This window comes from Marmota flaviventris, chromosome 8 (genome assembly GCF_047511675.1).
Source record: "Marmota flaviventris isolate mMarFla1 chromosome 8, mMarFla1.hap1, whole genome shotgun sequence".
NCBI lineage: Eukaryota > Metazoa > Chordata > Mammalia > Rodentia > Sciuridae > Marmota > Marmota flaviventris.
This window is the reverse complement of record NC_092505.1, coordinates 40517789-40651508: the sequence shown is the minus strand read 5'-3', so window position 1 is coordinate 40651508 and position 133720 is coordinate 40517789. Positions and strand designations below refer to the sequence as shown.

General features: G+C 41.5%; 2 protein-coding genes and 1 pseudogene across 4 annotated transcripts; 1 reads left to right on the top strand and 2 right to left on the bottom strand.

Annotated features, from left to right (window-relative positions):
• Positions 1-16320: 16320 nt before the first annotated feature.
• LOC114105163 (zinc finger protein 639-like) lies at positions 16321-18233 on the bottom strand (annotated as a pseudogene).
• Positions 18234-43236: 25003 nt separating this feature from the next.
• On the bottom strand, positions 43237-45835 carry LOC139706652 (5-hydroxytryptamine receptor 3D-like). The gene is given in 6 exon segments (XM_071614884.1): positions 43237-43484; positions 43792-43862; positions 43993-44111; positions 44825-44898; positions 44901-44944; positions 45789-45835. Coding segments are annotated over 6 exon segments (603 nt in total).
• Positions 45836-53560: 7725 nt separating this feature from the next.
• On the top strand, positions 53561-133432 carry Abcc5 (ATP binding cassette subfamily C member 5). 3 transcript variants are annotated; one of them, XM_071615148.1, is made up of 30 exons: positions 53561-53647; positions 57176-57358; positions 79365-79522; positions 79716-79871; positions 80512-80659; positions 85432-85665; positions 85792-85965; positions 86560-86707; positions 89139-89287; positions 89602-89709; positions 93710-94066; positions 96651-96722; positions 99038-99162; positions 99282-99354; positions 100806-101009; positions 101446-101589; positions 104251-104353; positions 107314-107498; positions 108323-108469; positions 108730-108859; positions 110179-110332; positions 110423-110551; positions 112472-112658; positions 113537-113626; positions 115575-115764; positions 118858-119017; positions 125948-126026; positions 127024-127137; positions 127802-127966; positions 132948-133432. In XM_071615148.1, the coding sequence occupies exons 2-30, from the start codon at positions 57230-57232 to the stop codon at positions 133047-133049; spliced, it is 4314 nt and encodes a 1437-aa protein (XP_071471249.1). In that variant the 5' UTR covers positions 53561-53647; positions 57176-57229; the 3' UTR covers positions 133050-133432. The 3 variants fall into 3 exon arrangements, with proteins under 3 accessions (XP_071471249.1, XP_071471250.1, XP_027807310.1); XM_027951509.2 differs by lacking the exon at positions 53561-53647 and adding an exon at positions 54026-54186; XM_071615149.1 differs by lacking the exons at positions 85432-85665; positions 85792-85965; positions 86560-86707; ... (20 more) ...; positions 127802-127966; positions 132948-133432 and adding an exon at positions 83048-84678.
• The last annotated feature ends 288 nt before the right edge of the window (positions 133433-133720 follow it).

The following is a 133720-nucleotide window of genomic DNA, read 5'->3' as shown; positions in this document are numbered from 1 at the left end:
CACGTCTTGGGTTGTGTTGGGTTAACAATGTAAAGAGATCTTGTTCCCTACTGGAAGTCTGTGGGTTAACAATGTAAAGAGATCTTGTTCCCTATTGGAAGTCTGTGGAAAGAATGTAGGAGTCTGAACTTACCCCTGCCAGAATAGCAGAGTGAAGAGATGCAGACATGAGTCAGGAAGCTGTAGTTGATGGCTGGAAGGCAGCTGGCACCCCAGTCTGGTCCAGTGTGAGCAATTGATGGTGAAAACATCAGTCTTTCCTGTAGAGGGCAGAGACCTGTGGGATGGGAACAGGAATTTTGTTTCCTAAGTGAGAGAGAGACCAGGAGTAGGGCCTGAGCGCCTCTCCCTTACAGTGAGAGAGGCTTATGATCCCTCCTCCTGGCGCCGAGCTTCCCCTCTGGTGGGGGGGGGGGGGTTGGGAGGATGGGCTGGGTTGGGAGGTAAATGTGAAGCCAGATTTAAAGTTAGGTAGTCAGTGTAGTTAGGTAAATCGGGTCTAATATTGAGTAAGATCTAAAATGGAGGCCATGTTGAGAATGAATTCCGGGAAATGTTGAACAACTCTTGGAATGTTAATGAAGTCCCGAGAAAAGCCCTAGGCCCAAAGCCCATCCCAAAGAAGTGTTAATGAACAGCCCCCAGCAAACATGAAGATAGCCCATCCCAAAGAAATGTTAATGAACACCCTCCAGCAAACTTGAAAGTGCTAACTCAGAAGTCCTTCCTGCCCAGATTACTTCTTTGGCCCACCTGTGTCCCACCCCTCGGGCCTTCCCACCTACATTCCATCATCGAAAACTATAAAATGGAGAGACAACCGCACTTCCACGGATTCTATCTCTTGGATCCCCTACTTCCTCCGGGAGAAGTCTTTTCTGCTGTCCTTTAATAAACTTCTGATTTATACTCTGATCTTGCCTCGGCGTGCTTCTCTGGTGTTACTTGTCACCGGTCAACAGCGCTAACAAATGGAAGCTGAAGTGGTGAGCTGAGAGGAGGCTCAGGCCTTTGTTCCTGTGTATTTTTTCTGACCATACTTTATTCTCTCCAGTTCTATTATGATTCTTCCTCATAGTCATTCTACTAAATTTCCCTAAAGTGTTTTTTTCTCAATTTTCCCTTTCAGGTTTATCTGTTTTCTGAAAGAAAAATTTGGAGAGAAGTAAACATGAATGTGATATAAAATGTGCAGAAACCTAAGGCTGTATTCAAGGTGAACTCTGTGTGTGTGTGTGTGTGTGTGTGTGTGTGTGTGTGTGTTTTACTGGGGTTTGAACCCAGGGCGATTGTTACAGAAATAACCTTCAATCCTACGGGAACTGTTGTCTACCACTGACCTACACCCCCAGCCCTTTAATTTTTTTTTTTTTTTTGAGGCAGAGTCTTACTGAGTTGCCCAGGCTGGCCTCATACTTATGATCCTTCTGCCCCAGCCTCCTGAGTAGCTGGGTTGGCACGTGTGTTCCACTGTGCCTGGCTCCAAGGTCAAGTTATTGACTACTGGCTATGTGCTGTATTTTGTACCATTCTCAAATTTAGTGACTTCCTTTGAGATCTGTGCGAGCCATTTTTATCATCACCATCTTTGAGAAGATCTTAAGGATTAGAATCTACCAGGTGGTGAATGGAACCTAAAATGAAATGGAAAAGCCCTTCTGTCCACCTCACTCACACCCAACCCCCCAAAACCTGTAGTAGGCTACTTTTGTAAAAAGTAGAAAGTCCTTTCCATACCTCTTCTATTATCTTTTCACACCAGTTGATTCCTAAAGTTTATCTACAAAGTAGGGAGAAACATATCCCAGGAGAAGTGAAGGTTCCCCTCCCCTTTCTCCACCATCATCTTCTCTACTGGGTCTTCCCAAGTGATATGGGAAAGGGCTTGATATCCATGAGACCCAAGCTACCCTGCTCATAGCTACTGCACCTTGGTAAAAAGAGACAGTAGAAAACTTGGACATTTTAAAGTTGTAGAATTGGAGAGGTGATAAAAACGAGGGATAGCAATTTAGCAGATGTCCATGCAGGCCAATGAGAGAGGGGGCTGCATGTATTGATCAGTGACATGGATTTTTTGTCTGCCTCCAAAAGGAAGCCACACCATAGATGCTGCAGAGAATTTTAACCTATCTGGTTTGGATGTTCTGCAATTCTGGAGAATGGGAGACTTTCTAGATGTTGTCAGAACAGCATTTCCATTTTCCTATGTTCTTACTCCATCTTACCTTGAAGCAGAATGCTGACAGCAGACAGAGGAGCAATACCCCCTCTGGAGCAGGCTGCCTCTTTCTATCCCTTTCTTCTGGACTGTCCTATGGGGACTCATCAGGAACCCTAAACTCTTGAGCTTACAGATCTCAGACTGCATCTTGGTTCCTGTTTTTGAACATTTCTTGGGTCAGTTGCTCATTTCCTAGTGAGAGGCAGTGGCCAGAGAGGTCACAGCAGAGTGTCCTATGCTGTCCCTGACCAGGTATGCCTTCTGGGTTCCAGGCAGGCAGGAATTGGGTCAATAATTTGGCAAGCTGTTTAGATCAGTGATTTTAAATCTATATTCCAAGTACTATAAAAGGAAATGGAGAATTTGGGGTGTGTGGCCATGAGGTCACTGATAACAGTCCTCATAACATCTTTGTGGCACTAACTCTGCCACAGAGTGCATGGACCACCAGGAAAGGAATGGATATGGCAGGGACACCTGCTAATTTTGGAAGGCAAGAATATGTAATTATTTTATTGCAGATCTGGAATTGTATACTTTGTCCAACTATGAACCTTATGGATTATTGTTAATAATAATTTAAGAGGCTTGATGGAGAAGTTAAGCTCAGTTTCCTTGTAGGAAGCAACTAACATCCCACAACTAGCCCCATAAGAGAGATCTGCAACATTCCTTGTTTGTATGGTTGCAACAGCCTCTTGATAAAGTGTCTTCTATCTAGTTTCTCCCCAGACAAACCCTTCATTATGCTACTCTTCTGAAACAGAATTCTCCTGCTTATTCTTACTCATCTAATTTCTCTAAAAGCTTTCAGCTCTGGGGCCATCATGGAGTGTAGATGAACACAGAATCAATTGATGAGCTTTTAAAAAAAATATCCAAGGGGTGTGTGTGTGTGTGTGTGTGTGTGCGCGCGCGCACGCGCGTGCATGCTTGAAAGTTTCCAAATGGTTCTGATTCACACTAACAACTGAAAACCTTCAGGCTGGCCTATTCTACAATATTATAGCCAGGGTATCGATACAGTAAAAACACAGAATATCGACATTAGCATCCCTAGTGTTACACTTTTAGAACCATACCTCTTCTCTTCCCACCCTTCAAACCCTGACAATCATTAATCTCTTCCATAATTTTGTCATTTCAAAAATGTTATATACTGGCCAAATTATAGTGTTACATTGTGTGCCTGGGGATGTGCTCAAGCGGTAACGTGCTCGCCTGGCACACACAGGGCGCTGGGTTCGATCCTCAGCACCACATAAAAAATAAAATAAAGATGTTGTGTCCACTGAAAACTAAAAAAAGTAAAATAAAATATTAAAAAATTCGAAAAAAAACAATATGTAATGACAAATCCCATCATGTACAACTATAATGCACCAGTAAAAAAAAAAAAATGTGGGTAAAAACGTTATATAACTCAAATTGTATAGTATATAACCTTTTGGGATGGGTTTTCTTTGCTCAGCATAATTCAGGTTGTTACATGTATTAATAATTATTACTTTTTATTGCTAAGAAGTGTTCCAGGACATGGAGAGACCACAGTTTGCTTAATCATTCACTTGTTGAGGGAGAGCCAAGTTGTTCATAGGTTAGCTATTGTTTGAGTCAGTGTTTCATTGCTGTGACCAAAATACCTGACAAGAACAACTTAAAGAGAAGGAAAAGTTATTTTTGGCTCACAGTTTCAGAGTTTCAGTCCATGGTTGGGAAGTGAAGCAGAACATTATGGCAGAAGGATGTGGTAGAGGAAAGCAGATCAGGACAAGACAACCAGGAGGGGCAGACAGAGAGGTGAGTGGGGGGAGGGAGGGCGGGAGAGAAAGAAACAGCGCTGCAATCATCAAACACAAAAGAAAAACCCCAAAGACATGTTCCTGGTGACCCACCTCCTCAGCCACACCCTGTCAGCCAACACACTGTTAATTCCAATCAGTGGAGGATCTAATCCTTTCACCTCTAAAAATTCTTGCATTGACTCACACAGGAGCTTTTGGTGGATTCCTCAAAACTAAACCATAACAGCTATTGTGTAGAAAGCAGCTACAAACACTGTGAACAGGTTTTGGGCAAACACAAGTCCTCTGGAATAAATGCCCAGAGTGCAATTGCTGCATTGTATATGTTCAGCTTGTTATGAAACTGTAACTCTTTCAGACAGGCTGGGCCACTTTACATTCCCACCAGCAATGTATGAGTGATGCAGTTTCTCTGCATTTGAGAAGCCTTGAACATTTGATAAGTAAGAATTTCCTCAAACATAGACATTAGAACTGAAAAGAAAAAGATTAAAAATTTAAAAAACATTTTATTAAGGGACACTAAATGTGAAAAGTCAAGTTACAAACTGAGAAAACATTTCTAAAACACATGGAATTGATTAAAAAAATAGAAAATATGCAAATTCTGCCTGTAAATCAATAAAAAAGAGAAACAATATATTAAAAAATGGACAAAAGTTATGAATTTGTATTTTATAGGAGAGGAAATACAAATAGCCAAAAACACCAACAGACTCATCTGTAATTATGGGAAAGCAAATTAAGTACCTTAAAGCCATATAAGATACCATTTAAAACCCAACAGATGGCAAAACTTAAGTCCTATAAAAGAAGTGTTGGTGGGATTGTAGAGCCCCAGGAACTCTTATACGTTGAGGATGGGAGTAAAACACTTTAAAGAAATTTGTAGTGATCTCCTAAAATGGAAGATGTACCTATTGCCTGATCCAGCAATGTTACTGTTGGGCAGAGACTCTGGCACTGTGGGAGGCCAACATAGCATGTGACCAGCGTTTGCTTCCCTTCCTGATGGGTGTGGCACGGTCGGTCACCCCGTGATCTTGTTGCTTAAGTGACCGTAGCCCCGATCTTGAGGGTAGAGAAAACGCAAATATGTCTTCATGCATGGGCATGCCTTCCTACTTTCCCAGGGATCAAGCTACGCTCACCTGTTCCTTTGTGATGTTACCCCTTGCCCTGTTTAGGATAGAATGTTCCATGGAAACGCCCTTTGTGTGTCCCCTTCTCTTATTCTGCCTTTGGGTGTGGCCTTCCTAGATGTCAGTCAACCTGCTGACAGCAGACATCATGAAGCTAGACTCAACCCCTAGAAACTTGACCCCTTGCCTCATTTGAATGGCTTCTCCTCAATAGAAGGGCTCTCTCTCTCTTTCTCTCTCTCTTTTTCATCAGACCCTTAAGGTCAGAGGAGGTGTCACAGCACCCCCAAAGAAAAAGGTATTTCTGTCTCTTGTGTGGTTATTTTGCACAACCTAGTTCCCCTGGAGTGACCCCTGAGTGTTTTAGTTGTGTGCAACGCAGCAGATGGTGTCCCTGGGTGGGCAGGTCTGAGTGTTTAAGTCACTGGGCACGCGACATGGCACTACTCCATTATTCCCTATAATGGCTATTAGTCAGATGTGGCAATGAAAAATTAAATTAATTAAAATTAAAAATTCAGTTCCTCAATTCCCAACAGTCACATTTCAAACACTCAGTAGCTACATATGATCAGTTACAACAGTATTGCAATTGTTGGGAAAACTTATAATGGCAGCAGCACCCCAGAGAAAAACCCCAGCATGGCGTCTAACGACCCTCTTTCTCCTCTTTGTTTCTTTCACTGGCGTGAAACATTCCCGTGGGTGCCAACGTTCAAACCCTGCTGGTGGGAAGCCTTAGCCCCAATTAGAATTAACTTCTTGGGCTCCGGAACTGACATATGGAAGATCTTGCCAATAAACAGGCGACCTGTTATCTACCTCAGCCCTGCGACCTCTCCTGAAACCTATATAAACACACAGCCTTTTGTAATAAAGCGGAAACCTCTTTGGTGATCTGTGTCGTGTGGTGCGGCGTCTTCCAGTCTTACAGTGGTGCCGGAAACCCGGGAGATGTTGTGCTCGACAAACCGAGCCCCGTCTCTGCCACCACCGTCACCAACAACACATTTCGCCCTTGTCTGTCTTTTTGGGCGTGGGCTCCCTGCACTCACCACTGATCGGGTCTAGGTAAGGTTCCCCATCCCCGGCTAGCCAACTCCCTTCAGGTTAGCAGCTGGAGACGGACTGTGATTGTCCGGCACTCTCCTGACGCCCAGTAGGGAGGAGGGAATGCACTCCACTAAGACCTTCACTGGTCGCAGTGGACCCTCTGGTGACCCACTTCCCTTTGGGGCATGAGGCTTCTAGGTTTACACGAGAGAGGCTCCCTGGTCTCTTCCTCCCCCCGCCAGAGCTGTGTTCAGCCCGGGGCTGAACTTCTGCTGGGGCTCTGTCTTTCCTTCCTTCACTTTCTCTCATTCCAGTGGAAAAATTTTCCTGACGTCAGGTGGCTCGCGGCCTGGACCTTACCGGGTCACACAGACTGCACTTCATCGGTGACGACTGAGCTGTGCCCTCTGTGCCTACTCGCAGTGGACTGGTCACTTCGGGGATGCCCACGTGATCCTCCATCTGCTCTAGGCTTCCAGGAAGCTCCTACGTCCCGGGTTAATTCTTTTTCTCCCTCTGCTGTCCCTTCCTCCACTCTCTAACTATGGGTGCCTCACCACTCAAGTGTCTCCTTAAGAATTTGGCTACTCTCTCTCTCCCCAGACCTCAAGCCCAAAATTCTTATCAGATTCTGTACCCAAGATTGGCCCACATATCTGCTAGATAATGACAATCATTGGCCTCCAGAAGGCTCGTTAGATCCAAATTTCCTCCGGGAACTTTTAACTATTGCCAGCACCTGAAAGGGTAGAAAGAGTTCCCAGGCCTCCCCGTCCTGCCTTCTACTCTCTGTTCCCAACCTTCCCCTCTGCGCCCTGCCTGCGCACTCCCCCCTCCTCTTCCTCCCGCCCGCGTCCCCTCCCTGCCACTGCCGCCGCTGCCTCCGCCTGTGGCCTTGTCTGCGCGCTTCTAGTCTGCCTGGCCACCAGACACGTGCGCTGGTGCTCCACCTTCCCGGTGCGGCGGGCGAAACGGGCCTGCAGTGCGCCCTCGGCGGCTTGGATCCCACCTCAGCCGGCGGGCGAGCCACCGTCCTTCACCTTCATTGCGCCACAGCAACTTTCACGCGAGCCCTGACTTGCGCGCCCCTCCCTTTGCCGCCCGGTTCCAATGGGCAGGCAGGATGGGTCCCACCTGGATGCAATGGGTGGGATCTCTGGATCCCTCCGAGCCTCTCCCCCTCCCCCCACTCTGCTCACTTCTTCTACTGATAAGCCCCCCCCCCCACTCACGCCTCTCTTCTCCTGTCAGTGCCTCACTGATCCCTCTTATCAGATAACTCACAATTCCTTTGTTCTGTCAGGGAAGTAGCTGGTGCTGAAGGGATAGTCCCAGTGCATGTCCCATAACTGAACCTAACTGGGACTGCATGCAAGCAGTTTCTAATAAGGTAGTTAACTTTGATAAACTGAAGGACATTACCCAGAACCCTGATGAAAATCCATCCTTATTTCTCAACCGCCTTACAGAGGCCCTAACCAAATACATTAAGCTAGATCTTGAGTCTCCCATCAGGGCTACAGTGTTAGCAACCCATTTCATTACTCAATCGGCTCATGATATTAGAAAAAAGCTCAAATGAGCTGAGGAGGACTATCAGACCCCTATCTGAGATCTGGTGAAAATGGCTTTTAAAGCAGGCTCCATTGCAGAAAAGAAGGTAACACCCCAAACTCAGGCCTTGACAGCAGCCCTGGGGCCTACATCTCCAGCAAAAGTTTCAGAGGGGAACCAGCATTCCTCTCCACCAGAGGCTTGCCTCAAATATGGATGCGAAGGTCACTGGGCATGCCAATGCCCAAACCCACGGCCTCCTTCCAGGCCATGCCCCACCTGTAAGCAGACAGGACATTGGAAGATTGACTGCACCTGGCTGGCCCTTCCTTGGTGCCTCTACGCAGGGGATATGACCAGTCAGGCAGTCCCCTCTCCTGAACTTTTGGTGTTTGCAGAAGACTGAAGAAGCCCAGATTCAAAGACCCCCTCAGCCCTCTCCGAGCCCAGCATAATGCTCCAGGCAGTGGGTAAGTCCATAACCTTCCTTGTGGACATGGGGGCTACCTATTATGTCTTGCCTGCCCATTCTAGGCCTCTGTTTCCTTCCCAGGTCTCAGTTATGGGGATTGATAACAAACCCTTCTCCCCAAACAGAACTATAAAGCTGGCCTGTGTCCTGGAGGGACACCCATGCACTCACTATTCTGGTCATTCCATCCTGTCAGTTCCTCTCCTAGGCAGAGATGTTCTCCAATTATTAGGAGCCACCCTCCAATTACACCCCAAGAATACTACCACCCATCTCCTTTAGCCTTTAACTCTTACCCTCTCTAATGACCTGACAGTACCTACTGTGCCATTGCCCCCTGATCCCTAGGTCTGAGACATCTCCATGCTGGTTATTGCCTCCCACCACAAGCCAGTCCACACCCAGCTGAAACACCAAACTAAACTTCCTTGTGTTCCCAATTTCCTATCTCCAAAACCCATAGGGAGGGATTTAAGCCCATTATACACCAGTTGCTGGCCCAGGGACTCCCAATCCTTACTGACTCCCCCTGTAATACTCCTATATTTCTGGCACGCAAACTCTCAGGAGCCTATCACTTAGTCCAGGAACTCCGCCTAATTAATGAGGCAGTTATTCCCATCCACTCGGTTTCCAGCCCTCATGCTTTTCTTTCTCATATCCCCCTTTGACCATTCACTTTACTGTCCTGGATCTTAAAGCTGGCTTCTTTACAGTGCCTCTGCATCCTGACTCTTATTACCTCTTTGCCTTCACATGGGAAGACCTTACATTCTTTAGGTTTCAACAGCTGACATGGACAGGCCTACCCCAAGGCTTCAGGGACAGTCCCTACCACTTTGGTCAGGCCTTGACACAGGATTTAACTGTTTGTAATTTGGGGATAGCACTCTCTTACAGTTGGATAGAAGCCTTCCCTACCTCCAGGAAAACTGCTGACACCATCGGAAACTGCTGACACTGTCACCTCCATCCTCATTGAGCAGATCATTCCTAGGTTCGAACTTCCTGCCTCCATCCAGTCAGACAATGGTCCAGCCTTCACTTCTCAGATTGTTTAACTAGTTTCCAAAGGCCTTAACAGCACTTGGAGGCTCCACATCCCCCACTGACCCCAATCCTCGGGTAAGGTTGAGAGGCCTAATGGCATTCTCAAGGATCATCACACTAAACTTGCTATTGAACGCAGACTGTCCTGGCCCAATCTTTTGCCATTGGCCCTCACCCAAATTCGGGCAACCCCTAGAGCCCCCTCAGGCCTTAGCCCCTTTGAGCTGTTCTATGGATGCCTTTCTTAATCAACTAAAACTTTCCTGTCACTCCACCTCTCCTTGTGTCCTACCTGCCCTATCTCATGCTTCTATACAAACTCCTAAGAGAACACGCAGACCGGTGTCTTCCTGCACTATCTGTTACTTCTGTTCCAGCACAATCAGGAATTAAATCGGACCCTCCTCAACTGGGTGATGCAGTTTTACTTCAAGAGCTACATTCTCAGTCGTTGAAACCTTGCCGGACAGGACCCCATACAGTCATATTTCCACCATGCTGGGGCCCACCAAACTCAAAGTTTCTCACCAACCCTCTCCTGTTACTAATCATTAATCTCTCTCAAGCTTCTATCCCAACCCACAGATGGCGCTTCTACATCCAAGCGACATGGCAACCGGATGGCACCATCCGCTCTCAGTCTATGGACCAAGGCGATTGGCCTTTCACTGACTGTAATCGGGCCCTTAATGTTACTGGATTCAACTGGGCCACCTCATCCCACTTATGTTCAGCAATGCTATGCTTCATAGCAGATCAAACTGAGGAATCCTGTTGAAGCATATCACCAGGAGGCCGCCCCACCTGCTGATGACAAGACTGCCCCAGAGGAACTTCAAGAGTCACCTCCTAGACCTCCCCTTTACTCCTGCTCTCCACATCCTAACTATCCTCTAAAGCTTCGCCTGTCTCGTGTAACCGCCCATACTCCACCATGATACTTGGAGATTCAAAGTCAGAGAGACATATGTCCAAGGCATATGTTACGAGACATATGTCCTCATTACACTCACCTCGTTTCTTCAGTCGATTGCGCCCCTATGGGATGTAATGCATTTATCTTCCTTCCCCTCTCCTCCCAGAATTCTGAACGTTTAAAAATAGCCACTAGGACTTACCTTTGCTTCTTATATGATCAGACAGAGGATTACTGCAAATGGTGGCCCGAAACCTATGGGGGATGCCCCTACTAACGTTCATAACCCACATGCATGCATCGGGGATTCCTGCATTGGAAATTTCAGATTGACCTTGGGGGGGGGCTATCACTGACCCTAACCATCCACACTGGACTTCTAGGGTAAATGTTTCCTTCTACTGTGACATATCCTCTCCCACCCCCTGTGGCTCCATCTCCATCTCCCGAGAGCTTCAATCCTCCCAGCCCTCAGTAGCTATAATCTCTACTGACATAAAGCATTCCGAACAGCAGTTGTTACACTCCATACAGGATCCATATGAGCCTAATGTCAGGAGTCCACCACAGTATTCATGGCTACGACTACTTACTGAAACTGTAACCTTCTTAAATCTAACCCTCCCCGCCATCACACCAACTGATTGCTACTTATGCGCCTCTCTGACTCGACCTTTGCTTGCAGTGGTTCCCTTGAACTTCTAGGCTTCTGACCTCTCAAATTTCTCCACTCCATCTGCTCGCCGTTCTCTCCGAACCCTTTCACCCGACGCTCCATTATGGGAGCCCAAGGAGTCTAACCATACTGTGATTCCCCGGCGCTACCTCCTGGGCTTGGGTGTCTCCCAGTCAAAGTTTTGCCACTCTAACATCACCTTTAACTTCACCCTCTATGCACCACCTGGCTCATTCTTCTGGTGTAATGGTTCTCTCATCACTATCTTATTCACCAACACCTCTACCCCATGTATACTGGTGACATTTGTCCCACTATTGACTCTCTATACCCCAGCTGAAGTGCAGGCCCTCTTGTCTCCCCCAGTGCAGAATAAGCGGGCTGCTTCCCTTCCAATACTGGTGGGTCTCTCACTGGCTGTATCTACGGCGGGAGCAGGAATTTCTGGTGGAGCTCTAGGACACTCCTTATGGGCTGTACAGGACTTAAGTTCTAAACTTGAACAAGTGCTCACTTCTACGGCAGAATCTCTAGCATCTTTACAAAGGCAGGTCACATCCTTGGCTCAAGTTACTCTTCAAAATCGACGAGCTATAGACTTACTCACAGCTGAAAAAGGTGGAACCTGTCTTTTCTTGAGGGAAGAATGCTGTTACTACATCAACGAATCAGGCCTTGTGGAAACTAATGTAGTCAAGCTCACCGACTTGGCTACCTCTTTGAAAAAATCCACCAAACCAAAACCCATTTGCCACCTTCTTTTTAGCCCACTTCCAATTGTGGTTGTTGCCTCTTTTAGGGCCCATATGTCTTCTTTTCCTGATGTGTCTGTTCCTGCCCTGTCTGCTTCACTTCCTACAGGGCCAATTACGGAGGATCTCTAACCAAATTTTCAACCAGCCTCTGCTTAGGTACTACCAGCCTCTGATGACCGATGAGCCCCCAACATCTTCAAGAGAACAGCTCACTCTGCTGAAGCTCACTACCAGGCATGATGGAATGCAACGGACATCGGACAGTGGGAGATAACGAACCCGGAGAACCTCTTAATCTGCCATCCTGGATTCTTGAGCCTTTATTTCCTTTTAAGCCTCCTCATGGCCCTTGGCCTCTTCTCTGTCAGTCCCCCAGCATGGAACTTCTGCCAAAAACTGACATTTGCTTTAATTTTTATCTTCATCCTGTTTTTGTTTGCTCTGATCTTCTTCAGGTGCTGGTGACGCCATGTCAAGGCAACGCTTCCAATATTTCCTAGAGTCTCTGTTACAGGACCAGTGGCTGATACCAACTATTTCCTCCATCTAGGACTGGTTTGATGCCATTGACGACTTGTGGTTTCCGGGAACTTTCATAGACTTCACCCCTATGGAAGTAGCTGTCTATAGCCACTGGGTTTTATTTCTGGTTTCCATGATATCCCCAGACCTGCCCCCCCCCAACATTCCTCCACTTCCCCTTCTAGGCCCTACGCTGTCCCTGCACAGCCGGAAGCAGCCAGATCTGACCAACGATGCCCCAATTCCTAAGAAAACAAAAAGGGAGGAATGTTGGGAAAACACATAACTGCAGCAGCACCCCAGAGAAAAACCCCAGCATGGCGTCTAACGACCCTCTTTCTCCTCTTTGTTTCTTTCACTGGCGCGAAACATTCCCACGGGCGCCAACGTTCAAACCCTGCTGGTGGGAAGCCTTAGCCCAGAATTAACTTCTTGGGCTCCAGAACTGACATATGGAAGAGCTTGCCAATAAACGGGCGACCTGTTATCTACCTCAGCCCTGCGACCTCTCCTTAGACCTATATAAACACACAGCCTTTTGTAATAAAGCAGAAACCTCTTTGGTGATCTGTGTCGTGTGGTGCGGCATCTTCCAGTCTTACAGCAATCATATGTAGCAATGGAATGGAATGAACTTCACTTTACCTATCAACCCAGTTAACTCTGAAAAGTACAATGTTGAATTATAAAATATGAGTTGCAACATAGATATAGTATACTATGTAAAATATGTTGTGTATTCTAAACAGATACACATTTTAGCCATGTATTGTTTAAACATGCACAAGTATACAGTGAAAAATTAAAAGGGGATAATAAATACTAAAATAAAAAGGGGATAATAAATACAAAATTCAGAATAGCTATTATCTACTTGAAGGAAAGGGACATGGGTATGGTTGGAAGGCCCTGACAGAAAACTTTAAAGGTTATATTCCAAGCTTGTAAAAATATATCAAAATGGTTTCGACCATCATGTATAACTAAAAAGAACAAATAAAGAGCTGGGGTTGTGGCTCAGTGGTAGAGCACTTGCCTAGCATATGCGAGGCCCTGGGTTTGATCCTCAGCACCACATGTAAATAAATAAAACAAAGGTATTGTGTCCAACTACAACTAAAACTAAATATTAAAAAAAAGAACAAATAAAAAAAGACTTTAAAGGCATTGGTAGGTCTAGGCGGGGAATACAGAGGACTTTCAATTTAATTTTATGTAAAACTCATACATTGTTAAAGTTTTTAAAATCATGGGCACGTTTTAAAAGCAGCTTCTCTTTATGGTACTAAGAATTAAACCCAGGGGTAAGTCCCTACTGAGCTCCATCCCAGTTCTTTTTCATTTTGAGACAGGGTCTTGCTAAATTGCTCAAGTTGACCTTGAACTTGCATTTCTCCTGCTTCATCCTCCAGAATCCCTGGGATTACAGGTGTGTGCCACCATGTCTGGCTAATAAAAACAGCTTTATTGAGGTATAATTGGCATAAAATAAACTAAAAATTTCAATTTGATAAGTTTGGACATATGTGTATATCTATGAAACCATCACCATCGTCAACATGATGAACATATTATATCCATCATCCAAAATGTTCTCTTTGTCCCCTTGTAATTCCTCCCTCCTGTCTTTTCCCACCCACTCTGTCCCCCAGGAAAATATGAATCTGTTTTCTGTTGTACTTTTTTTTAGAGAATTTTAATATTTATTTTTTTTAGTTTTCGGCGGACACAACATCTTTGTTTGTACGTGGTGCTGAGGATCGAACCTGGGCCGCAGGCATGGCAGGCGAGCACGCTATCGCTTGAGCCACATTCCCAGCCCTTCTGTTGTACATTACTTTTGCAGTACGTATTATTTTATGCATGCTTTCTTCTTTCCTTATATATTTAAAGCTGTACAATTTCTTGATTCAGAGGGTCACTAAGCTTGTCAAATTCTTTTATTCTCTGACAAAAGACATTTGTTTTAAAGGTAAGCATGGTACTATGTGTTAAGGGTCATAAGTAATACATGACTAAATAATTTAGCAGAAGAGATTAAAAAAATTTTTTTCCAGTATTTTCATTTTTCCTATGATCTTCAAAACACTTGCTGCCTTTGTATTTGGAGAGTGGTTGTGGTCTATAAATTTTCTAAATGTATGCTGTCTATTTGGAAGTCTGGTTATTGCTCCTCTACTGCAATTTAGTTATTTTCTTTTTTCCCAATACCAAAAATATTTACCATTTAAACTTTTATCTCTCACTGTGAAGTGTTTGTTTCACTTAACATGATACAACTATCCTGTGAACTGAAAACACATTAACTTCTTCTCCAGAATTTGGTTTTCTTTCTTTCTTTCTTTTTCTTTTTTTTTTTTTTTTTTTTTGTTACCAGTGATTGAACCCAGGGCACTTAATTACTGAGCCACATCTCCAGCCCTTTGTTTTTTTTTTTTTTTTGAGACAGGGACTTGCTATGTTGCTGAGGCTGGCCTTGAATTCACAGTCCTCCTGCCTCGGCCTCCCATGATACTGGATAGATTCTAATGTACTTTTTTTGTGGATCAGGGAATGTAGTTTTGGGAATGTTGATTTTCAGAATTTCAACATTTGGAATTTTGATCTTTGGGATTTTTATTTTCAGGATTTTAAACTTCAGGGATTTCAGCATTTAGGACTATGAAGTTTAGAATTGTGTGTTTCAGGATTATGATTGGCACTGTAGCTCCTTCAGTCTCAGGCCTTTGGACTTGGACTGAATTAAACCACTGGCTTTTTTAGGCTTTCCTGAATTACACCAAAGGATTTCTGTCCATCTTGCAGACAGTATATCACAGAACTTCTCTGCCTCCATAATCACATGAATTGCATCTACTCAAAATTCACATGTTGAAGCTCTGACCCTCAGTACCTTAAATTTTTGTATTTGGAAATTAGAACCTTTAAAGGGGTAACTAAGTAAAATGAGGTTGTTAAGGTGAACCCTAAGCTAACACATCTGGGGTAATTATAAGAAAGGGAGATCAAAGACACTGGATGAGTAAGTAGGCAGACAGAAGGACAACCATATGAAGTCACAGTGAGAAGGCACCTGTCTGTAAACCAAAGAAAGAGGCCTCAGGAGAGATTAAACAACTTGATCTTGGTTTTACAGACTACAGGATTGTGAGAAAATAAATGTTCATTGTTTAAGCCACCGAGTATATAGTATTTTGTTATGGCAGCCCTAGCAGACTAATATAATATCCATTCAATATACTTGCAGTATTTGTGGATTCATGTCTTTCATCAGTTATAGACCTCCTCAGTCATTGCCTCTTTAATATTTGCTCTTCCTCATTCTCTTTCCTATAGGAAACTACCATTAGACTTACATTTAATCTTGTGATTCCTACATCTTTTCCTCTGCTTAATACATTTTCCATCTCCCTTTTTCTCTCTGTTGTTTTGTGTGTAACGTCAATTCTCTTTAATCTGTGTCTAATTTGCTTTAATCCTTCCACACATATTATAGCCATGTCTGGCACAAACCACCTTTATACAGGACCCTCAAGAAGCTGCTCCTCAAGAGAGTTCAAGAAAAACTGTGTGAATGATAAGAAAACATAAACTGAAAGACAGGTGGGCTGTCTTCTCTACTGCCAAATGCTGCTGGACCCATAGACCTGTTGAAAAGAATCTAAGAATTTTTTCCTCTCATACTCATGGTTGGTAGAGGGAAAAGTAAGGCTTTTCCACTAACGTTGTGTTTTTCACTAAAGCTCCATTTCAGGCCTGTTCTCAGCTGTAGAATGGCAAGCACTGAGGTCTGGGGTTCTTTCTCTCAGCATGTTTGGGCTTAGGTTCTGGGCTTAGGTTCTAGATTGTTCTGGTAAGATGCATGAGCTAATGACAGAACAAACTGGCACGTTTTAAATTCCCTCCTACCAGAGCTGGGAGTTAACTGACCCACAACAGGCATCAGATGACCTGGAAAAGGAAGACAAATACCTGTGCTTTCAATGCATATTCTAAAAGGAGTTACTGACTTATTTTCAAAAGGTCATGTGATGGGGAGGGCAGGAGGGAATGGTCACGAGGGAACTTGAAGTTCCTCAACCTCATGACTTTTGTTTTAGCAGGAGACTCTCTAGATGAAGTCGAAAATCCACAATATTGAAAACAAATATTTAAATCCCTTCAAATAAATGTGAATTTAAATGCTTGCAATATTCTAGCATACCTGAAAAGCCCTTCCCACAGTCGATACTTTTTATATTTTAGTGTGTTCATTATATTTTAGTGTGTTCAACAGCAACATGCCTGTTAACATTTGTATGAAATCTACTCCAAAATCCACGTACTTGACATACCAGGAAGTTCTTACATTTGTCAAAGGTAGTTTTACTTAAGAGGCTATATTGTCTGTGTTCTCCTTTGTTATACTTATCACTCAATTCTATTAATTTACATGCATGATCATTTATCACATGGCTATACAAGTCTTCTGGATCATTCATTTCATGTTCACAGAACTGACACAAGTACTGTTCATCACAGCTGTGCTCCTGGAAATGCAGGTAGAGTTCACTGCTCGAGGAGAACTGCATGTCACACTGCTCACACCAATACAGATGATTGCTAAAGTGGGTGTCTGCAATGTGCTGCCTGAGGTTCTCAAAAATTACTGTCCTGTAAATCACAGTATTTATAAATGTAGGGATCTTCTTCATGTAGTTTGGCATGTTTGAGCAGAAACATGTTGGTAGAGAAGCTTTTTTTGCATATTCAACACACATTTGAATCGGTACGTTTATGCTTCAGAATCATCTGCTGTTTAAAATCAGAAAAATACTTACTATGAATTCAAAAAGTTCACATTTATAGGGGCCACTGCTATTAGCTTGCAGTAAAGGCCATTTCTGCTGGGCAGTCACATTCAAAGCTTGGCTCTTGTCAAGAATTTTACAAACTTATCTGGTGGTTCTTCATCAGTTTGGTTTTGGAGCTCTCAGAGGAATTGTTTTCTGTCTGTATGTCATAATCCTCAGAAATTGCATGCACTTCTACAGCAATGGGGACATCTTCAGCGGTGTGAACTTCTATAGGACTCTCCTCTTGATTTTTCTGGTTGATTGATTCATTTGAGTCACATTCTTCATCACAAATTTCTACATCAGCAGATTTTTCTGAAAAATGAAATAAGCCTATTATTATATTACTATTACTAAATAAGACCTATTAGATAGGTACAACTATACAAAAAGAAGTTTATGTTATGCACTGTTTTTCCACCAATCTATGCATAATATGCCAATGCAATTAATTTATTTCCCTGCTGGGAGCCATTAGCCAAGTAGGTATGACAATTTCCTTGCCAGCGTACCCCATGTTGCTTAGTGGAAGGACTCGTGGAAATAGGACATTTTGCAGTGACATTGCATGTAGGTGACCTTGCTCAAGGACCAGGGCGGATCCAAGTTTAGGGTGTTCCCGGTTTAGGATAATCGGGTTTAGGTTCCGGTTTAGGGCGTTCCAGGTTTAAGATTATTCCTTCTGGGAATAGGGCGTATCCTGCTGCCTGAGTTCCCCTTGAGTTCTCACGGGATTCAGACAGTATTTTTTGGGAGACAGAAGCCCAGTGGGAGTGATTTTGGGCAGAGAACGTGGATTTCCCCAGAACGTGATTGTAGACGGCTAGTGTGAGTTCGGAAATAAAGAGTTGCTGTTTGAATCTACAAGCTGTGTGGTGGCTCGTGATTGTGTGCCCAGCCAGACTGCGGCATTTGTGCCCAGCCAGACTGCGGCATTTCCCCAACCTGTAGAAAAATAAGTGTGGTCCAGAATTATATTGGGAACTAGTAGTTCTGATTTCTGTATCTGGCCTGATTCCATCTGCAAATTTTGGTAACTCATTTGATGTCTCAGTATCAGAATCATCATCTTTGTTGTTGAAATATTTTAAGTCTGGCTGTCTCATAGAATAGATACTATAGCAATGATCGGGGAAAATTCCATTGGCTGTATTTGTAAGTCTGCTTATTCCAGAGGAATATGAATAATGAGAAAGGTGTAAAGTCTTCTTTTTAGGATACCCACTCATATCTTTTCAATTTGTATAATTACTAATACCAAGTGGGGAAAAATAAATACTTGGAAGTTTTCATGATGATAAAAACTGCCAATCTCCTGGGGCCTCTCTGGCCCAACCAAGTGTAGCTTGAAAGTGGCAGTGGCTGAGGTGTTGGAACTTGAGCAGATGGAGACTCAAAGTATATTTTAAAGGCTACTTTTTTTTGGTGGAGGACCAGGGATTGAACTCAAGAGAACTTGACCACTGAGCCACATCCCCAGCCCTATCTTGTATTTTATTTAGAAACAGGGTCTCACTAAGTTGCTTAGTGCCTCGCTTTTGCTGAAGCTGGCTTTGAACTCATGATCCTCCTGCCTCAGCCTCCCAAGTTGCTGGGATTACAGGCATCCACCACCATACCCAGCAAGGGCTACTTATTTTGTATAGATTTCTACATCTGTGCTACAAATGTGGAAAAATCAACATAAAGGTATCCATTCTGAATTCTTAAGAGTGATAATATAGACTCATTTTCTTAAATATCAGATGCAGATGGGAGGTTTTCACAAGAGTTAATCAAAATATTAAGGAGAAATAATAGTGAAAAGAGTTGGAATAAGAAGTACAGGAAGATTAATGGAGGCAGGAGAGAAAAAATAGTGGTGAAGAGCTGACAGATAAGCCTGGTTTTCAGGAAAAGAAGCAGAGGGATGAGAAAAGAGGGGGATAGTGTGAAGCATGTACTGTCTGCCTGCAGAGGTTTTATATTTCCAGAAGGTGGAAGGAATTTGGACAATGATGAAACAAAAACATAGAGTAAGAATGGATAGAAATATGGAATGCCAAAGAATAAGTAGGGAGAAAATTTTCATGGAGAAAGTTTTCTCATACTAATTTAAATAATATGAAAAGAAACAATGAGATGTGAAAAGATTGTGAGGGCATCTCTGGACACTAGTGATGAAAGGAGGGAGTGGGAGTTAGTAGAAATGACAATCAAGAAGGTAGAAACATGCTTAAGCACGTGAGAAGGTTATGTCCAGGAGCAATTGTCTGGTTTTTACAGAGTTCATAAATCCTCAATGTATAGTCTTAACAGAGGTTAATAAGGGAGTAAAAGGAAATAAAGTTATCATCACAAGGGCTACCGTGTGTATGTGTGTGTGTGTTTAAATAAGAGAGACATCAAAACCCAGAAGTCCCCCCTCCCAAATTGTGAAACACTTCTAACATTCCTATTAACACATCTAGGCTAATGACAGCTTAAAATATTTTGCTTCATTGTCAGATCATGTTTTAGACCACAAGACTCACTTCAACCTAAGCTTACCCACAGAATGTTCTCTTGCAAAAGGCATTGTTAAAAGATAGTCTTGACACAGAAAACCGGAAGTCATATACATAACATGAAGAAAAATTGCAAGAGGAGCTGGATATGGTGGCATATTCCTGTAATCCCAGTGGCTCATGAGACTGAGGTAGGAGGATTGCAAATTCAAAGCCAGGCTTAGCAACTTAGTGAGGCTCTAAGCAGCTGAGTAAGACCCTATCTCAAAGGAAAATACAGACAGGGAATGTGGCTCAGTGGTTAAGTGTCTCTGTGCTTAAAGAAAAAGAAAAGAAAGATGACACATAGAGATGTGGAGAGCCATTCTCACACGTGACTGGGCGACTCCCGGTTTGGGTCTGAGGCGCTCTGACTAATCTGTGTCGGAGCTTTCCCGGCCCTCTCCTGAGGAGAGAACCCGTCCGTGTGGGGGTGTGACTGACCACTGATCCTGGGGGCCAATCACTGACCCTGACCTTGGAGTGCGGCCCTCCTCAACCTTCATTGGATGGAATTCTCCCCTGAATTTCTTGTTCCCCAGTAAAAGGTTACTCCCTGGCGTGCTCGCTCTCTCTCTCCTGCTAGCCCTGAGTTATCCTTGCTGCCTTACGGGTGGTTCGAGGTTGGAGCCAGAGAGGGGAGCCGTCTCGGACCTGGTCATAGAAAAAGGTAACTGAGTCTGTGTGTTTTATTTCGATCTCGCTAGCTAACTTTTATGCCAAGAACCTCATTAATGAAACCAGTGCGCTGGTCGCATGGTGGACAGAGATGTATAAACATGGAGATGGTAAGGAAAAGATATAAAGGTGACCTTGAGAAATTTAAAGCTGGGTTGTTGGCACATGCCTATAGTCCTGGCTACTTGGGAGACTGAGGCAACAGGATCACTTGAGCATAGGAGTTAGAAGACTTGTTTCTTAAAAGTGGATCAAGGACCTAGAAATTAAACCAGATACCCTGTGTCTAATAGAAGAAAAATATCAGATTAGGCCCCTACTTCCTTAATAAGATTCCCATAGTGCAAGAATTAAAATCAATAACTAGTAAATGGGGTGGGTTCAAACTAAAAAGCTTCTTCTTAGCAAAAGAAACAATCAGTGAGGTGAATAGAGAGCCTACATCTTGGGAGCAAATTTTTACCACTTGCACATCAGATAGATCACTAGGGTATATAAAGAACTCATAAAGCTAAACACCAAAAAGCCAAATAGCCCAATCAATAAATGGGCCAAGGAACTGAACAGACACTTGTCAGAAGGTGATATACAATTAGTCAACAAATATATAAAAAAATATTCAACACCTCTATCAATTAGAGAAATGCAAATCAAAACTACTCTAAGATTTCATCTCACTACAGTCAGAATGGGAGCTATTAAGAATACAAACAACAATAAGTACTGGCGAGGATGTGGAGAAAAAGGCACACTTATACATTGCTGGTGAAACTGCAAAATGGTGCAGCCAATATGGAAAACAGTATGGAGATTCCTTGGAAAACTGGGAATGGAACCACCTTTTGACCCAGCTAACCCACTCTTTCTATACCCAAAGGACTTAAAAACAGCACACTGTAGGGACACAGCCACATCAATGTTTGTAGCAGCACAATTCACAATAGCTAAACTGTGGAACCAACCTAGAAGCCATTCAGTAGATGAATGGATAAAGAAAATGTGGTGTATATACACAATGAAATATTACTCAGCAATAAAAGAGAATAAAATCATGGCATTTGCAGGTAAATTGATGGAGCTGGAGAATATAATGCTAAGTTAAGTTAGGCAATTCCAAAAAGCCAAATGCTAAATGTTTTCTCTGATATTAGGAGGCTGACTCATAGTGGAGTTGGGAGGGGAAGCATGGGAAGATTAGATGAACTCCAGATAGAGCAAAGGGGAGGGAGGGGAAGGTAGTGGGTAAAAAAGATGGTGGAATGAGAAGGATATCATTACCCTAAGTACATTTATATGAATGGTGTGAATACACTTTGTGTACAATCAGAGATATGAACTATTGTGCTCTATATGTGTAATATCAATTGTAATGCATTCTGCTGTCACATATAACAAATTAGAGTAAAAACTTTAAAAACAAAGAAGAAGAGTAAGAAGAAGGAGAAGAAGAAAAAATAAGAAATTCCTCAAAAACTTGGTAGCCACTCTTTATTTGAAGTTATTGGCAAAAACCAAAGATGAGTTTCTGAATTCTGAGTGAGAAATATGTTCCAAGGGGAAGGAAATATAAGGACTCTGATAATAGAAATGTCTTTGCCAAGATAAAAGTAATATCTCTAAGAACTCAATTAAGTAGACACACAAAGATGGGTTGCTGATTTTCTACATTAGGTATAAAAAATAGAGTAAAAACCAGGAAAGAATGAAGAGATCACAGCCAGAGATAGTAAAATGTGGATTTATAGTTAGCTGTCATTCATCACACATGCACTCATTCAACAGATCTGTATGATGCACCTGGGATGCGACAGGCATGGTGCTATGTCCTAAACCATAAATATGGATGAGACATTGCTCCTGTCCTTCAGGAAAACACAGTCTCTGAGGGGAGGCAGAAATATAAATAAATCCTTGAACTGTTTTCACCTGCTTGAAATATAACTCAGAAATTTGTCTTTGGTATTCTGTCCCTTTCCCTTTCAATCTCTGTCTCTCCTCAGGGCTGGCTCGAAGTTGGCTGTTATAATCCTCCTTAGGATGTTATCTGCTGATAAAGGTAGGTGTAAAGTACCATTAATAGAAAGCACATCTTCAAAAATTGTCTTTTGGGGGACTGGAGTTGTAGCTCAGTGGTAGAGCACCTGCCTCACATGTGTGAAGCACTGGGTTTTATCCTCAGCACCACATAAATAAATAAAATAAAGGCATGTGTTCAACTACAACTAAAAATAATTTTAAAAATTGTCGTTTTAGTCTTCTGATAGTAAAAGTAAAACATGTTCATTGAAAACAATTCAGAGAACACAGACAAGGATATAAATGAAAATAGCAATTCCTGCTAACCCATTGTCCAGGACAAAGTTTGCTAATGTTTTGGTGTCTAGTTATCTGTACATATTTCTTTGCTTATATATCATCTATCTATATATCTATGCATCTGTGTATCTATCTATAGATTTTTTGTTTTACAGAAATCATGTAAGCATATTATTGTGTTACTATATTCTGGACCTGATTCCATGGCCTTGACATAAATCTACACTCTTACTTCCATCATGTGGCTGAATGGCTGAACCTGAACTCTTCGGTTGGGATCCTTCTTGGTTCTTTTTAAGCATACATATTCAGAAGGTCCACTGTGTTTTTTTATTTTTATTTTTTTGTAGTTCTAGATGGACAGCATGCCTTTATTTTATTTGTTTCATTTTTATGTGGTGCTAAGGATCCAACCCAGTGCCTCACACATGCTAGGCAAGTGCTCTGCCACTGCTCAGTCCTCAGCCCTGGTCCACTGTGTTTGATGTTGTAAAATCAGAGGAACTTGTCAGAATAAAAACATGACACTGTATATTATTTATTTCAAAGAATGATTTCAGGAACGAGAGAGATAAAGTGAAAAACAAATGGTTGATGAAAGGAATATTTTTGCATTTGTAAATATTTTATTGCAAATTAAATAATATCTTGCAAATGATACTTGACATTTAAAAAAATTCTGACAGTGCTTGAAACACTTAAAAACAAATCAGATCACACCTGTTTAGAGTGATGTATCAAAGCTTTTAAGGAGAACTCTCTCCATCCCAGTGTTCATGGAATTATAGCAACTATATTAAGGAGCCAGTGTTTCCTGGAAATTGCTTATTGGGGTGATCAATCAAGGAAAGACGCCACTGATCTGGACTTTCATCAATGAAGAGTTAGAAGTTAGATGTAGCTCAGGAACACAAAAAGTGTGTGGAACAAAGTACCTTGCTTGTCATATGAGAAGACAGAAAATTGTCCAGGGCTGTTCTGAACTGGTTAGTAGTTCTGGATTGCAGTTTTTGGAATACAAAAAGGGACATTGAAGTCTCTGGGGATAAGTGGCTAGGGTTAGGACAGTAGCATATATCTGGCTGGTATTAAGACCAGGAGAAAGTTCAAACTGTGGATGTCTGCCCAGGTACTCTAGAGGACATTGACCATGATGATGGAGGAGGCCATGAAGGGCAGGTAGGGATAGAACAGCAGGATGTCCACCAGGTGGCTTAACTCTACCCACACTCCATCAGAACTGCTTCTGGGCCTTCAGTTCCTGCTGGGCTCTTGCTGATTCAGGGCACCCATTAGGCTCTGCCTTTCTGGTACCTGACACCTTCCCCACCAAGTCTACTGGTTTCTTCAGCCCTGTGGGGAGGGCAGAGACTCAGCTATGGAGTGAAAAGGTCACCTGGGCGGGAACAAAAATCAGAGGAGGTGGCAGGAGCATAGAAGTGGAGGAATAAGAAGAGAAAGTGGGCAGTGCTGGCTTCCTCAGTAGGCAGGTGAATGGGCCTGAGATCTAGGCCCTTTTTCCCCTTCTGGGGCCCAGGGGGCAGCACCTCCTTGGGCGGGTGCAGTGCCTCTGCAGGGAGTGGAGCTATCCAGTCATGGGTGGGGGCTGGGTGAAGGGCAGGTAAAGAAAGTAGGTGATGAAGATGGTCTCCAGCAGGCTGGCCACCAGACACAGGGCAAAGTAGACATCTGAGGGCAAAGAAAATCCTACTAAACCTGGGCAGATTCACTTCTAAACTTTCTTTAAGCCTCTTTCTCAAGTGCAGTGTTTCCTTAGAAGTCCCTCCCCAGCCTTAAGTGGAGCAGTGGCTGTCTGCTGGTCCCTCCCTGTCCCCTGTTGCCTTTGCTTCTCTGCAAAATGGGAGGGGCCATAATGATTAGGGGCAAGCCACTGATGGGGGAGTAAGCCATTCGTCATCATGAGCAGGGAGACTATTGTGGCCCAGCAGAAGGATCATTTTGACTGGGGCATGATTCTGATTTTCTCTTGGCAGGTAGAAACTGAGGGCATCAATGGCCACCAGAAAGCTGCTGGACACCAGGAGGTTTGTCACATAGAGCTTGGGTCTGCATCTGATGGCCACCTGGTGAGAGAATGGAGAATGTGGCGTATAAATTAATGCCAAGGGGCTCAACTTGTATATTGGACTATCTATCTAATCTTTGCCAGTGTAGGCTGGGTATGTGACAATCTCTTTAGGTAATGCATGTGTGTTTAATTGTGCCCTTCCATATAAATGCCTCCAATTTATTGTCTAATTTTCATTAGATAATACACAATGATTCTAGAATTTTAAGGGCAAATAGGGTCCCTGGGGCTATCACATAGTTGATTGCTTCTTGCTGAGTAGAAGTGTTTATAACAGGCCAGCTGTTCCTCCCCTCTGCAGGACAGCTAGAGTGTATTGGAGTCCAGGAGACCCTGGGGATCCTGCTTCAGGACAGTTAGGTAGAGGGTAGGGTAGGGGACAGGTGCTTCACCCTCTGGAGCTTCTTTTTACATCTAAAAAGTGTATTCAGCCCTGTGGGGAGGACAGAGTAACTGGGATCAGAGGTCAAGCTGGGAACATGATCTTGTCATACAAGTTGCTGCCAACAGACATCTCTGAAGTGGCATTGCTGCTCAGGAGCTCCCATTCTCCCTGGGTCCAAACAGTGTTTGTCCATGCCCAGAAGTGTGCTATCCACTGTAAAGGAAGGTGGTCACCTCAGTCCAGAGGTGTTCCTAAGCTTCCTGCCAACAAAATTCAATTCTTCCCCCACCCGCTGTCTCAACAAATTTTCCATTTAGTCCTTTTAAAGCAGGGCACTCTGGTTTTCTCTGAAGTGGGCAATAAGAGTAGCAATTCACATATGTGCACTGAAGCATTGATTTTTTTTTATTGTTGTTGAAAATCAGAGTGAGTCAAGATCATTACAAGAATATTCCGTATGACTCAAACATGAGTCAAGAGTTTTTGGAGTCATTTCTATTTTCCTTCTCAATTCTCCAGGTGTATGATGTTGTTTTAGTGGAATCAAACTTGAATAGCTCAACATTTTTATAATTACATGCATAGCCCATTATGATGATTAGTTTATCTAAATCTGTCACATGACACCTGGTGGCATTCAGCTACAGTAACTTGCTGGTTTAAATCTGTTAGCTATTAAAGTTAAAAGATTTGATCTAAAAATTATAGATATTTAGCAGCTCAAGGGCAAAATGAGTCTCATTTGGCAAAAGGGCTAAGATGTAAAATAGACTTCTTACACATCAGCATCACCTGGGGAGACATAAAAACTAAGGAAGCCTAGACTCTATGTATTAGTCAGTTCTTGTTTTTGTTTTTGTTTTAGGAGAAGATTGCTTTTTATTCTATACTCTTCTTTTAAAAAATTTATTCTAATTAGTTATACATGACAGTAGAATGCATTTTGCCACATTGTACACAAATGGAGCATAAGTTCTCATTCCTCTGGCTGTACATTGTGCTGAGTCACACCAGTAGTGTGTTAGTCAGTTTTGCATTGCTGTGACAAAATGCCTGAGAAAATCACCTTAAAGGGGAAAGACTTATTTTGGCTCATTGTTTCAGAGTTTTCAGTCCATCTAATTCAGAGGTTTCAATCCATAGACCTCATTGCTGTGGGCTTGTGATGAGGCAGAACATCATGGTGGGGAATACATGATAGAGAAAAACTGCTTACCTCATCATGGCCAGTAAAGAGGGAGGGGGGGGGTTTGTGGAGAGAGAGAGAGAGAGAGAGAGAGAGAGAGAGAGAGAGAGAGAGAGAATGTATAGGAGCCAAAGGCATGCCCCTAATGACTTACTTCCTCTAACTAGGGCCCACCTCCTAAATGTTGTACCATCTGCTACTATACATAGGCTGGCAACAAAGTCTTTAGCACCTGGCCTTTGGGATACATTTTAGATCCAAACCATAAGATTCCATCTGGAAGAGTTAAATTGGAATCTCTGAGGTGCAATTATGGATATTAAAGAGTTGCTGTAGGGCTGGGGTTGTGGCTCTGAGATAGAGCACTTGCCTAGTACATGTGAGGCACTGGGTTCAATTCTCAGCACCACTTAAACAAATAAATAAATAAATAAATAAATGTATTGTGTCCATCTACAACAATAAAAATATATTTTTTAAATACTGTAGTAGCCATAGTTCAGAAATTCTGGTCTAAAACCTCCCCTAACAATACCTTCCTCAAAGTATCTTCCCCTGAATCTCATATAGTTACAAAATGTATCACCCTTACCCATGTAGAAGAAAGATCTGAAGCGGAGGTAGAGTTCTGTTCTTCACAAGAACATGTCCAGGTTGCAGATGCTGGTTGTCCATTTTGGCTCACTATACTTTATTTGACTTTCATCAATGATATAGATGGTAAGACCTGAAGGTGTCTGATCCACATTCATGCTGTTTAGGAAAGAGAAGCAGAAGTGGTGGCTCCAAGTGCCTCACTTAGCTTTGCTATCCCTCCCTTTCCAGATCTTTTTTTTTCTTTCTTTTTTTTTTTTTTTCTGTACTCTTCTGGATATTTCTCTCATGTCACTCCTATCACCACTCCTCCTCATAGTGTTTTGTGAAGTCAATGGGTGAAGACAGTTCCCCTGCCTGAATATTTTTGTTGTACTCTGTCTTACACAAATCCTAGGCTGTGCTTTGTAGTTGGGGCTTCACACTGTTTTTTCCCAGCCCAGATATGCACAGTTCCTTGAGGAAATGTCTGGGAGCCACAGATTTTCAGTTGAGACAGTGAGTTTGTTGATACCAACAAAATTCTGATTGATGAAAGTCTGTCACATTGAGAAACTGATGTGACTCCATTTTTGAAAATAAATAAATAACAGCAGCTTCTACCTCAAGGCCTGTCCTAAGGAAGGGGGCATGACCCTTGTCCTTGGAAAAACCCACAGAGCACTCCTAGGCACATACCCACCCTGCTGAGTTGTTTGTCTGCAAATAACAGGAGAGATCTGTGGCGCCAGGTGTCCCTGACTCAGGCTAGGTGAAGACCCATAGCAACCCCCCTAGCAACCACCAATCAGCATGAGACAGGGAAAATACTGGGGATGCCAGATGACCCCCCAGTAGTTTATGGTGGTTGATAACATGTTGGGAAACCATGTAGTTTAGCAAGTACACCTCCATGGCTTAAACCAATCAGTTCAAAGGAATCCCCCTCTTGTACTAACCAATCACCCTTACCCAACTTGTTCCCACCAGCGAATGTGCTAATCAATGTTAAAGAGTTGTTGTTTGATTTTCCCGTGGTATGGAATGATTTGCTGTGTGATGTTGTGGCGCATAGAGTATCCCCCCAAAACCTATAAAATCTCATTGAACAAAGGACCGGGACTCACTCCCTGGGACCGATGCGTCGGAAACGGTTGTGAGTCCAGGCTCAAGCTTGCAATAAAGACTTTTGTGTGATTGCATCAAATTCGGCCTCTGGAAGGTCCCACGAATCTGGCATTACACCATATCTGCAGCAGTGCAGCAAGCAATGGAGCTTGTCCAGGCAGCTTCCCCTGCCCTTTTTATTCTTCTTTAAATCTGAGCCCCACTCCCATTTATGCCCCACTTATGTCATAGCTTATCTCCTCTTTATTTGTCATCAGCAAAGAACCTCTGACATTTTTTACCAGGCAGGTCTTGCCACTTGGATCCAGCTATGCACCAATATGGACTGTAACTCCTTGGTCATTTTTTTGAGTTGTCATTTATACCTTCTGCTTTAACAAATCCACCCACAAGAATGATGTCAGCAGCTGGGGGTATGCACCCTGATAAAGAAATTCCCATCCAAGATTGTCAGTGCAAAAAAGATTTGGCACGTGCCCAGCATTTACTAGTTTATTCGACAGCCATAGTTCTAGATACTGGACTGTCTTTCCTTACCCACTGTGTCTAGGGACAATTCAGATTTTAATTGACATACAGACCACTTTTCTGGAGCATTACAGAAAAAACAGGACTGGAGGACAATGTTTCCTGAAAAAAATATTTTCACATCATTGTTCTCCATGCCTTTTTTACCCCATAGGAAAACTGTCTAACTTGTACAAAATCCATTCTAGGCCAGTGTGGTGTTGGGTTTATAGGACAGAGGATATTTGTTCCCTGTTAGAAGCTATGGAAATGATGGCAGCACCAATTCCCATGACTTCCAGGATGGCAGACAGGGTGAAGAAATAATTTTTTTAACCTTTATTTTATTTATTTTTATTTGGTGCAGAGGATTGAACCCAGGGTCTCGCACGTGCTAGGCGAGCGCTCTACCGCTGAGCCACAACCCCAGGCCCTGAAGAAATATTGACAGGAGTGGGGATGCTGTGGCTGATGGCTGGATGGAAGGCCTTCTGATTAAATATAGCCTGGAAGGGAGACAAACCCACCCCATGCTGGGCCTGAGCAATTTATTGTGAGAGTCATCTCTTCCTGTAGTGATCAGAGACCCTGTTAGAGAGAGGGCTTTGGTTTCCAGGGCTGGAGCTTCTCTGCAGAGACAGAAATTAGTGGGGAGAAGTAGGGGAGTCCTCCTTTCAGTGTCAAGACTCTCCAAGGTCAAAGCCCTTCTTGGCAAGGTTGGTGAGGATGGCCTTCTCTGGTAGGCAAGTGGTGGAAGTTAATGTGGTGAGATGAGTTGGGAGTACTCAACTCTCATTTCCACTGTTTCCTTCTCATGCAAAGTCTGTCCAAATCTGTATGCAAACGTGGCCGTAGGGCAATGGCCACTTAGTGCACTTCAATGAATCCTTTAATGTAGGCATCACAAGCCTCTGGGTTCTGCCTAGCAGTAGCACCACTTAGCACTGCCATAAAACTTGTAGTCCAGCTCACTTAGAAATCTGCTTTAATGTATTCCTCTTCCTAACTCCCAGGGACTTTGTCTACCGAAGATAAGAACTGATTTGGATCCAGAGCATAAGAGCAATAAAAGACTGCACTTACTAGGTAGATATGGGAAACATGGTCAGTGTTTTGAATAGGTACTCACCTTATTTTAGTGTTAACCTTGGTGCTATGTGTTTACTTGCTCTTTTCAGATTTAGGGTCTCAGATATCTTGTGGGTTATTTCCAGCATCAGGAGCATTAAATGATAGCATTGAGCATATATCCTATGCCCTGTGGGGAGCCACGCATGAGCTGTATTAAGCATCCTCTCTCAGCCTTGAGCCAAGTGGGTGTTAGTCTGTCATTGCACACTGTCTGGGCTGTGTGAAACAGGTGGCCTCCACCTTCACTTGGCAAAGAAGACTGCTTTCTCAGAGCTCTGGACCTGGGCATTACCCACTGGGGCTAGGTCAGCCCACCTCTTGCCTTATTTGATAAAGAACATTCCATAGAAACTCCTTTGTTAATTTCCCTATAAATAAAGGGATTCCGAGTGCACACTCTTTCTTTCCAGTGTGGAAGCTGACCCTTAAAGTCTTAGAGCTGTCATGCTCTTGATTTGAAAAACTTATGTCTATGTTGTGTGCTTTTTGGCCACCTTCTTAGCTTAATGTTGCAGCCAGCTCTTTTAAACCCAGTTCATCTTGTCTGCGCACGTCGTGGTCAAGAACACCTAATCACAAAGTCAGGCCTATGCAGATATTGGCTCTTGACCATGACCAAAGAGCCATCTGGACATTTCCTGAGCAGGATCTTTGCTCCATTACCATCTTTGTGTAGTCTTTTTCTCTGCCTTTTTCTTTAGATCTTCATCTCTTTCCATAATGTTTAAGGAACATGCCCAGATTTGGAACAAATATCCCCTCATGGAAGTAAAGTATATACTCCTTTTACCTTAGATAGATCCCCACCCTCTCTCCATGTTTGTGTTTTAATTGATTCTTGAGGGCATGTTTAAAAATCAGTGGCAGCTCTTCTCATTGACACCACATCATGAGGAGAGGGGGAAGTGGTGGACAGAGCATCAGAAATCAATGAAAAGATGGAATTGGAGAGGTGGGGAAATGGGACAGTTTGGTAGATCCCTTTGCAGGAGGAATAGAGAAAGGTTGTGTTACCCATCAGTGACATGTCTTTCTATCTGTTGCCAAAAGGTAATCAGAAAACCAACATGATGGAAGGAATAGTTAACAGTTTTGAATGCCCTCCACGTACAGAGGAACAGTCTGGCTGTTCTTCTCTGCCCCTGCAAAAAGAAAGAGTGTCTTTCTCTGCCCCTGCTCAGGTATGCTTTCTGGGCTCCAGGTGGGCCCACAGCTGGGACAAGACTGGGGGGACAATATTTGGCAGCTCTGCAATGGAATCCACAACAAAATAATTTGTCTTAATGAGAAGTGTGGGTGTGGGAAATAAAACTTATATTCTTCCAGGACCAGGGAATCTGTAGATTTGTAAAGGTGGCAATGTTCAGTGATCTGGTTATGAATAGCAAAGTTTCTTAGAGCCTTTGAAGGCATTAGGGATTATTCCAGTTGCCAAATTGTAAAGCGTGTTTCCTGCTCTCATCTTTGATTGTCTATATTTTTTCAACATCCTCTAGTTAGAGTTCCTCTTTCCAGCCTTTCTTATTCATTCTTGCCAAACCAAGATTCTCCATGCAGTGTTCATGCTGTGCATTGATCACATGAGAACAGAAGTCATAAAAATAAGACAGCAAAGCTATTTTTAATATCTTTTTGTTGTCCATAATGTTATGTGTTATCATAACTACTAATATCATCTAATGTCAGTGTTATTGGCATGTGTCAATAGTATATCTTATGTCACATCTCTATTAAAAAATAATCAGACCAAATGACTGAATTGGAGCATTTTTATATTATATATCTTAGTTATACTTTCAGAAAGACTTGAAATTTTTTTTCCTGGCAAAAGGGAGAAGGGTCAGACCTAGAATACAAAAGAAACTTTGTTCAGAATGGAAGATCATGACAGCCCTAAATAGAAAGTGCTGAGAAAGGCAGGAATGACTTAGAGGCCCAAAGTAGGATAGTACAGGAGAGGACAGCAATGTGTTCCATTTGAGGTTTGCCATCTCTTCAGTCCCTCCACTGTACAGCCTCTGTAAGTAATTTCTCCCCTTCTTTGGGAACTTGGCCAGTCTCAGGCAGGGGTTGAAGGGAAAGGAAGAAGAGAAGGAAGAGAATAAACCTAGCTAGTGAGGTGAACAGAGCAAAAGGGAGGGAGAGAAGGACAAAGGGGAGTTGTTGGAAAACCTGTTCAAGTCATAGGGCTCCTTCGTGACTTGAAAGGGTTCACTCAGGAGGCAAGTTAGGATTTGGCAGCATAAGGAACTGGCAACAGGGGCAGCAGGGGCAGCCAGCCAGACTGTAGATGCTTTCCTAAGCTGGGAAGCCAGGCAGCCCTACACACAGTGTACCTTTAAGGCTACTCACACGTGGGCTTGGGACAGATCTGGAAGGCCAGGTATGTCAGTGGCCAACCCAGGAAGTAGGTGAAAGCAAATGAGTTCTTAAGACCGAGACAGCAGCAAACAAGACCCTAAGAACTTGGGTTTGGGGACTAGAATACAAGGCAGAGATTTGGGGGACCAAGTCCCTTGGGGAAATTGGCTAGCATTCAGGGTGGTTCTTCACTTCAAGAGAAGGGGCTGATTATGACTGGACAATCAGGCAGAAATTGAGCACAGAGTTGAAGGACTTCCAAGGGAGAAATGCAGGAGGTGTCCACAGTTAGGCTGGGCTGCCAGACCTTGGGTGCATGAAAGGAGGGTAAACTTTAAGTCCTCTGAGAGGGGCCTGAAGATAGTTGATGTATATCTTGCTTTCTTTTTTTATACTGAGGATTTACCCAGAGACACTTTACCACTGAGCTACTTTCCCCAGTCCTTTTTATTTTATTTTTTATTTTGAGATAGGTTGCTGAGGGTCTTGCTAAATTGCTGAGGCTGGCCTCAAGCTTCCGATCCTTGTTGAGATTGGCTGGAAAGCTGGAGTGACCCAGATCTATACGTTGCACTCAACAATAGATTCAGCAGACAGGAAATGAAGATGATGGAGGCAGGAGAAATAAAGCAGCAAGGCCAGGTCTTATACCCTACCTGATTTCAGCTCTGGAAACCTCAGGTGGTATCCCTGTTGCTGGTGACAGCTGACACACTGAACACTTATCTATATGCCAGGCATTGTGATAAGTGTCTTACCTACTTTATTGTATTTAATCTTCCAAATAATCATACACTACAAATATTGGGTAAGTGTGTGTAGAAAAAGGAAATAGAACCAATTAAATGGAGAAAATGCAATTTGGCTCTGTGTTTTCTGACCACATTTTAGAAGACAGTAAGCTTGAGGAAAATAAACATTTTGTCATTAACCAAAATAATTGGACACCTATAACTAACTATCATCTTCAAAAAAAAAAAAAAAAAAAAAACACCAAAACAAATGATGAATTTGAGATTACTTTCAAGTAAAACAAAAAATGACAGGGCTTAAAATCACCTAAGTTGCAGATTTTACAATGCTATGGCTTATAACAAGCTATAAGAATCAAATAGTTTTTCAAAGGAAACCATTGACAGAAGGCAAGGCAACCTGCAGAATGTGAGAAAATATTTGCAAATTGTATATCTGATAAGGAATTAATATCCAGTATATATAAGGAACTTCTATAAATCAATAGCAAAAAGCCCTCAAATAGCCCAATTTTAGAATGGGCAAAGGAATTGAACAGGCATTTCTCCAAGAAAAGACATATATAGATATAGAAAATGTTTCTCAGCATCAACTAATCATCAGGGAAGTGCAAATTAATACTACAATGAGATATTACCTCACATCTGTTCAGGTGGCTATCATCAACACAAAACAAAGAAAGATCATAGAGAATGTGAAGAAATTAGAATTCTTGTACACTGTTAGCGGAAATATAAAATGGTGCAACCACTCAGCAAAATAGTATGGCAGTTGCTCAGAAAATTAAAAATCAAATTACTTGATCTAGCAATCACTTCATTCAAATTACTGTGATCTAGCAATCACAGTAATCACTTCATTTCTGGATATATATATATATATATATATATATATATATATATATATAAATGAAATCAGGATCTCAAAGAGATATATGTACTCCCATGCTCATTGTAGTTCTAGAGTTCACTGTCCCTATTGTTGACAATACTGTATTGTCCAGAGGATAGATCTCATATTAAGTATTCTTATCACAATAAAATTTAAAAAATTAAAAATCACATAGGATTTTTTTTTGCATGAACATCAGGTAGCTTCTACTTTAGAATCCTTAGGGTGGGCAGGGTACCCACAGAACACGTTACTCTCCAACAAATAAGGAAGCACTTTGGAATGCTTGCTTAGGAGGCATGCTTGCTTAGACTAGCTCTTATTTGGAGTTCATCCCAGGACTTTGGAGTTCATCCCAGGACAGAGTTCTTTTATATCATGATCTGAACAGGCTCTACTGGGTGAATCTGCCTCCTTTTTACCAGTGGGTTCACAGAAGGGGGGGAAGTGGGTCAGCCCTATTTACACAGAGCTTTAGTAATTGGGGAATCATTTTCTAAGGCTATAAGGAGAAATTGACCCCTGCATTCTCTGGAATATCTTGGGGAGTTTCTAGGACTCCACATTTCACTCTTGGTCCATATCTCTCCTAAGGCAAACTATGGGTTTTTGTGGTAGCTCCAAAGCTCTTGGTGGGTTCAGAGTGTGGTTGCAGGGGGGGGTCAGGGACTTCCTCCACATTCTCTTCTTTTTCTGGGCACCACGGGGACTTCCACCTGGGGTTTATATATCTCTCAGATTCTTGGTTCCTCAGCTAGGACGTCTAGAAACAGAAGCTGTGAATCTGGGCTGTAACTGCCTCCCTGGGCAATTCTGGAACCAATTAGGATACCGTGAGCTTGGGGTTACCTAGAGCAGAGTTCTCAACACAGTACTGCTGACATGTTGAGCTGGACAATTCTTTATCCAAAGGGCTGTTCTATGCATTGTAAATGTTTAGCAGTGTCTCTGACCTACCAGATGCCAGTCACATCCCCCCACCCTAATCATATCCCTTAATAATATCTCTAGATATTGCCAAAGTTCCCCTAGGGGGTAAAATTGGCCACAGTTGAAAACAAATGATGAGTCCGGCAACTTGGGATCCTAGGAATTTAACACTTCTTAAAATCCCAAATGTTAATAGAGTGGTTACCACATCCTTTCTTCTCATTGCCTGTTCTGACTGGCAGGATAATTTCTGGCCTCTCTCCATGGAATGTTCAGTTTATACAGTGAGTAGCCATTTGAGACTCCTTTTCAGAATTCTTAGGATTGGCATCTGTGGTCCCGTTGGCTGGCTCTCTGGTGGATCATTAATGGGCAGGTTGAACAATAGAATTCTTAAGGCTTCAGGATACCAACATGAAGCATATTCGGCAGGGCCAAGAGCACAGACACTGGGTTTAGGAGCCCAGGTGAGGTATAGTGTTCAACTCAGAGGCAGGGCCCCAGCCTCCAGGTTTGACAGCAGGGTCTGTTTGAATAGGCTTCAGAACTTGCTATCCTCTGACATGAGGGCAAGTGTCATCTTCTATGAGTTTTGTAAAACCAGGCAGGGAGTGTGTTGGCCCAGCACACATAATTGGTTCTGGATGAGGGTTACCTTCAGTGTAAAGAGTCAGAGTCGGGGTATTCCAGGAAAGGTAGAGTCTGGGCATGGGAGCACTTGGACCTGCAGGGAGGGGCTAAGGGAAGACAGAGATGGTTTGAGTCTATGTTAAGGGCATGACTGGACTGGGTTCCAAAACCTTAAGGAACAGGTCTGGATTTGTTGGAGGATACCATCAAGTGTGAGTTGTTTCTAGAAACCTTTGTTTTCCTTGGCAGTCCCTATACCTTGTAGCAGCTCTGCCATAGCTATCCCCAAGTCACCTCAAAAATATTTCTTTCAGTCTTAGGTTGCCCATCCTCTAGGTGCCCCTTATTTGGAGCATTGTTAATCCTCCTTGGAGGGTAGAAAACCAAGGTGAAAAATCTCACTGGCAACTATGGTGCACTGTCCAAATCTAGTCACCTCTTCTGTGGTCTCGCTTCTAGTTTGGCATTTTCTAAATTATCATTCACAAGTGCATGCAGCCTGTGTGGTTTACTTGAAATACAAATCTGACAATGTTTTTCTTATACTTGAAAATTTTCACTGGCTCCCATTGTCTATAGTAGATATATTATGATTACTGGACTCGAGAATTTGCATTTCCATCAAGCTTCCAGGTCATGCTCCTGCTGCCTGTCTTGGGACCACATTTGGAGAACCATAGACCTAATAGGATGAAATCTAGCTCCTTAGCCTGGTATAAAAGTCACTTTCTGATAATTCCCACCTATCTCTTATCATTTTTTTTTTTTTTTTTGCCTTGGATTGTACATTCTAATTAGAGTTGTCCTTATCTTTCATGTGTATCAGAATTCCCACAAGTGCCCTAGCCCCACTCTTCTGGCCCTAAATCAGAATCCTAGCCCCAAGTCAGAATTGCAGGCAGTAGTTCTTTGGAATTTACATTTTAAACTAGATCTGTAGATGATTCTAATATAGTTGGGCCTTGGACCACACATGCAGAAACATCACAAACTATTCAGCTACCCAATCATGTAGTATGTGATTTGGGCAGGGGAGGGCGGGGGTTACTGGCGTTGGAACCCACTACATCCCCAGTCCTATCTTTTATTTTGAGACAGGGTCTCATTAAGTTGCCCAGGTTGATCTTGGACTTACAATTCTCCTGTCTCAACCTACTGAGTTGCTGGCATGAGCCACAGGGCCAGTCATGATTTTACTTCTTTATATTTTCCTCAATCTTAAAATATACCACCATTGTTCTCCTGACTTATTAATAATTTTGTAAAGAAAGATTCAGCTTGACTTAAGCACCCATTCTATGAAGGCTTTCTTTCACAGTCACATGTGTGCACATGCTCACACAAAAACACACACAGATGCAAACATACTCCTGTACTCTATCATGACCCTTAAATTGAAAACATCTCTATATGTACATCTCCCTCCAAAAGGTTCAGCTTTGTAAACTTTTGGAGGGCAGGAAACATCATCTTCAGACCTCTAACATATGGCATATAATAGTAGGCAGTAGAAATATTTTTTGAATACTTGTACCTTCAGTTCACATGGGGAGAGGGGACACCAATGCTTTAGGCAGATACAAAAAGGTGATTGGGAAACTCATGGGAGTCCTGATACCATATCAGAGAATTTTTAAATTTAACTTTATTTTTTTGCAGTCCAACCCTGGGAATCCAGGGTCTCATACATGCTAGACAAGTGCTCTACCACTCAGCTGCATCCCCAGCCCCATAACAGAGAAATTAACTACTTGTCCCATGGTGTTTGTGTCATAGAGTTTGTGTCATCTGCCTATACTTGTTAGGCACTTAAGGTATTCATATCCTCATGACTGCTTTGAGAGACCATTTTATTGTTAAGAAAACAAAGGAGCAGAAAGGTTTAAAAACATTTTGTTCAGAATCCAGATTCAAAGCCAGATTAATCTGATTATGTTATTCTTTTCTCATTTTTTTTTCATTAATCCATAGCTAGAGGGTCTCATGGACTGGGAAATTAGGCCCCTAGGTTTCCATCAGAGAAATCCCTGGGCTTAGACAGTGCTTAGAGCCAAAGGTGAACAGTGGAGACAGTACTGTTTGCTGCAGTTGTGCAAGTCACATTCACCAGCACCTGTCTCCTCAGTTTATTCCAAGATATCACACTGTGTGGTCCGCCTGCTGGCCCGATTCATCTGGGACTCTGGGAGATTAGGTTTGGGATAATGCTGTAATTTGGGAGTATAGAATTTGATGCAGAAGGAGTTGGTAAGTGAGGGTCTCCATTCTGCAGCCCAGATGGAGGGCTGTCATATACAGAGGCCACTGGCCAGGCGAGGGAACCAAGAGTACAGAGGGTAGCTGAAGAACCCCCAGTACAGGATGGGCCACTTAGCTGGGAGCAGGCTTCTGTGCTGCTCAGGAACAGGAGAGCAATAATCCTGGGACTCCTGAGAAGCATCTGAGAAACAAGTTCCATGGACAAGTCTTCGCCCGTGGCTGACGCCTTCACAGACTAGACTCTGACCCCAGGCTCTGTTGAATTGTGACAACCTGTACTTGTCACTTCATTTCTCCCTACTTAATTTTTCTCATCTAAAAACTGAGGGGGCTGAGCTAGAAAATCTGCAGTTCTTTATGTCTCTTGCCTCCCACCTAAAAGTCTATTTTGTACTTTAGGTCTCAGCCTGCATGAAAAATAGGTGCTCTCTAGTATTGCATATTTAGCTTTTTGGTTTCTATAAACCCAAAAATGATTTTTAAGGGTCTATTTCTCTCTCTCTCTCTCTCTCTCTCTCTCTCTCTCTCTCTCTCTCTCTCCCTCCCTCTCCATCTTCTCTCTCTCTCTTTCTCTCCCCATACTAGGTATTGAACCAAGACCTTATACATGCTAGGCAAGTACTCTATCACTGAGCTATATCCTCCAGCCCATAAATAATTTTTCAAAAGCAATATTTTAAACCTAACTTAACCTGTGTTATTAGCTCTACTTTAGGCAGATACAAGTGGCTTAACCTTATAAGTTTAAATTTCTTCATTAGTTCCAAGGTTACCCTATCAAGTGATGGAGTCAGATTAAAACCCAGGGCTGCCAATTTCCAGTGTCTCTCTACTGTACCTTTTCCCCTTACTGTGGTAAGAGAATTCGTAGAGACAACGAATGATCAAATAAGAGAGGATGTTTAAGGGAGAATCAGAAATTGGAGGTGAGAAAAAGAACATGCTTGAAACAGTCTATGACTTCACATCCTATGGACCTGAAGGAAGGGAGAGTGGGAGGCAAAGGTGGTCATGAGGTAAAGTATTCTAATGTCAGGCTAGTGTGGAACCAAAGGGAAATGTGGAAAACAGGAAGAAATACTGCTTATAATGGTTTAGGGAACAAGAAAGTGAACAAAAATAAGTGCAAAACCCACAGGACAGCACTATGCATGGATGGCCAAGGTGTTGGGCAGCTACTCGGCAGACAGGTCATCACAGGCCATCACCTGCAAGATGGCAGAGGACACAAATTGCCTCAAATTGTCATAAATTGCCTTGCAGAACCTTTCAGGGGTTTGCCTGATAACAAAAGGAGAGTTGTTAGCACAAAGTGTGCTGATCCTGATTCTCATGGGTGGAACAGAAAGGCAGCAACCATACCTATTAATTTTGTGGGAGAGCTCTAGTTTCAAAGGCTCTGTGAGATTTGGAGTTATGTGTTAAGAGCGCATGTTCAGATTTTGCTTTCAGAAAAAATCAAATCACTAAATTACATCATGTCTTCTCTTACCAAAAGGAAATATAGAATCTTAACCCATGTGTCAAAGAAGGTGAACTGCAGATTTTTCTATTCAAATAAAACTTAAAGCAACATTTTGGAAGGAAGGGTAAGAAAAGAAGTAAAGAAATATGTAAATGAAAATAGATGCAAGGCAAATGGTGTAAACTGATCTTAAATAATTTCAGAACCCCTCAAAAGTTGGATAGATGAGCCACTCTGCAAAGAGCCAAGTCTTAGTTTCTAGGGGAGATGGCCATCTCAGGACAAGGCATAGGAGTAGAAGATTCAAACATGTCTGGCAGCACAATATATGTCAACAGCAAAAAAAAGAGAAAACCTTGATAGAATACAGAGGGAAAATGCCCTGCCCAGATTAGATTTTGGAAAATATACACTCTCTAGAAAAGAATGGTGAAAGTGTATGTTAGTCCGTTTTCTGTTGCTATGACAGAACACATGAGACTGGATAATTTATAAAGAAAGAGGTTTATTAACTCCATTTCAGAAGTCCAAGAACATGGGACCAGTATCCATTTGGCTTCTAATGAGGGTCTCATGCTGCTTCAAAAGCAGGAGAAAAGCAAGTAAATGCAAAAGAAAGGAGGGAGTAAAGGAGGACCAATGCTTTATAACAATCTGTTCTCATGGGAACTACATTAATCATTCCATGAGAGCGATCCCTTGTGATCCATGCTGCATCTTACAGGCCCCATTATCTCTCAACATGGTTACACTGGGGGCCAAGCCTCAGTGTGAGTTTTGGTAGGGACAAACCACATCCAGATCACACAGTCTATGCACAATTATTACCTTTTTAAGATCTGAAACATTTCAAATTCCAGAACACATTTGACAATATGGGTATTTGAATCTATATTTCTTACTTCATAGTGTTATATAAGGATGAAATGTGCTAATTCACTGTGAGAGCAAGCTATGCCCTGCTCTGAGTTATTTTATGTTGTATGGAATAGCAGCTTTCAGGTAGTGCTCTGCGCTGAGTGACTCCATTTTATAAAGTGTCTGTTTGCCAAGAGCCACTCCAATCTGAGAACAAGTGCTATGGAAAAATGACCTGGTAACTCTACTGGGCAACTAGATAACCACCAGATGGGACATACAGAATTTATTGAAACTCCCAGTTGCTCAGCACCATCACAAGGTACAAACTGACAAATGAATCATGATAATAAAAAATGACTACAAACTTATCAAACTTATCAAATTCAATTAGCAGTCCATGGATTCATGGACATATCAAACCCGTATCAGAGGAACCAGTCCTGAGCTTGTGAGACACACCAGGCCATGGATGAGTTAACCCTCTCACCTGAAGCACATAAAAGGAGGGCCACCTAAGACCTGGCAGAGTATCACATACTGATCAGTCATCTTATCAGGCCACAAACCCTGACTCTGTCCTGGGCTTCAACTCAGCTCCTTATCCCTGCTCCTCCCAAATTCCTGTTGGCTGCATTTTTGATTTGAATAACTTCTGTGACCTGAATAGCTCTGCACCCTGAGTAAGTTCTTAGGTTGATTCATAATCTTATCAGACCACCTGCAGTGACTCTTTTGCTTTTGCATTTGCATCTTCTCTCTGCCTTTGCTCTTAATAAGGTTTCTTGAAACCCTTTATCACTGTTAACCCTTTCTTACCTTATTTAGTAAGATACATACATATATACATATACATATGTGTATATATATATATATATATATATATATATATATATATATATAAAGTATAACATGCAACTTGAGTGTTATAGATATTAAGATTGAAATGAATAAAAGAAACTGTGATTGCCCTTCCTAAGGCTACCAAGTGAACTGTAAATATTTGATGAATTAATGCTGATGAAAGTGATGTAGCATGTGGAGTTATTGTTAATAAATCCTGACCCTGTGGAAATACACAAATGTGTCTGATCTGCATTGATGGCATAACGCTCACTCATGACTTGTGAAGTGCATTTAGAAGAGAACCTGTTACATATCAGAACTTAATAAACACTGGTTATTGTTATTACTGAGTCCTTTCTGACAACCCACCTTGTAGTATGTGGTAAGTTGAGGAACTGCTGGAGTAATAACAGATGCAGTCATTTATTTAGTTGCATCAGGGCTCTGAGCCTAGGTTGTATATGTAGCAGGTTTTGGATGTGTTTTGTTTGTGTTTGGAGGACTGGTGATGGGGAGTATTTGGAAGGATTCTGAAAACTGAGCAGCCAAAGATCTTGGGGGGGGGGGGGATCCTAAAAGGAAAATGAAGGACATTGATTTAGTTTGAAGGTCATGAGAAAGGAGCAATTCAGAGCATTATAGGGTATTTCTGACTCAATACTTCCAATTCCTGCAGACTTCTGAGTCCCAACAGAAGGAGACTTCAAGGAAAGAGCAAGTCACAGCTGGTCCTGTTGACTCAGCATCCAGCTGGGAGCATCTGCAACCACAGGATGCAGCTTCCAGTGGCTTTGGCTCTGAGAGCAGAGGTTTCGAAGGGAACATGTGGGTAGGACCTTTGATAGCCTCTGGCAGCCCCATCAGCAACTCTTCAGGTAATCTTACTATTGCCACCTCCCTGGCAATCTTATTACTCTTCAAGCATCTACAGTGACAGAAGGGGCAGTAGACTACAAGGAATAGCAGTGGAGAGGAGATATATATATATATAATCGTTTTTTTTCCCAGTGCTGGAGGTTGAACTCAGGAGTGCTTTACCACTGAAATACATCCCCAGATTTTTAAATTTTTATTTATTTTTTATTTTTACTTTTTGGTACCAGGGATTGAACCCAGAGGTGCTTAACCACTGAGCAACATCTCCAGTTCTTTTTATTTTTTATATTGAGACAGGGTCTCACTAAGTTGCTTAGAGTCTCACTAGGTTACTGAGGCTGGCTTTGAACTTGTGATTCTCCTGCCTCAGTCCCCTGTGCTGCTGGGATTACAGGCATGTGTCACTATGCCTGGTGCTTTTTTTTTTTTAATTTTTGAGATAGGGTCTTGCTACATTGCCCAGGATGGCCTGCAACTGCCTCAGCCTCCCGAGTCACTAGAATTACAGGCCTGTGGCACTGCACCTGCCTGAGAAATAACGTTTAATGAGTAATGTTGTGACTCTTTTTTACTCCTGGACTATTCTGACCTAGAAAATATAGACTTCAAAAAGAAAGTAGTAGAAGTTGTTGGGCATGGCAGCATACACCCATAGCCCCACCTACCCAGGAGACTGAAATGCAAGGATGGCTTGAGCCCACAGGTTCGAGACCAGACTGAGCAATGTAGTGAGGCCCTGTCTTGGGGGGGAAAAAGGCAGGGGGCTGGGATATAGCTCAGTGTCAAAGCACCCTTGGGTTCAACTCCAATACCAAAAAGCAAAGTAAAACAACAAATGAAAGAAAGGGAAAGAAATAATTGCTAAAAAGATTATATTTGAGTTATAATTAAGTCACTCTCAAATCTCTTTTTTTCTGAACTTTGGGAGTCCAACAAATCATAGCACAGCTCTCCTATAGAATGATACATTGAGCTTCTGTATACCTGAGGCAGCTGGTGGGAGAGATGGGCCAACAAAGATTTTCAAAATTGTAGGGCCAGTGCTAGGAAAGGGAATTTTCCAGTTATGTATGGGGGCATTTATGTTTCTCCCAAGTAAATGCCACTTTCAAATGTGCTTCCCTAGGCTTAATGTTCTTTTCTTAGCATGAATAGAAAAGGTATATCAACTCAAATTGCAGCACAGACACTGAATGGTAATACAGGATTATGTTAACACTCAAAGTGCTTAATGATGAATGAGTCATATGCCAGGCTGTGACAAAAGGCCTCACTCTTTAAGCAAGAGAGGCCCTGTTCTGGCACATTATTAATTTCTGAAGCTGAAATCCAGAGTAAATGGATTTAAGAGGTTAATCTCTATTTTATTATAATTCCTTCTAATATATTTTAGCCCCTTCTTCTCCATGCCCCTACTTGGATACAATTTTTAAAAACACACAATAAAATTCTTGTTTTGATAATTGGAAGTTTATGCAAGAGGATTCTCAACTCTAAGTTTTTTGACTGTAATATAAAAAAAAAGGAAGAACTGACACCTTCTGCAAGGGGTTTTTTTTTGGGGGTGGGTGGGGGTGATTGCTTCAGGAAGTATTCTGGGAACCCAAATCCTGAGGATGTAAGATTGTAGGACTCATGGGAGGGCTGAGTGGAGCTGATAGCATGCAGGAGCTATTGAAGGGCATAGGAAAATATCCAGGTGGGTTCTTAAAATGCACAGAAGAATAGGGTTGAAAACCACATGGTTGCCATGCCAGTGAGGCTGAAATATGGATAGGCTTGAGAGCTTGGCTGGCTTTTGAAGACAAGAGAAGCTCCTGCCTGGGATTCATGGTGGGCATCAGCCTAGGTGTTCCAGAGGACATTGACTGTAGTGATGAGGGAGGCCATGAAGAGCAGGTAGAAGTAGAAGATCAGAAAAAGGTGGAAGAGCAGGGTGTCCACCAGGTGGCTGAACTTCACCCACAGTTCCACCAGGTGCTGCTTCTGGCCTTTCAGTTCCCACTGGGCTCTTGCTGATTCGGGGCTCCCATTTGGCTCTGCCCCTCTGGTATTTGATACCTTCCCCACCAAGTCTCCTGGCTCCTTCAGCCCTGTGGGGAGGACAGAAAGTCAGCCATGGAGTGCAAAGTTCACCTGGGCAGGAAGGGAGTCAGAGGAGGAAAAAGGAGTAGAGAAGTGAAGGAATGGGAAGAGAAAGTGGGCAGTGCTGGCTTCCTCACCAAGCAGGTGTGGGCCTGAAGTCCTGACCCTTCTTCCCCTTCTGGGTCCCACAGGGACAGCACCTCCTTGGGCTGATGCAGGGCCTCAGCCAGGAGTGGAGCCACCCAGGCATGGGTAGGGGCTGGTCAGGTACAGGTGATGAGGATGGGCTCCAGTAGGCTGGCCATCATCAGGGACAGACATGGTGTGAAGTAACATCTGAGGGCAATAAGTCATTCATCATGAAAAGAAATAAGCTGTAGCCCAAATCACACCCTTAGCCCCATTTTGTATTTTATTTAGAGACAGGGTCTCACTGAGTTGCTTAGTGCCTTGCTTTTGCTGAGGTTGGCTTTGAACTCGTGACCCTCCTGCCTCAGTCTCCTGAGCTGCCTGGCCAGAAAGGTCATCTTGAATGGGGCACAGTTCTGTTTTTCTGCCTTCAGGCAGAAGCTGAGGGCATCAGTAGCCACCAGAAAACCCCTGGGCATTATCACATAGAGCCTGGACTTGGCCATCTGATAGGGAGAAAAGGGAAGATCAAGTGAGGGGTGACTGGGAAGCTGCCAAGTCAGATAAGAACAACCGCTGGGATTTATCCCAGGCCCGACTATCTAGTGAGGAAACCTTACCTCATGTCTCTTTTGGTGTCCCCTCTCTCCATCCAAAGTCATCATAGGGTTTGATTTTGCCATGCTGCTTACCACCAAATGCATCTGTCTCCTTCTTGACCCAAGGTGTCAACTTTCTCCACTACCAATGTGTTCTCAGCAAGACTGTGGGAGCAGATGCTTTAGAATCACATGCATTTCGTCTTTTATTTCTGCTTGTTCCCACTGGTAGACTCTCAAGACCAGTGGGAGGAAAACTAGACAGTGGAGATACTGAGAGTTTTTCAGAATATAGAATCATAATATTCCTAAGACTGTGCTTATAACTCTTCCCACCATATTCTGTAAAACAATAAACATGAAGATTCCTGCCCTCCAAAACTGTTCTGATAGTCCTTAAGGGAAGGGAGGTTCACCCTACTTTAAATCACTGACACAGAGACTTTGTTTTTTCCTCAAGGGAAAAATTACTTAATGAATATTATCTGAAAATCAGGTATTATTCTAGCACTAGTGATATACCAGTAAAAAATGTGACAACCCCCACAGAGTTTACATTGTAATAGAGGACATAAGCTATAAATTATAGAAGACCACAACCAGGGCCCCTAAGCTCATGCAGAAAATGCATACTGGTTGGTGCCCACCGTTATCTGCATTGATCTTTGGTGGATCTCCAGAAGCATCCACTCCCCCTTATTCCAAATGAGATTCTGTGATGTGTTGGAAAGCACCCTGAACTTCTTCACCATGCCAGTTCCGTGTCCTCTATTGCAAAGGAGACCCAGACAACACAGCTCCACAAATGCTCCCAAGCTCCTTGCCTACATTGTTGGATTCCTCAACGCTCAGCTTCCAGACCCCTTTCAGAGATTCTTTCACTGTACCCTCTCCTCGCTCAAAGCCCCATTTCTGCCTCTCTACAGTCTACTTTAATGAGCCTCCCTTACTTGTGTAGATATCAGAGCCAAAGGTGAGTTGCAGTTCTGTTCATCAGAGGGGAAAGAGATGTCCAGGTGACAGATGCCAGCCTCCAGCATTGACCTTCTATATTTGATGCAATCTTCACTGTGAACATAAACCACAAGACCCGTAGATTTCTGATCCACGTCCAGGCTATATGTGAGACAGACAGGGAGGTGGATGTTGTGAAGTTCCCAGCAGACTTGACCTTTCTTTCTTAGGTCACCCCAATTCCTGGGCTCCATCCCCATTCATCTGACTTCTCCCTTCTATCACCAAAGTCTGAGGTTTATAAGCTATTTGGTTCAGATTCTGCTCTTTTCTAAGCTGAGGCTTCGAATAGCCACAACTGGTTACTGGTGCCCTTCTGTGGTTTCCTTCTTGTTTTTTTTTTTTTTTTTTTTTTTTTTCCAGATCTGACACTTACAGCTCCTCAATGAAGGTATCTGGAAGCCATGGTTTCTTAGAAGTTATGATGAGCTTCTTGATGATACCATATTCATCTGGGTTTCACCCACTGAATGGGTTGTACCAGATGAAGAGGAAACCCCAGCATGAGATAAACACGGGTACGACTGATTTTAGCCCGGCTCTTCCTCCTGCACTTACATTTCCTTTTACCATGATTTCTCACTCTCCCACTTCCTTCGCTGGTGACCACTTGCCATGATATCACTAGCAAGTCTTACTTGATTTCTTTGGCTCTGAATCCCCTGAGATGGATGCACTTAAGTATTGGCTCCCATGAGCTTGGTTTAATGTCACCTTCTTCCTGTGCTTCATCTCTTTTCTCTTAAACAAGCAAAATAATCAGCAACTTTCTGTGTTCATTATTGGTCTGTTCGAACTTATCTATGGTATTCTCAGTGCTATTGAATTAATCTGCAAAGCTGGACCTGGAATAGAAAAGGAGAGGTACCATAGTAAAATAAATAGGGAAGAAGTCCTATTTTAAAATTTAAAAATTGAAAAAACAGGGGCTGGGCCTGGGGCTCAGCATGCATGGGGCACTGGGTTCGATCCTCAGCACCACACAAATATAAAATAAAGATATTGTGTTCACTTATGACTAAAATATAAATATAAAAAAATTGAAAAAACAATTTTTATCCAGGATCATTAACTCCAAGAAGGCAGGTTTATTGCCACCATCTGCTCCTTATTCATTTTCAAGGCTGTATAATGCAGCAATTATGAGTTTTAATCAGAAACCACTGAAAACTGTACTTTAAACCAATCCAGGGTACATCCAGTGGAAAAAAAACCATTAGAAGGGTCCGTTGGGAATATGTTTCTGGTGGAATATTCCAAAAGGGAACAGACTTTGCCTGCAGTGATATTAGGGCAACATTCCCTGTCATGTCTCCTTACCCATACAATGAACCTCAAATTAAAAAAAAAACTTTTTAAAAATAATTTTCCCAAATTTGTATTGTAATAAAATACATATAACATAAAATTCACTGTTGTAACCATTTTTAAGTGCATGGTCCAGTAGCATTAAGTACATTCTTATTGTACAACCATCACCACCATCCATTGCCAAAACTCTTTCTGTCTTGCTTAACAGAAACTCTATACCCATTAAATAAGAACTCCCTATTCCTCCTCCCCCAGTCCCTGGAGACCACTATTATGCTTTCTGTCTCCATAATTTTGACAATTCTAAGTACCTCATGTGCATGGATTCATATAGTCTCTGTCTTTTTTGTAACTGTCTTATTTCACTCAGCTTAATGTCCTATTGAACATTAATATCCATGTTGCAGTGTGTCAGATTTCCTTCCTTTTTAGAGCTGAAAAATTTTCCATTGTACGTATATGCCACCTGTACATATATGTCTATCCACTTATCTGTCAATGGACACTTGGGTTGCTTCCATGTTTTAACTCTTGTAAATAATTCTGCTTTGAACACAAGTATATAAATATCTGTTTGAAACCCTGTGTTCATTTCTTTTGACTATATACCCAGAAGTGGGATTATTGAGTTATATGGTAATTTTATTTTCAACTTTTTGAAGAACCACCAAGTTTTTTCCTACAGCAGCTGCATCATTTTACAAACTTACCAACAGTGCACAAGGGTTCCAATCCTCCACATCCCCATCAACATTTATTTTCAGTGTTTCTTTTCCTTTAAATAGTAGCCATCTCATCTTAATGGGTATGAGGTTCTATCTCATTGTAGTTTTGATCTGTATTTCTGTAATGATTAGTGAAACCCAGAATCTTTACATATGCTTATTGGCTATTCATATACATTTGGTGAAATGTCTGTTCAAATCCTTTGCCCATTTTTGATTTTTTTTTTTTTTTGTGAGTCTCTAATTTTACAAAATCCAGAGTACCCACTGCTCACTACTAGACCACTGCAATGTCGGATCAGGACTTATCTCTTCTAGTATGACATCCCTATCATGTGGATGCCAAATGAAAAGCCTTTTGGTCAAACAAACACTTCTTGGAAGCCAGAAGGGCCCACCCCATGCTAGCCAAAGCCTGAGAAATTGTTGGTAAAAGTTTCACCTCTCCCTCTACAGAGCAGAGACCCTGGGAGAGGAATGCCAAGCCTGGGACCTGAGGAGTGTTACTGCAGAGAGAAAACAAGGGACACTGGGAGAAGTGTGAGCTCCACGTTCCTGGGCCAGGGAGAGTGAAAGGTGGTGAAAGTTGACAATGTGAGCTGAATCAGGGATTTGTCCCCAATTTTAATTTCTGTGTTCATGCAAAACTTGCTTAAATGTGTATGCAAAGTCAGCCCTGTCCACAACTTTACAGTGTCTGCTATGTCCTTAATTTCACAACAGTTTTTTTCCACCTTCACGGAATGTCCTTCTATTGCTTACCTCTGTCCTTGAGACATTTGGGTGATGTCCGTAACAAATTTTGCAATCACAGTTCTCCTCATTGAATTAATAAGGCATAGATGGTCATAAATTAATGATAAGGAAAGTAACCAGGTAGGTAGGTAGTAGGTATCTATAGGATCTTAAGGAACTCATGTTTTTAAAAAATTTAGTGAGTATATACTGTATCTCCATTATGTGCTGTGATTGTTTTCTTCTGAAACTCAGTAGTCTCCATCACTGAGATGATCATAAAGAGAGTTCATTGATATTCAATCTCATATCCCTTTTCTGTTAGAGTCTGTAAATAAGTCAGGATGGCACCTGGAAAATGTTAGAGTCTGTAAACAAGTCTGGATGGCGCCTGGCAAAATGCCAGAGGGAGTGGTTTGTGAGGTGGAGCCAGCGAGCCATTAAGTGTGGAGATTCCTTATTGGTTGACTGATGTATCTAGTTTATGCTAATTAGATAAGCTGTGTGGAATGTATAAATACTGCTCCTGTCCTGCAATAAACGGCTCCTACTCCTGCTGTATCAATCTACACAAGTTGTTCGTCACCGCCTCCCCCCCCCCCCCCCCCCCCCCCCCCCCCGTTATTTTGCTGCAGCCGGACTGCGGCACTTTTCTAGTACTTTTATGGTACATTATGTGCTAACATTTCAAGTCGAGTCCATTTTTATCTATCTCTGATGTTGTATTATTCCTCATTGCTCATTTTTTATAATATAAAAGAAAAATACCCAAGACTGGGAAAATTATACTGGAAAAAGTTTTTATTTTTCATGAAAGATTGTCTCATCCACCTCCATCTCCTTAGCATTTCCGCTGGCCCATTTCATTTGGCCTCAAGAGTGCTAAGAAAGATGATTTTTTCCCCTTAACATCAATTGATACTCAGAAACCATGAGGACAGATTATATGCCTGGAAGAGGAAAGACATGCGGAGGGGAGAAGAGCCACAGAAGCAAGTGGAGTGAAGCAACCACAGAAGTGCCAACTCTTAGGATCCTAGGAATGTACAAAGCTGTTAGCATCATGGTTTCCCATGTTTATCAAAATGAACATCCAGTTATTGAGTAGGAATAACAAAAAGTAGCCTAGCTATGTACTCTTTCCCAGTAGTTCTGTGTTTGCTTGGCTCTTGCTCTTATCCTATCTTATCTTGCAGTAGCAGCTGAAGGATGAGGCAGAAGAGGAATTCTTCTCCCTGGATGGAGCCAGCCTCTTTCCCTCTCCCTCCCTTTGGCTCTTCACTGTGATCTTGGTGATGATGCTAACCTTATGGTCATAAGCCACACCTTCAACTCTAGTTTTTAATAATACACACATCAGGGGGCATTAGTTGCTTTCTTTAACAAGCATACCTGGTGACAAGAGAATGTCTTGTAGGATAACCCACCCTTTACTCAAACTAGGTTTAAATAGAGTCTCCAAAAGTCACTGGAAGACAAATTTGGAGAGAAGGAAACAAAAATATGAGGTCACTGGAGCATTGCAAACCACCTCCCCATACTTTAAAATCACTCTGGCATATAATGCATCACCGAAAAGGCATGTACCATCTGCCACTGCTTTCAGGTGGCACAGGCAACTTTTTGACCCTGCTGCCATCTTTAAAAAAAAAAAGAGGCTACCCTTTTTTATAATCAACTTCAGTCTCTGAGGTTTTACATATGGCTTCAGTAGTATCAAATCCTAACACTTTTTAATGGGTCAGAAGCAATTTGGACCTAGGTTTACTGAATGAAGGGAATGATTAGGGGTGTGGGGGAGATGCAGAGGTACGCCACTGCTACAAGAAATTAAATGCTGTTTCCAAAAAATTATTTTTATTTCATGTTCAAATAAGGCTGAGAAATGCTGAATAATATAAACTAAATAGGATTTTAGAAATTCTGTTTTCTCAGAACATCAGGGATAGTATTCCATAGCTTGTTTTGAAGTAAACACTGTTTTAGGTAAACAATAAATTTAGAAGAAAAAAAAACTTGACAAAATCATTTCAGGTAGAATAGAGAATATAGAATGCAAGTAGTATGGTGTGAATAAATCAAGAAATTAAAAACATAAACTAGATAAGTTCTTTAAACTTGAAGTTTGATTAGAACTTTAAGAAGCTACAAGCAAGTAGAACATAAAATAGATATACAATTCAAACTGTCTCTAAATCTCCAAACAATATAATCTCAGACTGTCTCAAGAAGGAATTTTTTAAAGTTTTTTTCTTTTCTTTTCCTTTATATTAACGACTTTCCAACTGCAGGCTACATGTATCCACCTAGTTCTAATTTGGGGGATGAGGGTCTAAAAGAATGCTTTGGTATTGGTATTTTTCAAATATGCCCACAGAGTAACATTAGTAGCTGAAAGGTAATGCTGATTTTCTCTATTGGTGGTCTCTTCTAATCAATAAAGCATATAATTTATGATTTACACACATACACTTATCTTAAAACTATTTCAATCAAAAAAGTTCAATTATTGACACACATTTATCCTAATGGGTGTCAAAAATTAAACTATTTTGGTTGAAAAGTAAATGCAGCCTTTAAATTTTCTCAAGCTGATATTCAGGGTAAACAATGGTTATTATTACTAATGTAGACCACAGTTGTTTATCTCTTCTGATCAAAAGCCCCTTTTTATAGAAAAACACTTAAGAAGTTTTGAGGGGCTGGGGATGTGGCTCAAGCGGTAGTGCGCTCACCTGGCATGCGTGCTGCCCGGGTTCGATCCTCAGCACCACATACAAACAAAGATGTTGTGTCCACCGAGAACTAAAAAATAAATATTAAAAAATTCTCTCTCTCTCTCTCTCTCTCTCTCTCTCTCTCCCACTCTCTCTTAAAAAAAAAAAAAAAAGTTTTGAGGAATGACTGGGAAGTTTGCTCTATACTAAGTCTGCCTAAGAAGGCTTCTGGCCTAAGAAGGCTCTATCTAGGCTAGACTATTTGATTTGGCTGTGGTGTTTTGTGGGACCAGATCACAGAAGGACTTGTACCAAGCTAAAGTTTGGTTTGATCTATTGTCCGGTGTTTCCCCAAACTAGACTAAGGCTCAGACCTCTTTTAAGAGAAACAATTCTCTTAAATACCTGAGGCTGACTTAAGTCACTTTCATTACAATATTACTTAAATATGTACATTCATAAAACCGTGTACAAAGTGCTTATGCTTATACTCATATATCACTATAAAATTAAATTTGCAAATTGTATATCAAGACTACAAATAACATTAGTTTATTATAGTGGATAATGTTTTTTTTTTGCTAAAACAAGATCATTGCTGCCATCCCCTCCCCCCTTTTTTAGCAAGCAACTAGTGTTTGAACACCAGTCATTTTTTTTTTTTTTGAACACCAGTTATTTTGTGAGGGGGCAGTTTCCTCTTTTCTTGAAGTTTAGGGAATATTACCCCCCAAAATATGTCACAACCCAGACACATTTCAAGAAGGGTATATATTATTGTCAATATCATGTAAAGAAGTATAGTTTCTTAGACAGACCAAGACAGGGCTACAGTTTTTTGAAGCCAGGCACCAATGCTATATAGTACATATCCATTGTTTTTCAAAGAAACTATAATAAGTATATTTGAAGCATTTCAGGGACATCTTAGTAGTTTTAAAAAATTTTATACAAAGGTATCAGATTTGCAGCTGTTGGGTTCTACAGTATTTGAGGCATGGCTGGATTCTTTAGGAGGTGGGATCTCATTGCTACCTTAATTTTCATTTTCCTGATGATTAGTGATATTGGGTGTCTTCATATTTGAGAAGTTGCTCAGGTTTCTTTTTCTGTGAGCTGTTTTTCATAGCACTTTCCTTTTCTTATTGAGTTGTAGAAATTACTTGAATATTTTGTATTTTAAGTATCAGTTTTAATTTTGTGGTTTATCTTTCATTTTATGGCATCTTATACATGTTTTAATTTTAATATAGTAAGAAATTATCAACCTTCCCTTTATTTTTTAATCTCAAGTTTTCCCTTACTCCTAAGTTCATAAAGATGTTTCCTACTTTTTTCTAAAAGTTTTTAAGTTTTCTCACACCTGAGTCTTTGATCTACCCCAGATTTCTCTGTGCAGTATGAAGTAGTAAATTTTTCTTTTATATGGACAATTAACTCTTCCAGTGTTATTTGTTTAATGTCTTTATTTCCCCACAGATGTTGAAGGTTGTCTCTGTCACTGATCAAATTTACACATACGTGTCTGTTTCTAGGTTCTCTATTCTACTGCATTGGTCTATTAATTTATCTGTGTTCAAGAATACACTGTAATCCCAGCAGCTGGAGAGGCTGAGGCAGGAGGATTGTGAGTTGAAAGCCAGTCTCAGCAATGGCAAGGTGCTAAGCAACATAGTGAGACCCTGTCTCTAAATAGAATACAAAATAGATCTGGGGATGTGACTCAGTGATTGAGTGCCCCTGAGTTCAATCCCGGGTATCCATCCCCATCAAAACCAAACCAAACCAAAACAAACAATAAACCTACACTGGTGTCAGTAACTTCAGCTTTATGTTAGTGTCTTCACACTAGCTAATTAGTTGTTTGAAAAGGGACAAGTCACTTTATCTACTTTTAAAATCTCTTAAGTGGAAAATCATAATACCTACAAATAGGTTTAAGGAAAGTAAAAGCAAGAAAGTTGTTATGTGAAGCCCCAGAAAGAGTAAGGAGACACTTGGGGCTGGGGATGTGGCTCAAGCGGTGGCGCGCTCGCCTGGCATGCGTGCGACCCGGGTTCGATCCTCAGCACCACATACAAACAAAGATGTTGTGCCCGCCAATAACTAAAAAAAAAAAAAAAGAAATAAATATTAAAAAAAAAGAGTAAGGAGACACTCAATAGAGCAGTCTTTATATTATGATGATGCAGAAGGAACAGATAAAATAAAAAGGAAATGATCGGTCCCCCTGAGAGTCCCATTTCTATTTATTTATTTTTAAAAGGTGAGTTTGCATACCACTTCTAAGGCTCTTGCCACTTTTAAAGCTGTGATCTAGGCAGCACGTTATGTGATGGACAGTTGGGACAAAAGTGAGAAAGGTGGACTATGCAGAATGTAATAGGGTCGAATCAGGAGCCAGCAAATGTAAACTGGTAAGTGCCACAAGAGATAATAAGGTCTGTGGCTGGGGGATCCGGGAAGGCTCTTCTTCAAGCAGAAGCAAGCTACGATGACCTTCACAGTATTTTCTGGCACATGAAGGGCCAAGCATGGTTTGACAGCTCTGCCTATGAACATCAGGCTGCCTGCGAATGAAGCGCCACCGGCTACCCTACAGGATACCCATGGGGACACACGACCTCAAAGAAGATTCCAGGCAGGCTCCCAAAGATAAGGGAAGGATGGGGCAGTACCGGGAGCGCGGTGGAAAGAGGAGTAGCTCCCACCCCATCCCCGGTGTGTGCGGGGCTTCTGGGAAATGCAGTCCTTTGCTGCATGAGGAGCCAGGGGCTCCTGGAAGGGGGACTACAATTCCCTTCAGTCTTCCGAACGGCTTGTGCAGCGCGCTTGCGCGATGTGGCAGCCGATGCCGCTATAAAGGCTTGTTTTGCTCTGGTGCAGATGCTCCGGAGCGTGGTTGAGTGGCCAGCGCTCCTGTCTGGGAGCTGGGGTGCAGGTAGGTGACGGCTTCAGCCTTACCCCTACCGTGTCCTTTGATTGTCAGGAGGATCACCCTCTTGCCTTTCCTTGTGGTGCTGTGGGCTGTGATCGGGGTTCCAGCAGTTCGCGGGAAGCTGGAGACTTGAGATGCGGGGCCTGGCCTCCTTCTGTTCTCCCGCTGTCCTCTTCTTGTGTTGCGCCCTCAGGGGGCTTTCGATGGGGTCTTTGCGTCTGAAAGCAGGCAGGTAGGGTTGGAGTGAGTGGTCGGGTGCCGGCTCCATCCCCGGATGCGGCCACCAGGGGGTGCTGCGTTCCCGGGCGGTGGGTGTGGGTAGCAATCGCATTGCCTCGCCTAGCCTCGCCAGGCCCTTGCTGGCGGTGGGAACGCCCTAAGGCAGGGGCTCCTCCAGCGAAGCTGGCCTGAGAAAAGACTCTACCTCAAAGGTTGTGGGCGGGAGGCCTGGGCACCGGTCTCAAGCTGCTGACTGGAGATAGCGCTATCAGCCACCTCCGAAGTCGGTGATTCCCTTCGTTTTTGCAAACCGGTAAATGGAGGTACGTGACATAAGCACTAACAGCAAGCCCGTGGCAGAGCCGGGAATGGAGCCCATATCTCTTGACTGTCATCGGGTGCCCTTTTCACCTCTACCACACCGAGCTGTGCGTTGCTTTGTATTTACCACACAGGGTCATTTGGTTCGGCACAAACGTGGGAAGCTGGAGACAGGTAGGCGCAGGAACGATTGGGAAAGTTTCTGAAGGTTTTGAAGGAGGAGATGGATAGCTTATACAGTGGTCTTTAGCGTAAATGAAAGGCTGGAAGCTTGGAGGCACAAGTGGATTGCAGGGGGCGTGGTAAATATGTATCCTTTTAGCTTCAGGGTTTCCTTGTGCCAGCTTCAGGGCCTGGCGCACGGTCTCTGTGGTACTGGAAACTACTCAGGAATGTTGTGATAAGGCACTTGGAAACACCAGTCTGCCTGGTTACTGTTCTTGTAAACCTGCGCAGCTCCCCTCCCTCGTGCAGTTGTGTCTGTGTCGCTGTGCAGGGAGAGTGTCTACCCTTTTATCACTGGCGGGGAGACTTCTTGATATAAAAGGCAGCTAGCTGACCAACTGGCCACAACCCAGTTGGTCTAAGCACTTCGTTGAGTCTAAGCACTTCATTGGGGTTCCCCCACATTCATTATTATTGTTCTGCCCCTACCCAGCTCTGCCGCTACCTTAAAAATCCCCTTCTTTTCTTCTACCCTTTATAGCTGACAAGTTAGCTTTTGAAAGACTTTCCAACAACTTCAAGGGGGAACAGGAGGAAAAAAATATGTAAATAGTATATATTAAAAAAAAGTCTGATCTATCCTTAGCTGCTTCAGAGTAGGGTCTTGTTTCCCTCCTAAATCTATTTGGCTTCCTTTTGCTTAGCTGGCCTCCACGTGGAGTGCCCTGTCATATCCCCGAAATACAGAAGATGGTGTCCTCCCTATATTCAAGGCCAAGAGGCAGTAACTTTGTGCCTACTCAGAGCCTATCTACTGTCATGACTAGCCCTTTTTCCAGGAAATTTGAGAGATGGAGGTGTTAACGATAATGGAAACAGTTCCTCATACCTTTCATATTTAGAATAACTTGGTTCCTTAGAACAGGATAGGATAGGTCCCTCAGGGTAGTTCACTAAGGTCCTTATCTTACACCAGTCACAATAGATACAACAAAACAATAATTATTTCTATCATAACAGAAATCATTTCATCCCTGCCACTATCTACTCAAGAGTTCTGCTGATTCTGCTCTTCCTTTGAAATAAAGTAGTTGAAAGCATTTAGCTATCCTGGATTCTTAGGTTATTGAGCTGCTCTTAATATGGGATTTGGTATTGTGAATGAGTTGGTTATCTTGGCCAGCCCTTTTCAAGCTCCCTACCCTATCTCCCTTTCTGACTATTTAAAAAGTAGCACTAATCCTCTTCAGATAATCTGCTAGGGTAGGGAACCTTTGGAGGGGAAGGTTGGACTTCTGTGATCACGGTAACAAGAAGGGTTCCTCTGATCTGCAGCTACAGCTGGAGAGTGGGGACACTGGCAGATGCCAGGTCTGTTTATAGTTTAGCCTTAATGAGGTCTCAATGACGTGATTGCTGTGCTCTTGCTTAGTAAGCTGGTGTTCTTTATGGTGCACTTTGTCATTGGACAAGGTGATTTTTTTTTTAAGATAAATAACTTAGCAATATCAATTTAAGGTACTTGAATCCAGATTTTGAAAAGCAAGAAATCAAGTTTTCTTTGTGCTGGTAACCTGTCTCTGCTGAGTAGATTTAGTCCTCTTTAGGTAGAGGATTAGTAAGTGTTTTTCTCTTTTTTTCTGATACACTTAAAATGAGTTATAATTGTCAGAATTTTGTGCTGCTTGGAGGAGTTGTACTTCTAAGTCACAGGGAGAGCCCTGGATTTGTGCTACATTGTAATTTCTAGTGAGACTGCTGTGCAAGGTGTTTTCTCAGCTTCTATCTGGGAAGTTGCAAACCTTCAGAGTTGGGAGAATGTTTTAGAGAGGCTCTTTTGTGTTTATTTTTTAAAAAGTGACCAGAGTTGATAGAGGAGTATTGATTAGAGTTAACCAAGCAAGCAGTGGTTTAGAACGGAGATTCAGGTGGAAATTAGGTAAGAATGGGGAATTTATTGTTTTTAAATAACAACTTTACTGAGATTTAACTTATTATAAAATTCATCCTTTTAACGTATACAATTTAATGTTGTTGGAGATATATATGACATTTTTAGTACCCCAAGGGGAAATTTTATGTTTAAAATTTTATCCTATTATTTTGTATTTTAGCTGTGTAATTGCATGGAGCTTAAAAACAATATGAGCTAATCTATTAGCTAATTATAAAACTAAGGAGATAGGATTTATCATTGTAGGATAAGTGTTTATAAGTTTTTATTTAATAAAGTTTGGTAGAAGAAATTATATCTTTTAAAATTGTTGAGTTTATAATGTTTAGAACAAATAGATTTTTCCTAGAAAGTCTGAAAAAGAAAAAAAATTATCTAAATGTTCCATCTATTGCATTTGAATATAGTTGAAATGGGTGGATATTTCTTTAGTAGTGTGTTTATTATGTTTTTAAAAATTTTTCCCTTGGGGGTGGGAGAAGTTAATTTTCCTTGATTCTGTTATGCTGATTTTTTTTTGTTTAAAAAAATGAAATGATAGTTCTGAAATTTTGAAAAATCACTTTTATAGCTTAATACTTTTTATGGCTTTTTTTTTTTTTTTTTTTTTTTTGGTACTGGGGATTGAACTCAGGGGCACTCTCCCACTGAGCCACATCCCCAGCCCTATTTTTGTATTTTATTTAGAGACAGGGTCTCACTGAGTTGCAATCCTCTTGCCTCAGCCTCCGAGCAGTTGGGATTACAGGTGTGTGCCACCGTGCCCGGCTTTTTATAGGTTTAATACTTTTGCCCTTTTTTCCAAAGGTATTTTAAAACATGTTTAAACACAATGTAGGAAATATCTGTTCTTGTTGAATTTTTAATTTCAGAAATTCTGAGTGAAACCAAGAGTCTGTGAACCCTGGCACCTCCACTCAGCAAAGATGAAGGATATTGACATAGGAAAAGAGTACATCATCCCCAGTCCCGGCTATAGAAATGTCAGGGAGAGAAGCAGCACTTCTGGGCCGCACAGAGACCGTGAGGACTCCAAGTTCAAGAGAACTCGACCGGTCAGTGTTTCTTTTCCTAGGTGTCCCTTTTCCTTCTGCTTGTTGTATAATATTAGACCACACCTAATTTTTCTTTTTTTTTGTATGGTGCATAATTTAAACATCTATTTTTCTTTATTGGCTTTAGGTCATTGTTAAGAATTTATGTTTATGGTTACTTGGGGCAGGGAGTGTAGCTTGGTGTAGAGCAAGTACTTAGCCTGTAGGATGTCCTGGGCTCAATCTCTAAACTAACAACAAAAACAACACCCAAAAGCAAAAGCCAAAAAAACAAGAACTTATAATTACTTGTGAAGGAGTCGCTGGTTCGTAGTAAACACTTAATAAGTGGAAGGAGAGTGTCCTGCACGCTCTTATCTATTTCTTCCTTAGTGTTCTCTTTCATTTATTCCATTTTTGATGTCTTCTGAAGAACTTTAGCTTAAGAGAAGCTAACTTATAAGGGGGCAGGGGACAGAATGAATTTGAACCATTAATCTTTATTCATTGTAATTTGGGGATTTTTTTCTTTTACCTGTGTTTTGTGTTTAAAATATGGATCATTTGGAGAGATTTGCTGAGGGTGATTGGAATAATTCTAGATATTTGAAGGATAATCTGTAAGTCTTTCAGGTGAATTCATGAATGTAAAGAAGTCTTTAATAATTATCTCTTTCCTCCAATAGAAATAATGAAAATATATTTTAAACTGGAGGATATATGTATGTGTGTGTTTGTGTGTGTATATATATATATATATATATATATATATATATATATAGTCTGAGAAAAAGCATTATACCTTTTCTTGAATTGCTAAAGAAACTAATAGGTCAGAGTAGGGGTGACTAGGTTTAGGCAGTTGATGTTTATGTTCATGTATTTGTTATGTGAAAACCTAAGAAAGATTTGGACTTTGCAGTTGATGGTGGGTGTTGCATTAGCCTGACATTACTGTTCCTCTTTGGTGCATGAAAGCCTTTGCTTTCTTAATCAACATTGTCTCACTCATAGGTCTCTATCTCAGATACTTAATTATTATAGAATATGTTCCCATTAGGCTTATCTTTGGAAAAACAATTGCAATGTAATCAGTGTCAAATACTTCTTTGGTGCCTATTTTGTAACTTCTCTGGGTCCTTTGTCTAGACCTTATGTTAATTAAACATTTATTGAATATATTCTGACAACATCAGTGTGGCACATGAAATCACAAAGAAAACCTTGGAGTAGGGCTTTGGAGGGTGATTAGGTGGGAAGGCTTTTTAGGTAATAGAGTAAAGACCCAGAGGCACAGAAAAAGTACATGGCATGTTGAAACCTTGGATAAACTGCATCATTGTGCCTTAGTCGTTTATATATAAACTGGTGTCAACAGTGATATTTAGGGCAGGGGTTGTGGCTCAGTGAAGGAGCACTTGCCTAGCACATGTGAGGCACTGGGTTTGATCCTCAGCACCACATATAAATAAAATAAAGGTATTGTGTTCACCTAAAACTAAAAAAAAAAAAGTAAAAGAAAACAGTAATATTTAACTAATGGGATCATTGAGAATTAAGTGAAATAATATACACAAAATACTTAGGATTATGCCTGCCATGTCCAGTGATCAATAAATGTGAGCTCTTAGATCTAGTTGTCTAGAATGGAGGATGTGTAAAGGGGGTATAGGTCAAGAAAAACTGAGCATGCTGTGCTAAGGAATCTTTTACTGTGGACATTGCAGAACTATTGGAAATTAATGAGTTTTTTTTTAACTCTTATTTTGAGATAAGTGTAAATTCACATGCAGTTATAAAAAAAAATACAGAGTGATCTTTTATATTCTTTATCCTGTTTCCCCCCACCAAAGTAACATCTTGCATAATTTTAATATAGTATCTCAACAGGATAGTGATTGGCCTTGATCCAATCATTTGACTCCATTAAGTATAGTTTTACATGTAGTAGTTGGTTATGTATGCACATGCATTCTATGCAGTTTTTACCACAGTCAAAATACCAAAGTTCCATCACAAGCATCTCTCATGCTGCCTTTTATAACTACCTCACCCTACCCACTGGAAACCACTACTCTTTTTTTTTTTTTTTTTTTCTAAAAGCTTTAAAAAGTTAGTTTTAACCAACTATTTAATGTTTGAGAGAATTTCTAAAGATGCAAATAAAATTGTAATACAGTAAAAACTAACACTTATAGATCAGTAAGCTAAAAATATTCTCTGGCTCTAAAAAGTCTCCTAAAGTAGTTTAAAGATTTTTTTTCTCATTGAAATGGACATGATCAAATATTTATTTGAAATAACTATAAATTGTTTTAAATAAAATATAGAAACATAATAAAAGTTATTTCACTGAAAGAGGGTTTAGTGCCACTTGAACCCTTGTAAATATGCATCACTAACTAACAGTAGGATCAACCAGACTGAAATTAGAATTTAGCAATACTCTCACATTTTATCCAATTAGAATTTAGCAATACTCTCACATTTCCCTAATAACACAAACCCCAATATTTTAAAAACCCTATTAATATTAGTAGTATGAATGCTAGTAAAATGATCACCAACTTACAATGGTTTGACTTAATAATTTTCAGCTTACAACAGTATGAAAGCAGTACACATTCAGTAGAAACTGTACTGCAGATTTTGAATTTTGGTCTTTCTCAGACTAACAGTATATGGTCTGATAATCTCTTATGCTGGGCAGTGGCAGCAAGGTATAGTTTACTACCAGTCTCATAGTAACAAGGGAAAAACTAAGACTATAAATACTGTGTTGCTAAGCTAGGATGTACATGCAGTAGGTTAGGTGTATTCAATGCATTTCTTATTTAAAATATTTTCAACTCACAATGTGTTTATCAGGATATTTATCAGCAAGTCAAAGAGCATCTATTCAGGAAGTATTAGTTTTAATAGGTGTTTCACAGTGTGATTTAGATTAATTAAAAAAGGGAATTATAAATTATTATAGACTTCATTTTAAAATAATGTTATAATTATTGCAATATTGTCTATGCACACAATAAATATGATCAGGAGAATACAAAAAGCATAGGGGCTGGGCCCTTATTAAAGTCATACTCCTCTCTGGACCCTGGCAAATATCATGTGGGAAACCATGATATTTGTTGAGCAACAGCCAGGCTAGTGCATCTCTAAGGTTTCAGGAGTCCATATGAATTTTATTTTCATTACTCTTGCCCATTTTCTAAACTTTGAAATTTGAGTACTGTTTTCTTGAAATCACTACTTTTTTCTTTGGGAAACCACTACTCTTTTCTTCATTTCCATGATTTTGTCATTTTAAGAATGCTATATATTGGGGCTGGGATTGTGGCTCAGTGGTAGAGCGCTTGTCTAGCATGTGCAAGGTCCTGGGTTTGATCCTCAGCACCACATTAAAAAAATAAATAAATAAAATAAAGGTATTATTATGTCCAACTACTTCTAAAAAATAAATGTTTTTAAAAAAAGAATGCTATATAAATGGAATCATATAGTGTAACTTTTGTTTTGATGGGTACTGAGGATTGAACTCAGGTGCACTCAACCACTGAGCCACATCACATCCCCAGCCCTTTTTTGTATTCTATTTAGAGACAGGGTCTCACTGAGTTGCTTGGTGCCTCGCTTGGAACTCTAGATCCTCCTGCCTCAGCCTCCTGAGCCACTGGGGTCACAGGCAAGCACCACTGCGGCCGGCTTAGTGTAACCTTTTGAGATTGCTTTTTTCACTCAGCCTAATTCCGGTGATGACTATCTCTTGTAGTGGGCCTTAGTAGTTCTTTTGTTTTTAATGCTGGATAGTATTCTGTGTTATAGAAAAACCAATTTGTACACAATGGAGTATTACTCTGCATTAAAAAATGACAAAATCATAGAATTTACAGGGAAATGGATGGCATTAGAGCAGATTATGCTAAGTGAAGCTAGCCAATCCCTAAAAAACAAATGCCAAATGTCTTCTTTGATATAAGGAGAGTAACTAAGAACAGAGTAGGGTCGAAGAGCATGAGAAGAAGATTAACATTAAACAGGGATGAGAGGTGGGAGGGAAAGGGAGAGAGAAGGGAAAATGCATGGAAATGGAAGGAGACCCTCAGAGTTATACAAAAGTACATACAAGAGGAAGTGAGGGGAAGGGGAAAAATAATACAAGGGGGACAAACGAATGTCAGTAGAGGGGGCAGAGAGAGAAGAGGGGAGGGGAGGGGAGGGGAGGGGGGATAGTAGAGGATAGGAAAGACAGCAGAATACAACAGACACTAGTATGGCAATATGTAAATCAATGGATGTGTAACTGATGTGATTCTGCAATCTGTATATGGGGTAAAAATGGGAGCTCATAACCCACTTGAATCAAATTGTGAAATATGATATATCAAGAACTATGTAATGTTTTGAACAGCCAACAATAAAAAATTAAAAAAAAAGAAAAACCAATTTGTTTAACCAATTATCACTGAAGGACATTTGAGTTATTTCTGGTTTGTAACAATTATAAATAAAGGTACTTTAAACATTTGTGAGCTAGATTTTGTGTGAACATAAGCTTACATTTCTTAGATGACTGTCTAGGACTCTAAATTACTGGGTCATACGGGTAAGTGCATATTTATTTTTATAACAAACTGCAATATTCTTTCCCAGAGTAGCTGTATCATTTCACATTCACACCAGCAGTGATCCAGTTTTTCCGTATTCTTGCCAGTATTTGGAGTTATCATTATTTTGTTGTAGACATTCTGATTGGTATTTCTGATATCTCATTGTGGTTTTAATTTGCATTTCTCTAATGACTTCAGATTCTGAAATGAGAACAGATTTTTAAGACTAGATTTTATCTTACATTAGTCTTGAAACAGTGCAGAAAAACCTTATATTGGAGAGAGAGAGACAAAATACAGGAGCCATCAGGAGGCTGCTGTGTCAGTTCCTGTGAGAACGTCCAGGGATCTGTTTCAAAGTGTAAAAGTGAGGCTGGAGGAGGTGGAAGAGGTGAGGGGTATTTCTGGAAGGGGAAGGAGGCTTGGAGTGTCTGGGATTGGTGGTAAGGATTTAAAACTGTTAGTAAACATAGGGCAAGAGAAGGAGAAGATTTGGTAGAAAAGAATGAGTGGTTTTGTTTGCTTCTTGGTCTAAGATCCAAGTGAGTAATTTTGAACATGTGGAATTTGAAGTGCATCCTGGTAAAATTATCAGTAGGTAGAGCATGGACCAGAAGTAAAGTAAAGAAGAATTTTGGACTCATTAGTGTGCCCATGTGGATGAAGCCATGGATGTGGGCAAGCTTGCCCAGGGTGGCTTGTAGAGCAAGGAAAGGTGGAACACTGTGTAGCTAGGGTGTGGACCTGTGAAATTCCTGGGGACAGGAGCCTGTCCAGTTTGTTGAGGTTGAATTAACATTAGGATATGCAAGGGCAGCAGCAGATTCCCTCCACAGGTGGAAGAAGTGCAAATAGAGTCAACCATTGTGATAGCTGGCTTCCCCCTGTGACGAAACCTGATGTTGAGCAATAGCAAGGCTTGTGCATCTATAAGGTTTCAGGAGTCCATATGAATTTTATTTTCATTACTCTTGCCTATTTTCTAAACTTTTAAATTTTCTTGATTTTTATCATATCATTTACCCTCTGAACAGTTTTTACTTAAAATATTTCTTTTAGTCTACTTTCTCTTTTTTTCTTAGCCTTGACCTAAGCAATAAAATCAAACAAAAAAATAGGTTTATTCATCCTATTTTTGTATATACATTAAATGAGCTACTAAGTGTTTTTAGAAGTTCACATATCATCTAGAATCCTCTCAAATACCACCATCAAAAAACACAATTTCTCAGATACATTTATCTTGAGCTTGGCTCATATGTTAATAAATTTACTCACAGAAGGAACCAGCAAGATGATAAAAACTTTCTAGCTTGAAATTGTATAAAAGTGGATCATTCAAGTTGTTAGGAAGCAGGACACCTGCATAAGAATGTTGAGTTTTTTAAAAAAGTAAACAGCTAATTGGGCAGAGGTTGCAATTTCATGTCACATCATCATAACAATCATTTCTATAATAGTTGTTAGAGAGGTGATCTGGGACACGACCTCCCAGATGCTAGGTATGCCTGCTGTCAATCAGAAATTAAAAAACAAACAAACAAACAAAAAAACAGTACCTTTCAATAACAAAAGATAAGGACACATCTCATTTTCTGAATTGGAAAACAAGGTTTCTTTCACCATTTCGCCTTTGATAGGTCCAGTTAATTGGAAGCACGAAACTGTATCAAACAGATGTCAGAAGCAAAGGACCAAAGAAAAAGTTCTGATTTTAAATAGGTCAGTGCTGTAAACAAATATTCTGTGTACATAGTATGGTCATTTCTTAAGTATTGTGACCAAATCTTTCTTTTGGAATATTCTAGGAAAATTTTCTGATCAGTCATGTCTTTAAATATTTGTAGTTTCCTACATCTGCTTAGAGATAATTAGGACAAATTTGGATGCATTTGAACACCTACCCTTTCTTTAGGACTATAAAGTTAATTCTGTGGCACAACCAATCTTTTGCTTGGCTGATACCGTTTAACCCTGATTGTTAATAGTGGGGCCTTCTGTTGTTGTTAGTTCTTTGAACTAAGAACTAGCTTTGACCAGTATTCTTTCAACTTACTTAAAGATTTATATCTAGACCACTACTGAACACTGTTATGGTACCTGAGGTCTCATTTTTCAGGTATTAGCTCCCTTCCTTATAATTACATTCATATCTGCACATGTAGATCATATGACTCCATAAACCTATATACATATATAATTTTTTTTTGCGGGGGCGGGGGGCTCTTCCTAGTGGTACCAGGGATTGGACTCGGGGCCTTGCACATGCTAGGCAAATTTTGTACCCACTGACCTACATCTCCAGCCCTTTAAAAAAAATATTATTTTTCTTTGAGACAGGGTCTTGCTAAGTTGTCCAGGCTGTCCTGGAACTTGTGATCCTTCTGCTCCGGCTTCCTGAGTAGCTGGGATTATTGGCATATGTCATGGCCCTGATTTTTTTCCCCCTTTTTAAGGTGCAGTGTTGATCATTTTATATTTCAGCAAACATTTTTGCACTCTTCAGGATGTAGGCACTGTGCTTGTCCTTTAGTAGATGCTTAAACTCATAAACATGTACTTGGATTACTATAATTTGGGTGCTATGGAAATTGACAAAAAAGAGAAATGCTTCTCTCTTAGGGAAGACTAAGAGAGGAGCATTTGACTGGAGGCTTGATGAATAGGTAGCATTTGGAGATACCAAGAAAAAGCCAGGCAGAAGAAAGTGTTATGGGTAGGGACCAAGGCCCCTTTGGCATTAAGCATGAAGTATGTGGATCATAAATAGGGATAAGTCAGTGGGCTTCAGATTGTGATGTTCTTGAATAATAAGTAAAGGAATTTGGGATTTTGTTGCTTTAATATTTAGAAAAAAATAATATTTAAGCCAAAGCAAGACAAATCTAGAAACATTTTGATAATCTTTGATTGTGGTGGTCCTTTTTCCTAGTGCTCTCAGGCCAAAGCTAAAGATGACGTGTTTTTTACTGGCATGTCTAATCTAAAGATGGAGGAAGGATGAAGAATGAGTAGGAGTCAATGAAAGTTCATGTGCCATTATTACTGCATTATTTTTTCTCTTTACCCAGAAGTACTGTTGGTGGAATTTTCCTCCAAGTTAGAATATTCTGCATCTAGGAAAAGTAACAAAGCACAAGTGTTCAGAAAATCCAGGGATCTTCACTGAGCAATTTTAAAATTCTGTGTGGGGCTGATTCTTTAACCTTGCTTGGAGTTTTTATGATTAGTTATTTGAAATATTTTGGTGAACTGAAATTTTGTCTTAGGATAAAGGATTAAGGATGTGGGTCTAATCTTACCAAAAATAATTCTATATTAGGAAAGAAATGGGGGCTCACAATGGAAAATGTGCAATGTGTGTAAGATTAGAATAGAAAAAATATATCACCCTAACTCTTCTACTCACAGACACTGTTGTTTTCATAGAATAGTTTTGCCCAGTAACATTATACTTTTAGAGAATTTGACCCTGAAAGCTTTTCTTTATAGATTAAGGGTATATGAGGTTTTTTTAAAATGCCTTCGTATTGTCAGAGTCAAGAATATTACCTGTGTTTGTACTTGCTCTTAGGAAAGAGAGCAAGAAGAAGGAGATAGGTTCCCCCCCCCCCCCCCCTCTGGACTGGTGCTCAGTGACTTAGCAGATTTTCTGGATAGTGTTAAGATGAGTAAGAACACTCCCCCCCCCACCACCGTCCCTGCTCCCCCCTCCCTTTGCTTTTCCTCCCTATAGGCATCCATAGAGCTTTGTAAGGCTCAGTAGTCTATGGGTGCTGCTGGGTGCGATATGGTATCTGGCCTATGGCCAGCTGTTGGTCTCCAGTAGCAGCCCAGAGCTCTCTGGAGGAGATGACAACAGCGCTGCTATTGGTGCAGAGCCCAGGTGACTGTGCCACTGGGGACAACAGCTCCCCCTCGAAGGGACTCCTGAGGCTGGCCTGCTGCCTCGATCCTGAGCTCACACTGCCAACTGCAGCAAGATTGCTGCTGCCTTCCTAGGGAACACTGCCACAGGGAAATAAATACAGCCTACTGGCCAGAGTTGAAAGAGCTTTCTGTCAAAAGGGAAGAAAAGTGTTGAAACTGGCTTCCTGTTTTCAAAGCAGTTTTAAGTGCCCAAGTCTTTATTTTGTTAACTTGGAAGTTATAAATGGCCAATGAAAACTTTCAAGGAAACCTTGTTTCTATTTTTAGGTAACCTCTGCTAATGCTTTCTTTAGTGTCTTGGCATTTTCTGCACTCTCTTAATCAAAAATAAAAATATCAATGTCAAGAACAAGAAACAGGGTCTCCAAAAGTTTTTGCAATGGTTGAACCAGTCAACTTTCAAACTTACTAACATGAAGTTTATTTGATACGTTGACACTCACTAATGAGCAGAATTACCGTCCTTTTAGGGAGTTAACTATCTGTTAAATGTGTTTTAATTATTTAAGATTATTTTCTGAATTAGCTGTTCAAAGAATCAACTTAATTTTGTTAATCGATATCAGATGAAAACTTACATTTAACAAAGCCTGTTCATAGAGACAGAAAGGAAGATTGATTTATAAATGTGTGTACTTTAAGAGAGATGAGATTATAAAGGCTATCCTGATCAGCTCCCATTTTATCTCACTGGTTTGTGAGTAAGGCTCAGGAGAGGTTTGCTGGGCAGATTGGGCTAGACTGTGTGCTCCTCTCAGTGGTATTATTTCTGCAAAAAACAGAGCTCTCCGTTTCTCTTCATCATTAATTTCTGCGGCCTGCTCTCCTGGCCCAGTGTGTTGGAATGCTGAAAGGAGCATGGAACAGCCAGCCAATGCCGAAGTACTGACAACTGTACCTAACTTTGGACTTCAGGACATGTTTGTTTTTGAAAGCAAATATTGACATAAAGGATTCATTTGTTGAGCTATGTCATAGAAATAGACATATTCAGGTTTTTAGAGACAAACTTCACAGAATGGATTTCAATGAATGACTATAGTTGGTTGCCTTTTTAAGAATCTCATGAACTTTATAAACTTCTTTTTATTTTTAGTTGGCATTGAACGTTTATGCAGTTTTCTTGAATGTGGTATCTCATGGTAGAAAAAACAACTCAATTGTCCATGAGAGTCAGGAACTTTTGTGTTTCTTCCCATTGTGCTCTATAGTTCTAGCCTGCTCTACAGTATCATGGTCACATATGGAACCCCTGGTGCCTATATTAAGCTTTGACATTTAACACGCTGTATTAAGCATTGAAAGAAGTTTTATTTGCAAATTCTATTCAAGTTTTTTTTTTCCTTTAAGCTAAACCCTGAAAATCTGGTTGAAGGGATTTTGTCAAGTGCAACAGACCAGCATTCTCAAGTTCTGCTATCTAAAGCAATGGTTTTTAGGTCAGGCTGCATATTAAAATCCTTTAAAGAATTTTTTTTTAAATACTGATACACCCTATCCCGGACTTGTTAAATGAGTCTCTGGGGTAGAACATAGGTACTGGTATGATTTTAAAGTTCTTCAGTGATCCTAATGTGTAGCCAGTGCTGGGAACCTCCAGTCTAGATCTCCTGGAATAAAGGCTGTTTGTTTTATCCCCTCAACCAATGGTCTTCAAGTGTTTCCCCACCCCATGATTCATTTTCATTTTAATCCTTTGAAACGTTATCATGGTATTAACAAGGTTAATCTCCAACCCCAATGTAATAGGAACTTTGAATAAAGTTGCTTAGAATTAAGCTTATGAAACAACAGAAAGCCCTCAAATTCCTACTGATTATGGGGTAATGCAAGATTATGATCTGCAGAAAAATACCTGTTTACCATGGTGATGGTTTTAAGTTATATCCATTGGCTTCGTATATTTACCCTGTGAATTGTGTTACTATCTGGTCTTTGGAATGAGAGTTAACACAGCATAGCTATAAATGACTGAGATGATGCCCAAGTTAATTCATTTTTCCCAGCATGGCTCAGCTGCCAAGTGGTAGTGCTGAGATTAGCAGGTCCCCTGACTTTGAATAGTATGCTCTTCTTACTATATTCTGCATCTTCCTACCATGAAGGCTAGTTCTAGAATTTTGCTGACCCTCTTGTCTGAAGTGGCTGCTCTTTGGAAGTTTTCTTTTTTAAAAAACATTATTTTTTAGTTATAGTTGGACACAATATCTTTATTTTAATTATTTATTTTTATTGGTGCTGAGGATCTAACCCAGGGCCTCTCACATGCTAGGCGAGTGCTCTACTGCTGAGCCACAACCCCAGTCCCTCTTTGGAAGTTCTTAAGGGAAAAGCTTGAGATGATCAGGATCATGTTAACAACCCACTGGGAAGGAAGGGTGTGAGATTTAGGAGAAGTATCCTAGGGTGGGAAAGCCTGAAGTTAGCTACCCTTGGGAGGATATCAACTTTTAAATTTCTTTTTAAATTTAAAAGAAAATTTAAAGTTCTCATTTTTTAAAAAAGAGTTTTATTACCTTTCATTTTTTTAGGCCCTCAGAGGCCATCATTTTTTAATATATATCTTTATTTCTTTATTTTTATATGGTGCTGAGAATCGAACCCAGTGCCTCACTCATGCTAGGTGAGCGCGCTACCACTTGAGCCACATCCCCAGCCCTAAGTTCTCATTTTGAATTTAATTTTTAATATTCTGAATCTCTTGAGCACTGTATTTGGTGGTACGACAGTTCCTCTTAACCAAGTTTGTGTTTCTGAATGCTCTGAATGCTATAAAGGCAACCCATGGGCTGGGACATCTGCAGAAAGGCTTTTCTGGGGCTGGCAGGCTGTGTAAAAGGAAGTCGCTCATTGTGTTTTTAAGATCTTGTGAATTATTACGGAGAGGAGAGGAGGACTGTGCTACAGGAGCTGAGGCCTGTGGATTCTGATCATACCCTAGGAAAACTTTTATTTGAGGTGTGTGGAGATAGAAGTGCCGGCCCCTAATCCCCTCAGGAGCTGAAAATCGCCTCCTTGTAGCCCCTGGAAGCTGCCGTGTCTGCATTCAGGAACAACTTGGATGAGTCTTCAGCCTTAGGGCATAGGAAGGCTTCCCGGCTGTTGTGCTGCTGTCAGGAAGGGACTGGATTGTCCAGTCTGGGGAATGATTGCTGGCCCCTGGTGTCATGTCCCAGGGGCCTAAGTGCAGGGAAAACCACATGGTTGCCCTGTCAGCAAACATTCTGCTCTGGCATCCTAAAATAAGATGGACATAAACGGTGGCCATGTGGCATTACAGATACAAAGATGACATTAGTGTCCTCAGAGGAGAGGAAGTCTCTTGTGTAAGCAACTCTATTTGCTTGTGGATTGAATATTCCTTGTTCCCTCTCAGATGGGCATATATGTGCACATGTGATTCCCTGATCTTTGAGTCTTGGCACAGTCTGAACTTCATTGTCTCTTTTTAGCTCTGCAGTGTTTCCACTGCTTCCCTATCATCATCACCTTGGTAGGAAAAAAATGCTCAGTGTCTCATAGCCACATAGTGACAGGGAAGATACAGATGGCACTAGTATTTCATTCTGTGTTCTCAACTCCTGGATCAAGCAGCACTTACCCCCAGGAATGAATCACCTGCTGTGAAGCCTCTCTATATGGTTGGGCCATCTGGTCACCAAGAGCCCCACTGTTGTGCTCCTTTTAAGCTGTAAAGAAAACAGGTGCCCTCATCCAAGGAGAAGTTTTAGAAAGTCACTTCAGAAAAGGATTTAAAGCATCATAAAGTTTAAAAAAAAAACATAAAGTATTTTTCCCTAGATCAGCATATATCAAGAATATATTTAGCTGCCTAGAGCCACCTCACTACTCCTAACACTTTGGGGCCAGATAATTCTTTAGTGTAGGATTGTCCTGTGCATTATAGGATGTTCAGCACCAGCCCTGGTCCCTGTCTACTAGAGATGTTAGCACTCTTCCAGTAGTGACAGCCACAAGTGTCTCCATATGTCTCCTGGCAAGCAAAAACATCCTCATTTGAGAACTACTGACTACACTGCCCAATACAGTCAATACAGTAGGAACTAGGCACACATGGTTATTTGCATTTGAAATGTGGCCAGTCTGAGTTGAGTTGTGCTTTAAGTATAGAATACATACCATATTTCAAAAACAAATATAAAATTTATAAAATACCTCATTAATAATTGTATATTGAGTATGTTAAAAAGTAATGCCTTTTATATAGTGTTAAATATTATTAAATATATATTTTATTGCATTAAAATGTATTAGTAAAATTAATTATATCTTTTACTTTTAAATATGGCTACTAAAAATATTAAATTGCATTTTGTGGCTTATATTTGTGGCTTGCATTTATTTCTGTTGGACAGCACTTGAGCCAGTGTTCATGTACTATAGTTGAGCTATTATTCTTGTATTAGGCATTTAGATCCCTAAAAACAGTAAAGTTTAAATGATTTTTTTCCCTTTGGAAATTTTTCATTCATACAGTAAAATTATGCAGACACAGCATATGTAAAGTGTTACATGTTGCCAGTTTTTTCTCTTGAATATCTGCGATGCCATATTAAAAATTGGTTTGGTGTTCAGATAGTTTATGTTTCTCTCTTTTTCCTCTTTCCCATGTTGGATTTTATCTCCTTTTTAAAGATGTATAGTTGTAAATTAAAATTCAGTTTCTGTTTCTTTCTTTTTTTATTGGTGACATTGGTCTATTTGTTCTCTCCTGTATTCCTAGCATCTAGAACAGCACCTGAACATAGTCAGCTCTCAGTGAGTACATGCTGAATGAATGGACCAAGAAATATTATTCAGAGACTCGGGTTGTATCTCAGTGGTAGAACACTTGCTTAGCACATTCAAGGCCCTGAGTTCAATCCCTAGTGCTAACGAGGGGAGAAAAGAGAATTATTATTCAGTAAAAGCTCACCATTTTACATATATTATTGTATCAGTTACCTGGTCATTTTTTTTTTGTTTTGTTTTGTTCCCTTACTTCAGTAGTAATTTATGCAGAAAGTTTTCCTTTTTACATTTAAACCCATCCATTCTACCTTTGATAGGATTTTGACATTGGTGGGGGAATGGAGGCTTTTGCCCTCCCTTTCATAGCTAGTATACTGTTTAATTTTCTTTTCTCTCTCTCTCTCTCTCTCTTTTTTTTTTTTTTTTTTGAGACAGGGTTGCTGAGTTGCCCAGCAGGCTGGCCTTCCTCTGCCACCATGCTCAACTTTATTTTGTCATTTTTATGTACCTTTTTAGGGTTAATCCCAGATGGATTAATGTACTGTGTGAAACCTGGATCTCTTAATTCATCTGCAATCTGGTATTTATTTGTCCCAGCAGTACTCACTGACTCATGATTCTCAATCCTGCTGTATTATTTATGCTTTCACATAGGAAGCTCTTATAGCTTGAATATATTAAGTTTTTTCTCTTGGTTCATTTCCATTTCAGTCCATTCAACCTTAGAATGTTGATAACTTACTTTATAGAATTTTGACTCTGGTAGGATATATTTATTTTTGTCTTGAAACAGATACTTTTTTCTCTTGGCATGCTTGGCTACGTAAGCCTTTTTAGGGAGCCTAGAGAGGAGGAGAAGTTAGACATCCAGGCTTATAGATGTAAGTATTGAGACATCTGTGCAGTTTCTGGCAGGTTGGTATAAAGTTGCTTTTTAAAAATTTTTAAAAATATTTTTGAGTTGTTGATGGACCTTTATTTTATTTATTTGTATGTGGTGCTGAGAATCGAACCGAGTGCCTCATGCATGCTAGGCAAGTGAGCTACCACTGAGCCACAACCCCAGCCCCATAAAATTGCTTTTATTTTATGTTTAAATATAAGTCTGTAATGTGTCTGTCTTCTAGCATCTGCTCATCTTTGGTTTGAAAACAATTAGGAATGTGCCTTTTTGCAATAAAGTAAAATAGTTTTACATTCTAGTATTCTGACTGTGTAATTGAACTGACTTGGGAAACTACCATTTGCTTATAACGAGGATAGAGTCATAGTTTATTTATCTAGTACTTACCATGGAGAAGAGAGAGGAACTGTTTGTGAAGGTATATTGAGATCATCTTGTACAGTTAATGATTTATTTGCTTGCTTTTTCTTTGAAAGAAAACATGCAGAGTGATTCAAGGCAACTTGAGCCCGGGTTCAAACCCCTGCTCCTATATGTGCCTCTGTTTTCTCGGCTGTAAAGTAGGGATGATAGTTCCTACACTATAGGGTTGTTGTGAGGATTAGTGAGTTAATATTAGTAAATCATTTACAACAGTGTCTGCTATGTTGGTTCATTTTAAATTAATTTGTACACATTTTCTTGTCACTTTCAAGTAAACAGTTTGCCTTTATAGTAGACGCATGCTAGTCATGAGATTTAGCTATAAAATTGACCTAGCTTCCTATTTCTGGCCAGTATCCCAGGGTAGATGGAATAGAAGTAGCCTCAGGAGAGCAAAATAGAACTGAAAGTTCTGAAGGTAGTAGCACTTCTCTTTTGCAATAATACTAGACTACATATTCTAATATTCTATAATAAAATAAGTTGGGTCACATTGGTTAAGAATCTACTAGGAGCTATACTCTTTAATCTTATAATTCCACTGATGGAATATATACTATATAATCCAGAAAGAGAAAAATAAACTATAATTGTCTATTATACTATTAATAATAAGCAAAACAGAGACTCTAAATCAACGTGGAATGGGTAAGATCCTCAGTGGCATGTCATACAGCATTAAATGATAATTATGTTGCTTGTGAGGCAACCTAAAGGTATTTTAGTTGACATGTGACTAACAGGTGATAAACTCTACTGTGCCAGGGGCCAGGGATGCAGACAAGAGCAAGACAGCTTGCCTTCCAGGCACTCTCTTTGGACTCCCATCCTCTTGTGGTGCTGTAGGTTCCAGAAAAACTCAAGGAATTGCTGGTCCTGGTGGTACACACCTGTAATCCCAGTGGCTTGGGAGGCTGAGGCAGGAGGATTGCAAGTTCAAAGCCAGCCTCAGCAATTTAGGAGGCTGCCTCAAGAAAGGGCTGGGATGTGGCTTAGTGATAAAGTGTCCTTGGGTTCAATCCCTAATATCAAAACAAACACCCAAACTAGACTCAAAAGGGTGGGAGAAGTAAATTCCCTGACCTTGAGGGAGGGTGGTCAGGGAAGCTAAAGGAAAGAGGAAATAGCTGAGATAGGACCCAAGATTTATCAATGGATAAATTGTGGTAATATAGTTAATATGTATTAAATATTTATTAAATGCTCTTCCTTATCCTGTTAATTCCTCTCAATTTTGTGTGACAGGTGTATACACTGTGGTAAAACTGAGTAAACTGACGTTTAAAGTGGCCCCATAACATGGTGAAGACTGGTGGAAGAATTAGAATTCAAATCCATATCTGTCTTCTAAAATTTGTGTCTAAAATCTGTGCACTTTATTATGGCCTCCAACTATGGGAAAATTCTTCCTATGAAGATGTTAATACTTTAAAGCCATTAGAGAAAATGGTTTTGTTGGAGTAAGAATTCTATTTACTTGAGTTTTTGTTTTGTTTTGTTTTAATGTTAGCATTTGAGGTTTTTGTCACTAGCTACATGGACATCTGTTGTTTTGAGAGAGACCTGTCTCTGAAGGAGCTGGGTGCAGCTTTCCAAAGAGAAGATCCTGCATCAGCTCCTCATAGCATCAGAGATTTCATTTCCCTGACATAGGCAGTGAGAAAGGTCATGACAAGGTTGACAATTGGAAAGCTGTTTAGGAAGGAATAGCAGAAATGGGGTATGACTTGGAAAGTGTGTTGTATAGAGGGGCACATTTTTATTTTCTTAACTCAACAGTGTAGACTTCTCCACAACCTTACTGTGGGAATTCCTACTCCATATTTTGTTATTACATGAGATTTTTGAGGATTAGTGCCATTTTGATCACTTTTATGGGGACTAAACTTTATCAGGATAGGACAAGATTCACTGAGTAAAATCAACATATATAAGAGCCCTCAGTCTCTGTCACATTACAGGCATTTACTAATGTTGCCACAGTACCTACAATAAACCTGGGGAAATGAAGCCTCGATTGTCATTGAGTTCTTTCAAGAAGCCTTTGATTTTGGCTTCCTCCAGTATAGGACATAACTTAACACTCTGGAGGTTATTGTTATATATGGTCAAAGGAAGAAACCCCTTGCAATCAGAGGATTGTTTAATTAAATCCATTCACTTTCAGTTAATAGATTTTGATGAAAACTGTTACTAGGCATTTTAGATAAAGAAAATGAGATTAGCGTGCTATACAAAGAAGCATTTTCGGGCTGGGAATGTGGCTCAAGTGGTAGCGCGCTCGCCTGGCATGCGTGCGGCCCGGGTTCGATCCTCAGCACCACATACGAACAAAGATGTTGTGTCCGCCGAAAACTAAAAAAAAATAAATATTGAAATTCTCTCCCTCTCTTTAAAAAAAAGGGGGGGGGGCATTTTCACATTCTTTTTCCCACCATCCAGAACAGTCTTGTACATAGGAGATGCTCAGTAACTTATTTGTTGGAAGAATGAGTGAAAGAAGATTCTAGTTTCTTCTTCAACTAACATGCCATTCTCACGAAAGCATACTAATGGAGGGCATACCATGTTTTCCTTTTCTGATGTTTTTCGATGTGAAAAGATATTTATTAAACTCTCTTAATTCTTGAACTTGGTTCAACTGGAAAAGCAGAAGAACTAGAGTAGCTAAAACAATTTTGAAAAGGAAGAATAAAGTTAGAGTTGTCACACTTCACTATTTTAAGACTTACTTTATAGCTCCAGTAATTTAGTTGTATCAGTGGAGGGATAAACAAATAGTCCAGAATGGAAGAGAATCCAGAAGTAGACTCACACATGTATGGCCAACTTTTTGACATAGGTACAGAAGCAATTTAATGGAGAAATGAAGTGTTGGAACAATTGGACATCCATAAAAAATGAAGAAATAAACTTTAACCTGAGCCTTACACTTTATATAGAAATTAACTCAAAATGAATCATAGTTCTAAATGTACAATGTGAAACTATCAAACTTTTAGAAGAAAACATAGAAGATCTTAATGATCTGGGGTTGGATGAGGAGTTCGCAGACAAGACACAAAATGCACAATGTATAAAAGAAAAGAAAATCAATAAATTAGACTTCATCAAAATTATAAACTTTTGCTGTGAATGGCATTATTAAGAGGATAAAAACTTGCCATAAAATGGGGGAGGGATTGCAAATCTCATATTTGACAAAGAATTTAAATCCAGAATATATAAAGAACTTTATAAATTCAATACAAACAATCTATTTAAAAATGGTTAAAAGGGAGCTGGGATTGTGGCTCAGCGGTAGAGCACTAGCCTAGCATGCGTGGGGCCCTGGGTTTGATCCCCAGCACCACATAAAAATAAATGAATGAAATAAAGGTATTTTTTTAAAATAAATAAATAAATAAAGGTATTTTGTCCAACTACAATTTAAAAAATAAATATTTTTTAAAAAATGGTTAAAAGACTTGAACAGATATTTCACCAAAAAAGATGTGTTGGTGGAAAGTAAGTATAACACCATTCACCGTTAGAGTGAATAATAAGTTAACATTCTTCACCATTAGAGAAATGCAAATTAAAATTATGGGGAGATCCATCACATGCCTGCTAGAATGCCTAAAATAAAAAAAAATTATGCTAATACCAAGTGCTGGTGAGGATGTGGTGAAACTGGATCTGTCATACATTGCTAATAGGAATGTAAAATGATATGAAGTAATTATGATAACAACTAATGTTTGAATCACAAATAATGCAAACCTACCTCATATACTTCTCATGCTGTTCAAAGTTAAAACTCCATTCCATTACACATTTCAAGTGAGTGTATTTTCTGAGCTCAAATTATGGTTCCAAAGGTGCTTTTGGGACCTATCGAAGTACAAAGAAAATTACCATGTATCCTATCTATTGGGCTTGGCGTGTAGTTCAGTGGTAGAGTATGTGTTTACCATACACAGGCCCTGGATTTGATTCCCAGCACCATAGATGATAAGAAAGATCTGTGTATTTTGGAAATAGACAGTGGCAGTGGTTGTACAACATGGTGAATGTAATTAATGGCCCTGAGCTGTACAATTAAAAATGTCTAAAATGGCAAATTTTATGTTATATATATTTTGCCACAGTAAAAATTATCTATTTAACTCTCCATTTAGTAGTTTCTACTCAGCTTTCAAATGGAAGTGCTTAATCTTCAATACATTGATACAATGAAGGCAAATGTCAAGAGAAACACCTAATAGAATTCTGTAATGCCTTCTAAGAGACAAATATGATCAATTAGAATCACATTTAGATTGATTTCAGTATTTGGCAGAACCCATCTTTGTGAAGACATTTTAAAAATAAAATTGTACAACTTCATGACCAATCACCATTAAGAGATGAAGATTTGCAATTGATTTTGATGAAAGGGAGAACTATTTTAAGCTCCAGTTAAGTCAAATGCTACTTCCACCTAAAATAATTCCATTCTTCTGTATTACAAAAATTGTACTCTTATTTGAATTTTTGTCAATAAACATTTTGTGGGAATTTTTCTTCTCATAATATAAATACCTATATAATATCCTTGATTTATTTTTTTCTCTTGGTCCACAAGACCTAAAATATTCATTTTATGGCCTTTTACAGAAAATGTTTGTTGACCTCTAGCTTTATTTTTTTTTTAATTTTGTTGTTCTCAGATTTTTTTTCCACATTTTTTAGTGCATCATAGTTGTCTATAATGGTGGGGTTTGTTGTTACATATTTATCCATTTATGCAATATACCAATATAATTTGGCCAATTTCACTCCCCAGCACTTCTCCCCTTCTTTCTCTCCTCCCTGCCCGTCCCTTTCCTCTATTCTATTAGTCTCCTCTTGATTTTCATAAGATCCCTACCACTTTCTTTACCTTTTTCCTACTTCCACATATGAAAGAAAACATATGACTCTTGACCTTCTGAGTTTGTCTTATTTTGCTTAACATAATGGCCTTTAGTTCCATTCATTTTCCTGTAAATGGAAAATTTCATTTTTCTTTATGGCTGAATAAAACTCCATTGTGCATATATACCACAGTTTCTTTATCCATTCATCTGTTGTCGGACACTGAGGCTGGTTCCATAGTTTGATTTGCAATTTGACTTTTGTAAATTGTGCTGCTATAAACATCGGTATGCATGTATCACTAAAGATGATGACTTTAATTCTTTAGGATGAATATGAAGGACTGGCATCGTTTTGACCCCTACCTTTTAAAGCATTATTTTTAAAGCAATCAGAATTCCACTGTGTGCTCTGTTTTAGTTGCATCCCATAAATGTTGATGTATTGCAGTTTCTTACCATTTAGCTCAAAATATTTTCTAGTTTGCATTTGATATTTTCCTTAACTCATATGATTTAAAAGTGTATTGCATAATTTCTGAACATATGGAGAATTTCTTGTAATCTGCTTTGAGTTCTAACCGAATTCCAAAGTAGTCAGAGTACATACATTGTATGTTGTCAGTCTTTTGAAATTTGTTGAGGTTTGCTATATGGCAGTATATAGTCCATTTTGGCAGATACCCTGTGTGTACTTGAAGTAGTGGGATTCTTTCAACTGTCTCCTGAAGCTGTGGATATCCAAATCAGCCTGGTCCCTGTAACTTTTTGTACAGAGTCCTGGTTTCTACTCACTTATAGTAGGTGTGCTTGTATTTTTAGTGTATCTTTCTTGTTTCTTGGTCCAATTTTCCCCCCTTCCCTTGTGTTATATGCAGTTTAAAGGTAAGAAAAACCTTTGTTGTTATGTTTGAATCTTAGCAGGCTTCAATTAATTTTCCATATCATAGTCCCTAACCACTAAATTAAATGTTCACTTATACATAAGAACTTTTTATATGCTTTTTTTTTTGGTGGGGGGAGTTGACTCATTTGCCATGTTGTACAGTTATTCTCTAGAAACCTAGTCTACCTTGCCTTTGACAAAAGGAAATGATTGTGCTTCCCTGGGCTATGTACTTTCCTGCTACCAAACGGTTATCTTATCTAAAGATACTTAACTATGCTGTGAACTAAAGCTAAAACTATTCTATTTGATTAGCCCAGGCATACAGGTTACCCCTATGCACAAATTCTACCCTTCAGTTCTGTTAATATTTGCCTGTGTGTGTGTGTGTGTGTGTGTGTGTGTGTGTGTAAAAATAGAGATCCCAGGAGCCAGGCATATGATCCCAGTGTCTCAGGAACCTGAAGCAGGAGGACCACAATTTTGAGGCCAGCCGAGGCAACTTAGTGAGACCTTGGACAACTTAGCAAGACTTTGTCTCAAAATTTAAAAAATAAATATGGGATTGGGGATGTAACTCAGTGGTAGTGTCCCTGGGTTCAAAACCCAGTACCAAAAACAAATAAAGAAGAGACTCATTCATCTTTGTGTGAGGCCTGTTGTATTAGGTGCTATACCACTTAACTTTTTCTTGATTAGGGATCTGTTGTTTGTTGTTATGTCACAATAATTGCTGGAAATAATTGTGACAATGCTTCACTGCTCAGAGAGAAGAAAAAGAAAAAAGGAAATTAAGGAAAGGGAGGCTTGTGCCACAGTAAAGCATAAGTTTTCACCTGTAAATCTTGGTCCACCCTCTTCTGCCCCAAATGGACCTTTTATTAAGTTTAGTTTTTCAACACTTATAAGCTGTATAGTAAACTTTGTATTTCAATCCATGAGCTCTCCTGCGCTTGCTGCGGGAATGTGGGTATTGAGACTCCTTAGCTGGGCAGCCAGCTGAGAACCCATCATCTGCTCTCCCTGTTGCTGATAAGAGGGAAACAGGAGGCATGAGTATATTCTTGCTCTTTCTGTATGTTTAATTGGGGATGATTGTGGAGTTTTTGTCATAGAAAATGAACACTAGAATTGGAAGTTAGTAGTGAAGTGACTGACTTTCAATACCCATTGCAAAACAGAAGATGAAAGATTTTGGTGAACAAAATATATAAATTTTTAGTGTGTACAACACAAAGAGGGAACCTATAGACATTGGTTTATAATAATGTGTCAGGCTTGGCTTATCAGTTCTAACAAGCATACAGCCTAATGGAAAGGTGTTCATAATAGGATGAAGAGATGGAGAGGGGATAAGAGGTGTATATAGGAACGCTGGACTCTTTGCTCAGTTCTGTAAACCTAAAAGTGCTTCCTACCATCACCATCAACACAAGGGTCTGTTCACTTAACAATTTTAATAGTTGGTTTAATGTCCTTCATGGGTTCATATCACACAGTTAGTGTTTAACTGCCTCACCCTTGAAATTTCTCTTGGGACAAGTGATGTGCAGTTTGAGCTGATGTCAGGTGGATTTGCTGCTCTTGACTTTATCTCATGTTCATTAACTGCTCTTGTGTCTCTCCCTGTTGGGTGGAACAGCTGGAATGCCAAGATGCCTTGGAAACAGCAGCCCGAGCGGAGGGCCTTTCCCTGGATGTCTCTATGCATTCTCAGCTCAGAATTCTGGATGAGGAACATCCCAAGGGAAAGTACCATCATGGCTTGAATACTCTGAAGCCCATCCGGACCACTTCCAAGTAAGAGGCTCTGCTGGTTCATGACTTATCCGCAAGGCACCAAAATTATTTTTGAAAAAATAGGTTAGGATTAGGGCAGTTGGGGAGACCCTGTTTTTAATTAAGGGTTCTATTTACTGAATAGTGTATTTTAGGTAGTGACTGACTTCTCAGTGCATGTTGACAGTTTTGTGATTTGGGTTTCTCGCCATAGACACCAGCACCCAGTGGATAATGCTGGGCTCTTCTCCTGCATGACTTTTTCATGGCTTTCTCCTCTGGCCCGTGTGGCCCACAAGAAGGGGGAGCTCTTAATGGAGGATGTGTGGTCTTTGTCCAAGTTCGAGTCTTCAGATGTGAACTGCAGAAGGTAGGCATCTCTGGTGCACCCTCTTCTCCTACATACTGGGTGCTAGGGCCTGAGCTAGGAGGGTGGCTGCAGAATTGTGAAATCTACAGCTCTGTGTCCTTTAAGGAGCTGAGCTGTCCTGGGGAGGGTGGGTAACCCGGGGATGGCTCTCCCTTTGCTCTTCTGCTTTGTCTCCTATTTTAATCGAATCCTGTTTTAACCTCGGGCTTTCTTTCTCTCTCTCAGCCCCGCTTCTCTTCCTGAGTCTGCAGGGAGATTATGTCGCTGCCTTGTGACAGAATACATTTTTGTGGTAGCTGAATGTACCATTAAAATCTAGTTTGCAGCTTTGCATTTTACCACAGGATCCTTCAGAAAGGGTTGGGACCCTCAAGAAAGGAAATTCTTATGCACAAACAAATTTTATTCAGGGGTAGACCTTTTTGCAGGGGGTGGAAGGAAAGGGGTTTGCTCTCATCATTTTCTACATTTATCCAGAAAGAGTATTTTTTTCCAGAGGTGAAGACTATGTGCATAGTTTTAAAGAAGAGGCTTGTGTGTGCAGTGACAGGCTGGAGACCAAAGCATTGGCAGGAGGGAAGCTAGGGTGTGTCTCTTCCCCTGGGGAGGTTTGTAACAGAGGACATGTGCCCTTGTTAAGACTAGAGAGACTGTGGCAAGAAGAGCTGAATGAAGTTGGGCCAGACGCTGCCTCCCTGCGAAGGGTTGTGTGGATCTTCTGCCGCACCAGGCTCATCCTGTCCATCGTGTGCCTGATGATCACACAGCTGGCCGGCTTCAGTGGACCAGTAAGTTCTAACCATCTTTTTTGACCATCTCCAGGGGCCGGGCCACGGCCAGCTCTAACTCTCTCGTTCTGTTGCAGGGGTTGTGCTCACCTTTGGGCTAGTTAGCAGCTTTAGAGATGCCTCCAGACCTGTTGAAAGGGGACAGTGGATTTGGGAGGAATGGAGGTGTGTCATCAGCTAGGAGGATGGAGGGGCATGATTGTGAAGAGCTGGCTTGCTTTCCTGGGGTGGGGTAACACTGAACTGATCCTGGTTCTGCACAGGACAAGGCTTCTTGGTTGTATGTTGATATAAAGTGACAGTCTCGGTCTGGGCAGATGTGTCTTGGCAGTGCTGTGAGTGGGTGAGCGCAGTGTTGTGTGGCATAGGCTGGTGAGCCAGTGCTGGTGACATTCTGAGTGCTTGGAGGTGGAGTTATCATGTCTGACAGTCCTTTAACAAATGAACCCTGAGAAGTTGGAGGACTGTCGAGGTTTTTACAGTTTAACCTGGAGTCTGTTTCAAGTGTTGGTATATAGTGGAAACTGTGGCAAGTATTGGGGTAGCAGCCATGTTTTTTTCCTAGTCTGTTTGAACACAGAATAGGTAAGGGAGCTTTTGACAATCACAGTTTCCTGGGCGCCTGTTTCTTACACCTGCTGTGCTGCCTTACACTTGAGATTTTGATTAAATCTATTCTCTACATATTTGCCTTGAGGCATCGGAGCAGTAATACTGCTTATACTGTGCATTTTCCGTGTGTGGGTAAGCTGGAGGTTCATGGTTTTGGTAAGTATGTGCCTAAAATGCATGGTGATTAGGTAACACTAATTTACAGTTTTATTTTCATTTTGTTTTTTAAAATGTTTGATGTCTTTTTTTTAAAGTTTTGATCTCTTTTTCTGAAGCAGAGGACACTACTTTTCTGGTATTATGTTTCTATATTAATTGACCAACTAACACACTTTTATGTAAGTTTTAAATAAAAGGGACCATGTAATGAAAATGTTATGTTGTTACATTATTGACCAAAATGGCAAACATTTCCATAGAGCCAGCTTCCCCCAAGAAGAGCTTCTGTCATTGTTTCACTACAGGGCTGGTGGCTACTCTGATCCTTCATAGAATCTTTTCATCTGAGCAGCATAATACCTAGGCTTCCTTGATAAAGCTACAGTGGGTTTTCTTGATTCCACTCTCTTCTAAAAATGAACAAACAAACAAACAAAAAATTCCATGGATTGCTGGGATTTTAATTTTTTTCTTGGGGAAAAAAGTTACCTGTGCATGTTCAGCTTGGTGTCTTTAAGGTCACTCCCTCAAGCAATCTGTATATTCCTTAATCTCTTATTTATAATGTAGCACACTGGGATGCTAATCTCTAGGAAATTCTTTTAGATGCCAGGGAAAGCAGAGCACCTTCCTTTAACAGGAAAACTCAGCACGCTTCTCCTCTTGCCCTCTCAGAAAGAGCAGCTCAAGGCCAGTGTTCTCTCATGGGCTTCCGTCCTGGAACACCTGAGAAAGCAATGGACCCATCCATCATCTCATTGAGAAAAAGATTTAAAAGTCTAAACAATCTAGACTTTGTTTTTGGAGCTCCAGTTCTGATCCATTTCTTTCTAAATGGAAATTGAAGAACCAGGCTGGTTTTGAGATCAGTACTAGCAGTGAGCAGACCTCTGCTTGTGGGCTTCAGTCCTTTTGAGGAAGATGCATTTTAAATTTTTGCACATTTTCTAATCTGGCATGATTTTCTAACTGGCTTCATCTGTTCTTACAGAAATCTACACAAGAACAGACTCCCCAAATTCTCTAGCCCCTCACCCCCAAAAACAACATCATTATTTCTTGTTCTCCCTTAGGTCTCACTGAATTTTGGTAGCCATACACAGAACAAATGAAACACAATCAAGTTGTGTTTTTTTATGTGTGTGTGTTTTAAATTGCTGGCCAGCTCATACTAGATATGCGTGCATCAAGATGATCCAAGGTTCCTGATACCAGGGGACCAGCACTCTGTGCAGGGTGCTTAAGGATCACAGTAATGTTAACTGAGTGCCAGAATCCCTAGGGTATGAGGAACCATATCACTAAAGTTACAGAGATGCTTTCGGGCCTTCTTAAACCAAGGTAATTTTTTAAAAGACTTGGCCTGACCTAGGATCTGTGTGTAAAGAGTTAGCATCTGCCCATAGACCTGCAAGAGAAGGCTGCCTCCACAGCGCCCTCTCTTGGTGTTGCTAGCTCTGCCCCAGGGCCTGGGGGAAAGGACAGTGAAAAGCCTTTAGAGAGGTAAGTTCCCACCCCTCCAACCTCTCTCCAGCTGCAGCTCGCTTGGTGCTGTCAGGATCTGGACTTGGGGGGAGTCTCTCTGTAGTGGAACCAGTGACAGAAGCTGTTCTTTAGAATTTTCAGGATGGCTGTATTCTGCGGTCAGAATGAGAGAGTCAAGCTGGGCAGAGTCTCTCGCCAAGAGTTCAGGTAAGGTAATGTTTATTCACTGGGAATGCTTTCCACAGCCAGACAGCTATGCTGACAATCTCGAGTTTTCTCCCAGTTTGTTTAGATTTAAATGACAAATGTGTAACTTTTTAAAAACTGAATTTTGTTTGGATTTTTCATGAAAACCTTCTTTTCTTCCATATGAAATAGTTTGAAATGTCGTTGCTTTTTAAAAACCCTGTGTGTTGGAACCTCTTTAATCTGCTTGTTTCCTCTTTTCCCCCCTCTGCAAGTTTTACATAGTGTAAACATTTGTTGTCTTTTACCTTCCCTGTTCCTCCCCTCTGGGAGGTGCTGATGCTCTTACCCCGTGCTGAAAAATGGCACTCTAAAGGTATGGGAAGGAAAGAACCCCAAACAACAATCTGCTGTCCTTTCACGCCTTCCTTTGGAGACTGTTCCTTCAGTGCTGCAGAGTGTGAGAAAGTGCGTCACTGCACACCATCGTACTGAGTTGCTTCACGGAAGGAGAAGGGGCTTTGGCCCTGTGACTCAGTTCTGCATTTTGGATGCATACTGGAAAAGAAGCCAATCTTCTTGCTAGTAAATCAACAGCCCAGCTGTATGCAATGGGGACCCAAACACTGGATATAAACCTAAAAAAATCTGAGGGAGGGAGAGGAGGAATTCAATAGTTCTTAGAATCTGAAATCTTCTATTTGATCAGGTTATTTACTGGGACTCGATATAAATCTGATTGGTGGGGATCTCCTACAGCCTAGTGAATATCTGGTATTGAGTTACTTTCAGGAAAAATGAGAGACACACATTCACCCAGGGAGAGTCTGGGTTCTGAAATTCAGCGTTAGCTACCTCAGGACTATCATGTCTGGTCTCCATTTTTTTCTGTCGCTCAGTGCTGGCTCATAGGTGTGCTGACCTTTACTAAAGGAACCAGGGTAGATGGGTGGATGGGTTTTAAGTTAATTCTTTTTCTTCCTTTAGGGTGGGGGATTGGTTTGGCCTTCTTTTGTTGTAGTTTGTTTGGTTTTATTTTTTTGCCATGATCAATTTTAGCTACAAGGATTTGAAAAGACTCCGAAGGATGCCAGCAGTTTTTCCTCGAGGCTTAGAATTTTGTGTTCTATCCTGAGCAGAGGTAATTCCTCACGGCCTAGTGCACCAATTGCATTAGCCATTTCAAGCAGAGTACCTCTTTAGGGAATTTTTTTGTTTTGTTTTGTTTTTAAATTCTCTTTCCTTAGCAGCAAGGTCTTTATTTCTAGAGAATCTCCTCCATTGCAGAATCATTGCAACTTCAGGAGCCCTAACCAATTAAATGCTGTCAGCCTGATGTACTACTTCGGACTCTGGAAGCAGATATTGGTTCTGTTCTGTATTTCTACTGTGTGTAGTTGAAACAACAGTCGGAGGCCAGATGACCTGTTAGATGGCCAGCCCTGTGTAACTCAACTCTGTATGTTCTCACTGTATGTTACTGCAATGCTCCTGCTCTTGTACAGTGTTTGTGAGATGCTCTTTGAAGATGGTACCTTTATATTTTTTCATTTTCAATAAAAGCACATTACTTCCCATTTCCTGGTATTTAATACTGTCGCTGAATGTGCCTGTGTGAGTGTGTGCCCCGGCGTTGCAGGACCTCAGAGCTGGAGGTGGCACTCGGTGGTTCTTGGGGGCTGGCCGCCTTCCCTCCCTGCAGGTGGTGTTAGACATATGCTACCTGAGGTAACATATTTTTGTTTTTGGGAGGGAGTGGGGTGTGGGGGGGAGGGCCCATGGGAGGGTCTCTGGATTTTTGATAGTCTGCTTTGTTTGCTTTCTTCTGTACTATTAAACTGCTGATGTTTATTTTCAGGAATGTTTTGCAAATGCACTTCTCACTCTTCCCCAGTACAACTGTAGGTACACTGTTCCTTTTTATCAAATAAGCACGTTTGAAACAATACAAAGAAAGGTCTTAATTTCATTTAAAGAAATGTATCCATGTGTGGAGATACTGGCATAAGGTCAATATATACTTTTGAAGGACCATGTGTTTAGAATTAATTTCAGCTCATGGACAGGGTTTATGTTACATTAGAAAGAGTAATGGTTTTGACGGAGTCCTTAAGGAAAAAAGTCTCAAATTAGACCTGCCTCCCGCAAAATGCCCTGAGTAAATGACCGTAGGCAGGTTTCGGTAATATTCAGTCCTCCGAGATGGTTTTGCTTTGCACACAGATCACTGTGCCATGGATCAGCCTACTCTTTCTAACTTAACATAACCCTGTGGCATTGTGTGTGGGTGCCGTGGGGATGCTGACAGTGGTGTATGTTTCTCCCTGTAGGCCTTTATGGTGAAACACCTCTTGGAGTACACCCAGGCAACAGAGTCTAATCTTCAGTACAGCTTGCTGTTGGTCCTGGGCCTCCTTCTGACAGAAGTTGTGCGGTCCTGGTCGCTTGCACTGACTTGGGCATTGAATTACCGAACTGGTGTCCGCTTGCGGGGGGCCATCCTAACCATGGCATTTAAGAAGATCCTTAAGTTAAAGAACATTAAAGAGAAGTCCCTGGGCGAGGTGAGTGCACTTTCCCAGCTTGAGCTCCTTCTTTTCCCTGGGGCCCTGCTTTGTCCTTCATCTTCCTCCTGAAGTGAGTGACCCATGTCCTTGCAGGCTCCCCTCACTGCTCTTTGCATCTTGTAGCTCATCAATATTTGCTCCAACGACGGGCAGAGGATGTTCGAGGCAGCTGCTGTTGGCAGCTTGTTGGCTGGAGGACCCGTTGTTGCCATCTTGGGCATGATTTATAATGTCATCATTCTGGGACCAACAGGCTTCCTGGGATCAGCTGTTTTTATCCTCTTTTATCCAACAATGGTGAGTAAGCCTCCTCGCTGTATCTTGGCAGCTACTCCTTAGGAGACAAATTATTTCCATTGGATTATAGTAGGCATCACCCTGCATTTGGAATTTTCCTCAAAGCAGGTATCTGGTTTGGAAAAGTCTGGAGCTGTATAGTGCTCAGTCCATATAGACAGGATTTTGACTTGACAGGAAGCAAGGTGTCACTTGTATAAAGGCTCCCAGTGACATTGAAAAAGAGTCTGAATGAAAGTCAGCAGGTAGACCCTACCCCAGGTAACACAGGGTTGAATTACCCCATCTTCAGTTGATGCTCATTGATAGGGCGCTCCTGCTTCTGCTTGGGTAGCACTCGGTACCTATGAGCACTATGAGAATAAATAGTTATTTGTCCTCACTGCCATACAAAGAGATATGAATTGAATAATATTTGATTATAATTCAATAAATCACTTCTATTAAAAAAAAAAAAGCATAACTAACTACATGAAATCCAGTCTGTCCCAGAAAACAGGATTACTTGCTTCATTTAAAATGACCTTAAGCAGATCATGCAGTTCTTCAGTTTGAATGAGCTCTAACTTGGCATGGCATTGCTTGTCCTCTCAGATGTTCGTGTCACGGCTCACTGCATACTTCAGGAGAAAGTGTGTGGCCGCCACTGATGACCGTGTCCAGAAGATGAATGAAGTTCTCACCTACATTAAATTTATTAAAATGTATGCCTGGGTCAAAGCATTTTCTCAGAGCGTTCAAAGTGAGTTTAAAGATTTTCTTTGTGCATGGGGTAGAAGGATTTTGTATTCTTTGGGTCTGATCATTCACACTTTGCTTCCTGAGCACATTAGATGCTAGGACTTCTAATGTCTATGATCATAATGTCCTAGGACTTCTAATATCTATGATCATAATATCCTAGAACCTTGATGTTTAAAAGGGGTTTTAGAGATTTGAACCCATAACCTCATCCCACAGACAGGAAATTGAGACCTGGAGAAATTGTGATTTTTCTTAAGATAGCACAACTAGTTAGAATAATTTTGGTTCCAAAGCTCCTATATTCTCTCATCCTGCCCATGTTTTTCCAACTTGGCTGTGAGAATTTCACAGAAGATAATACTGAATGATGGCTAAGAGTTCCACTTTTGTCCCCTCTACACTGGTTGTGAATGTACCAAAGCTAGTTGTGGGACCCTGAGGTTTGGCTGGGTATCAGGGTGCCTGGCTCTGCCACTTACCAGGAGCTTGTTTTATTTTTTTAAATAATTGTTTATATTGAATCACAAGGTCCTCAGGGCCTGGCCCCATCCTGATCTGTAAATTCAGTGCAGGCATAAACATGTCAAATATGTAAGTGCCACAAAGCTGGGAGGGATCATGATCATTAATACAGATTGGGCATTTAGAACCATCTTAACAAAAGTTGGAATGATGGTTCTTAAAACTGGTGAAATTTAAGAAGAATATTTAAAGGCACTTTCAAGTTTAAAAAAAGACTACTTAGGTACATTTAACCTTAATATAAATAAAAACTGCATGAGCCTTTAATGGACATAATCTCATGTTGAGCTGACTGAATACAGTGATGTTTAACAGCTACTATAATTTTAGGTGGAATAGACATGCCCTGTTCAGATCAAGGCAGCTGGTGTAGTTTCATTAATTAAATCTTCAGAAACTTGTTTTCCAGCTCTGGACTCTACACTTTTTTCATGAGGGCTGTTAAGCTAAGCAACATCTAGAGGTGACTCTCTGAAGTACCCAGCAATGGATTAGGCTGCTTTGTAAAGTAGCAGTTTTGTTTCCACCAGAGTGGAACAAATGGCTTCTAAGTGGGCACGTCGATGGCAGGATGACCACTGATGGTCCCTGCAGGCTCTCATTCTGTCATTTTATGATCTTTCTGAGATTCCACTTATCCTTCAGTCCTCTATTTTGTATCATAATCTGTTTTTGTCAGTTTGAAGAGGATTCTCGCTTATTATGTTCGTGGTTAAGATGTATGGTCAATGTTAAAGCAATGAGTTGAGTGGATTTTTTTGTTTGTTTGTTTTGGTGTTGTTTTGTGGGAATCAAGTTTTATGACTTACAAAGTAGGTGTGAAGATACTGTGGGCAGTGGTAATACCTTTAGGGTCAGTGCATAGCTACAAAGAATCACTTTTGTGTTTAAAATAAATAACTTGCCATTGTGGGAGCCCTGGCGTGTGTGTGTGTGTGTGTGTGTGTGTGTGTGTGTGTGTGTTTTCTTGATGTTTTGGTATTGTGGATTGAACCCATGGGTGCTTTACCACTGAGCCACATCCCCAACTTGCTAAGTTGCTGAGGCTGGCCTCAAACTTGCAATTTTCTTGCTTCAGCCTCCGAGTTGCTGGGATTATAGGTGTGTCCACTGCACTGGGTTGATACCTTGCCATTTATTGCCCTACTTTCCACTCCATAGTTCTAGTGTTTTGTGATTGCTTTGTTAATAAGGTTATCTGTTTTGTAAATACTTAAGAAAATTACATTCTGCCTATAGAAATTGTATTTCACCCATCTTCCATTTTCTGACTGCTTTTTTTTTTCATGTGAAATTTATCTCATTGCCAACATACACCAGACATTTTAAGAAATCTAGTTCTTTTTAATTCTCCAGTGCTGTTGAACAGTCTTTCTATGATTCCTGAGGCAAAAAATAAGCAACAGCCAGGTAAGCAAACAAAACTGCCAGTTGTAGATACAATTAATATATTCATTTCTTATAAACCCAAGGGCTCACAAGAAAAAGATAGAAGATGATCCCTGTACTCATTTGTAGCAACTGCTTTCCATTAGATTCTTTTCAGTGACTTGATCCATTTCAAACTTCAGCTCAAATAGTAGAGTCAATAAGTCATTAGACTAATGTTTGCACCGTAGGTATTAAAGGGTCATTTATAAACCTGTTTGTGGGGCTGGGATTGTGGCTCAGTGGTAGAGTGCTTGCCTAGCATGGGCGGGACCCAGGTTCGATCCTCAGCACCACATAAAAATAAAGGCGTTGTGTTGTGTCCATCTACACCTAAAAAAATAATAATAATAAATATTAAAAAAATAAAAATAAAATCCTATTTGTGGGTGAGGACTGAGTCTTGTTTGGTTTTGGAGGAAAAAAATCCCAATGTTTCTTTTGACTTGGTTTAAAGGTGTCTTCTTTTTTATTCATAGAAATCCGAGAGGAGGAGCGTCGGATATTGGAAAAAGCTGGGTACTTTCAGAGCATCACTGTTGGTGTGGCTCCCATCGTGGTGGTGATTGCCAGTGTGGTGACGTTCTCTGTTCACATGACCCTGGGCTTCGATCTGACAGCAGCACAGGTCAGGGACCCCCCCCAGGGATGGGGAGCGTTATCGAGTGGGGAGCCAGCCCTTGCAGATAGTGTATAGGTTATTTTTAGTCAACCTAGGCTTGGGTTTCATTCTGAAGATACCAATCAACTTATGGTTCAGATTTACTGAAATTTTAACTGAAGGTCTCATGAAAACCTTATCTTTTAAAAAAATGTGACTCGTAGTAACATTTGACAGCCAAGCTGCAGCCTTCCTACCACCTGAAAGGAAGTCGGTGATGTCTTGTCATTGTAGTTGCCTCGCGTGATCATGCTCAGTTTCTCCTCCTTTCCCATTTTAAGGCTTTCACAGTGGTGACTGTCTTCAATTCCATGACTTTTGCTTTGAAAGTAACACCATTCTCAGTAAAGTCCCTCTCGGAAGCATCGGTTGCTGTTGACAGGTTTAAGGTAAGTGACTCCTTGCCCCTCCTCTGTGTCAGGAGCTGTCCCTGGCACAACTCCCTGCTGCCTGTGCTCTAGGGGGCCACACAGATTAACCACACTTGGTTTTGATTTTCTTTGAGCATTTTGGCAAGTTGTTAAGAAGGAGGCATGGAAGACACTGAATTAAGGGATAGACTTTTACCCTTCCTGGATGGCTTGGTCCTAGGCTCAGCATTCCCTCCAAAGCAAGACCCTTCCTCCTAGGCCTGACCTGGATTTATGTCATAACTCACTGGGCTTTTAAGTGATTTAAACCTAGAAGACCAGAATTGCCGTGACTGTCAGGTTTTCCTCCCCTTTATTGTTGCTACTGTCAGTTTGATTGGTTGATATACTAAGTCCTTTTTTGGTACTTTCTTTCTCCTGCCCTGTGATTGCCATTCATGATGCAGTGACATGGAACTAGTCATAAATCTAGATCATGTTGGGAAGTGCAGTTAAGTAAGTACCAGTTTTTTTCCTTGCAGGTGGTTAGTTGATCATACTTTGGCCGTGTTATTCTTTGTGCCATCAGAATAATAGAAATACATGATATAAGAGGAAGATATATTTGGGAGGGTAGAGGGAGATAGATATTTGAAAGTGGTTAACACTCATTTTAAAAAGTTAAAAAAAAAAAAAAAAGCAGCATCATGTGGACTGGAATTCCTTGACGGTGACACTCTTGTGCTCCTGCTCATCTTGGCCAGTGAGACCACTATAAAAGTGATTTTGGTTCATGAACACTTGAAGCTGAGGTGTTTTAGGGATGAATATCGCCCACCCACTTAGAGCTCAGTAGAAACAAATTTGGTTTTCCTGTTAAGACTAAAACATACCTTCCCAGGATGTATTTATTTATATTATCTACTTATTCATAGTTAATCAGGTGAATTTTGTTGGATCAAGAAAGCTAGTCCTCCAGAATGCACCCCCATCCCCATTTCCTTCCCCTTCCCCAGCCTGGCTGCTAGAAGGACAAGAGCCAGAGTCACATGAGAAGCAGAGTCACATGAGAAGAGTGGTCTGCAGCCGTCAGATGCTTCCTGCTTTGTGAACCCACAGTAGCCAGTCATGGAAGAAAGCAGATGTTTTGACCAGAAGTCTTCCCTCCCGTGTGTTTCTATATCTTTGTTAGTGGATGGATTTGGTTGGATTTTGGATGAAGAAACAGAATGTATAATATAGTCTTGTTCTCACCTTGTTTTGGGGGGGGGGTTCACTTCTCTTCACTTATTAGTGAGGACTTGGATTAGCAGGTGGCATTTCATCTCATAGTTCCTTCCTCTGTCCAGGAAGCATCAGAGTTAATAATAGCAAAATCACCCACAGCTCTCTTTTATGTCCTGTGAGACTTCAGTCCAATTCTATCCTCTGCCTCTTGGCAGGGTTTTTCCTTTCTTAAGGTAGATGCGTGGCCCAAGATAATGAGTATTTATTGCTTAATCCTTCCCCAACTCTAAGCTGTTTCTTTCTTATTATCTTCATGTGCTTATTAATTAGAATTATGTTCACTTCATTAGGGATTGGGGGGGGGGGAGGAGCTGTTTTTTAGGTGTAATTCACTAGAGGAAATCTGCTTCAATCCTGGGAGACCACCTAAGGCAGTCTTTTTTTTTTTTAATTTTTATAAAATTTTTTAGTTGTAGATGGACACAGTGCCTGTATTTTGTTTATTTTTATTTATATGTGGTGCTGAGGATCGAATCCAGTACCTCACACATGCTAGGCAAGCGCTCTATCACTGAGCCACCATCCCAGCCCTGAGGCAGTCTTTTGAAATGAGACTGTTCCTGGGATTATATCTCTCCCGTCATCTTCTAGGAAATGGATATGAGAATAACCAGGATGGGACTTGCCTGTTTGGTTTATTTTCTGCATATTGAAATTCAGTGATGGTGCTGCAGAAGTGCTTTCACCCTTTGCCTTCTTTTTTTTTTTTTTTTAATAATTTTTTTAGTTGTAGATGGTCACAATTTATTTGTTCATATTTATGTGATGCTGAGGATCAAACCCAGTGCCTCACACATGCGAGGCAAGCGCTCTACCACTGAGCCACAACCCCAGCCTTCACCCTCTGCCTTCTTATTTTGCATCGTCACCTTTCTCTTTTTAAACGGACTTAGGGATCTGATGGGTAAGCAAGTGTGGTATTTGCTCTATTTGATCTGCCTTGGAAGTGCATCCTGCACAAGAGCTCATTGCTTCCTGTTGAGTAGTGTGGATAAAGGATAGACAAAGGGATAAAATTTCTAGGAGAAATAACTTGTCGAAGGGCAGTTATTTGCTTGTCACTACTGTAGCGTGGTTACGTTTTATAAATAAAAATACAGGATGCCCAATTAAATACTGCATGGGATATACTTATACTGAAAATTGTTTATTATTTATCTGGAATCCAAATTTAACCGGGTGTCTTGTATTTTATCTGGTGTCTTGCATTTTATTTGTAACCCCTCTTCTGCTCAACTGATACATTCTGGTTTTTGTCTTTTGGGGAATGAAAGTAGTGTTTTGATGATCAGCATTTCATGGAAAAGTTGAGGTTTACAGATTGTGCACCTCTAAGATTCTGTTGTCATCCTGGCAAGTGCAAATCCAAGTAGATATAAATTCCAGAGTTGTAAGACCCCCATCTGCCTCACCCTGTCAGGGTAGGGCGACCTGAACTGAAATCCTCCTGGGGCAGGGCAGGGCTAATAATAAGGAAAAGTAGACGAAGAACTGTGCACATGATTAGGCACCAACATATTTCTTAGTAGTTCATTAAGGCCTAAACTCTCTTCATCCTCTTAATAACTCCAGGGGAGAGAATGATGGAAATTCTGTCAGCCTGTGGTTTTACTCAATGACAGTGATCAAAATATTTGTTATTTTTAGCTCAATTTCTCAGGAAGGCTCTGAACAAATGAAACCAAACAGCTGTTTTCAGAAAGTAGGGACTAAACCCAAGATTGATCAAGAGTGAATATTATCTAGGAAATTTAGAATTGTGATACTTCTAGGAAGACTGGGGATTAAAAATGAGTAAGAGGTGGTGATATAAGGGGGGAGGAGAGCAAGCTTAGAAGTTTAGGACCCAAGAGAATGAGAAAGGGAATATGTATTACATGTAATAGCACAAATTCTTAATTATTGGATTCCAAGTGCGGTGGCATTCTATAGAAATGACAGATTTAAGAAGATGGTCAGAAGAGGACTCAAGTCTTATGGGAAGGTCCCAGGCTGTGGTTTACTGTGGTGGTGTTTCTGGTTAATTTCAGAGACTCTTCCTACTTCAAGCATCCCATTTTCCTTCCCTTTAATTTAACTGAGGGTGTCTCTGGAAGCGGACTGGAGGAAAGGGGTCTTGTTCTCCTTCCAAGGGGTCTTTCTAGGGGAGATACCTTTTGCTCACATGTAGGCCTGTCTTTTGTTTTGTTGAATTCTCCCAAGTTCTAAGGCAGGGCTTAGAAGACATGAGGATTTCTTGACCAGAAGGAATACTCTACGGGAGACAGAACCTTAGACCCTCTATTCAGTTCATCCTCTCCCAACAGGTGTCAGGTTGCAGGTGAGGGAGGTGGGCAGGCTTTGTGATCTGCAGGAGTGTTCTGGAGGGAAAACAAGATGGTGAGGGTCTATATAGGGGATCAGAGTGCCTTTAGGGTGTCCTACCTGCTCCTGAGTTAGAACAAGGTGCTGCATAGCAGTTCATTGTCCTTTGGCCCATATTAGGCCGGCAGAAAAGAATGAGTAGCTTAGCTTAGTGCAGAGGGTTGGGTCAATGGACAAGGTCCCTGTACCTTCTGTGGTTGTCCCCATGCTCTTGAGACCCCCTTGGCGGGCCTGAGGCGAGGCTACACTAATGAGCTGCCTTTTGCCCTTCAGCTTCCTTCTACTGTATAGCCTGATGTGTTTTGCTACGTGAGTGTGCGCCCTAGGCTTGTCTCCCTGGTCTTGATCCAGTGTCTCATCTTTGCACCTCTCTCACAACTCCTATCAGAGTTTGTTTCTAATGGAAGAGGTTCACATGATAAAGAACAAACCAGCCAGTCCTCACATCAAGATAGAGATGAAAAATGCCACCTTGGCATGGGACTCCTCCCACTCCAGTATCCAGAACTCGCCCAAGCTGACCCCCAAAATGAAAAAAGACAAGAGGGCTGCCAAGGGCAAGAAAGAGAAGGTGAGGCAGCTGCAGCGCACTGAGCATCAGGCGGTGCTGGCAGAGCAGAAAGGCCACCTCCTCCTGGACAGTGACGAGCGGCCCAGTCCTGAAGAGGAAGAAGGCAAGCACATCCACCTGGGGAACCTCCGCCTGCAGAGGACGCTGTACAGCATCGACCTGGAAATTGAAGAGGTGAGCTGTCCGCCTGCACTCCCACCCCCTTCGCCCCCACACCCTGTCTGGCATGCCATCCCTTCTGATCTGGGAAGAAAAGGCAGGTGCAGTTCCTTTTAGCAAGGTACTCTGTGGCTATAGATGATTTTGAACCAAAAAGCAGATTGGACCAGCTGTAATTTCAAAGGGAATATTTAAGCATTTAACAACAGAGTTAATAACAACTGATCTCATGAGATGCTCATTTTATAAACAAGGAAATGAAGCATTCAAGTGGATTTTCCAAGATTTTGCCCTGAATCAGTTTCTGGCTATCGTTGCTGTATGTGAGCTGCAGTAATTATTTCTGGTGTTATAACTTCGTATGGGCTCCCTGTTCCCAGTAGGCTGTGTATTGCACAAGATCTGGCACAGGGTAGGTATTCTTGGTGCTTTTACCAATGGTTATATTGTAATCATTTATTTTAAAGGAAGTGAAGCATCATTTTGATATATGATGTCACAGTGCAGGTGGTATAGATCAGGCAGAAGTCTCAGAGAGGGGCTGGTGTAGGTTCAAAGCTTTTAAGATACAGACTGATTAGGAACCAGCACCATGTTTAAAGGGCCATAACATTCAGAGGACACAGTCATATGGATATTCATTTCTTCAACAGCCATTTTTTGAGTGCCACCTATATGCCAGGCAATGTTATAGGGCTGGGAATATAGCAGCAAAAACCCAGACAAAAATCCCTGCTCTCCTAGAGCATACATTCCAGTGGCACAGACAAACAATAAACAAGTCTAATATATCCTGTGTCAGATTGTGATAAGGGCTGTGAAAAATGAGGTGGAGAGTGCTGGGGCAGGGACAGTTGGGATTGCAGTTTTAGTGGGTTGCCAGAGAGAAGGTTTCTTTTATTTTTTTATTTTTAAAATTAATTTAATTGATGTATTATAATTACATGTAATAGTGGGATTCATTGTGACATATTTATACATGCACATATCATAATTTGATCAATTTCGTCCCCCATTTTTACCCCCTTTCTTTCCCTCTTCCCTTCCCTCAAGTCCCCTTCCTCTACTCTACTGGTGGGAAAGCCTCATTTAAGAAGTAGACTTTTTTTGAGGGGTGGGGGTACTGGGGATTGAACCCCACTGAACTACATCCCAACCTTTTTTATATTTATTTTGAGACACAATCTTGGTAAGTTGCTGAGGGTCTTACTAAGTTGCTTAAGTTGGCCTCAAACTTGTGATCCTCCTCCCTCAGCCTCCTGAGTCTGTGGGATTACAAAACAGGGAGGGGAAGGGACAGTGACACTTGCCAGATGTCTTCTCTGCACCAGGCACTTGCTTCTTTGTTGCTGTCATACTTAGTCACCAGAAAATTTGCGTTTTTCTCTGTGTAAGCCTACCTCGCCTGAGCAGAGCTTGAACTGTGACTTGATCTCTCATTACCACCAGGCAGTGATCTTTCAGACTTACAGACCATGTCAAACTGTTGTTTGCTCAACACGCTTTTATTACGTCCCAGACACTTGGTTTTATAGAGTAACTCCTTTCCTCGGGTGCTCAGAGTCCAGTGAGGGAGGCAGACACAGTGTTGGTTTAGGTAACAAGGGTCACATGATTAGCAGGTGCTGGTGGTTTTGGGATTCTAGTCCCCCCCTGCCCCTCCAGAGTCTGTGCTCCTTCCATACCACCCAATCTTCCTTCCTTCCTTGGGCCGTCTATCCTTGAAAACTTATAAAGTCATCTGTCTGTCCTTGACAACTTTCAGCACTACCTATTGGGAATTCATTTGCTTATCTGAGGATATAGTCAGCCCTCTGTATTCATGCATTCCAACAGGCTGCAGATAAAAAGTATTTATTTGGTGGAAAACAATCCATCTATATTGAACACGTGGACTTTTTTCCTTGTCCATTATTCCCTAAACAAAGCAGTATTACAACTATTTGCCTATATTAGGTAGTCTGTGTTATCTAGAGATGGTATAAAGCATACTAGAGGATGTGTGGAGGTTATATGCAAATACTGTGCTTTTTTAAACATCCATAGATTTTGGTATCCTCAGGAGTCCTTGAACCAGTCCTCATGGATCCTGAGTTAATCGCAGGCTTGGGTTTCCACTTTTATTTGAAATTGATGACGTAAATATTCCTCAGATTTTTGGAAATATCTTTCAGAAAAACATATGCAACAATGCACCTACTTTCCATTGACAATGTAAACCCTAGAGAAAAATCATAATTTACAAGAGCCCTACCTTCTCTTCTAAAAAACAAGAAAAACAAACAAAAAACATAGGTTACCAATAAAGTTGGAAAGAAGCTAGGATTTTCTAAAAGTGGAATACCATGATATATGTGGAATGTGTAGTCTTTTCAAAGGGCTTTTATCTCTGTTACCTCAGTGTATCCCCACATAATCCCTGTGAAGTAGGCTGCTAATGAGTGAGAAAACAGGTACACAATGTGTTGACTCATAAGGATGACAGCTACTGTGTTGATGAATTAAAGTTAATGCATTTTTCCTTAAAGAAGTTGCATGCCTTAGGATGAGTGGTTGGTGGTTTCTTAATGATCTTCCTCTTTCTGTGTGCTTTGTCCAGGGTAAATTGGTTGGAATCTGTGGCAGTGTGGGAAGTGGAAAAACGTCTCTCATTTCGGCCATTTTAGGACAGGTAAGATTTCTGTTATTGCCCTTGACATGTTCTGTTTCTTTCTTAGGACTCTACTTAGCAAACATCTCAGGAAAAATGAGTTCATTTGCTGAAGAGTCAGGAGAGGTGGAAACAAAGGAACCTTGGTCTGTGTCCTACCCTTCTCTTCCTCCCAACAGCCTATGTCTGGAAGGGCACAGTTGACACCTGATGAGTGACTAATCTGTGCCCTAGCTGGCATCATTTTTTCTCCGTGCCTTCTTTTATTCAGCATGTATTTATTGAATGCCATAGGTACGTCAGATAGCATGTTGCGAAGCGGGAAAGAGAGGAGCAAATGCCCACACTGTAGCAAAGAGTCAACCTGGGCTCCAGAGCCAGGGTGGTGCATGCCTGAACTCCCAACTATTCAGGGGCTGAGGCAGGAGGATCAAAGTTCGAGACCTGATAGGGCAACTTAAGTGAGACCATGTGTCAAAATAGAAGAAAAAGAGCTGGGGGTATAGCTCAATGGTAGAGCACCCCTGGGTTCTGTCCTTGGTACTATAAAAAACAAAGCAATACAAAAAAACTGGGCTGCCAGGATTTGATTGAGAATCATGGCAGCACTCAGTGTTCAGCCTAACCACCAAAGGAGTTGTTCCCTCAAGGAGTTCATGTCCAGTGGGAGGATAGGCCAGCCAGCTAGATACACAAGCACATCACAAGGCCATGAGTGAAGAGTACACAAGATGCCCAATGGACAGCTGTCAGCACTGAGAGAGGGGAACAAAAGGACAAGGACCCTCTGCTGAGACAAATTGTCTTTAGTGTTTTTAAACCTAATAATGAGAAGAATCCAAGGTGCCTGTGTGCTTTTAAACTTGAATTCATCTACAGGTTGAGGTGGGAATGAACACAGGACCATTCCTAGCTTTTGATAACGAGGTCTTCTGAATCGCACATTCTTATTGAGGACATGAGACAAATGGGAGTGGGGGAGGGTGTTTCTGTGGCCTCCAGGTTAGAAACTATTTCCTTGTCTGTTTGGTATCAGCTGTCACAATTGGTGACCTGTGGCTCTTCTGGAGGGCAGTGTTGCCCAAGGCAGTCCAAGGAGGCTATATTCTGCTTTAGGACACTCTCCAGTCCTTGGGCCCAGCTGAGGGTCTTTGTAAAAAGCTTCCCAGATGATTTCTGAAAATCAGCCAGATTTGAGTGCCAATGGTAAGGGACAGAGATGGGGGCACTGAAGCGAGTAGGAAAAGCTCCATTTCTAAGTTCTGCTCAACAGTCTAACAGTGCAGTGTTTGATGCACTTTTGGGGTGGACTGGACAGTGTTAGGTGGAAACTCAGGTGGGCTTGGCTCCTGGATCAAGTCCTGGAGGCCCTCTCCCTGCAGGGAGGCTGACGATGTTGGTCGGCCCTGCTTCTTTCAGGTTTAACTCTTCATTGACATTACTGCTGTGTGGGTGTCTGTGTAGCTGCAGCCAGGAGAAGTGGGTTCCTAAACACTTTGTCATGCACATCCCGAGTGTTTGCCTGTCTCTGGGTGGTTAGGTGTTATGGTCTGTGGCATACACCTGTGTATGTACACTGTGAGTGTGTGTTTGAGGTGTTTGAGAGGACAAGCTTAATGTGCAAGTACTACCTGTCTGGTTAATGAAACTTTACTTCAAAGCTATAGCATCTCTAACCCAAGACAGATGTCTACTGTAAGTCTCAAAAGGAGCCATGATAAAATTGGTAAATCAATTCATACCAGGCATCGTGACTGAAAACATTTCAGAGCATATGGCTCATTGTGCAGTCCCTTCACATTGGAGGGGAAGGTCCGTCGTCCTTACGTGGATGCTGTAAAATACGAGCTGATGTCTAACCTGGAATTTTTCCCCCTTTGGTCCTCATTTTACAGAAGCAGCAGATCTAGCCAATGTTCTGGATGAATTCTGTAGATGAGTTGGTTTGCCCTCCCCTTGAGGCAGACACTGGCTATAAATCCTTATAGCATCCCCTCCAGGGGATGTCAAGTGCAGTCCAAGGAGTTCCTGGAGTCCCTCCTGGCTTATTAAAACATAGTTAAAACAGTTTACAGATAGGAAGAGGCCCATGGCAATAGGCTGAGTGAAGTGTTTGCTCAGTCAAATTGTGGTTATACTGGGTTCCCATCTCACGTAAGCAAGGAGAACTTCAATTTTCTTTGCTGCTGGAACTCTTTAGAACAAATGTAAGGGTCCAGAAAGCATCCAAGAAAGTTGCCAAAACTTTAGATTCCATTGAGGAATGTATGGGGGTCTGTTGGCTTAGGGTGATGGTTTCGAGTTATGATGCCTTTGGATGGTGTCTGTCTCCCTAGATGACACTTCTAGAGGGCAGCATTGCCATCAGTGGAACCTTCGCTTATGTGGCCCAGCAGGCCTGGATCCTCAATGCCACTCTGAGAGACAACATCCTCTTTGGGAAGGAATTTGATGAAGAAAGGCAAGGAGTGTTTGGTTTCTGTCATGCTTTCCATCTTGGCCACGTGAGATGCAAGGCAGCCCTTCAGCAGGCTCTGCTCCAACCGTGTCCCTGACACTATGTCACTTTGTGTCCTTCAGATACAACTCAGTGCTGAACAGCTGCTGCCTGAGGCCTGACCTGGCCATTCTTCCCAACAGTGACCTGACTGAGGTACAGGCCTTCTGTATGGGATGTACACATTTAGCACATTTAGTAGGGGGGGCTCTCTCTAGGAGAGGTGGAGGGTCGGGCCAGAGCCCCCTCCTAGGATGCATCTTAAATGCTTGGGAGAAGAACCACAAGGGGAGTCTTGTTTTCATTGAGCCTTTCTGTTAAGAAAGCATTTATTCATTAGCAGAGGGATATTAACCCTGTTTTAAGTATCTAAGTTTTCCGTATGTCAATTTTAAACAAAATCCTATTGTTGACTTAATGTTTTTTACTCTATTCAGATGTTTTTAAAGCCACAAGTCAAGCATGTTTATATCAAACTTCTTCCTTGGAATTATTTTGCCAACCGCCTTATTTAGTCTATAGAGTCCTCTTCCATTAGAAAGAGACCTTAGAACAAATCCATTTTTCTTTGGTTCTCTGCACTGGAGCAGTTTCCAGGCATATCTCTGGAACTAGTTTTTGCTCTTCAGTGTTAAAACTTACATCCCTGAGCTGCCCTGGAGGCCTCGGGAACTGGCATTTTTATTCAGCTTTCTTCATTTAAATCGCTCAAGCCAGATGTGGCAAATGGTTTAGTTAGTTTAGAGTTCTCAACTCATGGTCTCCAGATCAGCAGCATCAGAATCACCTGGGAATTTGATAGAAATGTAAATTGTCAGCCCATACTCCAGACCTACTGAATCAGACATTGGCCATGGGGCCCAGCAGTCTGTTCTAACAAGCCCTCCAAGTAATTCTGATGCAAGTCAGGTTTGAAAACCTTTAAATTAATTGAATGTTTTTTTAAGGACAAGATTCCAAACAAGCTAATTACCATATGACAATCGATTTCCTTGTTTGTTCATATGGTAACATTTAGAAGATACATTGTATGCCAGTGACAGGTGCAGCACCTGCTTGACACTGGGGATATAAAGGATTAAGACAACCATCTGCATCCTCACAAAGCTTATAGTTAAGGACATGACATACCCAAAGATTTAGGCACAAAATAATCTGATGAAAGAGAGTAAAGAGGTTAAATGGCTCTGATCCCAGGGTGTGGGAGGGGGTTGTTCAGTGGCTCTGAGAGCTGCTAGGCAGCCAAGGGCAAAGGTTCTGCTTCATATGTCCTATTTGGGTGTTAAGATTCTATTAGGGCTGTTCATTTTTAAGCAGTGGTGAAGCATGATCAACTTCGTGTTTTGGAAAGATCTTTCTGCCGTGTGGAGAACGGATTGGAGGGGTGCCCAGGGGCAGTAGCAAGGCCAAGTATAGGACTAATTGGTACCAGATGATTCTGAGCCAACTGCCCCAGTTCCTGGAAGGATCATAGTGGCAGTTTATTCAGGCAGAGAATTCAAGAGAAGGTGCCAGCTTGAGAGGACAGGTGACTGTTGACTGTTGTGGCCACAAAGCACTGTTTCAGACTTGACCTGAGGGCTTTGCTGTGCTTCCGGGCCCTGTAGATCGGTGAACGAGGAGCCAACCTAAGTGGTGGACAGCGCCAGAGGATCAGCCTTGCCCGGGCATTGTACAGCGACAGGAGCATCTATATCCTAGATGACCCCCTCAGTGCCTTAGATGCCCATGTGGGCAACCACATCTTCAACAGTGCTATCCGGAAGCACCTCAAGTCCAAGACGGTTCTGTTTGTTACCCACCAGTTACAGGTATGGTGTGCTTTTCTCTAGGCTGCTCGCCTTGGCTTGGGAAATTAGACATGGGATGGTGGGAGGAACCTTTTTGGGGCACCTGGAGATTCCTGGAATTAAGAATTTTCATTTCCTTAGCAAATTACCTCCAGTCCCATCATACCATTGAAGCCCATTATACCAGCATCTCAGTTGGCCATGTGAGTCAGAGATCCTTGGAGCATATTAACTTTTGCATATGGGTCAGCAAGTGAAAGGGCTGAGAGATGTGACTGAAAATAGAGTTTGGGTATAAGTGAATGGGGAAAGCAGTGTGTCCAAAACTGTCTCCAGATATCACCAGATGTCCCGTGGTTGACCTAGGTCACTTCCAGTTGAGACCTGCTGAGCTGAGGTCTGGGTATTGATCTGTATTTGCACAAACATGAGCAATCCTCCTTGCTTTTGTCTGCAGTACCTCGTTGATTGTGATGAAGTGATTTTCATGAAAGAGGGCTGCATCACGGAAAGAGGCACCCATGAGGAGCTGATGAATTTAAGTGGGGATTACGCTACCATTTTTAATAACCTGTTGCTTGGAGAGACACCCCCAGTTGAGGTAAGGTTTGCGTGTGTCTCCTTTTTGTGCAGGGGAGTCATGGCTGCAGTGGGTACTTGGGAGAGCTTAGCTGAGAATCCATATCTATCTGATCCGCTGTGTGTTCCTGAGACCAGACTGCTGTGAGTTCCTTTACATACTGGATCTACTCTAGGAGAGCAGGGTGGGGAGTGGTGAGCTAGGCTTTCTGCTGCTGAGAACTTAAGAAGATGTGTGCTGTTGTGTGGTCATAGCTTAGCTTCCTAAACTCCATCAACCCTGATTGAAGCAGTGGGAAGTCCCCCCCCCCTTTTTTTTTAACAAGGTGAATAAGTTGCCAGGGAAAGTAAATTAAATGTGTACACTGGGAAACAGTCCAATGGTGTCTTGGTTGCTGACTTCCCACCTATCACTAATACCTACTGTTTGCCAGTTATTGGATTAGGCACTTTATAAATACCATTTTCTATTTAGTCATTTTATTGGCACTATGTGGTCAGATATTATTATCTCCCACTTGAGGAGGGAATTAAAGCTCAGAAAAGTGAAGCAGCCTGCTGATCAAGGGGGTTTTGACTCAGAAGTGCTGTTTGTACCCCTCCTCCTGTGCAACCCTCAGAGGTGGTGGCTTTGCACACCCTCCCTTGGATCCAAATTGGATGCAATCAAGGGCATGCTCAGAAGTGGCGAAGGAGACAATGTTTTCTTCTTGCCATGTGTTGTCTGGCCTGGTGACCTCAGGTGACTTAGGCTGGACTAAAAACTGCTTTCTTGGCTACCAGGATATTCTGATGTCAGAGTGGGACAAAAGCAGAAAGTTATTGGGACCTTTTCTGGGAGTCTTAGCTCAGTGTTTGGGTTTCACTTCTTTTGACTTCAGGTACAGCACAGCTGACTCTTCCTGATTGGTTTTTTAGGCTTCTGACGTAACTCACACCTCCGGGGTTCATCAGTAACTTCCATAGAGGCCCCTGATCCAGATTTACATATCTGATCTCTGTGATTCTTAGAGTACTCTGGACTCCTCAGGTCATTTCCTCATCACTATAGATATGGGGGGCAAAATATGAGGGAAAGAAGCAAACATGAAAATATCCAAGGAGTAAAAGAATACTGAGTCAGTGTGTGGTGGTGGAGGGAACATCCTTTCAGCATGTCTTAACTTTTTTGAGCTTTGGTTTCTTCATCTTAAAAATCTTCCTCCTAGCCAGAAGCATATGCCTATAATCCCCAAAGCTTGGGAGGCCAAGGCAGGAGGATTGCAAATTCAAAGCCAGCCTCAGCAACTTAGTGAGACCTGTCACCAAAAGAACTGGGGATGTAGCTCAGTAGTTCCTCCTAGAATTATTGCATTGATTAAATAATATGTAATGTTCTTCTTCTGGTAAGTGTTCAACAAATGTCAGTATCTTTTTAGACAAAGCATATATTCAGGCACTGCAGTAAATATAAAATTGGGGGCCCTAACTTGTATTTCAGATAGAGCTCTAAATTTTATATTTTTTAAGTTTTTTCACTGTCAACTTGAAGTTTAGTTTAAAAGCCTGCTGGGGACATGAGGCTGGCAATATGACATAGAGTAGAATACGGGGAACTAACTATATTAAGGGAATTTCCTAGATAATAATATGGTAGGAACTTGGCAAAGAAGGCATTAACCCATGAAGTCCCGAGTTTTAATTCTGCAAACATAGTAATTATTTCAGAATTACCATAAATGATATTTATTACATGATCTAAGTTTTTCAAGATGTTTCACATGTAGGACAAGGGGACAAAATGGGTTAAGTAGCTTCTGTTGTCTCAGGTTCAGTTTGATGAGTGTTTACTGAGTCCTGCCATGTCTTATTATGGGCACTTCTCAGTAGTAGGCCCTGTGAGGTATGAGCCTGTAAGAGATGGCCTCTGTCTCCGAGGGACTCATAGCATTCTGTGGAAGACCAGTGCTTGCGTGCTTTTACAGGCAGCTATGACACCAGGTCACATAGATAGTAGCAATGTTGATAACATGCTGAGGGAGAGAAGGGCAAGGATGAACTTTAGAGGAGTCAAAGTCACCTCACATTTTAATCCTTCTGAAATGGGACAACTGTGATGGAGATTGGGATGAGAGGAGGGGCATTCCAAGTGAGGGAACCAGCCTGGACAGGGGACAGAAATGGGAAATTATGATTTGGTTTCCTTAAAATCCAGTGTAGCTAGAGAGTAGGAGCATGGGAAGCAGTGAGATAGGAGAGGAACGGGGAGAACTGCCTCAGACCAGAACATGGAGGTCCTGCAAAGCAAGGCTGAGAGATTTGGGTTTCCCCTGCGGTAGCAGTAGGAAATGATCTGATCTGGGGATCTGATTCAGTGATGTGGTAACTCAGACTGAAGGAATAGAAATGAGCCCAGCTGTAATACTCTGGACACGTTAGAGAGGATAAGCATAGGATTAAAAAGTCTTCTTTTTGGAGTTCAGGTCTTGGATGACTTTGGAGAGAGAAAATGTCAGTAGGAACCCCAATCTCAAAGATTTAAGGAGTTGAGGAAGTATGAGATGAGTACAGGTGCCCTTGTAACAAGTCATGTATCTCTCTTCTTCTTAGTAGCTTGAGAAATGATTTGCTAATATGTATCTGGTGGACATTGATCTGGATGGCCATAACATGACTGGAGAATTTTTTTTTTTTAACCTATTAGATTAATTCAAAAAAGGAAACCAGTGGTTCACAGAAGAAATCACAAGACAAGGGTCCTAAAACAGGATCAGTAAAGAAGGAGAAAGCGGTGAAGCCAGAAGAAGGTAATGACCTTTTTGAGATTTTTTTTTTTTTTTTATATTTGTCATGAAAGTTTATCATGAGGGCTGAGGATATAGCTCAGTTGGTAGAGTGCTTTCCTCGCATGCACAAAGCTCTTGGTTCAATCCCCAGCACCACAAAAAAAAAAAAAAAAAAAAAAGGAGAGAGAAGAAAGTTTATCAGGAATAACTTCACATGGTAGTTCATGATGTTTGATAGCGTTGTGTGTTACATGGTCTTATATTTCTTGAATAACAAAATTTGTAGATAAGTTGGGAGACTGTGAGGCAACTTCTGTTTACCTAAACAGAAAAGGTGATTAGAAGGACCTTTGGTCCCATACCATCCCCTTATGCAGGGTAAGGTCAGGTATAGCAGTTACAGCTGAGTCATCCAGAGTGAGGACTACTTGAGTGCTGGGTGGAGGTATGCCTTTCCTTCCTGCCATTCACCTCTGCACTTTTAAAAGTCAGTCCTAACTGAAATAGAGGGGTCCCAGCTCTAAGAAGATTTATAGTTAGCAGTTTTTCCTACTTAACTTTCCCTATTCTTGGTCCTGGTTTTTAAACTTTTCTCTTAACAGCAGGTGCGGTGGCACATGCCTGTAATCCTAGCAGCTTAGGAGGCTGAGGCAGGAGGATCACAAGTTCAAAGCCAGCCTCAGCAACTTAGCAAGGCTCTAAGCAACTCAGTGAGACCCTGTCTCTAAATAAAATACAAAAAAGGGCTGGGTATGTGGCTCAGTGGTTAAGTGCCCCTGAGTTCAATCCCCAGTACCAAATAAATAAATTAATTAATAAGCTTTTCTCTTAGCAACTGAGGTAAATCTTGAGAATTAGAAAAGTTATTTTAAATCACATGACTATTTTCATTTTGTGAATTTTAAACTGCATATCAACTTCCAAATTTAAAAAGCAGTTGTATTTTAAAACTCTTTTCTTATAGAGTCACCTCCTAACCTGACCCTTTTGAATCCAGGGACCTCCCTGCTTGGGGCAATGGCAAACCCGCTGTCCTTGTCCTTAAAACTGCAGCAGACATTTGATGTTCGGAGTTGACATGTTGATTGATCACTCTCTGACTCTTTCTTTGAAAGGAACAAGCCTAAATTCTTCAATTCAGGCATGATTTAAAATCCTTTATTGACACACCCATAAAGCAAACAGCACAGAAAGCTGAGACATCTGTTAGTTCCTGCCATAAACCAGAATATCACTAGGGAGCATTTGTTCTCATCTACCCAGCCACCAGCCTGGCTACTCACAACTCTCTAAGTCCCAAGCCGTGGGTGGCCTATTTGAGATGACTAAACATATGGCCTTTCTCTGTATTCTCATATCAGCAGCAATCATCTAGCCACACCTGGGAGATGTCCGTGAACCTTTTCTCTCCAAGTCCGTCAGTCACCACATTCTACTGATTTACCTCCTGACACTCTATCCTCTTGGCCTCCACCATGATTTGGACCCTTACTATTTCCTTCCTAGAGTGTTACCGCTGCCTCCTTTTAAATCTGTGTTCCACATAGACAGCTGAGTCACCCAGTTGAAAGCAAGAGACCAAAGTTGGGTATGGTAGCACGCACCTATAGTCTCAGCACTCAGGAGGCTAAGCTGGAGGATCACTTGAGCCCAGGAATTCAACATCTGGGCAACATGGCAAGACTCCATCTCCAAGTAAATAAAATAAAATAAAATAAAAACAGACCAGTCAGCTTACTTGCCTGCATGAAGCCTTAGAGTAACTTCTCATTTTCAAAACAGTGTTTGTTTTTTTTTTCTTGGCACAGCACACAGAAAATGCTTGTTAAAAAAAAAAAGAAAGAAAAGAGAATAAAGAAAGAAAAAGAAAATGCTTTCCTCTCTAGGGGACACTGGGAGGCATAGAAGAGGAGGCTCACCACTGAGGCAGCTGGTCTCATAGTGTGGCCATCCCGGGTCCAACTAGCCCAGGAGGAATTAGGAGTCAAATCTCCACATACCTACAACCCATTCTCTCAAGATGGCCTGTCCACAGGAAAAGGCTCAGATGCCTTTATTCCCTGGCCAGAGCCTACTTAACCAGCCTCATCTTCTCTTACACTCTTAGGTGACCTTTGTTCTAGCTGTGCTGACTTGCCCTCTCTGTGCCTATGCTCATGTTATTTTCTTTGCTGAATCTCTCCCCACCTGGTTGATTCTGCTTTACTTTTCAAGAAGCAATACAGATGACACAGAAAGTCTTCCTTGTGCTTGCCTGCTAACCACCCACACCCCTCCCGGGATTAGGTACCCTCCCTGGATGTGCCCAAGCTGCCCTGCATACAGCCCAGTGGTCGCATTGTACACATTTTTATCATGTACTTATTTATCTGCCTGTTCTCCAGACTGTGATAAGATCCTCAGGCAGACCCTCAGTGATGGGGGCCTTGCTTCAAGCCTCTTCATTGGCCTGCTTTATAGTAGGTGATTAGTAAGTGTTAAACAGATGAATGAATCCTTCTGGTAAAGAGGAGATGATTCTAATGCAGAATCCTGTGAAACTGGGCTGTGTTTGATCCTACTGCCCTCTAGGTGACTTAGTTATGGGGGAGTAGCTCGTGTTAAAAGGAAATACCTTGGACAACTAAATTGAGTAGAGTTTATTTGTGCAAAACAAAAATGATTCACCAGTCAGGTGGGTCCCAGAACCAGAGCAGGTTCTGAAAATTCCCGCCAACAATGTGGTCTGACAGTAAGAAGTTCAAACAACTGTATTGGCTACAGCTCAACCAGTCAGTTGGTTACAGGTTAACTAATTATTTACAGCAAAAAGTTAATTGGCCACAGGTCCTCCTACAGCCCACCAAAGCTTAGTTATTGTTATTACTCTATGTTGGTTTGGTCTATTTGATCCAGTGCAGGTGTCTACTCCAAATCTGAGGCCTCTGAGAAAATGTAATTCACTCTCTTCCCAAGTTCATGTTTCTTTCTCACTTACCTAGGGCAGCTTGTGCAGCTGGAAGAGAAGGGGCAGGGTTCAGTGCCCTGGTCAGTGTATGGTGTCTACATCCAGGCTGCAGGGGGACCCTTGGCATTCCTGGTCATCATGGCCCTTTTCATGCTGAACGTGGGCAGCACTGCCTTCAGCACCTGGTGGCTGAGTTACTGGATCAAACAAGGAAGTGGGGTAAGGTTACTCATCAGCAGGAGATCCTGTGTCTAAGAATGTGACTATCTTTCCATAGCCCCTGGCTATTCTCAGGGAAACTTCTAGTTGTCATTTAAAAGAAGCAACAGAAACACAACATGGTACAGCATTAATATGTACAATTTTAGCCTGGCATGGTGGCACAGTCTATAATCCTAGCTACTCTGAGGCTGAGGCAAGAGATGCTAAGTTCCAGGTTAGCCTGGGAAACTTAGCAAAACTTTCTCACAAAACTCTCTAAAAGGTTAGGGAGGGCTGGGGTTGTGTCTCAGTGGTAGAGTGCTTGCCTAGCCTGTGAGGCACTGGGTTTGATTCTCAGCAACATTATCAATAAAGAAAGGTCCATCAATAACAAATAAAAATATTTTTTAAAAAAGGTTAGGGATATGGCTCAGTAGTAGAGCACTTGCCTCATGTGCAGGGCCCTGGGTTCAGTCCCCCACTATTATAAAAAAAAAAAAAAAGGGTGTGTGTGTATGTGTATATATACACACAATCTTTTTATTTTATATATCAATTTAAAATTTTTTAAAAAGCAGCAATTTTGATTTTCTAGGATGAAAAAGATGGGTTCCTAATGTAATCTCACAAGACATGAAAAAAACTGTTGACCAACCCGCAGAACACTGCCAGGCTGTCAGCTCTATCTTTAGAAAACAGAGGGAGTAGCAAAGCCTGCCTTGTGTTTGTGTGACCAAGTCCCAGGGTCATGCCCTCTACCCTCCCCTGAGCTGAGCATGACCTAAAGGGGGACACCTGGTAGGCTTTAGAGCCTTGCCTCATAGAGCCTTGCCTCCAAACAGAATACCACAGTAACTCGAGGGAACAGGAGCTCTGTGAGCGACAGCATGAAGGACAATCCCCACATGCAGTACTATGCCAGCATCTACGCCCTCTCCATGGCAGTCATGCTGATCCTGAAAGCCATTCGCGGAGTTGTCTTTGTCAAGGTATGCCATGGTGGGCAGCCTCTGCACCTCCTCTCCCTGGTGACTGTGTGGCCATGCTCCGGCATGGCATCTCTTGGGTTTGTTCTGAGTACAGCAGGATGACCCTAGCTGAAATGACCTGCATCCCAATGTCCTCAGCCTTTGCTCATTCATCACCTGTGCCACCTGACCATTTGCACTTCCATGCCTTTAGGAATGGATATCCTGCAAAATAGCACCCTGAGTCCCTAGGTCCTGATCATCCTGTGTCTGCTCTTCAGGGCACACTGCGAGCTTCCTCCCGGCTCCATGACGAGCTTTTCCGAAGAATTCTTCGGAGCCCTATGAAGTTTTTTGACACTACCCCCACGGGGAGGATTCTCAATCGGTTTTCCAAAGACATGGATGAAGGTATGTTCTCACTGCTTCTTTCTTTTATGCTCTAGAGCACAAACCAGAGCTCACTGTGCCTGTAGCCTTCCCAGATGATCCCCCAGATGTGCATCTCTATCCTGAGATGCTGGTATTTTCACCAGGAACCCTTCATCTAAGTTCTCATTCTGCTTTATCTGACCTAAGAGCAGGTTCAGAAGATTGAGTTAGCAGACAGACTTTGGACAGTGACATCTGAGATTCCAGGGTTCATGTTTACTTTGGGGTAATCCATTGATTCCTAGACACCTCTATTTTCTGTAAGGTTTTCTAGGTGTTGCATGGTCTGTACCTGCAGTAGAACTTCATGCTACCCATAGAAGAGTAGTGGTGCCTTCTGACCTTCACTAAGAGCTTGCTGTGCGAGAAGCAGAGTGCTGAAGTGTTATGTACCTTATCCTAATCTGCATAGTAGCCAGTGAGGTGGGCATTGTTCCTGCCATTGAATACATGAGAAGGCTGATCTCCAGAAAAGTTAAAGTAGCTTGCCTAGGGTCATAGAGCTGCCAGGTGACCAAGCTGGGAAATAAGCCCAGATCGTTTTTTACCCCAAACCTAGTGTTTTTAACTGCTGCATGATGACGGTCTCCACAACAGAAGTTTGTCTCAGGTGTCTATAGGCCAGTATAAAACCATGGCCAGAGGTAATGAATCAGAACCATCCCTGATAACTGAACTGGTGCATAACATGTTTCCACTTGTGTTACACACAGACACATACATATGTGCACACATGCACAATTGAAAAGCAGGGGAAACAAATCAGTGCTATCAATATGTCTAGGATTTCCATGAAAATACTTCAACTAAAAAGAAAAAAAAAAGGAGGGGTACGAATAGGGTGGGGAAACTGCCAAGAAGAATTGAAAAAAAATATTGATACCTATTAAAGGTTCTGTACAAATACTTCAACTTTTGTATATGTTTAAAAATTCCCATGATGAAAAATTTCTTAAATGTTAGCAGTAGTCCATTGATATTGGTAAGAATATAGATTATCTTTTTTTTTTTTTTTTCCAAAAAGCATATAGTACTTTGTAAAGGCAGGAAATGTTTCAAAGGACTAGGCAGGCCAGTGGAAAAAAAGCAGGGGTAGAAGATCACACCTAATTTTTCTAGTCTCAAGATAATTTAAAGCAACCAGGTTTCTAGCTTTTTCTTTGAAAGAGTTTTGAAAAGCAGCATCACAAACTTCAGATTTGGTCGAGCCTCATTTTTTCTTTTTTAAACGTTTAGCTCCATTTCTCTTATTTATGGGTCCCAAGAGTCTGACACTTGTTCCCTTGTGGTTTTCCCAGTCGACGTGCGTCTGCCATTCCAGGCTGAGATGTTCATCCAGAACGTTATCCTGGTGTTCTTCTGTGTCGGAATGATTGCAGGAGTTTTCCCGTGGTTTCTTGTGGCCGTGGGGCCCCTGGTTATCCTCTTTTCAGTTCTGCACATCGTCTCCAGGTAAATAGGAGGTGTTCGTGTCTGCCAGAGCAGGGAGGAGGCCAGAGTTGCTGGTCCACCCCTGTGACACCGAATCCATTCTCTTTTCAGGGTCCTGATCCGGGAGCTGAAGCGTCTGGACAATATCACGCAGTCACCTTTCCTCTCCCACATCACATCCAGCATACAGGGCCTTGCCACCATCCATGCCTACAATAAAGGACAAGAGTTTCTACACAGGTTAGTGCTGATGGGGGCTTTGAAGGGGGAGCCAGGATCCAAGCATTTAACAAGAGTCTAAGGGACCCTTCAAGGCCACAGCTGGGGATTGTAAAATTTTTTACTAAAGGTATTAGTGATTTTAATGGAACAATCTCTGATTAAAATTGAATTACTTGGGTGAGACTCCTTTGAGCAAATGAGAAGACAAAAGCAGATTTGGAGTCTCTAGGCTTTTGTTCCTAAAAAGCTGTATTTGGTAGTTTTGCTTTTTTTCTTTTTGAAATAGCAAAAGGGAGTCATTGATGTTACATTTGCATTTTATTTAGCCATCAAATGTTGTTTATGAAATTTATGTGCATAAGTAGTCATTCTGGAGATGTATATTAAGAGATTGGAGCAAATTTAATTGTCCTTCAATAGAAGGCTGGTGAACTAAGCTATAGTGTGCCCATACAGTGGATTATTCCGTGGTCCTTGGAAAGAATGAGGCAGCTCTGTGGGTACTGAGATAATATTGAAAGAGAAGGATCCAGGTGTATGTATGGTGTGCTGCCTTTTGAGAATGTATTTGCAACTTTTGTGCAACGTTTAGAATATCTCTGAAAGGATACACAAGAAACTATTGTTGTGTGCACTTAGGAAGTGGGTAGCTGGAGGATGGGTAGGAGAAAAATTGACTTATGGTAAACATTTTGTAAGCTTTAAACTCTCTATCTTGTATATATATTGCCTATTTGAAAAATGAAGTTTTTTAAAATTATAGTAGCAAGGTTAAAAATTTAATTTCAAAACATTAAATGCCTCAGAAAAATACTTCCTAACTTTTAAAAAAGTGGAATATACTGAATTTATATGTGTGTGTAGACATACACACAGTAAATTTAATTGAAAAAGTTCTGAGAGGAGGAAATGCAGCAAAATGTTAACTCTGTTTTTTAACTGGGTGATAACTGGAATTTACGTTTTTCTCTTTTTTGTTGCATTTTCTAAATTTTATCTGGAGAATATGTGTTTTATTGTAAGGGAGAAAAGCGATTTTTTTAAGACAAAGTACACGTGCCCAGCCAAACCCCCTGCTTGGGAGTTGCAGTAGTCCATGGTACCCTGAGCTCTCAGATGGGTCTGGTCTTTCCAGCCCTGCTGACTGGCGCAGCACTCCTCTGCAGGCAAAGTTATCTAAGTTCCTCTTGCTGTGGTTCGGCTCACTTCTACTTCTTAGCTCTGTGGCCTTGGAAAGCATGTGCCTTCTGCCCACTGGTAGTGTGTCAGCACACTCATGCAGCTTTCCCACGTTCACTCGGAGAGTCACTGGCCTTAGACTGTTTCTCCTACTTACCTTTATAACCTCTCTTTGAGAAAATAACCTTAACCTAAGATGTCTTTCTAAAGCTTAGCACAACCCTCTTTATGCTCTCCTCTCCTATGCTTTTCCTGGGCCATTCAGGTAGATATTTCTCCCTAATATATTTAATGTGGCACTTTTATTTTTTATTTTTTTGGTGGTACTGGGGAGAACCCAGGGTCTTGTACATGCTAGGCAAGCACTCTACCGACTGAGCTACATGTCCAGCCCCACTTTGTGTTGTTGTTGTTGTTGTTTTGGAGGAAACTAACATTAGAAAATTCCATGTCCTCCTATGCAGAAGGCCTAGAATAACCTGGCCCCCTGAAGTTTCCATGTCATTCTCTCAGAAACAGGAAGTATGTAATTATTTACCCTGCATTCTGTGATTCACTCAAGCTTTGATTCCATCCATGATCAGGCTTGTATGGTACTTTTTTAAAAAATATTTTTGTAGTTGTATATGGATACAATATCTTCATTTATTTATTTTTATATGGTGCTGAGGATCGAACCCAGTGCCTCACGCATGCAAGGCAAGTGACTACCACTGAGCTCTAACCCTAGCCCTTGCATGGTACTTTATCTGCTCACAGGTATCAAGAGCTACTGGATGACAACCAGGCTCCTTTCTTCTTGTTCACATGTGCAATGAGGTGGCTGGCTGTGCGACTAGACCTCATCAGCATTGCCCTGATCACCACCACTGGGTTGATGATAGTTCTCATGCACGGGCAGATTCCCCCAGCCTATGCGGGTCTTGCCATCTCTTATGCTGTCCAGGTCAGTATCTGGGTTGGGGGCATCAGCTTTGCAACTTCCTATGTTGGCACTGAAGAGACATGATTGGGGTGGGGATGGGGCCACACCCTAAGCCATTGTTTTACCACTAGACCCTCAGAGCATCTCCTGGTCTGGCCTGACAATAATAATCTGGACTTGGCTGGGACGTGTCAGAATGGGAGAGAGGGATAGAATTTATGAATAAAAGGATTTAACTACTTGCGCCCAGGTGTTCATTTTATTACTCCTTGTACTCTTGTGTACATTTGACATTTTTCCATACTGTAAAGAAAAAGTAAATAAGTAGCCAAAGGAACTCCAGAAAAATATGTCTTCATAGATACCCAAAGATGTCCGTCCAGACTCACTAGATGATTGGTTGGGGAAGAGAGCGTGCTATATCCACTGTGCTCAGAATCCCCAGTCTGTGATGCACAAGAGCTCTGTGTTCACTTTTTTCTCAGCCTTTTATCTTTTATCTTACTTCCCTGGGAGCTTTCTTACTAATGGCTCACAGGTTACAATTTCTGTTTGTTGTGACTACCACAAACAGTCTTAGATACAAGTCAGATACAGAAATCTTGTAGCTGCATGTGTGTTATCAGAAACATAAAGTTGACTAGAAGGCCTCAGGGTACAAGAACATAGTGCCAGCAGGACCCCAGTGCCACCTGCATTCACTGAGCAGCACAGTTGATGAGGGATGGTAGGCATGCTCTTAAATGTGAGAGAATAACAGGTCCCTGAACCAGCTGCTACCTGTGCTCAGGTAGTTCTTACAACTGAGTCACGGTCCTCTGGATAAAAGAAGTTCTCTCACATTACCAGGCACATATCTATAACAAATTCTCTGTTGGATTTTTGTTTTCCATTATCAGTTAACGGGACTGTTCCAGTTTACGGTCAGACTGGCATCCGAGACAGAAGCACGATTCACCTCAGTGGAAAGGATCAATCACTACATTAAGGTCAGACTGCTGCAGGCCTTTTGCTGTGGTCTGACCCCTCCCTTATTTCCACAGATGGTGTGCAAGCAGGAGATTTGTTTTCTCTGCTTCACCAGCATGCTTGGAATAGAGAATAAACTACCTTAAGAGCTTCTAAATGTATTGATAAATCATGTCCAGCAGAGAGCTTAGGTTCATTGGCTAATTCCCAAAATGTTCAGAATCTTCTTATTTCAGTTTAACAGACTGATGTAACATTTTCTTTGTACTGTTTGAAACCATGTATCATTGACATTTCTGGTCTAGTCCAGTCATTCTTGGCCAGGGATGGCCATCAGTATCCTCTGTTGAACTTTTGGCAAAGACTAACATGGGCCTCATCTGGAGATTCTGATGTCATGAGTCTGGAGTGGGACACAGGTTTCTGTGGTTTTAAAAGCTCTATAGATCATTCTAAACCACATTCACAGTTTAAGAAACAAGTAAATTTAGGCAACACTGAGAGTATCTAGTCTTTCCACCTTCCCCTAAGACCCCCTTCAATCTTGCCCTGAGGTGACATCTTGCTGATGCCCCAGTTGGAACTCTAAAAAGCAATTTTCTGTGGAAGGAAGCAGAGTCATGAGTAGTTAGGATTCTCAAATTTAACTCATTTCTCAAGAGTCACCTGATTTATGAATTTCCCTGAGACTATACCAGTATTTGTGTTATTGTTGACAGGAAAGAATACACTCTGAATTCCAAATAATTAAACTTAAAAACATAGTTTCAAAAAACCACCCTTGCAGTTGAGATCTGAGGGTTTGTAAACTGCACTTCCTATGGGAGATGATGTGCCTCCTCACTGATTTGTTTTGACAGTGAATTTCACTTGTTATCAGGTATTTCTTAAATTTCCAAATGAATATTCTCATAAAGAGAGCCAGACAACTCTCTAATGTATCTGGCGACAGCTGTTCTTTATGTTTTGAGCTTGCTGCTTTGCCCTGTGTTGTGGTCCATAGAGGACACATGTAGGCACATGTGGATATGGAGGGCTGAGTTAATATTGCTGGTAGGGACAGTCTCATGCTGGAGAGGACAAGATGATGGTCAGTAGTGGTGCACACTGGACCCATTTCTGATGACTGCTTTCCCACTGCCAGTCCCTAACCTGAATACCTCTCCCAACAGTCTTTCCAACTTGGAATTTTAGGCTTCCATTTCCACTGCCCCTGACCACTAGTCTTTGGCCCTGATTTCCTTATAAGGCTATGAGCCCCATATGAAATTGCCTGAAGAGTTTTGCCAGGTCATTGTGAAGTGTGGCTGTTGGTGACCAAATTACCCAGCTACACTTAAAGCTGGCATGGATTCCCAAGGTCATCTAACCTAGTCCCCACAATTTGCAGATGAGAACTCAAGACCTGGAAAGGAAAAGTAGCATGTCTAAGTCACACAGCTGTTAGTGGCAAAATTAGATTTGGAATCTGTCTCCTGGATTCACCAAGAGGTGTCAAAATATCAGAATCTGATCAGATATTCAGAAAATGTTGGTTTCCTTACTTTGGGATTAACTTAGGCTAGTGGTGTTCAAATGGTAGGATTCTATTTCAAGTGGGATCGTTTCAAAGAATTCTGATAAAACTGTTGTTGAAGAGGGGTGAAAGACTTTGTGACCCCCCCAGTTAGGTTCTCCCTTAGCCCCCAAAGGCAGTATTGTGGAGAATTCCTTAAGAGAGAACGCAGTTTGAAAACCAAGGCCATCTCCTGGCTGCTGCATGGTGGCCATTAGCACAGTAGCCAGGTCCTCTCTGCCTAGTTTAGTGTTGGTGAGCATTTACTGTCAAGGCGTTCTTTTGTAGCAGGGGGTCAGGGTGGTGGCTGCCTGTGTATGGCTGCTGTTGTTGTTCTGTTTTTATGTCTCTGTGACAAAGCTGCTCTCCAAATATCTGCAATCAGTCTGAACTGGCTACTTCTGTCTCCCTAGACTCTCTCCTTGGAAGCCCCTGCCAGAATAAAAAACAAAGCTCCTCCCCCTGACTGGCCCCAGGAGGGAGAAGTGACCTTTGAAAATGCAGAGATGAGGTACCGAGAAAATCTCCCCCTAGTCCTAAAGAAAGTGTCCTTCACCATCAAACCCAAGGAGAAGATTGGCATCGTGGGGCGGACAGGATCAGGTAAGGATCAAAAAGTCCTCTCCAGAGAAACATTTAAACATTTAAAGAAACATTTAATCATTTAAAGAACCTAGTTTTCAGTCATCATTTAATAACTTATTGAATATCGCTTTGATCACTGAAAACCGGATCCCTGTTGGATAAGCGATTAATTTCTCAGGCCTCCAAATCCAGCTTTCTAGGTTGGTTCTTTCTTTTTTCTTCATTTTATTGTTTTATGACATTTTGGGCTTTCTCCAATTGTCAAAGTCTATCTTCTCAGAACAGAACGCTGTGAACATGTAGCAAAGTACAAAAGCACCTGAGACTCACATACCCAGAGATAATACTGGTGACATCTTGGTGAATATCTTGGTTTTTTCCCCTACTAACACATATGTTTACAAGAAAATGAGGTCATTTTATACCATTTTATGAACTTCTTTTAAAACTATCACTATTTTCCCATGCTCCTTAATGATCACTCTGTAACGTAATGCACAGTTCTTTTTTATGGTGTACTATAATGTATATTTAACTAATCCCCAATCAATAGGGAATTGAGCCTATTGTCAATTTTTCAGCTGTGAATAGCACTGCAGTGCACAACCCTATTTTTATGAAGTCAGAGCATGTGAAGAATTTTAAGGACTGTGTGATATATTACTTGTATAGCCTCATATTTGTTGGAAGCTTGAACAACTCTAAATAAAGAATCTGTGTTCCTTGAAGACAGAAATTATTTTCTTGATCTGACGTCAATTGTGAAGAAATAGAGAAGCGGGCTTCATTTTAAATGTTTGACTTCACTCTATTCTTAGAAACGTGTTAGTACCTACCCTGTAGATTTCTAGGGTCATTTCCTTCCTTAGTGACATTTTCAAGAATGAGTCTTATCTTCTTTTACTAATGTGTCTGTCCTTGTATAAGAGGTTTCTTTGGTTCAATTATCATTAGTTTCTGGGTTCCATGCTTTCTTGGCATCAAAATCATTTGAGCACTTTTTCTTGCCATGAGAAAATAAAAAAATAAAAAGAGACCTTTTGTCTTTTCTGGCCAATTTACTTTAAAGAGCCTTCTTAGGAAAGAAAAAGGCATTACCTACTTTCTGTTGGAGGGAATTATTTCATGTCAAAACAAGACACTGCCTCCAGGTGTTTCAGACTAAAAAGAGAATCCTCAGCCAAGGACATGTCTGTCCCAAAGCTCTTGTTTGTCCTCCCATAATGTCTCCTCTGCTGTATTGACCCCAGGGGTACATGGCTCTCCTCAAAACTGACTCATGTCCTTCCCTGTGATTTCCCTTTAATACAGTAAGATAAACAAAAAATACTCAATAGGACGTCACTGAAAAGTAGGCAATGACAAAGAATAAACAAGAAAAATAGTAGTAAATAGTCTTGAGTTACTGTTTCAACTCCAATCCTAACATGTCTTCTTCCAAGGCCCAGAGGTGTGGCTCTGCCATGGTCACAGTCAGGGACACCACTGTAGGGGTTTGTTTCCCCTCCAGTCCAGATAGTCCAAATCCAGCACCTTTTGTTTAAGGAGGACAACTTGGCCATTTGTATGAGCCCTGTTCCCTCCTTCTTACATCTTAAAGCACTACCTCAGCCTGAGTGAGGTCTCCCTCCCCTTCTCATATCTGGGAAAGGGGCCAATAACCAAGTCCCCTGGTTCTGAATAGAGTCATTCATTTCTAGGAAGGGAACTGTCATGCTGTGTGGACCAGGTTTCCCAGCTGGTTTCTGGTAGTGCCTGTGAGGATTGTTGCTTTAGGAAGCATTAGGATGCTTGTTGTTCCTATTAGGTCATTGACAGGATTCTGCTCAGGAGACAAATCCCAACTGTAGGGATGTGGCTGCAGACATGGGGGTAAGGTAGGTGCTTTGTACCCTTGGTGACCACTGCAGAAACAGAGTCCTAGTGAGTCATTGAGGTTCTCATGAGGGGTCTTAGGAGGCAGGAGAAGGTTGTGAGGGTCAGGAAATGGGCCAAGGAAAAGTAGAGCCTGGGTTGAAACACCCTAGCTCTAGATCTAAACTACAGTTGAATTACAGAAAGCTTTGTGGGATTTTTTGGGGTGGTTGTTTTTTTGTTTTGTTTTGTTTTCATTTTTGGCATCATTTGGAGAGACTTTTCCATGGTTATTTGACTTAGTAATTTCAGTTCTAAGAATGTAACCCAAGGAAATTGACACATGGGAAAGTTTGAGCACTGAGATCTGTGCCACAACATTATTATAAAAAGTTTACATAAACTAACTGTCCAGCCTCAGAGAATACTAGATTAATTCATCATTGTGAATATGTTGGAACCACTCAAATTTTATCTGGTAAAGGTTGGGTGAGGGCTTGTTACACAAGAGTCAGTGAATGAAACAGGGATAATATTGTATCTCTGGGATGATCTCAACTCCAAGGAAGAAACTTAAAGGAACTGTGTCAGTTGCAAGTTTATGGGAAGTGGACATTGTCTTCCTATATTGCATAGCTTTTCAAATGCAGATCAATTAAAAATTTCTGCCAGTCTTTAGAATACTGACCTCATTATTTCATCCACAGACCTGCTTCTCTGCCACAGTTCCCTGTTTCAGGAGAGTCATCCACAGCCACACCTTTGCTCAAGCCAAAGCCTCCTTGCCTGGTGCATTTACCCCAGAACTTCTTCCTCTCCCCACTGCTCTGGCAGTGAGAAGCCTTGTCTTAGTTTCTTTCTCAGCCACAGTAAGGGGATGGAGAGAGGCAGGACCTCTTGTCCTCTGGTTTGCCCCCAGCCACTTGCTGTAGGACTGTGTTCCCCTCACTCTGCAGTCCACCCTTTGTGCCTGTTCCTGAGGGAGAACAGGCCTGTTTCCACTTGACTCTCATGAACCGGAACCCATCTTTCTCGTGCCTCAGGCTGCAGCTGTGGATTTAAATGACTGCCTTGTAGCTCGGGAGCATTAAATGCTTTCTTCTGTTCCCACTGTTATTTATTCATTATCTCAGTCAATCAGTCAAAAGAATGATTGACTAGGAAGAGAAAAAGATGATTTTGCCCTGGGGATAAACCAGTTTTGTCTTCCCAGAAGTTGCTAATAGAGCTACTTTTCTGCGTCTCTTCGATCACCAGGGAAGTCCTCTCTAGGGATGGCCCTTTTCCGTCTGGTGGAGTTATCTGGAGGCTGCATCAAGATTGATGGAGTGAGAATCAGTGATATTGGCCTTGCTGACCTCCGAAGCAAACTCTCCATCATTCCTCAAGAACCAGTGCTGTTCAGTGGCACTGTCAGGTGAGGACCTGGGCACCTGCATGCTTCCTGCCTCACTTAGAGGCTGGGTGGATATGTACACTGTGCCAGAGCTGGCACCTGGGACAAGATCCCGTGACCTCAGTCTAGTGCTTTCCCCTCCATGCTGTTCGTTCGTTCTTTCTTTCTTTCTTTCTTTCTTTCTTTCTTTCTTTCTTTCTTTCTTTCTTTCTTTCTTTCTTTCTCTCTTTCTTCATTTTTCTGTTACTAGAGATTGAACCCAGGAGCACTTAACCACTGAGCCATATCCCCAGCCCTTTTTATGTTTTGTTTTTGAGACAGGGTCTCACTAAGTTGCTTCAGGCTTAAGTTGCTAAGGCTGGCTTTGAATTTACGATGCTCCTGCCTCAGACTCTTATGCTACCTGGATTACAGGCATGCACCACCATGCTCAGCATATACTGTATACTTTCTGTTGCAGAGACAAGAGGCAACTCTGCTGCATGAACCACTTTAACGAAGTAGGGCAGGGAGGCCTTGCAATGGATGAGAGAGATTTGGGCCAGAGTTCTTCCCCATGAATAGATAAATTACCAATCCTAAACCTGTTTCCTCACTCCTAAAATAGGGATACTTTTGTTGTTGTAAATCGAATAAATTCATACAAACAATACAAGCCCAGAGCCTGGTCAATGACAGACAAGTCAATAAATGGTGGCTGCTACCATCAGTCTCAATACCATTGCCCTGCATCTGCCTCTCAGTCCAAAGTTACAACCCTAAGGATAGCTTTCAGGCATTATTACCCCTCAGATTTTTTTTTCATTTTCTAGTGTCTCCTTGCTCTGGACCCTTTCCTTCCCTTTTATTTATTTATTTTTATGCCAAAAATGGAACTCAGGGCCTCACACAGGCTAAACAGGCACTCCGCAACTGAGCTGCACCTTCAACCCACTTCCCCCATCTTTGGTACTTACTCTGGAATGATGTTTCTTTCTGAAATCTACCAGAATGCCAAAGATAAAGTTCCTCTTCTTAAAATAGTAATTTTATTAAGTTTATTAAAATAGTAATCAAGAAGAAAGTCATCTTTCCTTTTTGTTATCCTAACCTTTATCCTTCAGTTTCTGTCTCCTATGTGTGTGTCTAATAATTTGTGTCCATTTCAATTCAAACTGTCTCTTTTTGGAAATAAAAACAGTTTTGACGATATAGTTGCCCTAGATTGGACTTCTTTAAAATCATTCTGAAAGTAATTTTGCCATTCCTCTTTAATTTTTAGCAGCTTAAAAAAATTAGATACCAACTTAATTTTCAATAACAATAGTCAGTGTTCAGACTTGTCTTTAAAGCTAAGTGATTCCCTTCTTTAGAAATGGCATTTGAACTAATTTTTTTTTTAAGAAGGCTTGGTAGATACTTTGATTTGCTTAGACCACTGTACTAAAATACTGTAGGCTAGTACAATTTATTGTTCATAGTTCTAAGAACTCCAAGACTGCATCTGGTAAGGGCCCTCTTCCTGTCTTATTATATCCTCATGTGGCCTTTGCTTGGTGTATACATGCAGACAGAGCAGAGCAAGAAAGTTTTTGTGTTCCTTCCTCTTCTTAGAAGGGCACTAATCCTATCACAAGGACCCCATCTTCATGACCTCATCTAAACCTACTTACCTCCAGAAGACCCCATCTCCAAATACTGTCACATTGTTAGATAAGTTGGGGGGTATACAAACATCCAGTTTATATCAGTCAATAAACTGAACTTATGCCCATTTTCATGTAGAGTCAACACTCTGGGAGTGTTTATTTTAGCATTTCTCTCATTGAACTTGGACAGTGTGTTCTGGATCCTTTGATGATAATGAGTCATTCCCTTTGGATATTGAGGTAACAAGGTCATTTAAGCAATGTCAGAAGAGAATTAGAAATCATTGAAAGGTCAGGTTTAAACTTAAGACATTAGAACGTGTTGCCGAGTCTTCTGTTCCCATAAATCTTTCTATTTTTGGATACCATAGGAACACTTTGGAGGGAAAAATGGCCTTTTATTATTTGGCCCTAGACAAAAGCACTGTATTTTTTTTTATTGTTGTTTTTTCATCATCATTTGCAAGAGAATTAAGAAAGCATGCAAAACTTCAGACTGAACTTGAAAATGTTGCTACCAAAAAGCCTTAATTTTCTTTTTTCTTTTCTTTCTTCCTTTTTTTTTTTTTTTTTTTTTTGGTGCTAGAGATTGAACCCAAGGGTGCTTAAACATACTTAGCCCTTTTTAAATTTTTTTTTTTTTATTTTGAGATAGGTTCTTGATTAGTTGCTTAGGGCCTCCCTAAGTTGCTGAGGCTGGCCTTGAACTTGAGATCCTCCTGCTTTAGCTTCCCAAGTCGCTGGCACAAACCTGTGCCACCACATCCAACTAAAAAACCTTAACTTTAATAGCACTTTGTTTGGATTTGTGAATTGGGGGCTTCGAGAGTTTATGATTTAAAATTGACCATGGTGTGTACAACTCTGTTCGTGGAATGTGTGGGGGCGTTGTGTGCAACTTTAGGGGAATTGGGACCATTTGGTATCATATCCAGAGAGATGTTTGCAGCCTTGTAGACAAACTGGGGAGGTGGTGTTATTGCACTCACAGTGCTATTTGGGCAGGCAGCTCTGCAAACTCAGAAAATTTTGTAAACTTAATTTCTGCTGCTCTAGTTTTGGCTGGTTCAGTCAGTAGATAACTAAAAAGGTCGAATTTGAGAGCATCTATTCTCCTCCTTTTATCTACCCCTCATGCCCCCCTGGTTTCTTATAGATTCCCAAAGAATTTTCAGTTTGTCACATTCGTTTGCTTTTCTTAGTAGGAAGCCTGAAATGAGCTTCCCAAGCAAGGGCAGACTAGATCAGCTATTTCCTCATCTGCCTCCTAGAGGCTTTGAATCTGGAAATCTCATTTCCACCACCATTAACCAATATTGAGGGCAGGTGCATCTTGAGATACCAGCAAGCAATTAAAGCTTGAAAGGAGCTCTTAGAGGGAAAGCAAAATGAAAAACAAGATCAAGCAAACTCAGAAAGTCCTGAGGTCTAAATTCCTGAATTGGTCTGCATATGTATATAATCAAAATCATAGACCAGATGATTTGCAGCCACACCCCTCCTTAGATTTAACCAGAATCTCAGTCCATCCCCCATATCTGCATCCCAGTCCTCCCTCATGCTGGGCTTGGGTTCTCAGGCCTACGTTTCTGCTGCTGTTCCCTTCCTTGCCTTTTGCCCTGATATTTGTCTCCACGAGAAGAGGCCCCAAGTCGGGGCCTTAAGTGCTTTTCTAGCCTCACCCTCCCATGGCCTGGGCAGTGCTCTGCTTTCCTCCCCCTTTCCCAGAGGTCCCTGTGCCCAGCTCTGGCCTCTGCACTTTCACCCCAGCTAGTGTGCTTTCTGTCCTTTGGGCTGTTTGCTGCCTGGCTGGGCTGGTGGTTATTGCTCTGAAGTGAGACTGATTGTCCCCAGCTGTCACTCTAGTCTGTCCTGAGTCTTGTTCCCTTATAGTGATGGTGGCCTCCTCCTCTGGACAGTTCTACTCAGCATCCATCCATTCATTAGCAAGGTAGCTATGTTCTCATTTTTCCTATCCAGGTGCCTTCTGACCCATTTGATCTGTTCATTAAATTTTCTTAATCTAAGAAATATCTGTAGGTTTCAGCTCACAATCACAGCAAAAACAACTGGAACCATAACTGGCTCATTCCATTTTGGCTCATCCTGGGTGAGCATCTGGTACAGGAGCATCTGGGGCTTGAAATGGCTTAGAAGTTGCTCCAGATTGGCTAAAGCACAGTCTTACAATCTCAGGGCTTTTAGTTGTCTCTGAATTCTTCTCTGGCTTTAAGGAAGTTCCTTTTCCTCTTTTTGATAGTCTTGTTGAATTTGGGAACCCCTCTCCCCACTCCAAAAAAACAAACAAATAAACAACAACAACAAAAAAAAACTTGTAGTCTCTATATCAGAAAGTAACAGTCCACTAGATAGTATCTAACATTTGTTGAAAAGTCATTCTATACTGGGCACTGCTGCTGTAACAGTAACACAGCAAGAGTGATAGTGGCAGCTAAGCTTAGTGAGGACTCGGGATGAATTAGTTGTGCTAATTCATCAAATACTCAAAACTCCATGAGATAGGTACTATTATTATTCCTGTTTTATAGAGAGAAGAAATGAAACCCAGAGAAGTTAAGTAATTTACCTAAAGACAACTGAAAGTGGCAGAGCTAGAATTTGAACCTAGGCCAGCTGGCTGCCGTGTCTCACTGATGCCTCCTGAAGGATGTTTTGTGACACTGCTCATAATTACAACTTTGAGGGAGAGTCCATCCCGCTAAAAAACAGAGGCAAGCTTACCTCCCCAGGGGTCTTGACCTTCAGTGACCTTTTACCAGCATCTTCAAAGTCTCCTGGTCTACCTCTCCCACCTTGAGAAAAATTTCCACACAGCCTGCTGCTTTCTTTAGTCTTTATCATTTACTCTGCGTTCACTTCTTTCATCACCTAATTTTACCCTTAACAACCAACAGCCAGGATCAGCCCATGTTTCTGAATAACTGTTTTGAGCTTTCCTGAAGAGGTATGTGAGTTCCGGCACCTCCTGCTGAGGACCAAGTCTTCTCAGGAGCCCCCACCCCAGATGGTAGGACAGGGTGTTTAGTACCAGGTCTTCCACTGGATCTTTTACGTGGTCTCACACCCTGGGAGGTGTTCTTGTTCTTCATTTAACAGTGGCCAGTAGGCAGCTTAGAAGATGCTTAAAATGTAGAAAACCAAAGATGGAAATGCACTTTTGGCAACATCAGGACCCCAGGAGTTCAGATTATTAAAAATAAGCACCCTCGTGTTTAGGGTTCTTTTTTTTTTCTCCTGTCCATCTGCCCATCTGAATACTTCTGATGCACTGTATGCATAACTTTGCTTTCCTTGCTGTCTGTGGGTCAGACCAGGACCATCTGGCTTCTCTAAATGAGGGGGTGTTTTTTCTATTCCTGATTAGCTCCCTGATGAGAATGGTCTGGTCTGCCTTAATGTGCATATAGACCACCCACTGGTGCACGTAAGTATTCCTTATGTGGAACCTATGGATTAGTCCTCCGAGGTTCCTTCAGCTGCTGCGATGGGCCCAGGGTTTGGGGGTCAAGCCTGTCAATGTGTCTGCCAAGCTTTCACCCATTGAAAATCTGGTAGGCAGGCTGCTTAGTGAGCAGGCAGCTGTCCTCCTGTGTGCTATTTGTCTGATAAGAAGTATTTGATGAATTTAGTAGGTATGCTTCCTTCCTAGAATTTTATAACAAAGTTCAGTCAGCCGTTTGTATCCACAGGTTCCCCATCCATGAATTCAACCAACCTCAGATTGAAAATGCCCCCCCACCATTGTATCTATACTGAATTGTATACTTTTTTCTTGTCATTATTCCTTGAACAATATAATATGAAACTATTTATATGACATTTACATTGCATTAGGTATTATAAGTAGTCTAGAGATGATTTAAAGTATATGGGAGGATGTGTGCAGGTTATATGGAAATTCTGTGCCATTTTACATAAGGTGCTTGAGCATCCATGGATTCTGGTGTCATTGAGGGTCCTGAAGCTGATCCCCTATGGATACCAAAGAACAACTGTACCACAAACTAGGTGGATTAAAACAACAGAAATGTATGGTCTCAGAGTTCTGGAGGCCAGAAATCTGAAATCAAGGTATTTCAGGCCTCCCTCTGACACTCATAGGGGAGTCTCCTTCTTTGCCTCTTCTGGCTTCTGGCAGTTGGCTTATAGACGCGTCGCTTTGGTCTCTGCCTCCACTGTCAACATGATGTTCAGAAATGTCCAGTCCTGTTCCTATGGTATCATTTTGATTTCTTTGAGGTAGAAACAATCAGTACATTAAACATCAGTAATCCCCAAACTAGTAGTCTGTACCAAAAAAATCCCTTCCTTCTGAGTCACCCTTCTCCCTCTCTCCTTTCCACTCTGCCCTCCATTTTCTTTTCCTGATTAGGCCGGCTGTCATTGGGCTGCCTGCTCAGTGATAGGGCTCTCAGCTGGGTGCATTGAGAAAGACAGCAGGGGTTGCGGTGTGGATGAGTGGCAGAGTGTTTGCCTAGCATGCATTAGGCCCTGGGTTAGATCCCCAGTGCTGCAAAAAGAAAAGGCATTTTTCTATATCCTTCTAAGCTTATATATATCAAGAGATGTGTTTTTTAACACATTGACACAGGAAAAAATCTGAAAGGATATCTGCCACAATACTAACAGTGTTTGTTTCGAGGGGTATCATTAGAGGTGTTTAAAACATGCTCATTTTTGTTCTGTGTTTTGCATATCTGTATTTTTAAAAAATTTTCTCGGCTCGGGAAGCTGAAGCAGGAGGATGGTAAATTCAAAGCCAGCCTCAGCAATTTAGCAAGGCCCTAAGCAACTCATCAAGACCCTATTTCTAAATAAAATATTGAAAAGGGCTGGGGATGTGGCTCAGTGGTTCAGTACCCCTGGATTTAATCCCTAGTACCAAAAAAAGAAAAAAGAAAGAAAAAAAAACTTTCTATGACTAGTATTATTATTTTAATATTTTATTTTTTAGTTGGACACAATATCTTTATTTATTTATTTTTATGTGGTGCTGAGGATCGAACCCCGGGACTCGCATGTGCTAGGCGAGCGCTCTACCACTGAGCCACAACCCCAGCCCCTGACTAGCATTATTTACTAGTAAAAAGTTAAAGTTGAATCAAGTTTTATAGAGAAGAAAGGGAGGCCCAGTCTGTTCTCAAGACTTCTTTGTGGCTACTTGTGGAATGAGCCATCGTGACTTTCAGGGCTGGAATCCCCTGTTCTGTGTGTGCATGTTAAACTTTCACTACTGTCAATACTTGGAGTTTGATTGCTTAAACTCTGGCCTCTGAAAATTTCTTACTTCATTTCTCTCTAGATCAAATTTGGACCCCTTCAACCAGTACACTGAAGACCAGATCTGGGATGCCCTAGAAAGGACACACATGAAAGAATGTGTAAGTGAAGAGCCCAACATGAGCTGTGCTGGAATTGTAAGGGGAGAACACCCAGGGGTGCTGCCCTCACTCCCCAGCCTGCTCTGGCTCCCCCTGCCAGCAGCCACCTTTCCCCCCAAAGCCAGGATGTTGTGAAAGAGTGCTTTGGAGCAGAGCTTCCCAGGCATTTCAGATATATCCTAAGGGTTGGTTCCTCCTAGCCTCATTTCCCACACCACCTATGGTCATATTGCCTCATACTATCCATTGACTGTAAAGGTATTAATGACAACTCAGAATTTATTAATGCTTTTAAATTAATTTTCATTAATCATAACAGTGTAATACTTTTACAGCAACTATGTATATGTAAAAGTCATATAATTTACTGAGTCTGCAGAAAACATGTAGTATGCATGTGAATCACAGATCTCTTAGGGGAACTCAGCAGGCCCCTGCCAGGAGCCACATCCTGAAGATGGGTACCACTGGCCTGGAGTTGGGCTATAGTTTGCCCAAGCTGAGTCAGGCTCAGTATCCCCCTACCTCGATTCAAATAGATAAGCCCTGCTTTCGTCTTTCTCACTGGGCTTTCTCCAGCAGTTTCATTTGAAGAATATGTTCCACGGCTTATAAAAAGAAAAGTTTGGCAGCCACAGGCCTGCAGCCTTGGCCTTCAGGAGTGGACTTTTGTTTACTCCATTTCCTTTTATATGATCATAATTTCAGAACCAAAAATGAGGGCCCACAATCTGACAAGATTTGTGGGACATATAAATATTGGAATTTCTGAGATATTTTGATGGTGTGGAACTAACAGAATCCTATATTCAAAACGTAGGCTGTCATAGAAAACGTGGACTCTAGTACACGTGATCATATGTCCCTTCTTTCAGATGAGCCAAGTTGTGCCTAGTGATTCTTTGAGAAGTTTCAGAATCATTTCTTTTTGCCTCTGGAAGTTGAAAAGGTTGAATTTGGATTTTTACTCTTCCGATCTTTGCTTCCCCACCCCTAGATTGCTCAGCTACCTCTGAAACTTGAATCTGAAGTGATGGAGAACGGGGACAACTTCTCTGTGGGGGAGCGGCAGCTCTTGTGCATAGCACGGGCCCTGCTTCGTCACTGTAAGGTGAGAGCATAGTGAGGTGAGGCACTGGGCAGGTGGTGGGAACAAAGAGCAGCAAAGAAGAGCTGGAGTGGGGAGTGCAGCCTTGCTTACGGCCATGGGGTCCCAGGCTCCTATCTCCAAGCCCAGGAGCACTGTCCAAGAGCATGACTAGCGTTGCTTCTAAATTAGCCTTGACACAATTTAGTATATGGGTTTGGGGGGGTGTCTTTTATTGTGTTTTTGAACCTCCCTAAGCCTTCAATATCCAAGGGCAGCTGTTATTTCTGGCCAGGGAATAGTTATAGCCCTGTAGACTATAGACAGAAGATTGAATGGCTTCAGGAGACTTCCAGATCATCAAATGGAAACCCTCTTCATTTTACAAATAGGAAAAAGGAGGTTCAGAAAAGTTAAGGTGTACATCAAAAGCCACACAGCAAGTAGGATCAAATATTTAATTAACAGTATTATGTGTGTGTCCTGTTTGTGGAAATCAAGGCAAATATGGGTTATTTCAGTTCTAAGCCAAAACATATTTTTATACATGTGTATCTACTTAGAAAAAAACAATGTATAGCATAGAATTTAAATAATGAAATACATTTTAGTGAAACTGAGATTAACCAGAATGGAATTAAGGAATTAAGCATTCTGGATCCCTCTTTCTTCTCTGCTTTGCTGGCAGATTCTGATTTTAGATGAAGCCACAGCTGCCATGGACACGGAGACAGACTTACTGATTCAAGAGACCATCCGAGAAGCATTCGCAGACTGCACCATGCTGACGATTGCCCATCGCCTGCATACAGTTCTAGGCTCCGATAGGATTATGGTGCTGGCCCAGGGACAGGTACTAAGCCCTTCAGGGACTTCAGCTTGGCATGTAGCTTTTTCTGGGAGGAAAGCTGCCCTCTGCTAGTGATGGGCTGATTGCCATCTTCATGTGGTCCTAGGCATTTAGATAAGCAGCCATAGCAACACTATTCTGGTTGCCCTTGGGAAGGAAATAATCAAGAGATGGAATCAGGTGACTCCTACTGCACTTTCATTTTGTTTTAATAGTTCTTTTGTTGCTTGTAAGCAATGTCACTTTGAGGTAGGGCAGAGAGCACATGTACTTAGTGATTCATTCACCTATATAAGAACCACCTAAGGCATATTTGGCCAGCCACCTGTGTTTGCTTTTTGCAATAATATAGTGGTGCCAAACTTCCTACCCTGTTGCTCCAGACGTTCCCACAGTCTGGTTCTAGCTTAGCCTTCTTCGTTTCCCACCTTTCTTTGCAGGCATCATTGGCTGTAGACAATCTTCATCCTCTAAGCCTTGTCCCCTCTCTGTCCTCACTCTGGGAGCTCTACTACCTGCTTATAGCCTGCCTGTCCCTGAAGAAGGACAGGGCTCAAATGCAAAAGCTTTCATGAGACTCCCTAGTTGCCTCAGCCTTCTTAAACTTTATCTGTCCCTTTTTTGTAGTCCTTCTACTTCATCTGTAGTGATTCTGAGATGCTCTGTCTCCCTGGAGAGCTCCCTGTAAGCTCTCTGAAGGAGGGGTCCCACCTCCCCTTCCCTGGGTCCCCAGGAGCACTCTGTTCCACAGTTCTTCCCACAAGCAGTTGTCAACTAAATTCATGTTGGACAAATACCTCCTTTGTGTGCCCCAGGATAGAAATAAATTAATAATTTGGTAGAAATAGGCCATTCATAATGGCTTGTCTTCTGTTATTAATAATAATGGCACCACAACAGCCACTTTTATTAAAGGTTTATTGTGTGTCGTCACTGTGCTTAGAGCTTTACAAGTCATCTCACAATGTGACTCCATCATCACAGCAGCCAGAACCAGGCAGGAGTGCTAACTCTGCTTCACAGATGAGGTGGCGCGGGCTCAGGGGCCTCAGGAAGTGAACTCAGGCCCTGAAACCCAAGCCAGTGCTTTTAACCACCACACCTCACTACTGAGGGGGGGGGGGGGGGGGGCACATTGAGATAAGCATTCTGTAGGACCAATTCAGCCTTAGGGCTCAAAAACTAAGTTGAGAAAATGTAGGGATAGATGATTTTTTTCCTTTTCCTGAAATTATTTTAACATTAGTATTTTTTTGTGACTGTCCTTTACATGATCCTAAATGTTTAGATTCTTTTTAATATATTAGTTATGCAGCACTACTACTGTATTTGTAGGTATTAAATATATATATATATATATGGAACACCCATACCAACTGGTTGCTGTGTCTCACTCTTGAGATTGCTTGCCCCATTCTCCCTTGAATATGTATCTACTTTCCTAGATAAACCTCTTTGAAAAAAAGGATACTAATAAAAAATAAAATAAAACAAAGTAGAACACCTTCTAGGAATTTTTTGCAGGGGGAGGGTAATGAGGGATTGAATTTAGGGGCACTTAACCACTGAGCCACATCCCCAGCTCAGTTTGTATTTTATTTAAAGATAGGGTCTCACTGAGTTATTTATTAGAGCCTCAGTTTTGCTGAAACTGGCTTTGAACTCATGATCCTCCTATCTCATCCTCCAGAGCTGCGGGATTACAAGAGTGTGCCACCACACCTGGCTAAGAAATTCTTTTTTAAAGACACCAATCCAGGCCTGTTTGTTTCTAGGGATGACTCAATGTGTTTTGGAGTTGGAGAGTGATTGACTCTTTATGAGCACTCTGACCTTCTCTCCCCTTAATTTTTTTTCTTGTTAAATAATCCTTCTACTTCCTTCTACCCTGGTCAAGTCCCTGAGCCTGCATCCCCTCACCTGAAAAGCGAAGTTAACCTTTCTCTTTCTCAACTGTTGTGAGGGTTGATTACATGTTGAGAGATGGCACATAAAGCACTAAGCATAATGCTAACACATAATAAACTTTTTTTTATTGGTTGTTCAAAACATTACAAAGCTCTTGACATATCATATTTCATACATTAGATTCAAGTGGGTTATGAACTCCCATTTTTACCCCAAATACAGATTGCAGAATCACATCGGTTACACATCCACATTTTTACATAATACCATATTAGTAACTGTTGTATTCTGCTACCTTTCCTATCCTCTACTATCCCCCCTCCCCTCCCCTCCCATCTTCTCTCTCTACCCCATCTACTGTAATTCATTTCTCTCCTTGTTTTTTTTCCCCATTCTCCTCACAACCTCTTATATGTAATTTTGTATAACAATGAGGGTCTCCTTCCATTTCCATGCAATTTCCCTTTTCTCTCCCTTTCCCTCCTACCTCGTGTCTCTGTTTAATGTTAATCTTTTCCTCCTGCTCTTCCTCCCTGCTCTGTTCTTAGTTGCTGCCATTATATCAAAGAAGACATTTGGCATTTGTTTTTTAGGGATTGGCTAGCTTCACTTAGCATAATCTGCTCTAGTGCCATCCATTTCCCTGCAAATTCCATGATTTTGTCATTTTTTAGTGCTGCGTAGTACTCCATTGTGTATAAATGCCACATTTTTTTTATCCATTCATCTATTGAAGGGCATCTGGGTTGGTTCCACAGTCTAGCTATTGTGAATTGTGCTGCTATGAACATCGATGTGGCAGTATCCCTGTAGTATGCTCTTTTAAGGTCTTCAGGGAATAGTCCGAGAAGGGCAATAGCTGGGTCAAATGGTGGTTCCATTCCCAGCTTTCCCAGGAATCTCCATACTGCTTTCCAAATTGGCCGCACCAATTTGCAGTCCCACCAGCAATGTACAAGAGTACCCTTTTCCCCACATTCTCGCCAGCACTTGTTGTTGTTTGACTTCATAATGGCTGCCAATCTTACTGGAGTGAGATGGTATCTTAGGGTGGTTTTGATTTGCATTTCTCTGACTGCTAGAGATGTTGAGCATTTTTTCATGTACTAGTTGATTGATTGTATGTCCTCCTCTGAGAAGTGTCTGTTCAGGTCCTTGGCCCATTTGTTGATTGGGTTATTTGTTATCTTATTGTTTAATTTTTGAGTTCTTTGTATACTCTGGATATTAGGGCTCTATCTGAAGTGTGAGGAGTAAAAATTTGTTCCCATGATGTAGGCTCCCTATTTACCTCTCTTATTGTTTCTCTTGCTGAGAAAAAACTTTTTAGTTTAAGTAAGTCCCATTTGTTGATTCTTGTTTTTAACTCTTGTGCTATGGGTGTCCTATTAAGGAATTTGGAGCCCGACCCCACAATATGTAGATCGGAGCCAACTTTTTCTTCTATCAGACGCAGAGTCTCTGATTTGATATCAAGCTCCTTGATCCATTTTGAGTTAACTTTTGTACATGGCGAGAGGAGGGGATTCAGTTTCATTTTGTTGCATATGGATTTCCAGTTTTCCCAGCACCATTTGTTGAAGATGCTATCCTTCCTCCATTGCATGCTTTTAGCCCCTTTATCAAATATAAGATAGTTGTAACTTTGTGGATTAGTCTCTGTGTCCTCTATTCTGTACCATTGGTCCACCCGCCTGTTTTGGTACCAGTACCATGCTGTTTTTGTTACTATTGCTCTGTAATATAGTTTGAAATCTGGTATTGCTATACCACCTGATTCACACTTCCTGCTTAGAGTTGCTTTTGCTATTCTGGGTCTTTTATTTTTCCATATGAATTTCATGATTGCTTTCTCTATTTCTACAAGAAATGCCGTTGGGATTTTGATTGGCATTGCATTAAACCTATAGAGAACTTTTGGTAATATCTCCATTTTGATGATGTTAGTTCTGCCTATCCATGAACAGGGTATATTTTTCCATCTTCTAAGATCTTCTTCTATTTCTCTCTTTAGGGTTCTGTAGTTTTCATTGTATAAATATTTCACCTCTTTAGTTAGGTTGATTCCCAAGTATTTTTTTTTTTTTTTTGAGGATATTGTGAATGGGGTGTTTTCCCTCATTTCCGTTTCAGAAGTTTTGTCAATAAACTTTAAATAAAAGAAGTTATTGTGGGCTGGGAGCAGAGGCACACACCCATAATCCCAGTGACTCTGGAGGCTGAGTCAAGAGGATTGCAGGTTTTAGGTCAGTCTTGGCAATTCAGCAAAGCTTGAAGCAACTTGGTGAGGCCCTGTCTCAAAAAGCAGGTGGGGGTTGGGGACTCTGGGGATGTAGCTCAGTGGTAAAGCACTCCTGGGTTCAATCCATAGTACTCCCCACCAAAAAAAGTAGTCACTGTGGTACTATTATTATCAGTAATAGATTATAAGTTTCCCATGATATATGAGTTGTTCTTTCTGCAAGACATTAATTTTAGTAAAACCTAAAACACACAAAAAGGCAAAAACAAGATCACAAGTTATTTATCCCCACACCCCCAAGATAAGCACTGTGATACATCGAGTCTCCCCTGACAGCACTTTTCAAACATCACAAACTCCTACATGTGGGATGCTCTCTGCCTTACACACATGGTGGCTTCTGCCTAGAAGTCCATCTCCAGGATGGATGGTTGACAAGTCAATCCCTTCCTTTTTTTCTGCCAGTTAGGCATCCTGGGCTCTTCCTTTACCGTCTGTAGGGTTAGATTAGTTTACACAGCAAAATGGCATATGTCTGTGTGTCCTTGACTTGAGCCATGGTCATTCTCCTGAAGTGTTAGAACCTGTTGATCAATTCCTTCATTCCCAGGGCTGGAATAGGAATTTATACACAGAGAATCTAGAGGTCTCTCTCCCTGAACTTTTCTTTACTCCCTGGGTATTTGGGAAAATGGGTGCAGCAGGACTAGTTGTTTCCCCTGGCTTCATCCTATGGGGGGTTCTCGGGTGTGCCTCCCTTCCTTAGCAGTAGGTCCTGTGAATCACCCCGACTGTCCCACAGTCACATTCTGACACCATCTCCTCTTCTTGCAGGTGGTGGAGTTTGACACCCCATCAGTCCTTCTGTCCAATGACAGCTCCCGGTTCTACGCCATGTTTGCTGCTGCAGAGAACAAGGTGGCTGTCAAGGGCTAACTCCTCCCACTGACGAAGTCCTTTCTTCAGAGCATCGCCATTCCCTGCCTGGGGCGGGCCCCTCGTGTCCTCCTGCCGAAACCTTGCCTTTCCCGATTTTATCTTTCGCACAGCAGTTCAGGATCGGCTTGTGTGTTTCACTTTTAGGGAGAATCATATTTTGATTATTGTATTTATTCCATATTCATGTAAACAAAATTTAGTTTTTGTTCTTAATTGCACTCTAAAAGGTTCAGGGAACCGTTACTATAAATGTATCAGAGGCCTATAATGAAGCTTTATACGTGTAGCTATATCTATATATAATTCTGTATATAGCCTATATTTACAGTGAAAATGTAAGCTGTTTATTTTATATTAAAATAAGCACTGTGCTAATAACAGTGCATATTCCTTTCTATCATTTTTGTACAGTTTGCTGCACTAGAGATCTGGTTTTGCTATTAGACTGTAGGAAGGGTGGCATTTTGTTGTTCTCTAGCTGGATGTCTCACGGTGCTGGGCTCTCTGGGTGTCCCAAGGAAGACGTGTGGCAACAGCAGGCCCTCCGCGGCCCCCTCTGCTGACTTCCCGCAGCTACTCCAGGGACAGGACGGGGCTGCTGGAGGCCTGGCAGAGCGCCGTGAATTCTCAGGGCTCCTGCTTTCTGTCCTGGTGTCACTTACTGTTTC

Excerpts from the sequence above, each read along its gene's own strand:
- Abcc5 (XM_071615148.1), top strand. The coding sequence starts at position 57,230 with ATGAAGGATATTGACATAGGAAAAGAGTACATCATCCCCAGTCCCGGC. Across the intron at positions 80,660-85,431 it reads TGGCCGGCTTCAGTGGACCA|GCCTTTATGGTGAAACACCT; the intron begins GTAAGTTCTAAC and ends TTCTCCCTGTAG. Across the intron at positions 89,288-89,601 it reads TCGATCTGACAGCAGCACAG|GCTTTCACAGTGGTGACTGT; the intron begins GTCAGGGACCCC and ends TCCCATTTTAAG.